At 56.9% G+C, this 111,933-nt stretch overlaps 36 protein-coding genes and 1 non-coding gene across 37 annotated transcripts; 19 read left to right on the forward strand and 18 right to left on the reverse strand.

Moving 5' to 3' along the window:
• The first annotated feature begins 680 nt into the window (after positions 1–680).
• Positions 681–2,069, forward strand: B0T26DRAFT_773129 (uncharacterized protein). Its single transcript, XM_060446570.1, has 2 exons — positions 681–917; positions 992–2,069. The coding sequence occupies exons 1-2, from the start codon at positions 846–848 to the stop codon at positions 1,946–1,948; spliced, it is 1,029 nt and encodes a 342-aa protein (XP_060299298.1). The 5' UTR covers positions 681–845; the 3' UTR covers positions 1,949–2,069.
• Positions 2,070–2,264: 195 nt separating this feature from the next.
• On the reverse strand, positions 2,265–2,873 carry B0T26DRAFT_750648 (including n-acetylases of ribosomal protein; the record flags this gene model as incomplete). Its single annotated transcript, XM_060445254.1, has 1 exon — positions 2,265–2,873. One exon carries the CDS (start codon positions 2,871–2,873, stop codon positions 2,265–2,267), a length of 609 nt encoding a protein of 202 aa, XP_060299299.1.
• Positions 2,874–8,384: 5,511 nt separating this feature from the next.
• B0T26DRAFT_643193 (aspartic peptidase domain-containing protein) lies at positions 8,385–9,968 on the reverse strand (the record flags this gene model as incomplete). The annotated part of the gene is made up of 2 exons (XM_060437512.1): positions 8,385–9,475; positions 9,533–9,968. The coding sequence occupies 2 exons, from the start codon at positions 9,966–9,968 to the stop codon at positions 8,385–8,387; spliced, it is 1,527 nt and encodes a 508-aa protein (XP_060299300.1).
• Positions 9,969–11,572: 1,604 nt separating this feature from the next.
• Positions 11,573–15,956, reverse strand: B0T26DRAFT_674952 (ABC-2 type transporter-domain-containing protein; the record flags this gene model as incomplete). Its single annotated transcript, XM_060439765.1, has 3 exons — positions 11,573–11,994; positions 12,027–12,137; positions 12,185–15,956. 3 exons carry the CDS (start codon positions 15,954–15,956, stop codon positions 11,573–11,575), a joined length of 4,305 nt encoding a protein of 1,434 aa, XP_060299301.1.
• Positions 15,957–17,646: 1,690 nt separating this feature from the next.
• On the forward strand, positions 17,647–19,942 carry B0T26DRAFT_674953 (uncharacterized protein; the record flags this gene model as incomplete). Its single annotated transcript, XM_060439766.1, has 3 exons — positions 17,647–17,715; positions 17,827–18,810; positions 18,878–19,942. The coding sequence occupies 3 exons, from the start codon at positions 17,647–17,649 to the stop codon at positions 19,940–19,942; spliced, it is 2,118 nt and encodes a 705-aa protein (XP_060299302.1).
• A 1,107-nt stretch (positions 19,943–21,049) lies between these two features.
• On the forward strand, positions 21,050–21,817 carry B0T26DRAFT_259652 (uncharacterized protein). Its single transcript, XM_060434034.1, has one exon. The coding sequence runs from the start codon at positions 21,261–21,263 to the stop codon at positions 21,720–21,722; it is 462 nt and encodes a 153-aa protein (XP_060299303.1). The 5' UTR covers positions 21,050–21,260; the 3' UTR covers positions 21,723–21,817.
• Positions 21,818–25,849: 4,032 nt separating this feature from the next.
• On the forward strand, positions 25,850–26,563 carry B0T26DRAFT_750654 (uncharacterized protein; the record flags this gene model as incomplete). The annotated part of the gene is made up of 1 exon (XM_060445255.1): positions 25,850–26,563. The coding sequence occupies one exon, from the start codon at positions 25,850–25,852 to the stop codon at positions 26,561–26,563; it is 714 nt and encodes a 237-aa protein (XP_060299304.1).
• Positions 26,564–27,030: 467 nt separating this feature from the next.
• Positions 27,031–29,364, forward strand: B0T26DRAFT_706301 (uncharacterized protein). The gene has a single exon (XM_060441802.1). It carries the CDS (start codon positions 27,167–27,169, stop codon positions 29,114–29,116), a length of 1,950 nt encoding a protein of 649 aa, XP_060299305.1. The 5' UTR covers positions 27,031–27,166; the 3' UTR covers positions 29,117–29,364.
• A 256-nt stretch (positions 29,365–29,620) lies between these two features.
• Positions 29,621–30,683, reverse strand: B0T26DRAFT_750656 (NAD binding domain of 6-phosphogluconate dehydrogenase-domain-containing protein; the record flags this gene model as incomplete). Its single annotated transcript, XM_060445256.1, has 2 exons — positions 29,621–30,391; positions 30,471–30,683. The coding sequence occupies 2 exons, from the start codon at positions 30,681–30,683 to the stop codon at positions 29,621–29,623; spliced, it is 984 nt and encodes a 327-aa protein (XP_060299306.1).
• Positions 30,684–31,638: 955 nt separating this feature from the next.
• Positions 31,639–35,303, forward strand: B0T26DRAFT_811828 (AhpD-like protein; the record flags this gene model as incomplete). Its single annotated transcript, XM_060447290.1, has 6 exons — positions 31,639–32,004; positions 32,213–32,844; positions 33,369–33,415; positions 34,103–34,150; positions 34,243–34,853; positions 35,052–35,303. 6 exons carry the CDS (start codon positions 31,639–31,641, stop codon positions 35,265–35,267), a joined length of 1,920 nt encoding a protein of 639 aa, XP_060299307.1. The 3' UTR covers positions 35,268–35,303.
• Positions 35,304–35,817: 514 nt separating this feature from the next.
• B0T26DRAFT_852996 (AhpD-like protein) lies at positions 35,818–36,655 on the forward strand. The gene is made up of 3 exons (XM_060447659.1): positions 35,818–36,413; positions 36,434–36,577; positions 36,602–36,655. Exon 1 carries the CDS (start codon positions 35,954–35,956, stop codon positions 36,404–36,406), a length of 453 nt encoding a protein of 150 aa, XP_060299308.1. The 5' UTR covers positions 35,818–35,953; the 3' UTR covers positions 36,407–36,413; positions 36,434–36,577; positions 36,602–36,655.
• B0T26DRAFT_706304 (uncharacterized protein) lies at positions 36,302–36,655 on the reverse strand. Its single transcript, XM_060441803.1, has 3 exons — positions 36,626–36,655; positions 36,433–36,601; positions 36,302–36,412 (listed from the first exon to the last, which is right to left on the reverse strand). The coding sequence occupies exons 2-3, from the start codon at positions 36,588–36,590 to the stop codon at positions 36,403–36,405; spliced, it is 168 nt and encodes a 55-aa protein (XP_060299309.1). The 5' UTR covers positions 36,591–36,601; positions 36,626–36,655; the 3' UTR covers positions 36,302–36,402.
• On the forward strand, positions 36,564–40,197 carry B0T26DRAFT_852999 (uncharacterized protein). The gene is made up of 5 exons (XM_060447660.1): positions 36,564–36,994; positions 37,065–37,119; positions 37,170–37,578; positions 37,732–38,099; positions 38,213–40,197. The coding sequence occupies exons 1-5, from the start codon at positions 36,865–36,867 to the stop codon at positions 39,978–39,980; spliced, it is 2,730 nt and encodes a 909-aa protein (XP_060299310.1). The 5' UTR covers positions 36,564–36,864; the 3' UTR covers positions 39,981–40,197.
• Positions 40,198–41,796: 1,599 nt separating this feature from the next.
• B0T26DRAFT_643174 (chaperonin 10-like protein) lies at positions 41,797–42,948 on the reverse strand (the record flags this gene model as incomplete). The annotated part of the gene is made up of 1 exon (XM_060437508.1): positions 41,797–42,948. The coding sequence occupies one exon, from the start codon at positions 42,946–42,948 to the stop codon at positions 41,797–41,799; it is 1,152 nt and encodes a 383-aa protein (XP_060299311.1).
• Positions 42,949–43,401: 453 nt separating this feature from the next.
• On the forward strand, positions 43,402–44,454 carry B0T26DRAFT_643587 (uncharacterized protein; the record flags this gene model as incomplete). The annotated part of the gene is made up of 1 exon (XM_060437549.1): positions 43,402–44,454. One exon carries the CDS (start codon positions 43,402–43,404, stop codon positions 44,452–44,454), a length of 1,053 nt encoding a protein of 350 aa, XP_060299312.1.
• Positions 44,455–45,277: 823 nt separating this feature from the next.
• On the forward strand, positions 45,278–46,363 carry B0T26DRAFT_641726 (6-phosphogluconate dehydrogenase; the record flags this gene model as incomplete). Its single annotated transcript, XM_060437369.1, has 2 exons — positions 45,278–45,487; positions 45,560–46,363. The coding sequence occupies 2 exons, from the start codon at positions 45,278–45,280 to the stop codon at positions 46,361–46,363; spliced, it is 1,014 nt and encodes a 337-aa protein (XP_060299313.1).
• Positions 46,364–47,768: 1,405 nt separating this feature from the next.
• On the forward strand, positions 47,769–49,643 carry B0T26DRAFT_674964 (cytochrome P450; the record flags this gene model as incomplete). The annotated part of the gene is made up of 4 exons (XM_060439767.1): positions 47,769–48,625; positions 48,699–48,762; positions 48,818–49,387; positions 49,524–49,643. The coding sequence occupies 4 exons, from the start codon at positions 47,769–47,771 to the stop codon at positions 49,641–49,643; spliced, it is 1,611 nt and encodes a 536-aa protein (XP_060299314.1).
• A 679-nt stretch (positions 49,644–50,322) lies between these two features.
• B0T26DRAFT_644313 (uncharacterized protein) lies at positions 50,323–51,385 on the forward strand (the record flags this gene model as incomplete). The annotated part of the gene is made up of 2 exons (XM_060437618.1): positions 50,323–50,723; positions 50,779–51,385. The coding sequence occupies 2 exons, from the start codon at positions 50,323–50,325 to the stop codon at positions 51,383–51,385; spliced, it is 1,008 nt and encodes a 335-aa protein (XP_060299315.1).
• Positions 51,386–51,828: 443 nt separating this feature from the next.
• On the reverse strand, positions 51,829–53,360 carry B0T26DRAFT_740340 (uncharacterized protein; the record flags this gene model as incomplete). The annotated part of the gene is made up of 2 exons (XM_060443833.1): positions 51,829–52,374; positions 53,316–53,360. The coding sequence occupies 2 exons, from the start codon at positions 53,358–53,360 to the stop codon at positions 51,829–51,831; spliced, it is 591 nt and encodes a 196-aa protein (XP_060299316.1).
• A 417-nt stretch (positions 53,361–53,777) lies between these two features.
• B0T26DRAFT_750667 (uncharacterized protein) lies at positions 53,778–55,307 on the forward strand (the record flags this gene model as incomplete). The annotated part of the gene is made up of 4 exons (XM_060445257.1): positions 53,778–53,803; positions 53,878–54,059; positions 54,831–54,971; positions 55,054–55,307. The coding sequence occupies 4 exons, from the start codon at positions 53,778–53,780 to the stop codon at positions 55,305–55,307; spliced, it is 603 nt and encodes a 200-aa protein (XP_060299317.1).
• An 87-nt stretch (positions 55,308–55,394) lies between these two features.
• On the reverse strand, positions 55,395–56,085 carry B0T26DRAFT_706330 (uncharacterized protein). The gene has a single exon (XM_060441804.1). The coding sequence runs from the start codon at positions 55,660–55,662 to the stop codon at positions 55,426–55,428; it is 237 nt and encodes a 78-aa protein (XP_060299318.1). The 5' UTR covers positions 55,663–56,085; the 3' UTR covers positions 55,395–55,425.
• Positions 55,395–56,670, reverse strand: B0T26DRAFT_706331 (uncharacterized protein; the record flags this gene model as incomplete). The annotated part of the gene is made up of 4 exons (XM_060441805.1): positions 55,395–55,954; positions 56,255–56,258; positions 56,304–56,399; positions 56,448–56,670. The coding sequence occupies 4 exons, from the start codon at positions 56,668–56,670 to the stop codon at positions 55,762–55,764; spliced, it is 516 nt and encodes a 171-aa protein (XP_060299319.1). The 3' UTR covers positions 55,395–55,761.
• Positions 56,671–57,154: 484 nt separating this feature from the next.
• Positions 57,155–58,248, reverse strand: B0T26DRAFT_801940 (uncharacterized protein; the record flags this gene model as incomplete). Its single annotated transcript, XM_060447037.1, has 3 exons — positions 57,155–57,674; positions 57,861–58,012; positions 58,237–58,248. 3 exons carry the CDS (start codon positions 58,246–58,248, stop codon positions 57,416–57,418), a joined length of 423 nt encoding a protein of 140 aa, XP_060299320.1. The 3' UTR covers positions 57,155–57,415.
• A 1,549-nt stretch (positions 58,249–59,797) lies between these two features.
• Positions 59,798–61,387, reverse strand: B0T26DRAFT_801941 (uncharacterized protein; the record flags this gene model as incomplete). Its single annotated transcript, XM_060447038.1, has 5 exons — positions 59,798–59,840; positions 60,110–60,126; positions 60,344–60,661; positions 60,783–60,890; positions 61,292–61,387. 5 exons carry the CDS (start codon positions 61,385–61,387, stop codon positions 59,798–59,800), a joined length of 582 nt encoding a protein of 193 aa, XP_060299321.1.
• A 569-nt stretch (positions 61,388–61,956) lies between these two features.
• Positions 61,957–62,058, forward strand: B0T26DRAFT_t100. The gene has a single exon. It is a non-coding gene; the product is annotated as a tRNA-Ile (tRNA).
• Positions 62,059–62,636: 578 nt separating this feature from the next.
• B0T26DRAFT_642955 (uncharacterized protein) lies at positions 62,637–63,695 on the reverse strand (the record flags this gene model as incomplete). Its single annotated transcript, XM_060437492.1, has 2 exons — positions 62,637–63,018; positions 63,073–63,695. The coding sequence occupies 2 exons, from the start codon at positions 63,693–63,695 to the stop codon at positions 62,637–62,639; spliced, it is 1,005 nt and encodes a 334-aa protein (XP_060299322.1).
• Positions 63,696–69,383: 5,688 nt separating this feature from the next.
• Positions 69,384–70,601, forward strand: B0T26DRAFT_750670 (uncharacterized protein; the record flags this gene model as incomplete). The annotated part of the gene is made up of 2 exons (XM_060445258.1): positions 69,384–70,443; positions 70,513–70,601. 2 exons carry the CDS (start codon positions 69,384–69,386, stop codon positions 70,599–70,601), a joined length of 1,149 nt encoding a protein of 382 aa, XP_060299323.1.
• A 546-nt stretch (positions 70,602–71,147) lies between these two features.
• On the reverse strand, positions 71,148–73,052 carry B0T26DRAFT_640656 (ASST-domain-containing protein; the record flags this gene model as incomplete). Its single annotated transcript, XM_060437249.1, has 3 exons — positions 71,148–72,244; positions 72,364–72,429; positions 72,494–73,052. 3 exons carry the CDS (start codon positions 73,050–73,052, stop codon positions 71,148–71,150), a joined length of 1,722 nt encoding a protein of 573 aa, XP_060299324.1.
• Positions 73,053–74,847: 1,795 nt separating this feature from the next.
• B0T26DRAFT_600720 (heterokaryon incompatibility protein-domain-containing protein) lies at positions 74,848–75,789 on the forward strand (the record flags this gene model as incomplete). The annotated part of the gene is made up of 1 exon (XM_060435729.1): positions 74,848–75,789. A coding segment is annotated over one exon (942 nt), but the record flags the coding sequence as incomplete, so codon positions are not given.
• An 8,178-nt stretch (positions 75,790–83,967) lies between these two features.
• Positions 83,968–85,651, reverse strand: B0T26DRAFT_773213 (uncharacterized protein; the record flags this gene model as incomplete). The annotated part of the gene is made up of 1 exon (XM_060446571.1): positions 83,968–85,651. A coding segment is annotated over exon 1 (1,548 nt), but the record flags the coding sequence as incomplete, so codon positions are not given.
• Positions 85,652–86,202: 551 nt separating this feature from the next.
• B0T26DRAFT_260173 (uncharacterized protein) lies at positions 86,203–87,063 on the reverse strand. Its single transcript, XM_060434035.1, has one exon. The coding sequence runs from the start codon at positions 86,987–86,989 to the stop codon at positions 86,429–86,431; it is 561 nt and encodes a 186-aa protein (XP_060299327.1). The 5' UTR covers positions 86,990–87,063; the 3' UTR covers positions 86,203–86,428.
• Positions 87,064–88,002: 939 nt separating this feature from the next.
• B0T26DRAFT_674977 (uncharacterized protein) lies at positions 88,003–92,675 on the reverse strand (the record flags this gene model as incomplete). Its single annotated transcript, XM_060439768.1, has 11 exons — positions 88,003–88,843; positions 88,957–89,716; positions 89,787–90,129; positions 90,196–90,198; positions 90,274–90,276; positions 90,378–90,380; positions 90,503–90,505; positions 90,577–90,579; positions 90,641–90,646; positions 90,772–92,052; positions 92,115–92,675. 11 exons carry the CDS (start codon positions 92,673–92,675, stop codon positions 88,003–88,005), a joined length of 3,807 nt encoding a protein of 1,268 aa, XP_060299328.1.
• A 4,858-nt stretch (positions 92,676–97,533) lies between these two features.
• Positions 97,534–98,553, reverse strand: B0T26DRAFT_740343 (uncharacterized protein; the record flags this gene model as incomplete). Its single annotated transcript, XM_060443834.1, has 1 exon — positions 97,534–98,553. The coding sequence occupies one exon, from the start codon at positions 98,551–98,553 to the stop codon at positions 97,534–97,536; it is 1,020 nt and encodes a 339-aa protein (XP_060299329.1).
• A 1,863-nt stretch (positions 98,554–100,416) lies between these two features.
• Positions 100,417–101,773, forward strand: B0T26DRAFT_674980 (uncharacterized protein; the record flags this gene model as incomplete). Its single annotated transcript, XM_060439769.1, has 4 exons — positions 100,417–101,160; positions 101,313–101,386; positions 101,489–101,661; positions 101,736–101,773. 4 exons carry the CDS (start codon positions 100,417–100,419, stop codon positions 101,771–101,773), a joined length of 1,029 nt encoding a protein of 342 aa, XP_060299330.1.
• A 1,647-nt stretch (positions 101,774–103,420) lies between these two features.
• On the forward strand, positions 103,421–103,835 carry B0T26DRAFT_674981 (uncharacterized protein; the record flags this gene model as incomplete). The annotated part of the gene is made up of 2 exons (XM_060439770.1): positions 103,421–103,498; positions 103,602–103,835. The coding sequence occupies 2 exons, from the start codon at positions 103,421–103,423 to the stop codon at positions 103,833–103,835; spliced, it is 312 nt and encodes a 103-aa protein (XP_060299331.1).
• A 461-nt stretch (positions 103,836–104,296) lies between these two features.
• Positions 104,297–105,470, reverse strand: B0T26DRAFT_750680 (uncharacterized protein; the record flags this gene model as incomplete). The annotated part of the gene is made up of 4 exons (XM_060445259.1): positions 104,297–104,636; positions 104,693–105,078; positions 105,137–105,241; positions 105,321–105,470. The coding sequence occupies 4 exons, from the start codon at positions 105,468–105,470 to the stop codon at positions 104,297–104,299; spliced, it is 981 nt and encodes a 326-aa protein (XP_060299332.1).
• A 2,332-nt stretch (positions 105,471–107,802) lies between these two features.
• Positions 107,803–108,407, forward strand: B0T26DRAFT_260300 (uncharacterized protein). The gene has a single exon (XM_060434036.1). The coding sequence runs from the start codon at positions 107,916–107,918 to the stop codon at positions 108,324–108,326; it is 411 nt and encodes a 136-aa protein (XP_060299333.1). The 5' UTR covers positions 107,803–107,915; the 3' UTR covers positions 108,327–108,407.
• The last annotated feature ends 3,526 nt before the right edge of the window (positions 108,408–111,933 follow it).

A 111,933-nucleotide genomic window follows, 5' to 3' on the forward strand; every position in this document is an offset into this window, starting at 1 on the left:
TGTCTATGTGTGTCTAAGAAGGAAGGTGGAAGTGGCCTACGGCCACTTATTTAGGTTCGGTGGCCCTGCGCCCCTGCGCCTCCACAGCCATCTGTGGCTGCTTGCGCCTCCATCGCCACATTTGTGGCTGACTAGCGCGTTGTTCCAACAGAATTATCTCTCTTCGTTGGTCTGCTTGTTACAATATCTATCTGCCCACTGAAAAAGAGTTGCGCTGACCTATCGCCACTGCCCTTCTGCTCCCGAATCTCCCCGCGGATGACCCCAATGCCTACCAATAGCAATTGCAATTCCCAAAGCAACGAAAATATCCGAGGTTCATAATTGGAGCCGCAGTCTCGGGCGGCTCGACCGCCCGTTCTCGATCGATGTCGTCACCAGAGTCTTGCTTACCAACAGTCAACAGCCACCACCAGCTAGCTCCACACGGCACGACCCGGCGCCAACGGACTCGGCTGTCGGGCCAATTCGTGCTGAGCAGGGCCGCTACGCTGCTAACTCCGACCCACGCCCCTGCCGCTAGTCCTGCGCTCGTATTGCTAGGCCCCTGATTGGCCGCCCGTTGGCCGCATCCGGCACTTGCACGTTAGATATCGTGGCGGCGTCCAGCTCTCGTATAGCACGGCCTGCGAAGTGGGCGGAATTCCGAACCGCAGCCTTCGATATTACTGTTAGGATATTGGACTTAGATACCTATATAATTAACGCTGTCTTCGTGCCTCCTCAACTGTTTCCCTCACCAAGCAAGCAACCTCTTCTTCCAAGACTCAACTCTGCATCGAATTCGAGGCTTCGAACCAACCTCAAGTTCAAGACTCGCTCCAACTCGCTTCAACACTTTCATCATGGCACCAAAATACGCCAAAGACCAGGGCCCCGGCTTCACTAACGCCGTCACCAAAGTGGCCATCATCGGGGTGAGTCCCAGCCACCCCTCCAAGTTGCCACGCTCCCAAGCCGTCTGCTGTCGCACCCGCTAACCAGACCCCAGGCCGGCGGCAACGTCGGCAAGCACATGGCCGCCGCGCTCGTGGCGACGGGCAAGCACACGGTGACGGCCATCTCGCGCGAGGGCAGCGGCAGCGCGGTGCCGGCGGGCGTGGCAGTCGTGCGCGCCGACTACGCCAGCGAAGCGTCCCTCGTCGCAGCCATGGCGGGCCAGCAGGTGCTCATCATCTCGCTGTCGATCCACGCGGCGCCGGGCACGCACGACGCGCTCGTCGCCGCGGCCGCCAAGGCCGGCGTGCCGTACGTCATGCCCAACGCGTACGGCGGCGACTTCACCAACGAGGCGCTCGCGCGCGAGAGCCTGCACGGCGCCACGGTGCGCGCCAACGTCGCCACCATCGAGGCCGCCGGCGTCAGCGCCTGGATCGCCCTGACCTGCAGCTTCTGGTACGAGTGGAGCGTGTCGGCCGGGCCGTCGGCCTACGGCTTCGACATTGCGCAGCGCGCCGCGACCTTGTTCGACGACGGGGCCGAGAAGATCAACACGAGCACGTGGGCGCAGTGCGGCCGCGCTGTCGCCGCGCTGCTCAGCCTCAAGGAACTGCCCGACGACGAGCGCGACACCGCGCCCGCCGTGGCGACCTGGGCCAACAAGCTGCTGTACGTGTCGAGCTTCCGCGTCTCGCAGCGCGACATGCTCGACAGCTTGCACCGTGTGCTCGGCACCACCGACGCCGACTGGACGATTGCCAAGGAGAGCTCGGCCGAGCGGTACAAGAAGGGCCTCGAGGAGCTGCAGAAGGGCGACCGGAGCGCTTTTGGCCGCGTGCTGTACACACGCGCTTTCTTCCCCAACGGCGGCGGTGACTACGAGTCGGTGCATGGCCTGGCTAACAGCGTGCTGGGCCTACCCGAGGAGGACCTAGACGAGGCAACCAGGGCGGCTGTCGAGCTGACCAAGAACGGCTTCTGGGACAAGTTCAGCTACCAGAATAACTAGTGATTTGCGGCTCTAAGCTGTGGTTGGGGTGTTCGGTATTCTTTGTAGCTGCAACAGTCCTGTACTTGCTTAAACCGTTGGGCATCTTCTCTGGGCTTCACATTCACCATCTTGTAGCCTCTAAGTACCTGTAGACAGTGTCTACGGCATTCAAGCATGCTGTGATGCGATAAGCTTTTCCGGCCCTGAACAAAGCATCCGACATCCACTATTCGAGTCAATAACTACGGCCGTCTAGATCACTAGACACAGGCACATGGCTATCCCGCGATGGAACTTCGCCCTCGACAAGAAACACACACACCCATCCAACACCTCACAGCCCGTAAACACCCAGATCCTCCGCCATGCCCGGCGCAGTCCACACGCAGCTAATCGCACCACCGAAAACCCTCAACGCCCTCGTCCCACGGTCCCCAAACCCCAGCCTGCGAAACACCTTCCCCGACACGGTATTCGCCGGGTCAAAGAACCCAAAAACCTCCACAACCCCCATCCGCTCCGCCACAAAGTCTAGCAGCCCGCGCGCCGCTTCCGTCGCATACCCCTTGCGCATGTACCCCGGCAGGACCGCGAACCCCAAGTCCGGCGCGCCGTAGCGGTCCGGCTCCTCGCCGCGCATCAGCGCCACGGTGCCAATTGGGATTCCATTTCCATCAACATCCCCATTATCAGAGGGCACAGTCTTCAAACTGACGAGCAACGTCCCGTAGCCGTTGCGCGCGTGCTCGGCGCGGAAGCGGCCGGCCAGCAGCGCGCGTGCGGCATCGCGGCTCGTGATGTGTGTCGGCGACCCGCCGCACGAGGCGATGAACTCGGGCGAGTTGTACAGCGCGACGAGGAAGTCGCAGTGTGTGTCGTTGGAGGGTTGGAGGTAGGACAGGGTTAGGCGGGGGGTGTTGATTTGGAAGGCTGGGTCTGTCATATTTTTCTTTCTTTTTTCTTTTCTGCTTTCTTTTGCGGTCAGTAAAATTGCGGTCGTGAAGACGTAATCAGGTCGAGCGGTGGGGCTTGCTGTGCTTCCCGTACTTTCTTGAGTCTAATTAGACAGGGGTGGGTCTTCGGCGTCCTGGAGTTGCAAACCGCCCGCTCTTATACTCGCCCGCTCTTACACTTGCTCGCTGGTAGTAAAGCTCCGTGAGTCATCTGCAAATGAAAATGGGGGCTCTGGTAGAGTTTCCTTGACTACCTATGCCGTGTTTAGTAGCTGCTGGCGTGGCTCATGCAGCAGCACATGCTGCGGAGTCGAGAACAAGGCCGTGGTTTTGCCCTTTAGCCAGATTGCCCATGCGCTAACAGCGCTGGGTAATAGGGCTAGCATGCGGTTGGCAATATAGGTAGCTGTAATTATGTCCTTGGTTGTGTTGGTCGTTGTGTCCCGACAGTTGTAATGCACGTCTTTTAAGCAATTGACAGAAGGGCGCGCGGGCGAACTGCCACCATTTTGGCGCAGATTACATCCAAAGACATTTTACACTTTTGGCAGATCATTACGCAGAAAGGTCTAGCCGGCTCAGCTAGTATCAATATTGACGGGAGGCAACTCTACAGTCTACTGCTGTTACACAAACTCCTGGCACATAAGTTAGCTTACCCAGATTTGGCCAGGCCCCACTTTTGGCCCGGGCGCCGCCCGCACTTACACAACGCAACGCATGACATTTGAAGCTATAGAAAAAGGTCAAATCAACTAATTACAATGCAACTTTCGTCTTCTTCTTCATCTTCCGAGCCCTCTGGTTCGTCTGAACTGTCAATATCGCGCCCAGCTGCCCTCTGTGCCTTGCGAATGTCCTCAATCGTAGCAAACTTGGAATTCGGGCTCAATTGGACCTTCTTCTTCTTGCTGCCTTTCTTGTTCTCAATTTCGGCCTTGAGAGCTTCATTCTCACGTCGTAGCTTAGCCAATTCGAAGTCCTTGATGTTGAATGCCTTTTCGATCTTCCTGAATAGCGTACGGCGAGTGCGGCGAGCCGCCGAATGTATGTTCAATTTCGCCAGGGAGACCGTGAGCTCCGTGACCTTTTGAGGAGTCTTCTAGACGCCGTATTTATCATATACCTGTTGCTGCAGGTAAGTTAATGACCTGGCTTCCTCCAGGGCCTGTGAAGCTGTATTTGTGGTGCCTTGGTTCCTGTTTTCTAGCAACAACTTGCTTCGCTGGGGCTTTTGCTTGTTGACAGGCCACAACCCGGCGGCATGCCAACCTGCCTTGCAGTTGCTGGGCTGAAATGCGGTTTTCCAGGCTTTTAAATAACAAAGCAACATAAGCCGGCGCCCTAGAACCGTGCTGTGCGATAACGTCGGCCTGCTATTGAGCTCCTTCCTGTATGCCCTCTCAGGACTGAGAAGACAGTCAAATCGAGAGGTTGAAGAACATGAGAAGCGTGTGGAGGTAAATAAAGAAGGTAGATGTTGTTTTGGAAGCATGACCACATATAATCATCGGTGGTATGACTGCCGTGGCCGTCAATAATAAGTAGTCGTTTTTCTCCGTTGGCTGGCCGGGTCCTAGGAATGAAGACCTTCTGAAGCCATTCCAATGCCCTTGCATCGTCAATCCAGCCTTTTTCCTGGCTTGTGAAGTGCCAACCAACGAAGGATTTGAGCTTTTCTGGGTAGTGTTGTTGTTGAACGGTCTTTCCTTTCATAATGACCGCAGGAGGTAGGGACTGGCCAGTTGCAGAGATACATTCCACGAAGGTAGTCCAGCTGCGAGATCCGGGTTGTTCCTTCATCAACACCTTGTTTTCTGAGCTTCCTATGACCTGGCCGTTGGAACCCTGGCCTTCAAGAATGCCTGTCTCATCTTTATTCCAACGGTGCTCGGGCTTGATGCCCCGAATAACCGGGAGGGCCAGGTATTCGAACCAGGCCGTCACGGCTGCCTTCGTAGCTCCGTTGAGGCGCACCGAGTCGATCCGCTGTGCTCTCTGGGTCCTAATGGTCGGGTTCCGGGCCATGAAATGCCGCACCCACTTCACCCCGATCTCGTCAGGCTTCCCGAGCTCCCGGGCCAGCCGGCGGGCGAATTCCCTAACCTGCGCATGCGTAGGAGGCAGGCCGAGGGCACCCTGCATGACGATCCACTCGGTCAAACGCTCTTCCACAGGCTTATCTAGAGTCTGCATGTGTTCAAACGCAATGCAACGGGCTTTTGTGCCGGCCAGCCGGTGCCGAAGTGTACTCCTCGGCACACAATATTTTGCTGCCGCCTGACGCACACTGCTGCCGTCTCGCACAAACTTCATCGCGGTCAGTATCTCCAATTCGTCGTATTCAGGCATGGTAAATAGAGGATTGATTGAGCTCTTGATTAACCAAGAAATGGAAGAATTTGGTCTTGTTTTGAGGAAGTTGCGGTGTGATGAAGAAAAATCGGTCAATCACCCTTGGTGTAAGTGCATGGTGGCTTGCGCATGGGCCAAATGTAGGGCCTGGCCAAATCTGGGTTAGTTAACTTAGCATCCACAGCACAACGCACTCCCTCACTACCAGTTGCTCGACGAGACAGCATGAACACCCTAAAATGCTGCTATATTTACTAGGTAAGTGTTGTTTCTTCGCCCCCAATAGTTGGAAGTTCCCTCTAACGAGTGTCATCATACCCCTGGCGTTCAGCGCGAACGACATTATTACACGCTGGTGTTGGAATGACGTTGGACATCACATGCAACGATGCCAGGATTTACGGGGATTGTTTAATGAGGGCGTTATCCTTTTCACCATGGCTCCATTCTGGTAGAGGACTCATTTAGTGGGCGGTTGCTGATACGTAGTAGTACTGCAGTGAGAAAGAATTTGGCGGTGGAGCCTCTGATTAACGTATTTTATAAGCGAATGCCCCATATAAGCGAATGCCCCACAGCCCCACACAAATCAGCACCTCCACCTACAACACCGCTTTTTTCCACCACTCGAAATGCGGTCGCCGTCAAAAGAAGCCAGGCTAATCTTGGCCATTCAGGCTCTCGAAAAAGATACAGATCTTACTATTCGAGGCGCTGCTAAGATCTATCAAGTCGATCCTAAGACTCTTAGGCGCCGACGCGCCGGCCAGCCTTCACGACGCGATATTCCAGCCAACTCACGGAAACTTACGGATCTAGAGGAGAGTACGATTGTTCAGTATGTAAGCGAGCTTTGCACACGCGCATTTCCTCCTCGGCTTCGTTTTGTGGAAAATATGGTCAACCGATTGTTACGCGAACGCGACGCGCCCCCTGTCGGTAAGCTCTGGGCTCACAACTTCGTCAAACGCCAACTAGAGCTCCGGACGCGTTTTTCGCGTATATACGACTACCAGAGGGCTAAATGCGAAGATCCAGAGATTATTCGCGAGTGGTTTGCCCTAGTACATAACACCAAGGCCAAGTACGGCATCCTTGACGACGATATGTACAATTTCGATGAGACTGGCTTTATGATGGGTATGATTACTACTGGGATGGTTGTTACTACCTCTGATGGCTATGGGAAGGCTAAAAAAGTCCAACCTGGTAATCGTGAGTGGGCTACAGTTATCCAAGTAGTAAATGCTCAAGGCTGGGCTATCCCACCATTCATCCTCTTAAAAGGAAAATACCACCAGAAAGGCTGGTATGAATGTGGCCTTCCGGAGACCTGGTACATCGGAGTAACCGACAACGGCTAGACTACAAATACGAAAGGCCTAGATTTTATCAAACACTTCGATCTCCATACAACATCTCGTACAAAGGGGAGATACCGGCTCTTAATCCTTGACGGCCACGAAAGCCACCACTCCGACGATTTCGAGAACTACTGCAAGAAGTATAACATTATTACACTCTGTATACCTCCGCATTCCTCACATCTAGTCCAGCCATTAGATGTTGGTTGTTTTGGGCCATTGAAGAAGGCCTACGGCGATCAAATCGAGGGGTTAATGCGGATGTACATCACACATATCACCAAGGTGGATTTTCTCTATGCATTCAAAGAGGCATTTTTCATCGCCTTTATCGACCAAAACATCCAAGGAGCATTTGCTGGAGCTGGCCTTATACCGCATGATCCAGGCAGGGTACTTTCTAAGATGACTGTTCGGCTTCGAACTCCAACTCCGCCAGCCTCACCACCAAACACCGCACTACCTTGGCTATCTCAGACTCCACAAAACGCCCAAGAGGCTACCTCACAGAAGGAGCTTATTAAAGGCCGAATATCTAACCACCAAGGCAGCTCTCCGACACCTATGCTGACTGCTGTGGACCAATTGGCTAAAGGTACAATGGCTATGATGCATGAGGTGGCCCTGTTACGTACAGAGGTCTCGGCATTACGAAAGGCCAATGAGGAGCTTAGTAAGCGACGGAGGGCTAAAAAACACGTCTACGGCTTGGAGGGTCTCTTACTGTACAACAAGCACAGGATCTACTAGATCAGAAGGCCGTGGGTGAGCAGTTAGCCCAGGAAACAAGGCAAAGTGGTGGTAGTGCAAGGGGGGCTCGTACGAAGGCTCGGTGTTGTGGTGTGTGTGGAAAGCCTGGCCATAATGCAAGAACCTGTCAGGAGGCTGGAGAATTGTCTGGTTTATCTATTCCTAGTTCAATTATTGTCATTTCCTAGTGTTGTGGTGGAATAGTTGTAGATAATTGTGGTAGAGTAGTGGGGCGTGGGGCATTCGCTTATATGGGGCATTCGCTTATATGGGGCATTCGCTTATAAAATACGTTAGCGTTTCTTGGAAAGAGCGACGTCAACGATGAAAGGCTTCGAGCTTCAATTTGAGGCCAAGTCGGTCTTTCCAAAACTAATAATATAATTGCCCAAATCAAGGCGAAGCCTGGCGACTTATGAATACACCTTGAAGGTTTCGGGCCTTTAATTTGTACTATATACCGTACCATTTCGAGCGTAGCGAGCAGCACACCGCAGGGGCCCCCGGGAGGGCCGCCGGAAACAAAGAGAGCAAGAGGCTGTGAGGTTTGCATCCGCGTAATCTTCATTATTCTGTTTCAGACTGAGAGGGTTTAGTTTTTCGTCTGCAGAACTGAAGCTGTCAAAGAGACGACAGAGCATCTATTTTCGTACTCCAAGTCTTCGAGGCATCAAAAACCTTAAAACTGCCGGGAAGGAGCAGGGTTTAATGAACAAAGGAGTCATGTCAAGTCCCGGATGACTGATGATGGATTCTTGAGCTCAAAAGAATAAATAAGAACAAATAAAGATAATATTTAAACATTCAGCTCTTAAATACTTAAACTCCCGTTCTCTCAACAGAGACACAACCAAATAACCCATTGCCTTATCAACACTCTCTCCGTCCATAGGGTTATTAGCGCCGAATCCTATTTACACCTATGTACATATGCAAAGACAAAAAAAACCCCCAAAAAGAACCAACTCCCATCCATGCGAATCACGAAAATCTGTCACCCATCGTCTTCGAAAAATCAAATCCCACCCCTATTTACAGAGTCCAGGCAACGATATTTGCAACCATTAAAGCCACACCCGCACCGAGGCCAACACTCACCCCACCAACAGCCGCATTCTTTTTATCAGCCGTCTCCTTCGGCGCCGCCAGGCCCGTAGGGTTCGGCGTACCCGTAGTCTTCGCCATAGACTTAACAGGCCCCGGCCCACCAAGCGGCGCCGTGACAGCTGGCGCGCTGCCCGAAAACGTCCTCGTGGGCGCCTGCGTGGCCGCGACATCGAGGTCGCCGGCGCTCGTCGGCTGCGCAGCACCCTCGCACAGCCCCGTGGCCGAGGGCACCGCGTCGACGCCCTTCCCAATAGCCACCAAATTCTCCGCGCCGCAGCTCGCGGCCTGCGCGATGTGCAGCGCGCGGTTGTCCTGGTCGAAGACGACGTACGCGGCGCGCAGGAACGAGTCGCCCAGCACCGGCTCGTCATCGTCAGGCAGCACGCCCAGCAGGCACTCTGCGCTATTGCCGGCAGAGGCAGGCTGCCACACGAACTCGGCGAACGGCACGCGGATGACGGCCACGTCGCCGGCGAAAAAGAAGTCGACCGTCCCGCCGCTGTCGGCTAGCGCGCTGCAGTCGGGCACCACGAAGAAGCCGCTGCGCGCGTCGAACTGCGCGCCCGGGAAGCTGTTGCCGATGGCCTGGAAGATGGCCGTCGGCAGCCGGCTGAGCGTGCCGCCCGAGTCGAGGAACACGGGGACGTCGATGGCGTTGGCCGGCGTGCGGTCGGCAGACCCGTCGGGCTGTGTCATGCCGACGCCCGTCAGGGACACCCAGTAGCGGTCGGCGCCGGTCGGGGTTTGCGAGGGCGCGAGGATGGGCAGTTTCTGGAGGGTGCCGGAGAACTTGCCCGTGTCGACGCCCCCGAAGATGACGGCGCCGGAAGGGTCGCTGACGCTGCGCAGGTCCAGCGAGAAGGCCCGGCTGGCGATCACGGCCTGCGACGCCATTGTGTCGAGGACGTAAGGGTAGTCGGCCGTGCCGTCCGTGTCGGGGGACAGCCCGAGGATGCCCATGGGGATGTCGTACGAGTCGAGGCCGACGCCGATGACCTGCTCGGTGATGGTGGCGGCTGGGGCTGTCAATGGGGGCTGCGTGTTCAATATTAGGGAGGGGTGGGTGGGCTTACAGCCGATGGATATCGTCTCGAAGACGTACTGGATCGAGACGTTGCCCTTGCCGTAGGTGATGACGTTGGTGACGCCCGTGTCGGCGAGCGACGAGCTGCCGTCGGGGTCGTACTGGGGCTCGGCGGCGCAGGCGGCCGCGTCGTTGGCCGTGTCGCAGCGCGGGTTGACCCACAGCTCAGGCGACCCCGTGTCGATGATCAGCGACACCGTCTGCGGCGGCGTGCCCACCGCCACGTCGATGGCGTACCGCGTGCCGCTGTCCATGTTCTCCAGGTCGACCGCGTTCTGCCGCGCCCGCAGCCGAGGCGCGTGCTGCACCGCGTTGACGCTAGCGCGCACGAACCCGTCGCCGCGCGTGATGACCGAGCGCGGCCGCGGCGCCACGGCCGCGAGGCCGGGCGAGAGAAGTGATAGGGAAAAGAGAAGGGGCAGCATGTTGGTTGCTGGCCTCTGTTGGTCATGTGTTGGATGAAAGCAAACAAGTTATCGGTTTTGAGTCTCGATCGAGAGGCCATCGTTCAGGTATATATGCCCTCCCGTCCGTGGGTTTCACCCAGCTGTGCAACCTCCATTCCGCATCTGCCAGCAGCCAAGACATGCAGTGCCTTGCGGTCGGTCTCGGCGGGATGGTCTGGCTACGCCTGCGTGACAGCTCGAAGAGGAAGGCCGGGGCTCAGCTGGCCATTGGGAGATTTGGCTTGACCATGCCAAGAGCTGCTGCCAGGCCTTGACTTCTCGGCATCGCCCAGCTGGTGGTGTGCAAGCAAACCTCTAACTCTTGGCCAATCAGATCAGTCGCTGTCATGCCGTTTCCGGTGCTTCTCCGTGCTCAATAGTGCAGGGGCTGTGGCGCTTGGCGCTCCCAGCTTCAACGTTAGTGCCGATTGGGAAACCAATGCGGGCTATCCTTGCTCCCAAACAAAGAACGAACACCCCAAAATGGGACTGTCTGCTTGTTTACCAGTGTTGAAATCAGCTGAGGCAGAACTGAGCCATGATTATCACGTCTATAAAGATATATTCTTTGAGACTGGTGACTGCAAAGTGGTAGGAAACTCATCTGCCCCTCGGGATCCGTTCACGGAATTATTACCCTAGCAAGTTTAAGATGTTGGGGCTGTCCACCTGTCTTCCCTGCCCAGCACCTATTTTGGGTTAACCCGTACTTTCTCCCATTCAAAGGCTGCCGGTTTCGGGATAATGGGACGAGATGTAGAATCGAGCTGCAATTTTACTACTCCCAAACTTCCATCTAGTTTACCGAGATATATTTGTGAGTAAGTAGATCACCGATAATTATGTCAGGAAAATTAACGTACGTTTCACTTCTAGCACTTTATGTGAAAGAAAACTTTGCGAGTACTACTACGGATCACATCGCTCTTTCGTCTTTGGTTACTTGAATATTTTTACCTTCTTAGCTGTTCTTGGCACTATCCCTATCTTCTGTATGATGCCACAGCTTGGACTGATACCACAGCTTGGACTGAAATCCGCGGTTCCTGTGTTAGATAAATTTGCGGGCCTTTGTAGGTGCCTTTTTTGGGCCTTAACAGCGTATGAAGGTTTAGTATACGGTTTATACCTAAATTACTATTGCTCAAGTATAACATTTTGTAAGTATTAAAATTTTACCTGACTTTTTTTGACGAGGTTTGTGAGAGAAGGCAGGTACGCCAGATCAAGGTGGTCACAATGAAGGTAACAAGAAGTGCGAGCAATGCTATACTAACAATATCCCACGAATTTGAAAATCTAGTATCTGCAGATATCCAAGCAGTCTATATGCATATATATACGGCAATTATATGCCCGAAACAGAATATGCAGAGGCTGTACAAAGGAAACGAGATCTACGCCATGCAGATACAGTCTATTATATCCTCTAGGCGGTACCCAAAATGCCGGTCCAATGCAGTGCGATGCATTGCGATGCGTCTATTACCCGTCCATACATACTGTAATCGTAAAATGGCCGGCCACCCATTATATTTATTCAGGACCATCCGTGTGTAGATGCGATGAAAAAAGAAAGAAAATCACTCGGCCTTCTTGGACGTCTTGGTGCGCAGCTTCATGAGTGCGTACACCATGACGTACGAGCTGATGGCGAAAATGACGCAAATGCCGGCGTCGCGCCAGCCGTAGATGTAGCCGTTCAGGTTGAGCGAGCGCAGGTAGTCGCTGCCGTCCGTGTACTGGCACACGCGGCAGGCGGCGGTGGCGTCGGCGTTGACGAGGTTGCTCGCGGCGCCCATGCCCTGCAGGTAGCCGCCCAGGTACTCGCCGCACGTGGTGCCGTTAGGCGGGTCCAAGACAGCAAACTCGCCCTCGCTGCAGTTGACGTCGGCGCCCCAGATGCTGAACGTCAGCATGCTGCCCATCAGGTAGTTGAACGGGTTGAGCCAGTAGATCCAATACCGCCAGAAGGTCTGGATGGCCTGGTACGGAACGAGCACGCCTGCACAGCTTGTCAGTTGTTGTCCCTGGCACAGAGATGGGGTGACATGCCGCAGAAAGACACTAGGAGGCCGATGAGCAGAGGGTTGGTCAGGGCAGCAAAGGTGGCGTTGGGCGCATAAGCGGAAATGAATTGGCCGATGCCTGTTCGGGGTTAGACTAGAATGGTATGGAGGGATCGGGGAGCTAACCGGTGTAGATAAACTCGTAGCACAGCATGACAAAGAAGACGGCGCCAGCCCTGTTCGAGTCTGAGGGGAGTCCGGCGGTGTAGTACGAGCACACAAAGTATAGGACGGCGCACAAGCATAGGTACGGGAACTCGGACACGATTAGGCCCGTGACGAAGGCGATCCACGAGTACATCTTGGACTTGCGCTCGCGGGCCTCGAAGATGTCGCGCTTCTCAATGAAAAGCGGCTGCAGCTGCGCGAGAGCACCGGGCGCGACGAAGATGAACTGGAATATGAAGAACAGCTTGAGCTGCAGCTCTGACACCGAGTCGCCGATCATCCAGAAGGAAAACCCGTTGAACAGGGATGAGCCGATGTGCAGCGCAAGCTTGTTGTCGACGTAGTCGACGTTGCGGAACATGGACACGTTGGCGCGGTTCGCGACAATGCGGATCTGCTGCCAGAGCGGCATGGCGAACTCGTGGCCGTCGTCGACGGTCGCGGGCGGCTTGGCGGCGGCGTCGGCGATGATGCGGTCGAGCTCCGTCTCGACGGCGGCGTGCTCGGGCGACGCGAGCCACACCTGGTTCCAGTCGGTGCCCTGGCTCAGGCTGCCCGACACAATGTCGATCATGCGCTCGGCCGGGTTCGCCTCGTCAGGGCACGGCATGCCGTGGCGGGCAAAATAGTTCTTGACCGTCTGCGCGTTTTCGCCAATGTCGCCAAAGTAGACCGTCTTGCCGCCCTTGGCCAGCAGCAAGAGCGTGTCGAACTGGGAGAATAGCTGTGCCGACGGCTGGTGGATGGTGACCAGGACAGCCTGGCCGACGTCAGCCAGCTTGCGGAGGAAGCGCACCGTGTTGAAGGCCGAGGAGCCGTCGAGACCCGAAGTCGGCTCATCCAGGAAGATAAGGATACTAGGCTTCGAGACGAGCTCGACGCCGATGGTGACGCGCTTCCGCTGCTCTACCGCTAGGCCGTTACCCACGCGGCCGATCAGCGTATCGGCAATGTCGTGCAGCTCCAAGAGGTCAATAATGGTGTCGACGTACTTGAGCTTGTCGCTACGGGGCACGTCTCGGCCTTGGCGGAGGAGGGCAGAGAACTCGAGGGCTTCGCGGACAGTGGTGTAGGGCTCGTGGATGTCAAGCTGCTCGCAGTAGCCGGCAGAGCGCTGGAAGGAAACGGGTAGAGGACGACCGTCAACCATGATAGACCCGGTAATTGCACCCTCCGTCTTTCTCTGCGCGAGTACGTCGAGAAGGGTAGTCTTTCCGGCGCCGGAAGAGCCCATAAGCGCACCCAGCATGCCGGGCTTGACCCACCCCTGCACGTTGTCCAGCAAGAGACGATCGCCATGTGGTGTCTTGACCGTGTAGGACAGATTCTTCCACGTAAACACGGACGTGTTGCGAATAAGATCCGGCTCGTCCTTGCCGTTGCTGCTGTTCTTGCCGTTGATATTCGTCGCGTCCTTGTCGACCATGGTGCCCTCGGAATCGCTGCTGCTGCTTTCCACACGCTTCTCGCGGCTGTGGTCGACCTGGGACTCTTCGTCGACCTGGAGCGCCGATCTCACCACGCTGACCTTTTCGCGGGGGATGAGAAGCGACGGGCCGGACTCGGACGATGACTTCCAGCGCGAAGTGGCCACGATAGTGAGGGCGACAAACAGGGCCCAAAATGCCCAGATGATGCCAAAGTTGCGCCAGAGATGGCTGTGGCTGTAGGACAGCGAGGCTAGGTAGTCTTCGCCGGAGACGACCGTGTTTCCTTGTATGGCGCCGCCAACCCCGCCGCAGGACTGGTGAGCCGAGTCGCCATAGCCGGGGCCGTTGGGGATCAAGTTGGGGCCTACGCAAGGGATGGTCTTTTGGTGGAACTCGTTGGATAGCAGGGCATCAAAGCCGTAGGCCAGCGGGTCGATCCAGAAGATCCACTCGAACCAGGGGTGCATCAGCGGCTTCTGGATCATGTAGCCATTGTACATGATGAGGGCACCGACGAGGAAGCCCGAGACCTTGGACGCGCCGTCGAAGGTGCTGAATGCGGCGCCCACACAGCGGAAAAGCGCCGTCATGCACATGGTTACGGCCACCAGCAGGATCCAGTAGGTGAAGAATACCGAGGCAGACATGGTGAAACCGACCATGAAGTAGAGGATGAGGGCAAAGAGGGAGACCTGCAGGAGGATGGCGGGGATGTCCGCAGCGACCTGGCCGATGCAGAAGGCGGCTGGGTGGTAGAGGCCAAACGACCTGTGCTTGATAAGCACCGGGCGCCCGCTGAACGAGTCGGTGACCTCGGACATGGACAGTAGGCTGTTGTGAAGCAGCGAGAAGAATAGGGCACCCGACTTGGAGAAGAGACCGATGGAGCCCTCAGGGGCGTTGTAGAAGAGCGAGCCGGCAATAAGGGCCTGCACCACCGTCGAGCCCTGCTTGACGATGAGAGTGGGTTTGTCGCCCCAGAGGATCTGGTACTGGCGCACGATGCAGGCCATCACCTGGGCCTGGAAGCTGACGGTGAGGGTGCTGCCCGAGGCGAGGTGGCGGTTCTTCTCTCCGGCGACGCCCTCCTGGAACAGCCTCGTGCATTCCTTGGCCTCGTCTGAAGTCGGGTAGTCGTACTCGGCCGTCATGGCAGCAAAGATGGGCGACTTCTCGTACTCTGCCTTGAGCATGTCGGCGTTGCGCGGGAACGTGTTCTCATGACCCGGCCGGATCAGGCGCTCTGTCGGCACCGTGAGGCCGGCGAGGTAGTCGGAGACATTGGCACCGTCGCGGCAGACGAAGCCCATGGACTCGGTGAAGGGCTTGGCCTCGCTGGCGGGGCCGTAAAAGACCTGTTTCCCGCTGTCGAGGACGAGCACCTTGTCAAACAAGTCGTAGATACCGTTGCCGGCCTGGTAAAGGGTCACGATGGACGCCATGCCCATGACGTCGGTCAAGGCCCGGACGGCTTTTATGTACTCGAGGGCCGTCGAGGCGTCGAGTCCGCGGGTCGAGTTGTCCCAGCAAAAGACCGAGGCCCTCGTGGCCAGGCATTCGATGATAGAGACGCGCTTCCGCTCGCCACCCGAAACACCCCTGACGAATTCGTTGCCGACCTTTGTGTGCCGCGTGTGCTCAATACCCATCGACTCGAGGAGGAAGCCGAGCGTCTCCTGTTGGTACTGCTGGGGGGAGCTGGTGCCGTCGGGCAGCTTCGCAGGTACCTTGAGGCGCGTCGCAAACTCGATGGTCTGGCCGACCGTCAAGGTGGGGAAGAACAGCTCCTCCTCGGTGTTCATGACGATCTGGCTCTGATAATTCTCGGCCTCCTTGGCGTCCATGGAGCCGTAGTGGACATCGCCCGTGACCGAGGCAAAGCCGTGGCGGCGGTTGGACAGGATGTTGAGGAGGGTTGTGCAGCCGGACCCGGGACGTCCAAGGACGAGGAGCATCTCGCCGGGCTTGACGCAGCCGTGGCTCGCATCGAGAATGGTCTTGAGGGGCGGCTTGTGGCGGGATTCCTTGACGAGCTTTGGGATGTTGAACTGCGAGGTAAAGTTTTCGTGGATGGCAGCGTCGGAACTGACAGCCTGGACGGTGAGGTCCTTCCAGGTGATGCCCAGCTCGCGGGGAGGGACGCCGGCGCGGTCGTCGCGGTCTCTCATCTCTTCGATTTTGGGCTTCAAGTGCCAATGCCACTCTGCATCTTCGACGACGGAGCCAGGGATCGGCGACTCGGTGCCCTGGGAGTGGACCTGAAGGGTGCCCTGGGGCATGCTCTCGCTGGGGGCGGACATGGTCCGTCCTCTTTGCCGTCGGCGGCGCGGCGAACGAGCGTGATGTGATGGGATGCCGAGAAGGTCGTGCAAGAACAACAGAGGCCCGAGATTCAGTCCCAAGGAAAAGGGCTGCCGTCTTAAGTTATTGCAGCGTCCCTCAGCGTGGGGCAAATTTCGACAGCCGTGGAGCGCTGCGATCCGCAAGCATGGTGAGTGTGTTCCATCTGAGAACGATCCAGCTCCTCGTCGCCCCTTATTTCGGCTAGTGAGTGCTGTACGAGAGGGTCCAACGAGAGCAGCGCCGCTTAGTCACCGGCTTGAAAGCCTTTGGTGATTTGGGGAGAGCAGCTCCAGGGTTGCCGGCCGCTTCTTAGCGGCCGCATCGGTGGAGTGTGCGGAGAGACGGATGGCAATGTGCAAAGCTCTAGCAGGCAACTGCTTGTCAGCGGCAAGATCGAAGCCGATGACAGAGTCTGGGCAGGAGGGGCATCGACAATCCATGGACGAAAATAATCCGATCAATATTTCATGACATAGGTGTTCATGCAAGGCAGATGGGCCCAGACTGTTTGGCAGTTGGCGATGGGGCTGTGTCTCGACATCGCGCTCCACTGAGAACCAGAAAGCGCGCGCGAAATGCTTGATAATTGATCCGTTCGCCGACCGAAATATTGGTAACAACAAGTGGCGCGGCTCGAAGTGCGGCTTGAAGTCTGGCAATTGGACAGGTGCAACGATTGGTTCAAAGGCAAACGTCGACGTTGAACGTGTTTGCTCTCGCAACCTCTCGGTGGGGGGGCGGGAAACAGCACGTTCCCGAGCCCGTATTCTCGCGATGTCCATGTCCCGTGCTGCGAGGGCGAATTGCGGCGGTGGGTTTCAACTGCGAATCACATTTGCCATGGGTGTATGGAAATACCATCGCGCTGACAAACCAGGCCGTCGGCCGTCGGTCGCCGCGGTTGTTCGCGCTCCAGTGTGTCGGTGGTGGGTTGGTGGGTGCGAGGAAAATTCCAAAAATTTCGATGTCTTCTTCTGGTGGGGGAAGGAATTGAGGATGCCCCGCCAGCCAGTCTGCAGCCATGTGCCAGCAATGCCGCTTAGTCACCAAATGCTGGCCTGTCAGTGGTGGCAGTTTTCGCCGCTGAGTCAGAGGATTAACTGTTGCTGGGTTAGGGTCCGAACTCGAAACGGCATTGCAGCGGGGCGTACCAGGAACAGCGCGTCATTGATCCGTGCAAGAAAGAAGCGGCGACTGTCTGTCTCAGAGTCCGAGTCTGCGAAGCTCCCGCCCGTTCCTTCTCCAGGCTCTCCAAAGGTCCAAAGGAATTTCAAAGAGGTAAAATGCAGTGGAATTGGCATCAGTTCAATCGTCGCACAGCTTTACGAGCCCAATATGAGAGCCAATTCGGGCGATTCTGCTCACAGTGCGTGCCTGGGGTTCCAAGCGCACGCGCAGACGGGGACGGGAGTTCTTGCTCGGCCGACGCCTCGGACCTATTAGAGCCCCTGGCCTGGCTAGATCTGAGCACTCCCGTCGGCACCCATCCGAATTCTGTCTCGGCTCCCGTCCCCTTCCATTTCCACCTGACCTCTACACTAACACTGCACCACCTACCAATCTTTGCCTGGCAATGCCGCTATAACGGCTCGCCAAAGGCGAATTGCAGAGGCCGTCGCCCAGTTGAGGCACTCGTTCGCCCTGAGCATGCTTCCGTCCCGCGTCCGCGTCCCCAAGTCCCGAAGACGAGCCTGCGACGCGTGCCACAAACGAAAGGTACCTTCTGTCCCTACTGCACATTTTCTTCTGCACATCCCCTTCTGTTACCTACTGCACATTCCATCCACTGCAGCAAAAGCCAACAGCTAAACGCGCCGGCGAGTTCAGATCCAGTGCGACAGAGGCGTGCCGCTGTGCGACTGGTGCACGCATCACGGCTTGGCGTGCACTTTCAACCGAGCCCTCCAGCCGAGGGGGGCTGCCACCAGAGCCAGCAAGAGCCCATGCCATAGTCCCGGCCCGGCAAGAGCGGATCTCGCTGACCGCCCCACCACCTTGGACATACGGAATCCTCGGCCAAGCTCCCGGTCACACGAGCCGGGCCTCACAGAAACTCCGAAGTCCACTCGCGATTCCGATTCTCCGCAGTCGCACTCGCACTCGCACTCGCATTCTCACACGCGCGTAAACACGCCACAACTACCACCGCCGCCACAGCTACCACCACCACCGCCGCCGCCGCCGCCGCCGCCGCACTTGCCGCTGCCTCTGTCACTGTCACTGCCGTCTGACCTAGAGTTTGGCGCCCAGGGAGCTTGTTTTGGCAAGTTGCACTTTGCCGGCTACCATCTAGGCGAGATCAGCAGCTACAATGGCATCCCGCTGTTCTCGCCCGAGTGCCAGGCCCTGATTTGCGCCCGCACCGGCAAGCGGGCCAGCTTCCCGGCCCAGCTAGGCGACCCGTGGTCGTGGGAACCCCACGGCCCCGCCCACCCGTCTCTTGACGCCCAGTCCAAGTCCATCCAGCCGCCGCCCATTAGCCTCTCGCTGCCCGACAGGTCCATCACCGAGGCCTTTGTCGCCTTCTTCAAGACGTCACACCTGAGGCTCGTCTTCCCCTTCATCAACTTTTCCCTGTTCCAGCACACCATCGACGTTGCCTACACGCCATGGAACGGCTGCGCCCCCTCGTCGCCCGAGCCCGTCGCCGCCAAGGCGTGCGTCTTTGCCTTTCTCGCTATCGTGTCCCTGCTGGGCTGCCCCGTGAAAGAGTCCATCGACGGCGATGAGTTCGCACTCAAGGCCCACCAGCTGCTGCCGGTGCTGCTCCAGCAGTTCAACGTGACCGGCCTGCAGACGGCCCTAATGCTGGTCAGTATCTACACAGTCCAGATGGCTCTCGCCGCCAGAACGACCCTGCTGACGTCGTTTACTCCAGTCCACGCACCAGCTGTTCTCGGGCCAGGTCCAGTCTTCGACCTTGCTCCACTCCCTGGCCTGCCGCATCGTCTTCTTCCTCGGCGGCCACCTCCTCGCCGACCCCTGGTCAACGCCATCCGCCTCGCAGGCCAAGCGGCACCTGCGCCAGCTGTTCTGGCTGTGCTACTCGCTCGACAAGGAGATCTCGCTGCGCACGGGCCAGCCGCCGTCCATCGACGACAATCACTGCGACCTGACGCTGCCCGCCGGCTACCTAGCCGTGCAGTACCTCGACAAGGACAAATATGCCGACTCGGCGCCGTGGGAGGAGACGGCGGTGCCCATCCTGCCCGGCGACCTGCGGCTGGCCTTCCTCAAGTCCAAGACGTGCAACCTACTGTACTCGGCGCAGGCGCTGCGCAAGTCGGACGCCGAGCTGCTCAAGGACATCCGCGAGCTCGACGACGAGCTCGAGCGCTGGCGCCTGTCGGTGCCGCGCAACCACCGCCCGCTGCTCTCCGTCTCGCCCGACGCCGCCGCCGACCAGTTCACCGAGTGCTCCCCCGACGGCGTGCGCACCCTCGTCATCAACTTCGAGTACCACTACCTCATGGCCACCATCCACCGCGCCACCGGCCGCTGCCGCGCCTGGGGCGCCAACGGCCACGTCGCCGGCGGTGTCGCCGAGCTTGAGGAGCAGGGCGTCAGCTCCTCGCTGGCCCTGTCCATCGAGGCCAGCCGCTCCACCCTGCTGTTCCTGCGCTCCGTGCCCCACGCCCTGCTCGAGGAGTCGACGTCCGTGCTGGCCTTTTACCCTATGTCGGCCGTCGTGACGCTGTTTTTCAGTATCCTGCTTGACCCGCTCAATCCGCGCTCCGCCCAGGCGGATCTCGGCCTGCTGGCGTCTGCGCCGGAGCTGATTAAGGGCATTCGCCGCAGGCGCCTGACGCGCAATGAGATGCTGCACATACAGATGGTGGATGAGTTCATTGCTGAGCTGACGCACCTCGCCCACTGCGCAGTGCGCGTGGCACAGGAGAGGGGGTGTGAGAGGATGGAGAGGGAGGTTGACGGTGGGACATGATGTGAGATGTATAATCGTACCCCGAAGTCTGCTAATTACTGATAAGCTGCTGTCCACGTACTCCATATTCGTACGTAACTGCTTTTTCCATACTCATACCTTTGGGCCCCGGGCACTTGTCACTATTGCGGTGAGTTTTTGTACGGGAAAATCGGGGACTTGAATGCAGCCGCCCAGTAGCCTGCCGGACACCAAGGAAGCCGGGAAAGACAGAATGACGCTATTTACACTCTTGCATAATACTAGCGAGGTGGCCTTTGCGGACCATTGTGTTCCTAGGTCCCCAGGTGGGTTAATCAACAGACTCGATACTAAAGGAAACACATCACAATAATTTAGCATTCTAAGTAGAGACCATACTACGAGCTCTCGGCTACCAGTACCCAATCGGGTGTTCTATGAAACAATGTACGATTTTTTTCTTTTTTTCTTTTTTTCTTGGCCCGCCCTCCCTTTGGTCAGAGATCGGCATCGCTTCTCAACAACTTTCCCTAGGCTTTCTTTAGAAATCACGTCTTTTTATCCCGAACCAGTGCACGCAATAGTGGCTTTTCTTTCTTATATTTAACTACCTAGCCATGAATTCCTATACCAGTGCTTCGCATAGATCAGCCGCGGCTCGCCGCCGTGACGTTTTGTTGACGTTGTCATTATTGTTGTTGTTGTTGCTGTGTTGTGGTGCTTTTTGAACCGCTTCACCAGCAATTACTTTTAGTTATTTGAGGTATGAATATGCCCCTAGAGTTTCACATTGTAACATGCCTGACGATCTAATTATTTTGAGGCTCCGGTGTCTGTGAATGCATCTCGGGCGTAGGAAATGTAGCCGGAAGGCAATGGGTCGGCATTGAGGGTTTCATACTTAACCACGAGTCATACTTAACCACGAGTCGATTTGGTCTCGAGCATCGACGGCTTGATGAGAGCCGAAGTTGACGCCGCCAAATTAGCACCGAGAGCCCTGCTCTAGAAAGTGGCAAGACTTCATCATAAACTTTGTCAGCTTGTTGCTCACATGCGCAATATTTATGCGACGAACCTGGTTGCGACGACCAGAGCCTTGTCCACACGCTCCGAGACTTTCGGGGGCCATGCACCGCAGCCACAATGCAAGCTGTCGGGGCTCGCTCTCCAACGAGTATGAGAATCACATGGAGAGTGCTGCATTTCTAGCCCATATCAGATCGGTGCGGTGGCTGCCTCTCGCAGCCTGCTCAAACTCAACGTCTCTCGCCGGACAAAGCTGCAACATCAATAGTCGGTAAGAGCCTAGGGGCACGTCTCCATCTTCCCACCTGCTTTCAACACTGCTGTCAGGATGGATCCTCTTGGCATAAAGGCGAGCATCACGGCGAGCATTACGGTGAGCATCATGACGAGCATCACGGCACTCGTCACCGTTGCAGCCCAGATCGAGGCTAGAATCAAGCAAATTCACGCATTCTGGTCCTCGGTCGCCGACGCCCCTGCTTCGCTGCGAGGCCGTCTCGCCGACATAGAGCTGGTCCGTGACCTCTTCGACGGCATTGACGCCAACATGGCGGGCCACGGTACGGACCCTGGCGTCGCAGAGCTGATGAGCAAGCTGCCTGGGAGGTGTCACATGGGCCTCGAAACCCTCGAGAGCCCGGCAAAAACGGTTCTCCCGGGCGCCACAGAAAATCGCACCAAGATCACCTGGAAGTCGGCCAAGGCCGTGCTGAAAGCAGATAGGCTCCAGTCATACAAGGCTCATCTCGACTCTAGAAATTTGCCTTGTTCTTGCCCACGGCTATGCTAGCCAGCGAATGCTGCTGGCTCTGTCCCTGCCAGTTGGCTATCTCCGGACAGCGCTAACAGTCAACACAGGCAACGCATGGAGTCTCGCTTTGACGACCTCAAGACTCAACTTTCCGAGCTCAGCCTTACCAGTTCGAGCGCGGCAGAGGAGAGACATCTGAGGCTGGAGGAGAGGCTTGCATGCGGAACGCATGCGGAACGCAGGAAATCACAACCAAGCTGATGGAGATCTGCCCCCCAGCCCCCTCTCCCAGAGCCTGGTCCTGTCGATTCAAAAGACTCTCACGACCACCATCGAAGACGCCATAAGGGACCAACTGCCAGCGAACTGTCAGCGGAAGCTGCTAGACCCAATCACAGAGTACAAAGACGCCTCAGATCCATCCCCAAAGGAGCTGCCGCATCATAGAAGCACACAGATCAAATCATAGAGCACGCCGTTCGGGGACATCCTTCTCCGAGCTCGGAAGACGGAGAAAAGCCAAGAAAACAGCCATCCCGGAGCCGCCGCCGCCGTGGAGGAGGTAGTAATTATTCCGCGTCGGTGGATCGCAGCCAGCGCCGTCCGTCTCCTTGTGAAATGGGAGATATCGGTCCGCGGCTGGAGCCTCTGCCGGTTCCGGTGGCGGTCGCACATGATGGTCCCATGTGACGCTGCGGTGTTAGAGGCTTGAGCCGCGGGCGACGTACCACGCTCCGCCGTCTCACATTGAACTCATACTGTCCCACCTACCGACTCTCTGGTTTCTGTATGCGGCATGTGTGTGTCGCGTGCCGCGTTACTTACTTGGGCGTCTTACGCTCTTGATGGCTAATAAGTGTTGTGGTCACAGTACGCCGTCCAGTCGGCATCGAGGTCAGCGGTGGCAGCATGCTGGACCATCTCTGCCGCAGCGAAGCCACGGCCCTGGACTAGGCGACGCTCAGACCCAAAGACTTGGACTGTCTTTGGAGAATGAAAAGGCCGTTGGCCCGAGAGATTCGTAAATCTGTCATCGCGGGCTTCAAAATAGATCGCCTGGACGGAGAAGCGGCCAAGAATGTGTAGACTGCTGTCTTCGCTTTACAAGGAACTCTATGACGCATACTGCGACGAATATTATCACTGCGACGAATATTATCAATCCATCAGGTTCAGCGGGCGTGTCTTGGAGCTTGGCATCTTGTTGCTTAGTGGCTGGGACACCCGGACGGATATTTGTGGCGGTAATAAGGCCTTGGCTACTTGAGATATCGCAGGTCATGACCCAAAGTATACCGTTGCCCATCGCTACCTGCGAAACAATTTCCCAGAGGTGGGGTTTATTAACGTGGAAATTGGCCTCGCTAATCTGTATGCCGAGTTAGTTATTCTTGTAAAGAGTTTGATAGCGCCGGCAATTTGGAATTTTGCTGAGATTATGCTCGGCCGCGTGATTCTGCCAGCCCGGGGGTACAATCATGAGAGACTAATGCTTCGTCCGTTTGACTTGCTGTGGAGTCTTGGGTTTCTTGGACACCTTCCCACTGTCCCTAGGTTTTGACACCTTGCCTGAAGCGGACACATGGCCCGACTGTCCTTACTTCTTATGCTTCTCTTTCAGAGTCTTTACCACCAACGCCAGGGACTTCTCCGACTCCAGATCTGTCCACATCAGGTACAGCTCCCCATAGTAAGTGGGAGCCTAGGATGTCGCCGTATAGAGTGGTGGGATACCGTAGAAGTTCGTCAAAAGACAGGTGGTCTCTGATGCTGGTTCTAGGAAACAGATGAGCTCGACGGCGTGCTTGAATGAGTTTGGTGTGCAAGTTGGAACAGAGAATGATGAGTGATAAGTGCCGAGGATGATGGCAATGTGAATAAATTAAAGAAAGCGTAAACCGAGCTGTTCTCGCAGAGATTTGATACACCTCCATGTCGGGCTGCTACGTCCTACCAGGGTCTGTATAGCCTTCGATCAGGCGGAGGGACAACTTGAAACCTCGTGCTTGTTAGTTTCTGCTCGGACGGATACGCGTGCCAGGTATAAGGACGACCGGACCAGCGGTAAAGAATATGTGGTAGAGTACTTCCCTGTTGTTACACTCCTAGTAACAGTTGTTTTTGTGTGATCGTGCTCCCGGTACACTAAAGCGCATTGTGATATACATGGGTGGGTTTCTTCCCTTTGTGTCCCGGTATTAGGTTGCACTAGGGGATGCCGCCGGACTTCTGGGCGAAGAAAGGAAGACCTAGGCCATCAGTTATAGTCAGTAACTATGGTGAGTCTGGTTAGTTATTGCAGTCCAAATCCTCGGATTCCCGACTCCTGAGCTTGAATATCGATATTCTATCACATGTTCATTCGATCGGGTGTTGTGCACCGTGGGCGTGACGTCCTTTAAAACAGATAAGATACACACCAAGCTCTTAGTCGTTGTTTGCTCACCAACGACGCTTGCGGTGAACTTGAGACAATTTAGGACTGCCGTATAATCTCTCAAAGTGAAAGATATATATGGAGTATTTCGACGTAGTAAATCTCTTCGATAACTACCTCGGTACCTTAAGATTACGCGCTGCGCAGCTTGTCTCCAACACGTGTCGCTTCTTGATTGTAGTGGTCTTCTCCTCCGGTGGAAGTAACCAACTTCTAGATTAGACGAAAGAAGAAAATACGAAATAAGTTTTTTTTCTTCTATTCGTCTTTCAAGTGCCTTAGGTAGACTAAGGTAAAGAGCTTGCAATTTAATGAGACCGGCAATTTGGAAGCACTGCGAGTACTACGTTCCTCCCACATTGAGCATATTTTGTTAGCGGGGTTCGAGCTCGAGTACCAGTTGTCACCCACACCCGAGTTATGCGAAACTAAAAATTAGCAAGCGCAACTGTAACTGTAAGGGCGCGAGTTTGGCAGGCAAGGCAAGAGCGAGTGACATGGAGGTTGCGCCAGTATTCGGATGAACAACGGTAGGTGCGTCTGTGAGCTAGTATTTTCATGTGAGTTTGACTAGGATTGCGCCTTCCAAACCTGTTCGGATCTCAATCGAAAGTTCCTAACCTTTTGCTGCACTGATCCCTCAGCCCTGGGCGGCAGGAAAAACCTGGCCTCGATCGGATGGCTTCTTCAGACAACCTAGACAATCAAATGCTGAAAGCCTCCTGTGTTATAATTTTCATCGCCTGCCTCCGAATGACTCGGCTCGGAGCATGACATGCCAGTAGTTCTTTCTCTCCTGCACCTGCAATTGCAGCTGGCTCTGCGAGTCTGGCGTTTCGAGCCGTTTATGGAAAGGGGAAAGCGTGGCGAAGGTGAGATGAAATTGCAGACCTGTCTACTGGCTGTCTGTGCTTGTGCCACATGTCCGTTTCCCGAACATGCTGCGCATCTTTAGAGACGTGAGCAATTTTCTGGTCACGAGTTGGGATTTCCAAGGCAGAACTGCACATTGCAAGCAAGAACAGCAATCACAAAAATGCCAACTAAGAATACTAGCCACGATAATTTTCTGCACTTCGACGTTTCGCTGCCGCAGGGTCGTCTTACTTCGGATGGCTTGTTTGCCCGCTTGGGCCGCGATGCCTCTCCCGTGCACCACCGGACAGGCGGACCACTGCACGCTCGCAACTGCCAGCCCGATCATCTCTTCTCTTGTGCCACTCGAGCTACCAGAAGCTGCCGAACGCAAAGTCGCACCTGCGCCTGTTTGAGCCGTGCAACCTCAGGCAGGAAGCGGCTAGCCCGAGGATGAGGCGTATTAGACTTTTGCAAGTCCAACTTTTTGGGCGTATAACAAACAGCAGCGGGACCGCTACAAGCCCGTGGCTGCCAGCCCGTTCATCTCATGTATCCGGCACGCGACCGCCAGAGCTTCCCAGCACCACGTTTCGAGTCGCACCTGCGCCTGACCGAGAGCTGTGCAATAGCCGTTGGACGCGCGGGCCCGGCGATGGAGGCGTATAAGATGTCTCTGCAGGAGCAATCTTTCTGGGACCTGTCCTGGCAGCAGCATTTCCAACAGCATCTTCACAAGTTCGCAATCTCCTTTTACCACCTCGTGCTGAACGACAGTCAGCTAGTCAAGCTCGTCGTCAGGTTATCCACTTGTCAGAAATAGCACCAGAGGTACCTACCAGCCCTACGGCAATACTTCACTCTCCGTGTTGCAATGTCTGCTCCAACGTCCGAGCCTCTGCCCGACTCGGAGCTATGGCTCGGCTGGTCGGGCCCTCCGTCAAAGAAGCCACCCAAGGACCCGAACAAGTATAACGAAACCCCAAAGACCAAAGGTCATTGGTCTCTTTTTGTTGTGTACGGCACTTTGGCTCCAGACCAGATTTCCGGGGCTGTGCACCACCAGCTCGATGCCTTCCGCTTCTCGTCAATTCATAACCCGGACAAAACGCCCATGAATTCGTTTACGCGAGACGGACAGGAGCTGCCAGAGTATATCGCGGAAATGAAAGAAGCCCATTTCCACACGGACAAGCCCAACAATCGAGTCCTCATTGGCCGGGTGTTGTGGGCTGACATATCAAGAATGATGGAGGTTGCTGGGCAGATCATGCCAGCTCAATGCATGAAGTATGTTGTTTGCGTTCTGGCTGAACTGGAAAGGGAGGGCTTGGCTCCAAGAGGTGGTGCCGAGCTCCATGCACGAGATGTGGCATACGCCGCATCGGCTCAGTTTTGGGAGGCACACCACCCAGTCCCTAACCCCTCCATCAAGCTGCCAAAGTCCTGGCCGATGCCACGTCCCGATAACCCGAAGGCGACCCTCGGAAACGCGTCTGAAGGGATGGATTCGGCAGCTGGTCCATTGAGCGCGACCACTGGCAGCTCCGCCGGCGGCAGCAAGAACAAGAGTGGAAATAAGAAATGAGTGAAAGGATTGACTCTGGATATATCTTTGATTTGTATGTGGGGAGGATAGACTATCGACGACAGCATGGTCAGCATTCTGATATTTACTAGGCAAAGCGGCTAGGAAAGCGAGGATAGAGAAGTATTGGCTTTATGAATCCCCTCGTCCAGCTCAATAACGTGACACAGAAGAAAACAAACTCATCACATACATCACAGCTCTTGGTGCACGCAGCACAGCTCTTGGTGCACGCAGCACAGCTCTTGGTGCACGCAGCACAGCTCTTGGTGCACGTAGCACAGCTCTTGGTGCACGCAGCACAGCTCTTGGTGCACGCAGCACAGCCTCAGCGAACGCATGAATACCAGCAATGGCGCAAGCGAGGCAAATAAAAGCAGTGGAGCACCACATCGGCACTAGTGCCCCTTTCGCCAAGATAAGCTCATGATTCGAGCCACGAGTGAGGCACCGATCCCTGCGGGGCTCTTCAACGGCCTTAGTCTGCTTAGCCAAGATGGCGGCTTCCGATCCAACTGGGGGCAGGGGGAAATTGGGTAGGTAGGTGCCAAGCAACGTGCGCTTGTCGAATTGCCTGGCTGCCGTCGCTTTGCCAAGTGCGCAATGTCGCGACCTGCCCTTAACGAACCATGGCTTGGCCCGTCAGAGTCGCACCGAAGCCAAAGGCCAAGACCGCCAGGTACAAGGCCAAGACCACCAGCAGGGCCGCTGATGCAAGAGGCACTCGTAACTGCCGCATTGGGGCGGCCCGCCGTCTGGGCGTGTCGACGTGCTCGTCTTGCCGACTGCGACAATTCCGCGCGATGCGGCTTCGAGAAGGTGGCGCCGAGCGAGCGTACAATATCTCGACCACAAAAGGCAGGATGGCGTGTAGGTAGCGTCGCAGCAGAGGCAGGTAACAGCGCTGCCGGCCAGGCCACGCCCGAGCCAAAGACATACAAATTGCCCCGGCGGCTGCTCCCTTGGTGGCATTCTCGTCTCTTCCTCGCCACCGCCTCCCTCGATCGAGTGTATTTGTTTATTAACTACTCAACCCAAGTCACTCTTTTGCACTTCTCGATCACCATGAGGGTCCTCTCCTCCGTCGCCCTGGCGCTGCCGGCCCTCTCGGCTGCCGCCACCATCCCCAGGGGTGCGTCCAAGCCCAAGTGCAAGCCGTTGGTCAGCTCCGAGCAGCTCCAGGGGCTGGTCAAGCTCGATGGCCTCGTGGCCAGCGCCCAGAAGCTGCAGGACTTTGCCGATGCCAACGGCCACAACCGCGCCTTTGGCAGCCCCGGTCACAACGCCACGGTCGACTACCTGTACAACACGCTCTCGGCGCTCGACTACTACGACGTGACCAAGCAGGCCTTCACCGACATCTTCTCGGCGGGCTCGGCCAAGCTCACCGTGGCCGGCAGCGACGTAGACGCCCATATCCTGACCTACACGCCCGGCGGCACCGCCACCAGCACGGTGGTCGCCGTGTCCAACCTGGGCTGCAACGCCGCCGACTTCCCGGCCGAGGCCGCGGGCAAGGTGGTGCTCATCTCGCGCGGCAGCTGCACGTTCGCCATCAAGGCGACCAACGCCAAGACAGCCGGTGCCGTGGGCGCCATCATCTACAACAACGCGCCGGGCACTATCAGCGGCACGCTCGGCGAGCCGTTTGGCGCGTACGCGCCCGTCGTCAGCATCACGCAGGCAGAGGGTGAGGCCATCCTTGCCAAGGTTGCCGCGGGCCCCGTCGAGGTCGTCCTCGACGTCGATGCCGTCGTCGAGGAGCGCGTCACCTTCAACGTCGTGGCCGAGACCAAGCAGGGCGACCACGACAACGTGCTGGTGCTGGGCGGCCACACCGACTCGGTGTCTGACGGCCCGGGCATCAACGACGACGGCTCCGGCACCGTCGGCATCCTCAACGTGGCCGTCGCGCTGTCGCAGTTCAAGGTCAAGAACGCCGTACGCTTCGGCTTCTGGTCGGGCGAGGAGTTCGGCCTGCTGGGCTCCAACTTCTACGTCGAGCAGCTGAGCAGCAACGCGGCCGAGCTCGCCAAGGTCCGCGCGTACCTCAACTTCGACATGATCGCCAGCCCCAACCCCATCTACGGCATCTACGACGGCGACGGCAGTGGGTTCGGCACCGCCGGGCCGGCCGGCTCCGACATCATCGAGAAGGACTTTGAGGACTTCTACGCGGCTAAGGGCTCTGCGCACGTGCCGTCGGCGTTCGACGGACGGTCCGACTACTCAGCCTTCATCGACGCAGGCATCCCGGCGGGCGGCCTGTTCACGGGCGCCGAGGGGATCAAGACGGTCGAAGAGGCGGCCCTGTTCGGCGGCGAGGCCGGTCAACCGTACGACGTCAACTACCACGGCCCCGGCGACGACGTCAACAACCTCAATCTCGACGCCTTCCTGCTCAACAGCAAGAGCATCGCCAACTCGGTCGCCAAGTACGCCCTCAGCTTCGACTCGCTGCCGCCCGCCGCTGCCCGCAACGGCAAGCGCGCTGATGTTGCGCCGCGGTCGGCCAAGCGCAAAGGTCGCCCGCACGGCCTCGACTTTGAGTAGGCGCAGAACGGCCTGGCAGGGCAGGGCATGGCAGGGCAGGGCATGGCATGGCATTTATTCATTACTTCTTCTTCTTCTTCTTCATGACGAAACCCAGGGACAGAGGATGATTAATATCTGCACATTTGTGCCTGTAACTGGCCATGTCTAATGTATAATCACGCACACAATAGTACGCAGCCATGTACCTTTCATATGTAAATAATTAATATTCAGAAACCAAGCCCGATCGTGACTTGAGTCCCTCACCCGCTCACCAATGCTTCTCAATACCCCTGACCAAGAGGCACCCACCTTTGAACCTCAGTGTTTTCCTGTCTTTAGCCAGCCAGGTAAATAACAACCAAGCCGGTTGCAACAGTCTTCCCGTCCAGGCCACCACTCAGGCTAGGTAACTATCACTTGCTCACCCCGTTGCCTCCGGCGGCCCTCCCGGGGGGCGCCTGCGGCGGGCTGCTCGCTGCGCTCGAAAGGCCCTTGCCCGCCCACACACTCCCCAACCACTCACTCCGCAGCGACTTCCTTCCCCTCCCAGTGCTCCTTCCCGCCCAAGTACCGATACACAACCCTCGAGTCTCGGTCCCTACAGTCCTCCGCCTCGCTCGCAGCAGCATACACGCCCAGCCCCGCCGCACCCAACACATTCCTCGCGCCGACATGCCGCGCCAGAGCCACCGCCAGCCCGATATCCTTGCGCATCAGCTGGACACGAAACCCGCCGACATAGCCGTGCGACGACGGCGCGGCCGCGCACACGCCAGGCACAGGATTGAACACGTCGCAAATCGTATTCTGCGCGGTGCCCGCTTTGAACACGGACGCAAGCACGTCGGCCCGGATCCCCGCTCGCATCCCCATGTCCATGGCCTCGGATGTCGCGATGGTTATCAGGCCCGACAGGTAGTTGTTGGACAGCTTGGCTGCCAGCCCGAGCGATGCGCCGCCGCACGGGATGGTTTTGCTGCCCATGGGCTGCAGGAGGCATGTCAGGCGCGGGAGCGTGGGGTCTGAGGGGGACGCGCCGGCGAAGAAGGCGACGGTCGCGCGCTCCGCGCCGAGGACCCCGCCGCTGACCGGCGCGTCGTAGAAGGATGTCCCTGGGGAGTGCGTGGCGAGCTGCGAGCGGATGTGCAGGTTCGTGGCCGTGTCGATGGTTGAGGAGTCGATGAGCAGCTTTGTGCTGGTTTGGTTGAGGGCCGCCATGATGCCGGTCGACGGGTTGAGGTACACGGACTTGACGTGCGCGCCCTCGGGGAGCATGGTCAGCACGACGTCCTGGGGGTGTGTTAGCGAGCGTTTTTTCTTCCTCTTCTTTGGAGGGAACTTGGAAAGGGGGATTGGGGGTCTCGCGCACCGCGTTCTGCGCCACTTCTCGTGCGCTGCCGCACTCGACTACGATTGTCGGGAACAAGGCGTGCAGCTCGTCCACGGCCGCCGCCACGATGTCGTGCACGTACAGGTGCGCGCCGGCTGGGAGCGCCTTGGCGAGGTTGGTGGCCATCGGCTTGCCCATGGCACCCAGCCCGACAAAGCCCATGGCAAGGGGCAGACTGCTGTCAGACGACATGCTGTAATTAGTAAGAAAGTGCCACGAAGTTGATGACTGGTCCTGTGTAGCGTGTGAGGATGTGAGGTAGCAATGGGCTGAGGCTGTAGGCAGGCAGAACTCGAGGTATGTAAACAAGAGAAAACCGGTGCTTGCGTGCGGGGAAGCGGCTTCTCCAATGGCTTCGACCGCGTGGCTTTGCCATTTTAACTATCGCGATATCCACTGTTGTGATAGCCCTTGAGCGACTCATTTCTATGGCTGAATCAAGGAAATAGATAGAGCTACGAGGGCAGACAAGGAAATAGATAGAGCTAAGAGGGCAGACAAGGAAATAGATAGAGCTACGAGGGCAGACAAGTGAAGGGCCATGATAGATGCTTGCTCCATTGGGCTTTGTTCATTCTGACTGTTATGTTCACGTTCCTGTAGCTACGTATGTGAGAAGGGGAATTTGTCAAAGGTGGAATTTGTCAAAGGTGTAGCCACTAACTAATCGGATGGTATTGACCACGCAGCTGGTTGCAGATTTCAGTAGTCTTGCTAGAAGATTGCCTCGCTCTCTGGCCACGAGCCCCTTGTCTGAGTTGGGTGAGAGATTGCCTCTGGATAGCGCGACGCATCAGATGGTAGTGCAAGGTCCGCGCCAGAAACAAATACCGTTCCATCTGGCTGTCTCATACGCGTGCTGCAAGTGGTTGGTCCACGACCCTCACAGCCGCAACAGTCCAGCCATGCCATGCCATGCCACGCCATGCAGTTACTAACAGCACAAGATGCACATATATCCTGACGGAAACACACTAGCCGGAGAATAGAGCAGCGACGCAATTGAGCGGGGGAGGGGGCAGTCCAGGGAGACAAGATGACACTAGACGGCGGATTGGAGAAGTGAAGGGACTACAACACATACTCGACACTCAACAGCTTCCCATCTCTCCCAACTCGCCCGCCACTCACACTTCATTCATCCGCCATGGCCACCGCTCGCACCCCAGGCCCGCGGCCCGCCATCGTGCGCGTCAGCGCGCTGCACGGCGGGCACTTTTCGATCCCCGAAGAGAACTTTGTGCAGCCGTGCTCGCCGGGGGCGCGGAGCACGGTGCCGTCGCTGTGCTTCCTGGTTGAGCACGAAGAGGTCCCGCCTGGCAGCAGCACGGCAAGAAAACCGACGCGCGTCGTGTTCGACCTCGGCGTCCGTCGCGACGTCGCCCGCTACGCCGAGCCCATCCGCCGCCATGTCGCCCTGCGCCAGCCAATGGACACGCGGCCCGACGTGGTCGACAGCCTGGCGCGCGGCGGGCTAACGCCGCATGACATTGATTTTGTGGTATACTCGCACGTGGGTTGCTTTCTGTTTGTTGACGGTTCCACATAACTATCACGGAATATGGTTTAAATAAAGTGCGAGCTGTGCTTTGTTTTTATTTTCATTTACTCTATTTTTATTTACTTTATTTCATTTACTTTATTTTTAATCATTTTCATCCGTGATGGCAGTATTATATCTAGACCCGTGTTGTCTCGGCTGTCTTGCCAACTCTAGTTAGGTGCATTGGGACCATGTCGGCGACCCGGCGCCGTTTAGCCGCAGCATGTTTGTCGTTGGCCACGGCTCGCTAGACGTGCTGGCGGCCCGCTCGCCCGAGCTGCGCGGCAGCCACTCGTTCTTCGAGGCGGACCTGCTGGACCCAGCGCGCACCATCGAGCTGCCCGACCCCTCGGCCAGTAGTAACACTGCACCTGTTGCAGAAGCGGCTCCTTTCACCAAGCCGTGGCAACCGCTCGCCGAGCTGCGCCTGCCGGCCACGCTCGACGTGTTTGGCGACGGCAGCCTGCTTGTCATCGACGCGCCGGGGCACCTACCGGGCCACGTCAACCTGCTAGCGCGCGTCGAGGGCGAGGGTGAGGGCGAGGATGGCGCCACCCGCTGGGTGTACCTCGCAGGCGACGCGTGCCACGACCGGCGGATCCTGCGCGGCGAGCGGCGCATCGGCGAGTGGCGCGACGCCCACGGCCAAGTGTGCTGCATCCACGCCGACCGGCCGCGCGCTGAAGCGACTATCGACATGGTCCGCGGGTTGGAGGAGGCGGGGGTTGAGGCCGTGTTTGCGCACGATGTTGAGTGGGAGAAGGACGAGAAGAATCAGGGCCGCTTCTTTGGGGCTGGAGTTGAGCACGGGTAGGGCTGTTATTCTGCTGGGTGGCTGTTTGTTATTCTGCTAGGTGACTGTTTGTTATTCTGCTGGGTGGCTGTTTGTTATTCTGCTGGGTGACTGTTTGTTATTCTGCTGGGTGGCTATTTGTTCTTCCCTGTTTGCTGTCAGTGCCCTTTTTGCTGTCAGTTATTACATTCATCTTGAACTTGGAGTTGCCGTGAATATGACTCGGCTAGAACGTCTCACTCTGATTTCTTTATCGACGGCAAAGCCTAGTCCAGTTACTTGGAAATTGGGATAGTAAACACATTGTATCAAACCCTTTTTCGGGGTTCATTCAAGATTTGTTTACGCTCCGTGGTGTTCTCCATATCGATCTCTAATTATCTCGAAGGTTTATGATGGAAGTAAATGTATTTGCTTATTTGCCCATCAACCCGACCGAGGAGCAACTTCCACCTCTGACTTTCAAAGGAGGTCAAAGCGTACTTGGCAAAGCAGAATTGTCTGCCGGCTGCAAGTTGAAAATCGGCACATATTTCTCAAGTCTGCCCAATACAGCTGTCTCAGTCATCCATCCTGCGTTTGGGGCACGTCAAAGTCGATTTTCATCTTATTCATCCGTCTCCTTTCTAATAATAATACTAATAAGAGTGTAATCTTTTCCTGGAAAGAGGCTCGGAAGGCTAGCGCCAGAAATGACGGTACCTCGAAGAAAGTGGGCTAATATTTTTACCAAAGTCGCTCTTGCCTTGTACCCTTCATTTTATTGTTAAGGAATTCTGGGATTTGAAAAGTTCGGAAAGAGTCACGTGGTGTGCACCTTTCCTATTGTGTAGGTCTTTATTTCTGGGGATAGATTTCCGGGTGGTTTTTCTGGAAAAAGATCACACCCTTACCCCAACACCTGCCGTCCAACAACGCCAACCCAGGTTTTCCCCATTTACCATCTCCTGGCTTCCCCAACGCCGCCGCTTCCCCACAAGACACGACTTCCCCAACGCCGCGCTTCCCCACAAGACACGACTTCCCCAACGCCACGCTTCCCCACAAGACACGACTTCCCCTTCCCCTCACCACCTGGCTCCTGCATCGGAGAAGCTTCATGTCTGTCCAATGTGGGGGTCAGAACACGCAACTGACCGTGCAGCACAGACGCCAGCGAAGTGCCTCGCTTCCATCTGCCGAGAGGGGTACGGCAGCATGCCAGCAGAGATGCCATCGCAGCTCAGCGAGGGTGCGGGGGGCGGGGGCTGACCACACATGCAATGCACCGGCCAGACACGGCCCAGGCTCGCCTGAGGAGGCTATTCCCTCATCTCTTCTGGCGTCGCGACGGCTCCTACCCCAGCAGACACCAGCAGACACCAGCACACACCAGCACACACCAGCACACACCAGCACACACCAGCACACACCAGCACACACCACCGTGACCATGGCCGCAGATGAGCAGACGACGCAGCAGCAGCGCGACACGTTCACGCGCCGGCTCGGCGCCGACGCCTTCCACGACGGCTGGGCGTCCATCCTTGCGCTATCCCCCGAATTCTTCTCAGCCAGCGTGTCGCTATCCGCCGTGCCGCGCGAAAAAGGCCACCTGTCGCGCAAAGACCAGGCACTGGTCGGGCTGGCCGTCGACAGCGCGGCGACGCACCTGTACGCGCCGGGGGTCCGGGCGCACGCGGCGGCGGCGCTGCGCGAGGGCGCGACGGTGGCCGAGCTGGTCGAGGTCGTCGAGCTGGCGAGCACGCTGGGGATTCATGCCTGCAACATTGGCGTGCCGCTGCTCGTTGATGTCTTGCGCGACGAGGGCTTGTTCCAGGACGAGATCGCGAAGCCGTTCGACAGCGTGCAGGAGCGGCTCAAGGCCGAGTTTGCTGCCAAGCGCGGGTACTGGCATGCGTTCTGGGAGGATTTCCTCAGGCTCGACCCGGAGTTCTTTGCCGCCTATCTCGAGTTCTCGAGCGTGCCCTGGACTAAGGACGTGCCCGGCGCGGCGACGGGCGGCAGGGGCGTGCTGGAGCCTAAGGTATGTCGTCTTGTATCCCACACGTAATTGCGGGTGGACAGTAATTGTGGGTGGACAGTAATTGTGGGTGGACAGGAATTGTGGGTGGACAGTAATTGTGGGTGGACAGTAATTGTGGGTGGACAGTAATTGTCGGTGGACATGTAATTGTCGGTGGACATGTAATTGTGGCTGGCTGGCTGACCGTGCTGGCTGCAGATGAAGGAGCTCGTGTACTGCGCCTTCGACTGCGCGTCGACGCACCTCTACGTGCCGGGCCTCAAGCTGCACATGAAGAACGCGCTGGGCTACGGCGCCACACCCCACGAGATTGTCGAGGTGCTCGAGATCGCCACGCTGCTGAGCCTGCACACGGCCCACGTGGCGGCGCCCATCATCGCCGAGCTGGCTGCCGCCTCAGGGGCTGCCGCGTGATGTTGTGTGTGTCTCGTATATACGTAATGACCTAAGCTGTATCTTCAACTTGAGCGGTTGTTTTGTGTGTCTCGCATATACGTAATTACCTAAGCTGCATCTTCAACTTGAGCGGTTGTTTTGTGTGTGTCTCGTATGTACGTAATTACCTAAGCTGTATCTTCAACTTGAGCGGTTGTTTGGTGTGTATCGATGGGACATGTCTTGAATACCTACATGGAACTGCACGTGCTTGACCTAGACTGCCTGGCCACAGCCAGACTAGAATACCCCAAGATGTGCAACTGCGAATCAGTATTCCCCTCTCGCGCCTCCACTCTCCCCAGAGCCTCCACAAGCACCAGTGTAATGCCAAATAAACCAGTGTCATGCCAAATGAATGCGTCGAGTTTGACCCCAACGACGCGATGTTGGGGAAGCTGGTGCCAATATGACTCGGGGTTCCCCGCGCACAGCTTGACTGCCTTACTTGGTCCTTGAAGCATCAGCTATCTATCCAAATCTTCTGGCCTTCCTCTAAGTCATTACCGCGCCTTCCTCCAAGTCATTACCGCGCCTTCCTCCAAGTCATTACTGCCGTCACATCAATATCGTGTTTGCAAAACAGACAAAGCAGAACAAAACACACCACCCACACAAACTCACCCGCACCCCAAACACACAGCCACCCCAAACACACAGCCGCCATGAGCACCGACCCCAGCCTCGACGCACTGCACAAGCAGCTCTTCGAAGCCGGCCTCGCGGTACGGCGCAGCGTCGTCGGCGACGCGTACGTGACGCGGGCGCTGGCCAACGGGGCGACCGAGTTCAGTCGGCCAGGCCAAGAGCTGGTGACGGAGTGGTGCTGGGGGTACGCGTGGACGCGGCCGGGGCTGGAGCGGCGTGAGCGGTCGCTGCTCAACATGGGCATGCTGATGGCGCTGAACCGCGGGCCCGAGCTGGCCGTGCACGTGCGCGGCGCCCGCAACAACGGGCTGTCCGAGGCGGAGATCCGCGAGGCGATTCTGCATTGTACCACGTACTGCGGCGTGCCGGCTGGCGTGGACGCTATGAAGATTGCCGAGCGCGTGCTGGACGAGATGGCGGAGAAGGGCGAGATGGCGAGGGAGCTGGGGGCCCCGGCCAAGACGGTCTAGTGTTGTGGTTGGCAGTCTAGTGCCGTGGTTGGCAGTCTAGTGCCGTGGTTGGCAGTCTAGTGTCGTGGTTGGTAAGGCTGTTTGGGAGTTGTGACATGGCATTGTGGCTAATATGGCCCATGGATTTGGCATTCATTCCTTTGGTTTCTAGTTGTGCATTCACGGGTCTGGGTGGCTTAAGCATTCACGGGTCTGGTGGCTTAAGCATTCACGGGTCTGGTGGCTTAAGTATTCACGGCTACGGGACATGGGCTGGTTACCCGATCGCGTAGCAGACGGCCCATGGAGATGTCGGCCGAAGCGTTGGTGGAGTTGGAGTGGATGCCGATCGGCGGACGACAGCAGCGTGCAGAAGCATGAGGGGTAGTTAGTCTTGGCCCCAGCGGCGGCCGTGTCTCGCCGTCTCGCACACACGCGGGCACACGGGCACACGGGCAACCTTGACAATCACATCCAGCATGACCAGCCTCTTGTCTCCCGTGCCGCACACGCTAGACCACATCGTCGTCAAGCCCAAGCGCTTCCAGTGCGCCCACTGCCAGCGCCTGTTTGCCCGCCTCGAACACCTGCAGCGCCATGAGCGGACCCGTGAGTTGAGTGTTGAGTGTCGAGAGAGATAGATGCTGTTGATGTTCAGCCGCTCATGCCCTCCCCGTAGACACGCAAGAGCGCCCGTTTCTGTGCAGCCAGTGCGGCTCCAGGTTCACGCGGAGGTGAGTGCTAGAACCGACGGGAGGTTTGCGTGGCTGATCATCATGTCTAGTGACCTGCTGATCCGTCACGAGCGGCTCTCGCACGGCCGAGACGGATCCGACCCGCGGACCCAGGCCACGCACCGCGCGTCCGTGTCGATCGGAGACGGCGTCGCCAAGCGGCCCAGGAGGGCGCCCCGTGGCAGGAACGGGGGCGGCAGCGGAAGCGGGGGCGGGCTGCGGCGCCACCAGCCGTCGCCCCCCCGGGACCCCCTGACCCCCAGACACTCGCCCCAAACCCGGCAGCCGCTGGGTCTGGAGACTTCGATCTTGGCGCTAGGAGAATACCAGTCTGCCATGCTGGCTGCCGACGACGCGGCTTTCGACGCGGTGCTGACCACATCACCCCGGTTCGCCGCATACCCCGCTTCGGCCGGGACCGGCGCCGGGGGGTTTGATGATGCTGATGGCTTGGCATTTGTGTTTGTGCAGGAACAGCAGCAGCGGCAGCAGCGGCAGCAGCGGCAGGAGCAGCAGCAGCAGCAGGAGCAGCAGGAGCAGCAGCAGCAGCAGCAGCAGCAGGAGCAGCAGCAGCAGCAGCAGCAGCAGTCAGAGATGAGCCCAGCCGTGGAGGCGTCTGCACCTGCACCGGCTGGCGACGACGTGCTCGACAGCTTCACCGACTTCCTCGACATGGGCGCCTTCTCGTCGTTCCACTTTGCGCCGTCCGAGCAGCCGCTGCCCCCTTTTTCGTTCGAGCCGTTTGGGGATCTGCGCGGCGCCGGCGATGGCGACAACATGCCCGAAGAGCGTCTCTCCTCCAATACCAGCCACGACACCAGCTCCTTCTCGCAGTTCGGCTCGCGCCTGCCATCGGTGCAGCCCGACGACTCCGAGCCCACGCAGCCCGGCGATCCCGAACCCGCGCAGCCCGACGACCCCGAACCCGCGCAGCACCACGAACACGAGCCAGATCACACCCTCTCCCTCTCCCTCTCCCTGTCCCTCTCCCCTCCCCCTCCCCCTCCCCCTCCCCCTCCCTCTTCGCCCCAACCCCAAAGCACGTCTCCGACATCTCGGCGGCAGACCGACAAGCCATGGCCGACGCCATCAGCCCGTTCGCCGCCGTCCTCCCGCAGACCTTCACACTGCCCACGCGCCTCGCGCTGGCGCGCTACGTGCGCGCCTACGTCGACGGCTTCCACGACCACCTGCCGTTCCTGCACGTCGCGTCCATGGCCGCTGGCGCTGTGGCGGCCGAGCTGCTGCTGGCCATGGCCGCCGTCGGCGCGCAGTACTGCTTCGAGCAGGCCCGCGGCGTCGACCTGTTCCATGCCGCGCGCGCCATCGCCCTGGAGCGGATCCGGCGGAGCGATGCCCGCGCCGCGGACCCGGGGTATGGCTGTCAAGGTGGTCTTGCTGTTCGTGGACCTGAGGGGAATGTGACAGACAACAGCGCAGAGCCGGCTGGAGATGGCGATGCGGGTGGGACCGCCAGCCCTGAGCCAACATCTGGCTGTCCCCGTGCCGCCAGCGGGCTGCCGTGCGCTGCAGCCATCCCGGCCGACGACCTTATGCAGTCGGCGCAGGCGCTGCTGCTGCTGATGGCCATGGCGACGTGGGGGAACGACGGGTCCATCACGCGCGAGGCGGTGGCGCTGCAGAGCGTGCTGGCGAGCGTGGTGCGCGACGACGACGGGCTGGCCGCGTCGGATTCTTCGGGGGCCGCGTCGGATCCTTCGGGGGCCGCGTCCGATTCCTCGGGGGCCGCTTCCGATTCCTCGGGGGCACCGTGCTGCTGGGCCGGCTGGGCGCGGCGCGAGTCGGTGCTGCGCACCAAGCACATCGTCTTCTGCTTCTTCAACCTGCACACCATCGTATACGACCTGCCGCCGCTGATCCTCAACGCCGAGCTGCGCCTGCGCCTGCCGTGCGCCGCCGCCGCCTTCCGCGCCGACACCCCCGCCGAGTGGCGCGCTGCCACTGCCGTCACTCCTGGCCGCCCCCCGCTATTCCACGACGCCCTACGCCGCCTGTTCCAGCTCACACCCGAAGCCGACGCGGCCGCCGCCCGCCCGTCTTCCCTCGGCAACTACGTGCTGATCCACGCCATCATCCAGCACATCTTCCTCGTACGTCAGACCGCCAGCAGCAGCTACCCCGGCTTTCTCGGCGCCACCCGCCGCCTGGCCGAGCTGCCGGCCGAGCACGCAGCACCACTGGAGCGGGCGCTGCGCAACTGGCAGCGCAGCTGGGAGCGCAGCCCCGAGTCGTCGCTGAGCCCGTCAAACACGCCACACGGGCCGGTCGCGTTCAACTCGACGGCCCTGCTGCGCCTCGCATACGTGCGGCTGGCCATGGACACGGGGCCGGGACGCGCGCTGGGGACGCGCGACCCGGCGGCCATTGCGCGCGCGCTGCTCGCGCTGCCCCTCCCCCTACCAGCCACCCCGGGGACGGCGCCGCGGCTGCCGCGCGCGCTCCTGCACGCGGCGCACGCGCTCAGCATTCCTGTCAAGATCGGCGTGCGGCTTGTGGCGCGCGCGCAGACGTTCCTGTGGAGCATCCAGCACGCGCTGTGCAGCCTCGAGTGCGCGCTACTGCTGAGCAAGTGGCTCGAGACCGTATCCGTGGCGAGGACGGTGCTGGCGGCCGGCGAGCGGCGCGTGCTGGGGATTGTCAGGACCATGCTGGACGAGACCGAGTTTGCGGTGCCGTTGGGGTTGGGCGTCGATGACCCGGAGACGGCGAGGCGGATCAATAGTGGCGTGCTGCGCGTGTGGGCAACGATTTTTCGCGGCGCGCAGACCTGGGCGGTCGTCGATGTCATTGGCTGCGCGCTGCACTTGTATGCTGACATGGTGGAGGGGGCAGGCGTGTAGGTGTTGTTGTGTTAGGCGGGTGGCGATAGCTTTGGGGTGGTAGCTTTGCGGTGGTGATAGCTTTGGGGTAGTTCAAGTTCGGGCAGGGGCGAAAAGGGGCTGTGTTTGTTACTCCTGAACAGTCACTCAAATTGAGTATTTACAGACAACTAGATCGTTGTCGTGGGTCGAAAAAGGGACCTTGCACACAACAGCGAACATAGTGGACTGCCTGCTGTGTTTTATTCTCGATTGGCTATGACAGTTGACCTTATGTGACTTGCGATACAAGGAGTTGTGAGGATGTTCGTTATGTTGCGTTGTCGTCATGTTGCGTTGTTCTGCAATAATCATCTATTCAATCCTGAAACTATTAGATAAGCTCCACTCAAGATAAATTATACAACTACTCCACAAAGTATTAAACCTTTTACTAAACCGATAGAATTAGGGCTATTTTAAATATCTCCTTCCCAAGGGGTTCTTACTTGTATAAATAAAGATTTAACAAGTTCAAAAAGATTTTTAATATATTCTTTAAAAGCCGATTTAGAATCTATATTAGATATTAAAAAATAATCACTTGAAATATGAGACTTGAAATTTTATAAAATAAATTTATAATTAAATATATAATCAAAAAACCACTTTTTTACGCAATATTCTGAGTAGAAAAGATAGTCAGTCTAGTATTGTGGGAACTACCAGCCAACGGGATGGATGCACAGCTTCAGTGGCTGACCAGCACACGGGCCGCTATGCGGTACGTGTCCGAGGCGCAACCATCACGTAGCCTCCGGGCATCGCCAAATCCAATGCGCACCCTGTTACCGTAGTTCGTGATCCTTCTACATAGAGCAGACGAGAATACAACCACCAGAACCACCCCATTCGCATCGCTTACTGCAGTGACTATGGAACGAATGACCTTGTCATTCAAACAAGTATTAGGTTTTTTTCTAATATCTCTCTTACTTTCATTCTTAAATATCTATCTCGGGTATTAAAGACCTTTTTGGCCTTAACGTATTCTCAATTTAATATCCCTTTTAGTTTAGTATTTTTACTTAAAACAAGGTCTTTACTTAGACTTTTTAGGACAATTTTCTCATATTTGTCAAGTTTTTTAACAGATTCGTTTCTATGGTGATTTAACGCAGCATAAAATTCTTTAACTTATACAACTTCGTTATTATACTCAGTTATAGTTTGTACTTTGGCTAAATAAGCCTTCTATAATTCAGGCAATTTAAAAGGAATTGAGTTTATATTAGTCTCTTCTTCAGGAAAGAGATCTATATGTGCATACATGTTCCTGCGAACATTCTCTGCTCACGTCATCCTATTATGCGCAGAGAGAGTAAAAAGATGATTTTGCGCTTGAAGTACTTTTAAGAAATCTTCCGCATTCTTAGATGTAAGTCTAAGTACTTCATCAGGGGTAGAAGTCCCAGAAGATTTCTCCATCTGTTCAGCTAGTTGTTTAAAAACCTCGATTAATCCACGAGTATCCTTCTGAACAGCTAGGTTTAACTGAGATAAATATTCATCTCATACTGGGTGACCAGGGTGAATACCAAAAACCAAAATAGGGCCAGTTGTAGGTCGAGGATCAGGATCAGGACCTACGAGTTAGAGCAGGAATAAAATAGAACTACAAACTGACGCCACCGTGTGTTCGTCCAAAACTTAAATAGGTCAACTCCAAATACATAACAACCCAAGAGCCCACCGCGGCCTTGTCGGTTGCTTGGTATAGTATCTCCCAGCAGACATGACCCAGCTTACGCTCAAGCCGCCATAAAGCAGCAGCTCAAGACGCCATAAAGCAGCAGCACTACGCCGTCATGTCGACCACCAGCTTCCCGCCGGCGCCCTTGTGGTATTCCTCCACGAGCTCGTTCAGCCGGTCGAGCGGAAACAGCTTGAAGGAGGCACGGACACCGTGCACGGCGGCAAACAGCACCATCTCGCGCAGCACCCTGTTGCTCCCGACCAGGCTCCCAACGACCGAGATGTCGCGGAACACGACGTCGCGCGAGGCCAGCCGGAACCCGTCGCGCGGGAACGACACCACGACGCACCGCCCGTGGTTGCGCAGCAGTGCCACGCCGTAGTCAAACGCCCGCTGGCTCTCGGGCAGAATCACCACCGCGTCGACGCCCATGTCCGCCCGGTCCCGCCGCCCGTCTTCTCGGCCCAGCTGCGTGACCACGTCTTCTGCCTCGTCGGCCCGCGCATCGACAACCCGCACCGCCCCCCCGACCCCGCGCGCCGCCACCACGCCCCGCGCTAGATCCAGCGGCGCATCCGCATTGTCGACGCCGACCACGCGCAGCCCCATGGCGGCAGCGAACTGCAAACCCAGATGCCCCAGCCCGCCGCCGCAGCCCACGATCCCTACCCGCCCTCCGGCCGCGACGCCGCACCGCTTGAGTGCCGCGTAGATGGTCACGCCGGCGCACATCAGCGTGGCCGCCTCGGGCGCGCTCATGCCGGGCGGCACGGGCGCCACCTGCCGCGCGTCAACGGCCGCGTACTCCTGGAACCCGCCGGGCGCGGAAATACCCAGGTTTGCGGCACCGCCCGCGCAGTACACCGAGTAGCCGGGCGGGTCCGAATCGTCACTACCAGCGCCCGGGGCGGCGCGGCACTCGAAACAGGTCCCGCAGGCGTGGAACGAGCGGCCGGGCACGCCGACGCGGTCGCCGGGCTGGAAGCCGTGCGAGAGGGCGGCAGGGTGCGACGTGGCGACGACCGTGCCGGCGAACTCGTGGCAGCCGACGTGCGGGAACGCCGGCGGGTTGGGCGCCATGCCGCCGGCCGCCAGCACCGCGTCCGTGTGGCAGTACGACGCCGCGTCGACCTTGACCAGCATGTCGTGCGGCGACGTGAGCACGGGGAGCGGCACCGTGCGCAGCGCGTACGGCGAGTTGAACGCGTCGAGGAATTGCGCCCGCATGCTGCTGGGCAGGGCGGAAGCGGCCATGTCTGCGGTTTAGTCGTTCGGTGTGTCTGTTTAGTCGTTCGGTGTTGTCTGTTTGTTTCCGTGCTCGTTCGTTGGCTCGTTAGTTGGCTGGATACGTCAGAGCATGCTCGTTCGTTGGCTCGTTCGTTGGCTCGTTCGTTGGCTCGTTAGTTGGCTCGATACGTCAGAGCATGCTCTGTCCGGTTGCTTCCGAGCATCGATCGCAATAAAAACTCTCGGACAGAGGTTGCTGGAACAGAGCCGAGCGGGGTTGGCGCGCGTGCCGTCGACTCGGCAGCTCTGGTGCCCTTCCCCGCAGGGACAAAGACATGTCTAGAACTAGAAATGTCTACAACTACAGAAAACTCGCTGCTCGGGGTAATTCGTGTACTTGGACCAGGCGGCACGGTACAGGAACAGTGCAACTCACCACAAACTTGGACTACACCAAGACTAGCTCCCAAAACACCCACCATGGCCGCCGTCGTGACCGTGTCGGCGCTCGACGCCGGTCACCTCACGCTGCCTGAGCGCCTGTTCGTGACCGACGCGGACCCCGACCTCCGCGCCACAGTCCCATCGCTGTCCTTCCTGGTCCGGCACACCGCACCCTCGGGCGCCACCACGGCAGTCCTCTTCGATCTGGGCGTCAAGCGCAACATAGACGGCTACACGCCCGCGCAGCGCGCCCACATCGCGCAGCGGCAGCCCGTCGTCGTGTCCCCGGACTGCGCCGACAGCCTTCGCCGCGGCCACTCTCCCACAGCCACCGACGGCGAGCAGCAGCAGCTGCTGCTGCTCGACCCGACCACCGACGTTGACGTCGTGATCCTGTCGCACGTGCACTGGGATCACGTCGGCACGCCGTCCGATTTCGGCCGCGCCGTGTTCGCCGTCGGCGCCGGCACCCTCAATCTGCTCCGCCACGGCGCCGGCCCGCTGTACCCGGCGGCGCTATTCAACGCCGACGAGCTGCCGGCCGCGCGCACGCTGGAGTTCCCGCCGGCGCCCGCATCGCCTTACGACTCGCACACCGCAGAGCACGCACCCGCACCCACGCCCAACACGCCAACCATGGCGGCGCTCCTCCCGCCCACGATCCGCTACCCGTGGCGCTGGGAGCCGCTGCCCGCTAATGACACTGACGACCCGGCCTTCCCCGCGGCGCTGGACCTGTTCGGCGACGGCAGCGTGCGCGTCGTCGACAGCCCAGGCCACTTATTCGGGCACGTCAACCTGCTGCTGCGCACGGCGCCGCGCAGGTACGTGTACCTGGGCGGCGACTGCTGCCACGACCCGCGCATCCTGCGCGGCGAGAAGGGCATCGCGCTGTACGACGACGGGTGCGGTGGGCTGCGCAGCGTGCATGTCGACACGGGGGCTGCGCGGCGCACGCTCGGGCGCATTGCGAGGTTTGCTGATGGGCACGGTGACGGCGATGGGGATGTCGAGGTCGAGGTGGTTGTTGCGCATGATGCTGTCTGGAGGGACCGCAATCGGCATCGCTTCTGGCCGGGCACGCTGTGATTATGCTTTCTGCTCGTGTTCTGGATCCTGGTTTACGCCCCTAGAAAAGGCTCTTCCGTAGGGATTCAAAGCACCATGGGCCCGGCTTGTGCTAGATGGGCTGGCTGTGTTGTTTGTGATTTAACATTACTTAGTAGGTGGACTACTGTCACCTGTGCAAATGCGCTCTGCATGCATATAAACCACGCGTATCATGAGGTACCAAGTATCTTTGTTGACTGCACCACTCCACACTAATATCACGATCTGCTCCCAGGTTCAGGTACATAGGCTGGCTCAAGCGGTAGGCTGTGAGGAATAACAAGTAATAACACTAACCTGCCTTCTCTTTTGCCTCCGGCGGCCCTCCGGGCGCCGGAGGCGGGCTGCTCGCTACGCTCGGAGGACTCGGACTAGGAGTGGCAGACAGACAGACAGATAGACGACAGACAGACAGACGACAGACAGACAACAGACAGACGACAGACAGACAGACAGACAGACAGCCGTCGCAAGCGGGGTCATCTCCCCTCAGCTCGCGTTGGAGACGAGGTGCCGGTGTTGCATGCGTCCTTCCCCAACACCCAACCCAAAGGCCGCACGCCGCTGCGGGGAAGTGAAGCTGCAGACTCGAGCACACAGTGGCGGCATGTGGCCCGTTCCCGCTGGTTCGGCTTCTAGTCTCCATGTAAGAACTGTCTAGTCTCCGTGTAACAACTGTCTGACAGTCTTGATCTCTCTCCCTGCCAACTTGCCACCAGCCGCAGCAAACACAACAGTTGGAAGGAAACATGGCACCCTCGCCGGCAGATACGATTGCCTTTATTGGTACGACCCCTTCTTCATGACTGGCCGCAAAGCAGTGCTGACACGGCTAGGCCTCGGAGTCATGGGCTACCCCATGGCCAAGAACCTGCGCGCCGGGCTGGGGCCCGACAAGACGCTGCTGGTGTGCGACGTCAACGCCGACGCCCTCACGCGCTTCCAGTTCGAGACAGCCGGCCAGGGGCCGGTGAATGTGGTGCAAAACGGCTTCGAGGCAGCCCAAGCAGCGGTGTGACATTACCTCCAAAACCAGATTCAAATGCCGAACTAACGTGCCGATTGCTGGCGTGAAATCCACTAGAACACCGTCATCACCATGCTTCCGGGCTCCGACGCCGTCAAGGCCGTCTACCTGGACGCGCACACGGGCATCCTGGCCGGCGCCGTCGCCGCCGCAGCCACTGCGTCCTCCCCCGACCCCAAGCTGATTATGGAATGCGGCACCATCGAGAACGACACGATCCTGGCCGTCGCCAGCGCCACAGCCACAGCCAGCGCGGCCCAGCTCGGCAACACGCTCACGTTCGTCGACGCGCCCGTGTCCGGCGGGCCGATGGGCGCGCAGGCCGGCACGCTGACGTTCATGGTCGGGTGCGTCCCGTCTGTCTCGGCGCAAATCTTCCCCATCGCAAAAGCGTACCTCGCGCACATGGGGCTGGCCGACGGCATCTTCCTGTGCGGGGCCGTGGGGGCGGGCACGGCGTTCAAGATCATCAACAACTACCTCAGCGCCATCACGTCGCTGGCGGCGTCGGAGGCGCTTAACATTGGCGTCAAGGCCGGGCTCGACCCGGCGCTGCTGACCGACGTCATCAACGCCAGCGGCGGCCAGTGCTGGGTCACCAGCAAGAGCAACCCCGTGCCGGGCGTGCAGGCCAACGTGCCCAGCAGCCGGGGTTACGAGGGCGGGTTCCGCATTGAGCTGTGTGCCAAGGTGCTGGGCATGGGCAGCCGGCTTGCGAGGGATGTGGGCGCGCGCACGGTGCTGGATGAGCCGACGCTGGGGGCGTTCAAGGAGGCCATGGCGGACGAGCGGTACCGCGGCAAGGATGCACGGGTCGTGTATAAGTGGTTGAATGAGAGCGAGGGGGGCAAGGGTGAGTAAGTGTGGATGTGGGGGCAAGGGTGAGTAAGTGTGAGATGTGGGGTTTCAAGTAGTTGTACGTTTGTAGGCACTAATCGAGTCTGTTGCTAGGGCACGCCCTTAGAGCGCAGCGAGTAGGCCGCCGCAGGCACCCCCGGAGGCCGCCGGAGGCAGAATGGAGGGAAGAATGCAAAAGCAGGGGGGGGTATGTGAAAAATTGTTGCTTGGCTGACAGTTCATGATCGTGTCTGCGGGAGTAGTGCGGGTTATTTGCCTGCATGGTGGGCTTGTTGTTACCGACCAGATTCGTCATGAAAGGGTGCGTCTAGCAAGGTACTTGAGTACGCTCTAATCCGTGAATGTTTGTTGGCGTGGTACTTGGATAACCGGTAGAATGAACGATAGGTATATTCCATAGCAGATAAACCAGCTAGTAATAAGTCTCTAAAGAGGAGAAACTCACCTGGGGCCAATACGTCGCGTTGCCGGACATGAAGATACGTTCCACCGAAGAGAGAACTGCGGGTTCTGCCCGTTGCAAGGGCTTTAGCACGCCGCGGTACGGAGGACTTCGCGGTGAAGACCCCAAACTTCTGCTCCGCGGCTATGCACTATTCGCTCCAGTCAAGCGCTGAATGCTCACAAGGGCGCTCTACTGTCGAGCGCTGAATGCTCACAAGGGCATGGCGATGTGGCTACTAAGCAATATGTTGCGGGGCTTAGCCCTGGTTGAACGCTTGGCCCACCAGCCCGCCCATGGGTTCTCGCCGCACATTTAGTACGGGGATTAGCCCCTCCTAGAGTTAGCCTGCCAGTGCACTTTCTACACATGGTCACCACAACACAACATCTTATATCCTCTTCGGTAAGTGAACCTCTGGAGGAATTGATCAAGTGCTGACTGGCAAGAGTAAAAAAGGGGGAACAGACCGGGTGCAAGCAACGGCGCACCAGCAAAGAAAAAGGCAGGCCAAGCCGGAAGCACGGCGGGCGGAACAGGGGCGGAACAGGGGCCCATGCCGGCCGCTGCATAGCAGGCTGCGGCGACAGGGGGCGGCGGTCCGGCGCGCCAACCGCGCGACCACGATTCGTTCCGCGCTGCGCCGGGGTCCCTGGGACTGGCCAGAGACGGTGCTCCCACACAGGGCCGTGGCTGCGGCGTGGAGATGCGTGACCAACTTGCAGCTCATAATGCAACGCCACGCCAGCAGCCAGCGCCCGCCCAATCAGCCAGCCCTGCGGTCGGTCATAAAGGCGGGGGAGCAGACAGAGCAGATAGCAGAGCGGGTGGCTTTCTGCTCCCTTCATCTGTCCCCTCAGTGAAGAAAGCAAGAGAGAGAGGGAGCAATCTCAACACCTCTCTCTGCTGCCATCTCACGAGCCGACACAACGACTCCCTATACAAGACACACAAGGCACCAGCACCATGTCTCTGGCCAGCGTGCTCGCTTCGGCGTCGGCGGCCGCGCTGTGCGGCTGGCTCAGCATACTACTCCTGACCTGGTACCTGGTTTCGGCATTCGCATCATGGCACCGGCTGCGACACATCCCGGGGCCGGCACTGGCATCATTCTCGTACCTGTGGATGGTGTGGCACACGGTGCGCGGAACCACGCGGCCGGCCTACACCGACCTCGCAAAGAAGTACGGGCCCGTCGTGCGCGTGGCGCCCAACTACCTACTGACGTCGGACGCGGACGAGCTGCGGCGCATCGCCCGCGTGCGCTCGCCGTACGCCCGCGACCCGTGGTACACGGCGCTCGTGTTCCGGCCCAACCAGGCGAATCTGCTGAACATGCTGGACAATGCCGAGCACGATGCGTTCAAGGCGCGCACTGCTAGCGCGTACAACGGGCGTGAGAACGGGGGTGGGGCAGATGTGGAGGCCGCCGTCGACTCGCAGGTGGTCAGGCTGCTGGCGCTGATCCGCCGCAAGTATCTGTCGACGGCGGCGGGACCGGGTAAGGAGGCGGGGACTGGGACTGGCGGCGGCGGCGGCGGCGGCGGCGGCGGCGGCGGCGTGTTCCGGCCCGTCAACTTTGCGCCGCTTTCGCGCCACTTCGCCATGGACGTCATCACCCGGCTGGGCTACGGCAAGCCGTTTGGGCATCTGGACGAGGGCAGCGACGTGTACGGCTGGAATGACCACGTCGACGCGTCGCTGGTTGGCATGTGTCTGGGGTGTGACATTCCGCTGCTGCGCCGGATTGCCTTCTCGCCGCTGGGCCTGCGCCTGTTTGGGCCGCACCCGGCCGATAAGCGCGGCGTGGGCAAGGTCATGGGGTGGGTTTTCTGGCCGGTGTTGATGTTCCAGACTGACTGACTGACTGGCTGACTGACTGACGGGTGTTTGCAGAGTCATCAACAATATTATCGCGCAGCGCTTTGCGAGCCGCGACAGGCAGACCAACGACGCCATTGTGTGTTCCCCCCTCCCCTCTCCGAGCACAACAATACTGACAGACACAACCGCAGGGCGGCTTCATGCGGCACGGCCTGACGCAGGAGCAGTGCGAAGCCGAGGCGATGCTGCAGATCGGCGGCGGGTCCGACACGACGGCAACGGCAATCCGCGGCGTCATGATGCACCTGATGGCGTCGCCGCAGGCGTACGGCCGGCTAAAACGCGAGATAGCCGAAGCCGTCGCCCGCAGCCCCGGTCTCTCCAGCGGCGCCGACGCCGTCATCGCGCTCGAGCAGGCGCAGAAGCTGCCGTACCTGCAAGCCGTGGTGTCGGAGGGCTTCCGGCTGCGCAACCCCGTCAACTACGGGCACTTCAAGCGCGTGCCGGCCGGCGGCGACACCATCGGCGGGTTGTTCGTGCCGGCCGGCACCGCCATCGGCCACAACGTGCTGGCGCTGACACGCGACGAGGCCGTTTTCGGGTCTGACGCCCACGTGTTCCGCCCTGAGCGCTTCCTCGAGTGCGCGCCCGAGGAAAAGGTGAAGATGACGCGCGCCCTCGACATCCTGTGGGGCGGCGGCCGCTGGACGTGTGCCGGCCGCGGCATTGCCGTCATGGAGATCAACAAGGTCGTTTTCGAGGTGTGTTGCCTCTTTTCCTTAGCTTGTCCCTTTCCTTAGCTTGGCCCTTTTCCTTAGCTCGTCCCTTTTCCTTAGCTTGTCCCTCCCCCTTAGCTTGTCCCTCTCCCTTCAGGGCGGCTTTGTTGACATCCGACAGCTCATGCGCGCCTTTGACCTCTCGCTCGTCAACCCCACCCAGCCGTGGGACGAGACGATGCTGTGCGTGACCATGCACAGGAACATGTGGGTTAGGATCACCGAGGCCGAGAAGGTCTAGTAGTCTACTACTATCATATGTAGTCTAGGCTCGCGACGAGGGAGGATATGGTGTTGTTGAACAGAAACAATATCTGGCCGAGTCAGCCTTGACTATTCGCATGTGGCGTGGACAACGTAGACACGCTATTTTTCAGGCCCATACTCGATCGTAGAGGAGTTGGCCATCTGTCCAAGGGTAACAAAGGACTTGGCAGCTGAGGCAGGAACGAAAGATGGAGGCTGCACAGACCGACCTTAGGATGACGTATCCGGACAAGGACCAGTTGAGATTGATATTTCCGGGTGGATAAAACGAGGGGGAAATAACATGTATGGGGTACCTACCTGAGTTGGAAAAGCTTAGTCGTGGAGCGAGTTCCGATGTCTGCAAGTTCCGATGTCTGCAAGTTCCGATGTAAGTTCCGATGTCTGCGAGTTCCGATGTCTGCGAGTTCCGATGTCTGCTCTTTACGGCGAGACGGACTGCGAAAGTGTCTTATGGCTGCCTATTTATTCGAGCCGATACGCTGCATATGCACCACTTGAATGCACATTGCAAGGTATCCCGGTACGCCCTAGATACATCTGACCGCATGTACTGTGTGACAGGCCCCAGCCACCCCGCTCACCTTCGAAACTGCGCGTGACTCTTGGCCATCACCTCCTTTTCATCCCGTCCACTTCCAGACCGAGTAACAATGGAGAAAAGCCTGGCCGCCCTCGCAGCGTACCAGATATCCAATTTCTTCCAGGCAAACGGTCCCACCACACAAGCGGAATGCGACGACCGAGCCCAGAGCATGACCGGCCAGCCCGCCACGCCGACACGACTCCAGGGTGGAAGCAGCTACACGGTCCTCGCCGGAAACCAAGTGGTGCAGTTCAGGGCTCCCAGCGCCGCCCTCGACTTGGACTTTCTAGGACACGTCCACACGGCCTATGCCGGGTTCATGCCTTTGCCCAGTGACGAGGGCAGGCTGGGCGAGCTATGCGTCTACTCGATGCAGGATGTCGGAGGCGTCTCCATGTATCTCGCTAGGGACAGTCTCTACGCAGATGGCTGCTCCCTCTTGCGACGAACCCTGGCGGACTTTGCTCGGTATTTTGACCCGCCCCTCCTTCCGAGCTCAATTCCCCAGCTAACCTCGTCGCAGCTTCTTTGCATCAGCATGGCACCAGACACCAGCGGCACTCCCGCAGCCAGACCGCGCAGCGCTGCAATCCACATACCTAGCCCAGCTCCAGCAGCTCAAAGCAGGGCTCCCGCCGCGCTTCGGCAGCGTGCTGCAGCATCTGACCCCACGCGTCAAGGACATCACGGCCAACAACTGGCCGCTCGTGCCCAACCACGGCGACCTGCTCGAGAACAACATCCACGTGGACGCGCGCACGGGCGCGCTGACGGGCGTGTGCGACTGGGCCGACACACAAATCGGCCCGTTCGGCATGTCGGTCGGCGAGATCGAGAACCTGCTCGGGATCCCCAAGGCGGCCAACAAGCAGACGGCGCGCAACGAGCACGCGTACCACGCCAACCACGGCGAGCTGCGCGCGCTGTTCTACGACGAGCTGCACCGCGCCATCGGCGGCGCGTCGCCCCATGACAGAGAGCGTATTGAGGATGCGCGGCTGCTCGGGCTTTTCTTCATGTACGGCTGGCGGTTTGATGGCGATGGGAACCAGCTCCCGGCCAGGGAGGACGACGCGAGCTTGCACCATCTGGACGCGGTGCTGCGAGCCACCTGTGATGGGTTTCACTGAGCGCGGGTGCGACGGACATGGTTATTCATGGAAAAGCGAGAGCCTCAGCAACGTAGTGCCTCAGCAATGTAGTGCCCCAGAAATGTAGAGCCCCAGCAATGTAGAGCCCCAGCAATGTAGAGCCAACAAAGACCGGATTCCACAACGCAGCGGAGAGAATAACTATGTCTCGTGAACATGTATTTCTAATTTATTCTCTCTCTTTCTAATCCCATGATATATGACTGCTTTATCTCTGGATACGAAGCCAAAGTGTCTTGCTCGCATGAGTCACATTGTCTTGCTCGCATGAAGGATCTACCATCTAAGCCGAGGGAACAATATATGGGAAGATGATGGTCCGGTGTTCGGGTACACCAGTCTGCTAAGTGCTCAGGGTCACATGTCAGCCTAATAAAAATGCATGGTATTGCCATCAGCGCACTCACAACTAATGCAACAGCTTACTCCTCCACTGCAGCCGTCTGGCCAGCAGCCGTCTGGCCAGCAACCCGAGCAGCCAGCGCATCGCGCAACAGCGACAGGGCCTGTTTGATCGTCGCCTGGCGAATGGCGTCGCGGTCGCCGGGAAAGAGGAACGGGCCCCAGGAGCGGCTACCACCATGAACTGAGGCGACACCAATGAATACCATGCCGACAGGCTTGCCGTCCTGCTGCGCGGGGCCAGCGACGCCAGTGGTCCCAATGCCCCAAGTGGTGGGCGCCGCGCCGGGGAACGAGGTGATGGCGCGGGCGCCCTCGGCCATCTGCAGCGCGACGTCGCCGTGGATGACGCCCTCGCGCTGGATCAGCGCCTCGTCGACCTTGAGCAGCTTGGCCTTGAGCTCGGTGGCGTACGTGACCACGCCGCCGCGGAACGCCGCGCTCGCGCCCGGAACGTTGGTGATGGCCGCCTGCACGCCGCCCGCCGTCAGCGACTCGCCCACGCCGACCGTCTCGCCGGCCGCCCGCAGCAGCCGGATCGCTTCGCTAGCGACGTCGAACAGCGACTCGCTAGGATCGGTGCTATTGGCGACAAATGTGAAGGGCTGGGCTGGGCTGGGCGCCGGGTCGAACAGCGACCCGGTGCTGGGGGTGACCGATGCGGCGTTTGCTGCCATTGCGGGTATCTGGCAGAGGATGAGGATGGTGCGCTTGATCATTCGCGGTATGGGACGGGTATGCTGGGTGATTGGAGACGCTGGCAGCCTCGCCGGTTCTCCATCTACCTGAATATGGCGATGACTCTTCCCCGCCAGAAAGCCACGCAGCCCAAATTAGGCAAGTGCTTACCTGCATTGTCCATGTGATCTTGCAGCGGAGTTGGGACCGATTGGCTCACCGCTTGCCAAGTTGGGACCGAAAGGCTCACCGCTTGCCAAGTTGGGGCCGATTGGCTCACCGCTTGCCAAGGCAGGCAGCTGCAGGGGCCAGCTCAGCCACACTGGACCAGACAGGAACAGAAGAGAGAAGCATGGGCATACTGGTAAGCCTCATTCTCGAGACGAAAGGCGCTGGACCACGAGCTAGTAGGGGATAGCACCGCCATCACAGACAAAATGTTCGTTCTGTGCCAGATAAGAAGTCAAGCAGGCTTGATTGAGGCGTCCGTTGATCAGGCTTGTTTAGGAATCGCAACTTCGACGTCAAAATCTCGCCCGACATTCCAATCATTTTCGCCCAACTCATCTCCAACGGCGTACAAATCGCGATCGTTTCGCAAAATACCAACAAGGAAATGTCAGTAACACATCACAGGCATTTCAAAAAGATCTTGGCTGGAGCAGAATGAGACACCGCGATATGGTCATGTTTTCTTACCAGCTATCCACAGAATCGGAGCTACCGGAACATCCCAGTTTGCTGATTTCACATAATCCATTCACAGCTTTTCTTTGACGACCAAGCGATCAGTCTAGAGAGAGAACTCTAGCAAGGTAAGATGAATCACAGGGCCATATTGTAAACGATAGCTGTAAGAAGGAACACTCACCATCTAACAAAACTGCCCAACAGGTGTCCCGTTCTAAGAAGTCCCAAACCCCCACAATGGCTTCGACTGGGACGGCTACCAGCGGGGGCTCGAAATCTGGCGCAATCTTCAGGAAATCCACGTTCCTCTACCCAACAACAGCCTGAAACTGACTCCTGGGGGTAATTTCTTACCCCCGTCGGCCCTACAACTACTCCCCAATTGCCAGCCCATTGGGTACTGTTGGAATAACATACTGGAATGACGCGCTGATCCAAGGAATGCGGCTCCGCATTCCTGGCCACAGCAACGTCTGTGGAGGAGCGGGCCTGACAGATGCATATATATTGGCCTACGCCCACCTGTTCAGATAGATAAAAGAGAAGACAGACACAAACGAATCCATCACTTGAACCACCACCTTACGGCGCGCAGCGCGCCATGCTGTTTCCAGTACCGGTACCCTGGTGATTCCTACAGGTACATTGGCACCGATTCGCAACTTTCGTCCGACTTTCGTCCGACGAGACAATGGCTCAAGTCCAATCGAGCGCGATAACAAAATTGCCGAGGTTTACGGTCTTGAGAAGCCCTACATCCTCTTCTCCAGGCACCACTGGATGTCTATGCTTGAGAATATTCCGGGTCTTACTGCGGGCCAGAAGTTCAACGAGATGGTGTATCTGCAGGTTCAGAACGCGCTCTGCTTCGGCGAGCCCTGCTGTCTGCGAATGCGACGTGGGAGAGCTACCCGGCTCTGGACTACCATATTCGCCTTCCGGAGTGGAACATCAGGCCGTTGCGATCACCGACGCGTCCGGCATTGATTTGGCAGTGAATTGAATGGGGAGGGAAGGTAATCGGGGGCGTCGAGGGTCAGCCACGGAAAGGACGGCCTGCACAAAGTCCCTGCATTCGAGCTGGCAGGAGAGCGAGATTAGAAAGAGAGAGATCAAACCCCGAGCTTTGTTATTGCTTTTGCGCCTCTTAGCTGGTCATCATGCCATCGAAGTGATTGGCTGGCCTGCCTACCGGCCATGCGAATTTCGGATTACCTCCATCACAGTCCGGACCCTATGACGCCCCTCACGCGGCCCCTGAAATGTTCGGTAAAACAGAAATGAGCTGTGTTCACCAAGTGCGAGGATGCAGACTTCGTTAAGATGCTCATCTGCGCCATTCATTTGAGTCCTTCTCCTATCTCTTCTTTCTCTTTGAGGCCTCTTTCCTTCCAAGAGCCTAGCTCCTTCCACCCCTTTGAGGCCTTTCGGGAAAGGCTTCTGTCTACTCCTTTACGGCTCTGAATCTGCAGCTATGCACCTCTTAGCTTGGCAGTGTGCGCTCGCACTCGCCTTCTTCACGCACGGCGTGGCCTCGGGCGACCCGTACCCGACTAGCGCTATCCTCTGGACGCGCATCGCCTTGTAGGCTGCCTCGGACTAGGGCAACGTCACCGTCACTGGCAACGTGCCGCTCTTCAACCACGACACGCAGACATCAACGCTGACGCTTACACCGTGTGCGTCGACTGGAAAGTCTGGGAGCCCGTCTTGGGTAACAAGCCGACATCGGCCCGGATCGTGTCGCAGGGCTCGGCGTACACGACGAGCGACATTGACTTTACTGTCAAAGTGGGTGCCAACGGCCTGAGCTAATCCCTGATTTTGACTCTTGTCCCTGATTTTGACTCTTGTCAGAGCTGACGCGTGAAACACAGGTCGAGCCGGCGGCCGCAAGGCATTCACCCTCTACAACTTCCAGTTCACCATCTGCGGCTCCGACAAGGCCAGCGCCCTGGGCCGCACCAGTACGTCTCCCGCGACCAACGACGATGTGAGCCTGATGAACCTGGCCGTGTTCTCGGGCAGCAACTACCGTGGCAGCCCCCGTCCCATTAACAAGGTCAAGACCATTGCTGACGATGCATCTCAAGCTCATCTCAAGCTCGGGGCTATCTCAGCGCGTACGTAACGCCGCTCGTAAGGACAGGCAGGACTACGTTGTAAGACCCCACAGCATGCACGGTTGCAGGAATGGCTGACGGTTGTTAGAAATCACATCAAACGTTCTTTAGCATTGTCACCACTCCTCAGCCGCTGACATAACCGTACTTGCCGATCGTCTGCTGTACAACGGCTGTGAGGCGCTGCGACAGTGTTTCATATGGTTCAAATGCGAGCCGCCGGTGAGAGATGACCATTTCGAGCCGAAATTGGGCGGGCAGACGGCGGGAGGTGTGGTCAAACTTGTCGAGAAATTCGGCCGAGATGTTGCTAGTATAGATGTGTAACCATGTAGTATCGTCTAGACTAGTAACTAGGAGCATTTGCGAGGGAACATTGGTCGAGCCGTCGAACAACTTATGCCTAGCATTCTCGTCGTTGATGCTGCATCTGTCCGGATTGCTGAGTCGCTGCCTACGCACTTACTCCTGCGCAAGCGCGATGAGGAGCGCGATAAGGTATGGATCCTCGTAGGGGTTGGGGTTGTTGGTGAGATGTCGACGGCGGCTTCTCCGCTCTCTCGCGAGCTCGTCCAAGTGGAGGTAGCCGAGCTGAGTGAGCGGGGGCGGAGATTGTGAGGACGAGGCGAAGTACTTGCACGGCAGATCGGCGACCCTGATGTAGTTATATCGAAAGCAAACTTCGTTTCTAGAATGACGGGCGATCGGGATGGTTAGCGAAGTTCGTTGTGGGAAAAGCCGAGATTGTTTTAGCGATAAAAAAAGTGGACAAACTTACCTATGGTACTTGGACTCTTTGTCACAATATTGGGATTAGTGAGCAAGAAAGATCTAGAAGCTGCTATGTGATTCTTCGCCACCAGCTTTTGCCACTATTCATAACTATAAAAGAGAGACTTTTGGCCCTGCCAAAGGAGACAAGAGATTAGACCTTTTCAGACAATTCAAGCCTTACCTCCCTGCATCAAATGCTTCATTTCCGTTGCCCTGTGAATGCGCGTGACACTCTTCTTTCAAGAGTCGGGTAAGACCCCACCACCTGCTGTGAGAGCGTTTGGATGTCGCAAGGGCGCATGCTAAGTTGGTATCGCTATACTGCTCTGCAATTAAGCGCTCTGCCTAAGTTGCCTCGTTGTCGTTGCCGATACCTGGTTGGTTACGGGTTGGGGAGGGAAGAATAGTCGTAGGTGGAGGCGGGGAGAGAATACCGTTATCCGAGAACTTGCAACCCAAGAGGCTGAGGTGTTGCCATGTCCAGAGTAGCGGATGAACAAACAGCCGTACGCGGGGATGTGCGGAAATCAATTCAGAGATTGAAAGACCGTTGGGATATGCCGTTTCTTCTACCTTTGTCGCGGTCGTGGGCTCCATGTTTGCGATGTGACATTGAGCTGTCGTTGGTTGGGGTTGGCCAACATTTTTTCACGCACTCGCGCATGAGTTGCCAAGTCCTAGTCACATGATAGCGCGAGCCTGGGCCAGGAACCGAACCCCACTGAAGCCTAACCCCACCAGAGCTTACATGTGACGGCCCGCCTTACGTAGTAGAGATGTCAATGGTTGAAGGCAGTAACGAATGTGGATTTAAAGCTAAGGAAGAGAAAGGAATCTATCGCGGGGTCCGCGCAGGGCGCGGGGAAATAGGTGGTGGTGCTAAGCACGTGGGAGGCAGTGCGCATAGGCCATACTCTTAACACAATGCAGCCAATAGAATCAATCCTGTCACATGAGCCCTGTGGCGACCGTGACTCTACATAACCCCTCTATAATAAATTACATCCTAGACTTTAGCATCCTAAAAAGCGTTAATTTGAGGGCTTTTATAATGGCGTACTTGACCTATTTCGAAAGTATAATTATTACAAACCACTCGACTGTTAGGGTCGTCTGTCTGTAAGGGAGCACGGGCTCCACAGAATGCTGGGGTTGGCAATTATGAAGATAGAATAGCTTATTCTAAAACGATTCGCTGGAGATCGAATAGGTCGCTAGTCTTGTCTTGGACGTCCTGTTCTAAGGTCGTAACGCGGGCGTTAGCGTCGACCAAGCTCTTCGTATACTCTTTCTCCTAGTCTTCGATAGTCTGGCGAAACGCTTCGGACCACTCAAATATTATCTATTGGTTGGCGTTCAGTCGGCTAGCGACGATCAATAGATCAGAGCTCGGGACTCTCAAGGCCGCCATCAGGATAGCCCGGAACTTGAACTCGTGGTAGACAGCTTCCTCGTTAGCCTTCACCAGTCGAGCGAAGTCGTCTCGTAAGCAGGGTCCGTCATAATCTAAGAAGGCGTTAATACCCTTATCGGCCATAGGTCGGAATTGGAAGGCCGGGCCCGTGGTACGACGTCCGTAGAACTCTGCGATCTTTCTAGCTCTGAGGGTAGCGTCGGTACGCCATTAGTCTATGGTCATGTCAAATCTTTCTTTGGTCATCTTGATTCGCTTGTAGAACTCAATCTGAGTCTCTTCAGGGTCAGTCGTTACGAGACTGGTTGTAGCTTCTATGGATAGTCGAGATGAGCTGTGCAGGGCAGTCATCTGCGCCAGGTCGGGGTGTTACGACGAGGCTTTCTCGCGCGGCGGCACCAGGGCCTCCAGAGCGGGTTGGTCGTAATCAATTTCTGAACGGGCCAGCTGCGCGGCGATAGCGGCTTCTTCGGGGGTTCGGGGTATCGTGGTCGCGATGTGCTCGTCGGTCAATTCGGGTCTTTTCTTTTTCGGGTATGATATTAAAACCTTCCCAGGTGGAAAATAGTGATCTTAGAATAATATGACGGCGGTCAATAACCAGAAGGAAAAGGATCGCTAATATAGCTATACCATTGTCTAAAGGATTCTAAGATAAAGAAAGGAAAAATCTACAAAGGAATTATTGTCAGATGGAACATGCTGGAATGTGGGCTGTGAAGGAGCTAGGCAAAGGATTCGCGGCCTACTTCGCCACTCATTTTGCCACCTATTTTGCCGCCACAATAGTAGTATAAGAAGGAGGCTTTCTGGCACTGCCAGAAAGCCAGGAAGATAGAGAAGACAATCAATTGAAGCCAGTAAAAAATCCTGAAGTGCAGTAATCCAACAATTATTGTGTGCAGGCTTCTTGTGGGAGCGGGGCAGCGCACGGGCCCACACCACTTTTTGGGTGCCAAGACCTGCATTCCAGATTGGGGCTAGTGCGGGGTCAGCTGCATGGAGGGGTCTACGGTGGTGGCCGTGACAAGTTGAAGTAAGGAGAGTCTATACAACGGCAACAGTCACGAAGAAGCCCGAAGAAAATGTAAGAGAAGGCGGGAGGGTAAGCAATGACTGGTATTGGCGTAAGACTTCAATCTAGGGCCGCACTTATACACATGGTTGGGAGACCAAGTCCCGTGTGTGCTGTGGAAGCGTGGTGCCACAGTGTGGTTCTGGTGGCGCTGCCAGTTGGTGGCAGGTGGTGGGCGCACACAGGTGTGCGCGCGAGACAAGAAGTTGGGGTGCTCTTCCTTACAGAAAACAACAAGTCCAGCAACAAGAAGAAGGGAAAGGACTAAAAGGGGCGTCAAGGCGAGACAGAGACATGTATAGCATACAGCAAAGAGATTTGGAAAAGGTATAAACATCACCAATGCGGAAAATACGTTTTACAAAATCTGTGTGCTACTGGTGTAAGCCAGAGAAAGCCCCTACCAACTAGCGATTTCGGCTATGAAGCAGAAGACGGCAACCCCTACTACCTTTCGTCATAGAGGAAATGATATTTCGCAACCAGTTGCAGAGACTACGCCTTCGAACCTGTTGTTCGAGTGGGATGGTCTCAACTACATGAACACCATAGACTCTGTTGTTGGGGAGAATTTTCCCTAGAGCCCCCGTTGATGCACAGCGGGCCAAGTCCAATAAGCTTTCAAGGTAGGAAGTATAATATAGGACTCAGTCCTCTTCGATATAGCGGCCGAACGCACTTCTTTCAACAACGTCAAGTGGTTTACGGAGCTTCATCCGTTGACCTAGCCCTAGCATTATGGTGATGTAACTGGGCATTCAAGTTCTTCATACTACACCGGAAAAGTACAGATCGCGGTAAAACAACAAGACGGCACAATAAAATACCTTCACCTTTGGCCAGGCATACCTTACGCCCGGCGCGCCTTGCAACCTAGTAAATATTGAAGGAGGCAGACATTACCTAGGATATGGATTATGGCGCCTTTGTGAAAACGAGGAGCAGGAAACTAGTCACAAAGCTGATTTTTATGCCTTGCAAAGTCATCCCCGACTACCTTCTTCGATCACACCGGTATATGCAATGCTCACTTCTATCAACTACTTAACAATGCACCGTCGTCTTCTACATGCACATCACGATGTTGTTACCCGCGTTTACAGCTAGGCATACAACTCAAAGGGCCAAAGAGAGATCGCTTCTATGAACCATATATACTCGGAAAGGCAACCGATACTATTTCCAAAGTCACATCAATTGTCTTCTAAGCCCCGCTTGACTATGTAGGACTCGACCTAATTATTCACGAGGACCAGGCATTTGGGCGAGAAATATACCCTATATGTGGTAGGTATTTACTCTAGCTACCACTGGATTCGTTTTCTACGGCAAATCCCAGGGGTGTGATGTACTCAAGAAGAATCAATATGCTAAAAAGCATATGGAAACCCGATCCCTGGCCTTGGTGATATGGTGGAACTATATCTGTTTTTGCTGCGATTATTCCGGTCCAAGGTTCCAAGAAAATGCTCTACACGATTCACAGAGAGGTATAGAGAATAAAGAGAAGGTCAGGAACAAAAAAGTCTATATTCTTATTAACTTACCGACCGACGCCCGATATCTACGTACGCCGGGAAACTCGAAGATACTATGGCCAGGCCAAGCTCCTGGTGCGCATAATCCAGATAGGCCCGCAACAGAAGGCCCGTATATGTGGCCATCCCCTAGGCCTTGGCCTCGGCACTGGTCGAACTTTTTTTCCATTCCAAGCAATTTTCGCTAAATGATGGCTCAGGAAGAAGCGGGGTTATACAGGCACAAGTAAAAGTCTCTTCTACACCAAAGCCAGAAGCCGTTGCCGAGATGCTGTGCTGGGTTTCAACATCGGTTGTCTCGTTCAAAGAGTCGAAGCCGGCGTCGTGGGAATCTTCGGTCGGGAAAATCCCTACGCTATCCGTAGCAGGCTTTGGCACGAAGTCGACCTCGTGGCTGTCGTCGTTCTCACGAGCCTCGACACTCGAGTTACTTGCTGGTTCTTCTGCGACTTTGACAAGCTCCGGTGGCTTACTTTCTGCGGCGATAACCAGTGGCATTCTGGCGGTCCGCATGCCTCCCCTTCTCGCCCTCGTGGGAGGGGCGGGCATCGACGCCTGAAGCTACTCGTCGATAAGGCGATTGAGTTCCTAGGAGTTTGCCATTGTCAGCGGGATATCCCAAAACATGAAGCAGCACATCGCGTTGTGATCAGTAGATTGCAGGCCTGAAGGGAGACCTTACTCGTCTCTTTTCCTCCAGCGCAGCTAGCGTCTTCCTTCCTTCCTCGACCATGCGTTGCGCCTCTACTTCCACCTGGCCGATCAACTCGTCTACCTCATCTTCGACGTCCTTTGTCTCGTCTTTTGAGCTTCAACTCGCGCTCTGCATCTTCGTTTTGGTCTCTGTAGAAACTCAATTGTAGGGGAAAGTTGTTCAGGCTAGCGTGCGCTGCAATCAATAGGAAGCGTTGTTAAACTCGAGGCTCGGGGCTTTAGCGGCGGCTCGAATGGTGGCTGCGAGAAGCGAAGAAAGGCAGAGAGCGGCGCGGAAGGTGCGGGCGAGAAGGAACCTGAGCAGGAAAGCAGGCGGGTAATAGCAGCCCATGGGCGTAAGACAAAATACGACTAAACGAAACAGACGCCCAATTGACAGTTCAGGTTGCCGTCCGGTTAGAGTTCGTCGTAAAAGTCTGGCGCGGCTGCATCTCCGGTTCATGCACTCTAGGGTGCCAGACAATAATGTGCGCTTACATCCGGCGCCGGCTTTGATGCGAGATGGTACTTGCAGCCGGCTGCCAGATCTCGCATAAAGCAGGGCGCCAGGCTGCCAGCCAGTCGTCCCATCATTCTAAGCCCAAAAAGCCAAGATTAAAAGGGCATCATTCATCTAAAATCCCTCCAAACGCGCATCCTATCTAAATTTCATCCATCCACAACATATATCGCTGTTGCGCTGAAATCCTCAACGTCAACATCAGCCACAATCTGGAAGCGGGGTGCGCTAACTTCGTAGGCAGAAAACGCACTGGAAAACCCCGCCAACCAATTCTGTCCCAATAACAGTGACCAAGCGCAAAAGAAGCAAAAAGAAATTGATAAAGGCATTGCTCTACCAGAAGCAGAGATATCCGGAAATCGCGGCATAGGATCCGCAAGAGCGCGCGAGTGGTGGGCGCGCGCTGGGGGGTTTCAGGCAAGGCGGCGCTCAAACACATCCATTTAGGGCGAGCGAGAGAGCGCTGTCCACAGGTGTAAAAACCGTAGGTCCCTGCAGCGCAGCAATTGTCAGTAGTAGTGGGGGCGGGGCTGAGGTCACTAACTACACCGCAGCTTCGGTAGGTAAGCCGACGCTTCCCGCGGGTATCCGCGCGTGCGCCTTATAGGGCAGCGGTCCAGAATCCAATTTGCAACCAAATATCCGCGTGACGCAGCGGTTTAGCGTGTTGCTCTTATACATGTAAACCTATTTTGGGCTACTAGATATGCAAAAGTCGTGAGTTCGATCCTCACCGCGGATAACTTTTTTTCCATCTTTTGCCGGCTTCGTGCTGTCTGTGTGGCTGCGATTGTCACTAGTGTTTCTTTTTGCATGTCTTGTTTCTTTTTCTTAGCGTCAGTGTCTGTGTTCGTTTCCCGGCCGGGAAAACAGAGGGGGGAAGTCACTCGTGGAGGTGCAGCACCACGACCCGCCGGGTGTTTACCCTGCAACCCCTGAACGCAATCACGTGGCACTTGTCACAGAAAAACGGCGCATCAAGACATTTTACTAACTTGCACGCGAATGGACACTAGTGATCTTTTACTTCTTTGTTTTGACGGACGTCTATGTCTAGCCGCCGGCAGAGCCGCGTCGGCAATGCCATGGAGATATGTACAGACAGTATTGGCTATGTGACAAGGTTATACGGGCGCGGCTGCTGCTATGTAATGGGAATAAAGCAGCCGGGAGTGCCGAAATGTTTGTAAAATAAATACTGCGCAGTGCAGACTAAAAGAAAAAAAAATGGCAGAAAGTATTGCTTTGCTCCAGGAGGGAGCGTCGTTGATGGTATATCCCAACAAAAGATGTGACAGAAGAAGTGCGTCAAGTGTCGTGTCATATCCTTGGTGTGTTCGACTTCTCGAGCGTTTGCATGCGCTTCAGGAACTGGTCCCTGAACTGGTATCGGGAGTAGGTGCCGTATGCGTAGGCGGCAACCCCTAGAAGCGTCCACGCGCCCGTGATGATGAGGCCAACGGGGAAGATTAGGATCTGCATGCCGGGAACCACGAAGGCACTTGTGCCGTTCTGCATGTTGGAGACCTCTTGCTGAACTGCGAGTTCGGCCATGCGAAAGGTGCTCATGAACACCACGCCCGAGAAGATTCCCGTGACGAAGACGGCCTCGTTCGACGACACATTCGTGCTCACGAGCTGGCCCTGGGTGTTGTTGGCCTTGAGCGTCACGACGGGCATGACAAGTGCTTGCAGGCGAGCGCTAAAACCTCGAGTTAGTGAACAGCATACCAGTAGGTCAAGGAAATGAACTTACGTGTCCACTGGATTGCTCAGTTGAGTCTTGTCAATTTGGCCAACAAACAGGTACGTTTGAAGGAGTTTGAGTGGTCCGTTTCCCGTAGCCTCCACCGCAGTGCCCGCCGCAGCTTGTCTTGCCGCCACCACTTTCGTCGATGCTGTCTGTGAAGTCACTGGTGATACCGACGCTCCCTTGTAGGTGAGCCCGACCTGGATCTTCTCGGGCGGTATCCCCGCAAAGTCTCCAGTCGGTTCGTTAAGTTGATAGAGCCTCAAGTCTGCCTCGAAAGTCCCCGTGACGTTGTTGAGGGCCGGCAGGTTGTAGCAAATGACTGCCCCCGACGGGTTCGAGGCCAGCTTGAGGTCCTTGAGTGCGGCATTGCATGCCTTGTTCGCTTGGTCGTCCCAAGCCGTCATGTTGATGGTCCCATCCGGCGAGAAGACCGTGTTGCTGTCCACCGTTGGTGTTTGCCTCTCGTCCAAGAACCCGCGCGACACGAGAGTCAGTTTGGCGATTTCCTGTAACCTCCGCACCACCGACGGGTTGCCGCGCGTCATTCCCTCTGCGACGAGAGATCCTATCCCTGCTTGGGCCCCCGACGCCAGGAGCGAGGCCACAAGCGCTGTTTGCCAGATCATCGTGTTGGTTGTGGTGTCCCTCCTCTTGCCCCAACGTATTATACACAGTCTAGTTGTCCCCAGCCGACCAAGTCATCCAGTCCAAAGGTGCCAAATCCGTCCGGCGGCGAGAAGATAAAATCGAGGACACGTAGAGCGGACGGCCGGCCGCGTAGTTGCGTGTGAACCTGCTCCCCTGCCGCTTATGGAAGCAGGTCTGTTGATCGATGATCGAAAAAGGCGAGGTCGAAGAGAAGCGGGACCCGCCCGGAGAAGGGAAGGAGAAGTGTGAAGTATCCTCCTGCCAGTCAGTGAAGACGTGACTGTGGAAGTAAGCTGAAGTGAGGAGGAAAGAGGGAGGGCAGAGGGCCGCGGGGAGGGGTAGTAAGAATAGAACAAAAGAGATTAAGCACTGCCCAACGAAACGGCCATTACGCGGAAGGAGACTGGGCAGGAACTATGCGAGGGAGATCAAGATCCCCCGGGCGGAAGTATATGGTCTCACGGGTGGGCCTCTGAACAAGCCAAAGGGGCGAATGGGAGATGTGGATTCGGGGAAAGACTGGGGAAGTGGTACGATGTAGAGACAGATTGAGTACAGAAGAAGAGGGACGGTCTGGGCCTGCGTAGATCTATGGCGTGAGTTCTCAGAAAATCGAATGTCGAAAGGTGGCAGAAGGAACAGACGAGACCATGTTCAGGGGAGACAGGTCGAGGCCAGTCGCGACAACGAGAGCAGCCGGCCAATGGCATGGAAGAACCGGACGAAGCTGGGCGGAGATCACGAGAGGCCATCGAGGTCCATCGAGGTCGGACAACAAGGGCGCCATGGGAGGGCAGCGGAGCCCAACCCCAAACTCGGGATGGCAAGGGGCACCACGGGGGGTGGGGAGTGCAGCATGTTGGACTCGCAATTGGCAGGTGTCCCATATTGACTGCTCGAAAGATTACGGCGCAAAAAACATCGAATCGCGCAAGGGCGAGGTTGAGACTAGCAGGGCCGATGGCTAGTCAGGCGCGCGCACGACGGTGTGTCGTAGGGGGGTGCAGGGTGGAGGCCGAGGGTCGATTGAGACCTGACAAGGCGACGATGCCGCAACGGGCAGGGCAATCGAGGCCCTGTAGCGACTGCTGGACTCGGCGACAGGCGCTGTAGCAGCAAAAAGGGTGACAAGAAAGCGCATGGCGTGTTGGACAATTTCCGCCTGCTGGGGGCGTGTGTGAGTTGTTGTATGATCGCCCAGCGACAATGCGCCGCCAGCGGTGCAAAGCGCCATGGCATTGTCGGATCGACGGGTTGATGTAACATGCAGAGTCGGAGGAGGTCGCCAAACTCGAGACGCGTCCAGGACTTGAGGCGCACGCTGTTCCACCGTGCCCACAATTGGACGCACAGGCCAGGGCGCTGGCCCGGGGGGCCAATGGACCCCTCGATTGGCGAGCGAGTCTCTGCGCCGCATCTGTTGTGCAGCCTCCCGCTCCGAAACGCCGTCATTTGTCGCCTCTCATTTTGTTCCGGCGGCAATTGTAGACGGCACAGCAGGCCCAACATGGACACAATGGACTCGTTGCGACACATTTGGCATTTGATTGCTTTGTTGAGCGGGACTACACTGCTGTGCTGCCCTAAGGAACTCTCGTGTTCACTGCTGCTTTTCGGCCTGCGCTAACAGGCCCGCGAGCCGGCGTTTGGGCGTTTGGGTAACATTTTCTGCGACGCTGGTGTGTGTCGGCCCTGGTTCAGACGAGGCATCGAACCGAGCCACCAGCCACGGCAGCCACTGGCCAAGACCTCAGAGGCCCCAGTTTTGGCCTTATCAAGATCAGCCTTTTCCGTATCGGGACAGGCAAGCCACAATCTGCCCCACAGCCGTCGAGACATCGAGACAGGGGCTGCACCTCCTGTGCCCCACCACGAGGCAGGGAGAGCTGGGGTGGGGTATGTATTTTTCCCTAGTGCCCCAGACTCCAAACGACTTTGGAACACACGAGTCGGGCATTTCTAGCCAATGGTTTCGACACGACAAGTCGTGCGATCTTGATGCAACGTTTTTGCGAGGTCCATTGCAGCCCGCAAGTCGAACCGCAACTTTAAGCGTGCAGGCGCTTATTGGCAGCACATGTGCTCGTGTCGTGCAGGCGTTCCTGCGGGTTCGTCGACGGTCGTTGAGACGCCACGACCCAGCGGTGAGAGTGCGGCGGCCGACGTTTGGCTGTGGCGCGACGCGCTACGGGAAGTGCGGCGCAGCGCTCTTCCCGTCGGGCGCCGGCTGAGGTCGGGGCCCCCAACCTGAGCCTCAAATCCCTGGCCCAAAGCTCGTTCTCGGGACTGAGGCTCCCACTCCCCTGCGGCCTAAGCCGGTTACAGCCCCGTTCACGCTGACGCAACGTCCGAACTTTGGAAAACCGTAATCAAGGTCACGACTTCCTGGCCAGGCCTCGGCCAGACTTCAAAATGCCGAGTTCCCGCTCATTCTTTCTCCCTGACCAACGCGCGACCGTAGCCCAAAAGTCCAATAAAGCTGTGGGGATCCGCGGGGGGGCACGGGCGAGAAGCGCCAGCCACGTCGGTGCGTCTGCACCGAACTGTTATCCCTCGGTTCATGCTTGTTTCGATCGACGTGTGCATGAAAATCTCACTCCTCTTCATTTCCACCCCCCATCTCCTTGGCCAAGCACGATATGGTACGATTGTGGTTGTTGGGGGTGTTTCGAAGCGGTTCAGGCCCGCGTCATAAACATTCTCGCCCAATCGCCCCTACCTTCTGTAACGACCAACAGCAATGCATCCCCAACGTTCAACGCTGACGACGCACACCCCTTTTCATCGTCGCCGCATACTACTGTTGTCCAGCTCCAGCTTCCCCCCACACACCCGCAACGTTTCAATGGATCCTCTGCACCTGCAGCGACAAGTCCCACGGATCGCTAGGCTAAATATAGGATCATCACCAAAAGGGTTGTCGTTCGGGGCTTCTAGCGGCAGCAACCCACCGCACAGACTCCCGGAGCGTTTCGATGGTGAACTGATCTCAACAACTTGCATCATTGGACGTAGGCCTTCAAGGGGCCTACTTTTTGATGCACACAGCCAGCTCGCCAACGGGCCCGTGATCGTACGCGCGCTGCCGGCATCACGAGTCAATTCCGTGCAGATACAGGCGGTGCTGGCTGCTTGTGATGGCCTCGATGTGCTCTCCCAGCAGTCGCAGGTCTGGAAGCCAACCCTGGGCTGATCCTGGTCTGATCTCGGGGCGCGCGGTCTGCTGTCTGTCTGTCTGCTGTCTGTCTGTCTGTCTGTCTGTCTGTCTGTCTGTCTGTCCTGCCCAGTCTTGCTCATTGCGGGTCGAAAATAATCTCGACAGTGTCACAGTGTCCCCGCCTCGTTCCCGAAGGCGTACTCAGAAGAGTTGCGGACAGAGATCGCTGCGGCCGAGTGAGCTGCCAGCCTGGCTGACGGCCGACTGATGAGGTGGCAATCAGTGAGTTTTGAAGTGGCAGCATTGAGGATACCTGTCCAAAGGTGAGCGGGTAGATTCTGCTCTGCCTGGTGTTCTGATCACTGTCGCAATCTGACGAGCAGCCACAAGGTTGCAGTGTCGACTTGTTCAGATATGTTTGGATTTCTCTGATGTTTGTGATCTAATCCAAGGAAACATGGGTTTACTGCGATGAAACGTGTCACGATCAACTCGAGACGGAGTAAAGGTATCATCCGACAACCCCGACTGGATGTGTGTCTGCTAGGTTTCGAATACTGATCACCCGATGTTAAACCTCCGAGTAATAGAGAAAGAAGAAAGCGGATTGCTTTGGATTTCAGACCCTGCTTCAAATTATTTAGAGCGAAGCTGTCAACAGAACCTACACGGGATAAATACTTACATAACTAGGCTAAGGCGCAAAGCTCTTCATGTACGGGCTGAAATAGGATCAGAGTAGAGAGACCTGAACGGTGTTCATGTAGACTTTCCCCATTTCATACCGACGTAAACTGTGAAGATGGCGAGCCCCAAGACTGGGAGTTCAACTTAATTATTCCACATATGTAGTCGTGGCCTGCTCATAAGCCGTTCACTCTTTTGATGGACCTAACTGTCGCAAGTCCCTCCTTGAGCAGGCGACATAAAATGCCGTCGTAAGATATTTAGAACTAATGAACTTTGCCACGTTGGTTTCCGCGAAAAAGAATCTGCCTTTCTTTCGACAGCCTAACGATGGTAATCGGTCACGAATGGTCCTGAGAGCCAAGGCAGCCATATCCGGAGATAGCAATAACCCACGCTCGTGAACTGGGTCCAGTGCTGTTCACAGTGGGCTGCTCGTCCATAATTATTCCCGGTATTCTCGTTGGGTGGTTTCGTCAGTGCTTGCGTGGCAACGTCTGTAACCAGAGATCAGACCCCATCTTCGATACAAACGTCTATTAAGATATATGATTATATTCTAGATACTACGTAGTGCCCACAATATAGAAAGGTAGCGGAGGCTCTCATTCACTTGAAGTGGGGGTACAGTGCTTGTTGACGTGCACCGGTAAAACTCGACATGTTTTTTTATGGCAGAGCAGGTGGACAACCCCCCCACCCCCCCTAGTCCCTAGCGCCGCCTATCCCGAGCTCAGGGAGTTGTCCCTCCCTTATTACCTCCTCGTAGTTTAGACACGGCAAAATGATCGTGACCCCTTTAAGGGGAATTTGCCCAGGTTGGATTTGTCTGAAAGTATTAAATAGAGCAAGTAACTCCTACTCGTCTAGTTTAAATATTTATAAATAATTACAGCTGGTGACCAAATAGCAATGGGGAAGCCCGGTTGTTCAGGCACACAACTCGGGCCAAGACTTGGGGAAACACAGTGGCAACCGTCTCGGACGGGAAGGAGACCAGCACCCACCCACTAACCTGGTTGTATTAGGCTGAAGGCAGCCCCAACGTTGACTGGCGACCTGCCAGAAACCGACCGCCATCACCGTGCCATCCGAATTACCGACACGGGAACCGGAGATTTTCTGCCATGCAGATTGGGCAGTAGTCAATATCCCGGCCCGTCACTCAAGCAGCGAGCCCGCTGATTGGCAGGCTAAAACCACCACGAGCAACACTCATCGGCCTGGTGGTCACCATCTCAGGAATCCGCGGCCTGTCCGCACAGAGCTAGTCTACCGTATCGCATCGCAAATTCTTTTGCGTTGTACGGCATCCGAGTCCCACTTCATCCCACCTGGAGATAGCAGCGAGTGCCGTCATTGCTGCTCTAGAGTCTCGATGACGTCTCTCTCTGCAGTCGGCATCCGCGGGGGCGATCACAGCACGAATACCCATGTGGCATGTCGAGTGGGAATCACACCTCCCTGGCACGTTGCCGTCGCGGCACACCACTGGACGTGCACCAATCCTTCTAGGCTGACATATTACCTTCCGAATAGGTAGCGTCTCGGTATATCTCGTGTTCCCATTATAGCCCTGGATGGCGTGGTGGCGTTCTCCCACCCGCGGGTCGGGCATATTGTTATTATCGGTGCTCATATTGACCTGGTAGTTTATAGCAGCCCCCCCTGAAAAGATCTTTGGTCTGGAAATTCTTTCCCGTCTTGTTTCGTTTCGCATCTTCGCCTTGCACACACACGCCTCCAACGAGCGGAGGAACAGGAATGGTCTCCTGAGCGGCACACCGAGCGCCCTCGCCGCCCGACAGATCAACAAATAACAATGAAACTCTTTCTCCTGCCAAGGGCGTTGGTCGTCGCGATACTCGGCGCGCATCATTATGGGGGGTTTTCTCTGGCGGCCGCGGCTGGGACGTGCTCGCGGACCGTGACGGCGCAGGCCGGCGACACGTGCGCGTCCATCGCCGCGGCGTCGGGCATCACGGTGACGCAGTTCCTGCGCGGCAACCCGACCATCACCAAGTGCGAGAGCCTGGCCGTCGGCACCCAGTACTGCGTCGACCCGGCCTTCGTCGCCTCGACCCCCGGCAAGTCGGTCGCCACGGCCACGACCGGGGCCGGCGCCGCCGTGCCCACGTTGCAGGTAACCCAGGACGGGCAGTGCGGAGGCAGCCTCACCTGCCTGGGGTCGTCGTACGGGCAGTGCTGCTCGCCCCACGGCTGGTGCGGCAAGACCACCGACCACTGCGGCGCCGGCTGCCTGGCCGATTTTGGGCTGTGCGGCGAGGCCGGCGTGGTGCCGTCGTCGTCGGTTGTGGCGACGACGCCGGGGAACCCGACGTCGGTCGGCGTCAGCACCGGAGTCACCAGCGGTGTTGGCGGCGGCGGAGCGTCAGTCACGCAGACCGTGTTCGTAACGCAGACGGTGCAGACCACCGCGACCGTCAAGCAGACCAACACCCAGGTCGTCGTCGTCACCACAACAACCGCAGCCGCCGTAGCCACGCAGACGCGCACCGTCCAGACAACACAGACGGTGCAGACGACCCAGGTCGTCCAGCTAACGCAGACGATCCAAAAGACGCAGACGATCATGGTCACGGTGCCGCTGGGCACCAACTACGTGCTCGTGACGTCGACGAGCGTCGAGACCAGCACGCAGGTAGTCCCCGTGACCAGCAAAGTGGTCGTGACGCAGAGCAGCATCATCTTCACCAGCTCGACCGTCACCACCATCCGCACCATCACCATCACCGACGCCGGGCGCTGCGCCTCGTCGGCCAGGACCCTGCACGTGCCGCGCGCGACAGGTCTGCCGATGATGGCGGGCGGCGTCATGCTGGCCCAGCCCTCGCCGATCCAGGCCGGCGTCTCGCCGGGATGTGAGTTTTGCCATTCTGTGCGGGAAACGTGTGGTCGCAACGAGCTAATGTTCTGTTTTTCGATTCTAGGCCAGACGTTTTACCAGGTCAGGAATGAGGATAGCTGCGAGGGGATTGTGGACAAGCATAAGGGGTCTCTGCGTCTGGAAGACTTGTGAGTTTTTCCTACACGTTGTCTCGACGACAATGACTACCAGACACCGAAGCATGGCTGACATTCGTTCCGTGTAGTTACCACTGGAATACCCAGATAACCGTAAGTTATTCGTGACTCAACTCATGGGCACTCACTAATCAGCAATCTTAGGACGACTGCCAAGGGCTCTGGTTGGGGCACTGGGTTTGTGTTGGAGTGTGATTCTCGCCGGTGTGAAGAGCTGTTTACATGACGGGAGGCAGAAAATGAGACAACATCCATGTGGTAGGTTAGCACTGGATGTAGCAAGGCATGGCGCCTTGATAAAGCTCAACTGCTTGCTAGGGACAGAATGGGAGACAAATGTACCCCGGAATGGACTCGGAGTAGACTTCCCAAGTGCCTGCTCTAAACAAGCCATCCAAGCAGCTACAGTAGCATGTCTTACGTAAATGGTTAAAATAAATAAGTCGTCAAGCGCCGGGTAACTTCTAGGCCGATCTCATGCTTGGCTAAGCCACCAAGAACAGAGTACTCAGTTCTCACAAACTTTGGTAACTTGAACATCTTAAAGGTCGCCGTCGCCAGCCACAGAGTCCCCGAAAACCGACTGCTCAACCGCCCCTTGAATTACCGCATCAAACCCATTCTCCTGTCCAGCTCCTCCGTGGACATCATCCCTGACAGGCACCTTTCCCGACCGCCCAACGACCTCGCCGGCAGCGTCCAGCGCGACCGCAAAAACCACAAACCGCGACCCCAACACCTTCACGGCCTCCTCCGAAACCTCAAACGTAGTCTCAAACGACAGCTTCGGCTTAGCCCCTAGCCTACGCGCTACGGCTCCCTCCTCTCCCACCGCCTCGGCATAAAACACCCACTCGCGGGCTACCGTATCGCCGTTCCACGAGACATGCGCCACAGCCTTGCCCGCTTCCCGGCCCCAGAGCGCCACCAGCGCCGGCGCCTCGCGCGAGCGGCCCGCCCACGCGAAGCGGAAGCCGCGGTAGCTCTGCACGGCGCCCGCGGCGTCTAGGAACGCGTGGAACACGGGCGCTACATCATTGCCACCATCGGCACCGGCTCGAAACTCGGACACCGCGCCGCAGCTGCCCCAGTTGACGAACACGCCGCCCGCGTCCCCGTTTTCTGCTAGCAGCACCTGCGCGTTGCCCTGCGAGGCAGCGGCCAGGCCGCCGGGCGCGCGGAAGCGGTGCAGCTCGCGCGCCGTGCGGGGCACAGCCGTGTGGTTCAGCTGCACGATGCGCGCGCTCGACGATGACGCCGACGGCGACGAAGAGCTAGCAGCGCTGTTATCGAAGAAGGAAATGGTTTCTAGCGCGCCGGCGGCCGAGCGCCCCAGGAAGCGCGCGTCGTGCTGGAAGGCGAACGCGGTGCTGCTTTCTTCTGGGTTGTCGTTGTTGTTGTTGTTGTTGTTGTTGTTGTTGTTGTTGGTTCGGGGAAGCAGGGTAAAGGACGAGTTGCGTCCGCCCAGCTGCCAGATCAGTGTGCCGTCGCGCCCGGATACCTTGTAGATGGTGCTCGTGTGCCGGCCTGACAACAGGTAGTTGCCTTCGTCGTCCTTGTCGATGCTGTTGAGGTGGAAGTAGTCCCACGCCTCGCCGCTCGTGGTGCCCGTGCTGCCGCGGAGGGGGGTGGCGCTGTCTGGGAGTGCGTTAGCCAGGGACTAGGGAAGTCATCTAGCTGCCGTTTGCTGGGTTGTAGGTTGTGGGAGAGGGCGGAAGAGGGAAGAGGGAGAGGAGGAGTTAGAGACGTGCGCATACCGGCGGGATCGGCAAAATCAAGCGAGTGCCCTTCGAACAGCAGCTCGCCGGTCTCAATATCGAGTTCTGCAGGGGATTATTCATTGTCAACCACGGACTAGAAAAACGGATACGGACAGGAAGCACGCACCCTGCCACACGCCGTCGACAATCCACTGCTGGTCCTCGGCGCCGCCGTACGGCCCGAGATTGTACGGCGTGGGCTGGTAGATCTCGACCAGCGCCGTCTTCTCGTTGACAATCCGAAACTCGTGGATCGACACCAACTTGTGCAGGCTCTGCAGGCTGGCAACGGGGCGGTACGTCTCGTCGAGCAGTGCTACCGTGCCGTAGCCGTGGCCGTGGAGCGGGTCGAGCGTGCCCTGGAACGCCTGCAGCACCGCCTGCCCCCTGTACTTTGTCACCTGGAAGTTGCCCACCCAGCCGGCAAAGTAGCCGAGGCTGCTCCAGACCAGGTCCCCGTCGTTGCGGAAGATGTACGCGGCGGGCTGTTCGGGGGCGGCGTGCGGGCCGTTGGATGCCGGGTACGGCGTCACGAAGATGTAGCCGGGCGCGACGTCGTCGGTGGCGGGGATGGTGATGTTGAGGCGCGGCGGCGAGAGGTCCGGCCGTGAGCGGTACTGCCAGTCGGCGAGTGCGTGATGTGCGGTCAGCGCAAGCAGTCCAAACAGGGTGGCAAACCGACTCATCGTGAGTTTAGGCCTTGACGAGGCAACATATAAATCGCAGGTTCAGAAACTAGAATTAGCACTCTGAATTTTTCAAAGCACTTCGTCTTGTGTGTATATAGTTAGTACAAAGTTATCGGTTTTGGATTTTTTTTTTGATGGATGTTTTTTGATGGACGGTGCAGTAGTTCCATGATGGTGTGCTGGCGCAGTGGCATCATCAGATCGCTTTGAGTTGACGGGATTTGGTGCATCAGGCCTTTAGGGCTAGGTTGGGGAAGCGCTGGGCTGACGCCATCAGTCCCAGCGATTGCTCATTCCAGGCGCTGAACGCCCCCAACAGCCCTCATATTCTTCCGAGCAATAATGTGATTTGCAGGCCGCCGGGCTAATGAAAGTTTGACAGGGGTATTAGGCCAGGAAGGGAAACAGCTCAATGGCAAAGCTGCTGCTCGCATACTAAGCCCTTGCCTAAGGTAGGTATTTACCTAGTTAAGCCAGGCCCGGTGTGGCGATTATTTCCTCGAGCCTCGCGTAGAAGGAGCTCCACCTTGATTCCATGTTTTTTTTTCGTTGCCATTAGCAGCAGCGACCCTTCGTTCTTTCCTCCTCCCTGTTTCCCACAAAACACGGGCTGACTCGAGCTGGCTCTGGGCTGCAGCCGCAGCGCTACGATGCTCCACAGGTCTCGGGGATCACTGGCCGTGGACCGACCGACCCTTCACTCTGCGTTGACTCTCGCGCCCTTTCTGTCGATAACGCCCTGGTCACTGCTCACACCTCCGAGGAAGTGTCTGGCATGTTGTTCCTCTCAAATAAAATGCTCAAGGCAAGTGACGAGCTGCTCCTCTTGCTCCCCTGGCTATTTAACACGGCTTGGACGAACGGACGAGCAACACAGCCTAGCCTTTGACTTTTCCGTTCTTGGATTTTCTCCCTGCGGCCGGCCTCTAACTCTTCGGTCGTCATAGAATTGTAGAGCATGCAACGAGAGGGCAACCCCAAAACGCCACTACGATATTCAGCAACTGAAACCTCATGCGGTCGTCGGCCTGCTGTGGTTATGAGTAGGGACCTGAGGCCTTTGGGAGGAGACTTGAGGCTGCCTGCTTATAGGGAAGAACCTATCGTGGCTATGGCAACGTTTCATTCGGGGAGTGGTAGTCTGAGCCGGATTCTTCAACGCGGATCCATGTGGCTGCAGGCTTTCTGTTTCTCGGTCCTACGCTCTGCCCGCCCTCTAGCCCAACACCTTGTTGCGGACTTGCTGTTCACTGAAACAGTTTTTGCCACCTTTCTTCATGTCTCAGCTGTGGTCCATCAAAACCGCATTAGCCGTGCGATTCAGTGACATGTTCTTCAGTGATTTGTTGTTGAACCAAACTGCCAGGCAACTGCTGCCTTGCCAGCTGCTGCCTTGCCGTGCCTATGCTGAGCACCCGTGCAGCCCTGGTTCGTTTGCTAGGAAGGCTAGTCCTAGTGACCCACTACGGGGAATTCACGCTCTTGTCTAGACTCAACTTAAGCTAGAAAGGGACTGTATGTTTAAAAGATTACCGAGATTATCTTGGATAATTTGCATAGTTTTGTTGTAACGTTTAAATCTCAAAGTCTGGTGTTGCCACTCAGTAAAGACGCTTGTGCTGGCTTGTATATAGTACCGAGCTCTGTAGCTGCTGCCTCCTGCCGCCAGCGCACTCACAGCTGGAGCGCTGCCCCGCATTGCGTCGCTCGGCGGTGAATCTCTCGCTCCACAACCCCGTTCTCAACCGTCTTCAGGCACAACCACGGCCAGTAGACAGAGCTTTACGCCGAAATGTGGCTTCTCAACACGGCCGACTACTCGCTGACAAGCGTCTTGTATCCAGAACGCTATGCAATACTATCGCACACATGGGGCGACGGCGAGGTCACCTTTGACGACATCAAGAACCTCGACAGTGCCTCCAGGAAGGCCGGGTGGGATAAGATCGCGCAGACCTGTCGTTTAGCGGCAGCTCAGGGGTTCGAATACGCATGGGTCGACACGTGCTGTATCGACAAGAGCAGCAGCGCCGAGCTCTCCGAGGCCATCAACTCCATGTTCAAATGGTACAGGAACGCTACCGTGTGCTACGCCTACCTCTCCGACCTCGATCCAACGCCCATCGGCCTGGACGGCGCCGAGTCAACGCCCATGGGCCTGGACGACGCCGAGTCCCCCAAGCCCGGAGAAAAAAGGCTCGAGCGCGACTTGCCCCAGTGCGCTTGGTTCACGAGGGGCTGGACCCTGCAGGAGCTCATCGGCCCACGAAACCTCGAGTTTTACGACTGTGGCTGGACAATGAGAGGCACCAAAGTCTCGCTGGGCAAGCTTCTCTCTGCCATAACCACAATCCCCATATGGATCCTGCTTAATCAGGCACCACTCCACAGATGCTGCGTCGGGAGGAGGATGAGTTGGGCTGCGAACCGAAAGACGACGCGGATTGAAGATCTGGCATATTGTCTTCTGGGCCTGTTCGACGTGAACATGCCTATGATCTATGGCGAGGGCGAGAACGCGTTCCGGCGCCTGCAAGAGGCCGTCGCCATGGCCACCAACGACATGTCGCTCTTCGCGTGGTCCGACCCAAGTCTGCACTCGACTGTGTCCTTCCATGGCATCTTTGCCACGTCTCCTGCCCTGTTCGCCCAATGCGAGGGCCTGGTGAACAGCTTCTCCCCATCTCACTACGACCTCCGTGCCTTCTCCATCACCAACAGAGGGGTCAAGTTTCGTACTTATCTCCGGGTTCACCCGGATACCGGCGAATACTGGATACATCTCCATTGCCGAGACGCACGGTCCCACGACCTGACCATGACGGCTGCTATCTCTCTAATAAAGACCCCCGCCGGCTTCGTCCGCCGTAGGGTCGGCGAGCTCCTTGTTGACTCCGTCAAGGCAGACCACAACGACGTGTTCCCAGGGTCTATACTCGTCCGCACAACCGTGCCTGAGTCGGCGTGGCCGCGCCTCTTATCCCGCTTCAGGTCCTCGTTCGGCTTCAGCATCTCCAATGACAGCCCGAAATGGAACCCCCGACTGAGCGCCGACAACCCGCGCGATCTCGCGCTGCGGAACGCTCGCGAGATAGACCCCTCGTACTGGGACCGCAGCACCCAGAGTTTCATGACCGACGGCCACCCCATCTTCTCCGGCCTGCTCTACCTCGAATTCCGCCGCGCGGACAATGATGTTGATCAGCCGACGGGCGTGACTCCTCTGCTGCTCTTCTGCGGCTTCCACAAACACAAAAAAGATAAAATGCATCCATACGCCGCCCTGTTCCCTGACCTGGAGAAGCCGGCAACTAACTCCTCGCCGGCCACGCCAATGGCGAAGACGTGGACCCCAGATACCAGCAACGTGCTCGACAAGCACCGCGTACTGTCGAGCCGGTCCACCATGTACTACCCGCAGTTCCTGTCATACGCCGGCGAAGTCATCCGCGGCGAGCTCGAAGCCTCGGAGACATCGGGCGCCACGCCCCACGACCTGCACAGAGACTAGATTTTGCCGAGGAGGCTGGACAATGCCTCGGCCGGCCTGTCCATCTCCATCAAGCTTGAAATAGTTCGCAAACCATACACCGTCCACCACGTTACCATCTTTTTACAAGACTACGATCCCAAGGACTCGACAGGATAGAAATATTAAAACTACTTGCGAATTGGGGATTACATGACGTTGACTTAGGACGAATTAAGCCCTGGAACCTCGCCCTTTGCTCAAATCAGGCGTGGCAATCAACGCCCAGGGCACTGATGAATTCTTTTGAATTTGACTGGAGCTTAAAAAAAGGTTCGATCTGATGACGTATCACGCAAGCTTTTTTCTGCTGGACACTAGCGGCTGCTTTTCTACACGCTTTTATTTGCGCTACCCAAGATTCCTTTCCATACGTACGGCTTCCCAAGTTATTCTTTTGAAGTGACCAGCTTATTTGGCATACGATTAGAGGCTCACAAGCAGCATAAAACCGTAGGCATTACTAGCCATAACGAAATGAACTACCTAGGTGTGTGCTCCGGGAGGGAGGCACTATGTGCGAGTAAGAATGAAGCCTCCACAGCGTCCAGCTTTTGATATCTGGAAGATATTTCGTGCGTGGCTGAGTGTACCTACCTAGCATCAGTCACCTGAGGAATTCTGCTGCTGAACTGACGTCACGAGACGCTGTTTGTCTAAACCTGGGAAGCCGTTATCACCTACGGGGAGCGCTAATTTAGGAGGTACTAGGGGTGCAAAGGCCTTTTTTCTTTTTCATCCTATACTAGATGCTCTTGCTGCCGCCGGAATTCCGTGGCAGGGGCTGAAAAGTTTGCCCCCGTTTCCGCACAGACTGCAATCAGCCAGCCCCAATTTTCACCTATTTAATGCCCCGTCTTTCTAGCTGCTCCCATAAATTTCTTTTTTCTTCTACTTCAACCATACTCGTGCACGACCGCCACTTTTGCCTTCTCGTCTTTCCAGTCTTTCTCGCCCTCGATCTCCTTCTTGGCCTTCTATCTCTCCAACTGTTGGATAGCGACATTCATGACCGTACCTTTGGTGTAGGAGGGAGGTGGCGCGGGTTACGTGCTAGCCCACGTGGCTACGTGGGCGCACAGGACTTGCGCATATATCTACCAAAACCAAGTTCATACACGCCTCGGTTACTTCTTCCCTAGTATAGTAATAAATACTAGGGGGGTGCCTCGCTACGCTCGGGCGTAAGGCTTATATTTTGGGCCTAGCGGGGTAACATAAACTTTCAACATAACATAATTTTTAGGAGCGCACTACATCTTTGCACGCACTTTACGGGCCGCGCCGGCCCGCTACGGCTTCGCGAGCACCAGCATTTAATCGTTTATGTTTCATTCTATCGGGCGCGTAATTTTCGACACTTTCTACCTGACTGCCCAGAAATACATAACTTGGCACTCTGTTAGTTGATATTCGACAATTTCTCCGTTCTGAATTTCTCTCTTACCGTCAGAGAATTATTCTGTCGTAATGTAATGGTGCCCGAAGCACCGAAGTCTTTAGCCACCCACTTTAGGCATATGCTCCTGTAAATTACAACAAGCGTGCCTTACGCGGGCGTTTTCGAAAGGGTCCTCGAGACTAGGGCGGGGTAATCCAAGACGAATGACTGTAAAAATTTCTTATCAGCACCTGCCTTTGTTCACCAAACTCGACCAGCCCGCGGAGCCCGCCCTTCTCGAAAACAATTACCTGTACGTCTAGCCACTCGTACCTCTGAGCCTCTGACTGTGGGACGCAGTAGTTACTACAATCAACCATTTGGTTACCAAAAATTCACAATAATTCACACAGCTTCAACAACGAGCCTATCAAGCTCGTTGGCGGCGCCCCGATTGACGGTGCGCAGGCTCTTCAAAGTCCGGGATGTGAGGGGCTGAAGAAGATGCAAATATAACGTAAACGAGAAACTGTGAAAGTCATTGCGTCTTCCTTGACTAGTTTCCCCCGATACATTTCCTTTGCCTTTTTTCTTCTTGTTTCCCTCCTTCCTCTTCCGCTTCCCTGCAGTGATTCCTTGCAAAAATCTCCCCAAACATTAAACAAGCTACCTAGGGCAAGCTGGTTGTGATTCTAGTTGGCAGCAGCGAACTGTCCCCCCCTAGGGTATTTCAACCCCAGCGTCTTCCAAACCGTAGCTGGACTTATTCCAATACTAGAGTAGTTAGTTGTTCGGAATCAGAAAAATGATCAAGATCGACAGCCTGTTGCCCCATCTTCTCATCAATGTACTCCCTCCCTCCCGCCGGGTGCCGTCGTTGTTGGTCATCTCCATGGCCGGGGAGGGGACTGGCTCGTATTCAATGAGGTGGTTCTGTTGAGCTCAGAGCTGTTGTTCTCCCGTTGGAACACCCGATAGATCCTCGCGAGTGCCGACGGTGCTAGAAGGCACAAAGCCCGCTGCATAATCGGGAGTTCGGTGTCACGTCAACCACCAAATCTGTCATGAGGACATCATCGTCTCGCCTATCCTCAACCTCGAATCTCTCAGCTCAGGCGCATTCATTGCCATGGGTCTTCAAGCATTTAGCGGGCTGCTGTCTCGACCTTGTTGAGACTGTTTGTCCGTCTGGGTTCGAACGCCATGTTGTGTTGCAGTAACTTTAACGACAGCGGAGGCAACATTCGTCACCCGCTGTCGAACAGATTGCTTAGTACCCAAGATCACTAGAGAGCTTCATGAACCCTTGATATACTAACAGCTATCTTGTTCCAGAACCAGAATCCGGGGCGAAGAAATCATGTGTTGCGGTCGTTGCTTAAACGAGGTCGGCTCTATTGCTGTGACTTTCAGACGGAGGCACAGGCGCCGTTCGTCACCCGCTAGTAGCGTGACCTAGGTGGTAATTTCGTCCGATGTTGTGCTATTCAAAAACAGCTTGGCTGCCCAATGCCGGGGGCGCTGTAGCCAGTCCACGTGGATTCCTACCTACCTATAAATCTGCTGTCCTGCACTCCCAAACGGCCTTTCACCTCTCCCGCCAAACGCGTCGCGTCGCGTCGCAGACCCCGAACTTCTTTCAAAATTTGGCATTACACACTTTTACAGCCATCTCGCGGATCTTTGCTGCCCCTCTCCTCGATTTGCACGGCGTTGCCTTGCATTTGCTTCCCCTAGCATTGTCTTTATGTTACACGGACAGCTTCGCCACCACCATGTCGACCACCCCGCAAAAGGAGATTTCTACTCCTCCTGCCATGGAGGAATCTAGCACCAAGGAAACGGCGACCGCAACCACGGCCACAAGCCCAGGCAAAGAAACAACCAAGGCAGAGCCATCACCCGACCCCACCTCCGACTGGGAGCCGGTGCTCCGCGGACGCCGCCAGCACAGGTACGACTACGTCAACCACGTCTCGAAGCTCCGCAACAAGAACTACCGCGAGGAAAAGAACTTGGAAGCCTCTCTCCGTCTCAAAGCGAAGAAGGCGGTCAAACAGGCCAAGGCCGAGCGAACGGAGAACCTAGCCGCGCAAGGCATAACCTTGCGCAAGAGTAAGCCCTTCCGTCGACCGACCATTCCGCGCCGGCGGACTCGAGACGGGCCCGAGCCGGAGCAACAATACGTTTCCGGGCGCTGACCGGCCACGCCCACGGTCCGTGCATGTGGTCAGTGCCAATGCCGAGACCTTCGCCCTTTGGCAGGGTGAAGAAGAGCGGGTGCTCAACATCTGCGACATATCTTCCAGAAACAGTTAGGATGTGCAGCGGACGACGAGTGCAAATCTGCATCGCCTGGGGGATATAAAAACGTACGCCCCAGCAAAAGACCGACCAGAACCAGACCGGCCTGCACGTTAGTCGCGGCATCACCTTTCACCACCAACCAACCATCCCGAAAAAACGACTTCGCGAAAGAGTCTACGACAATCCGACAACACCAAACGCTTTCACTTTTCTTTCCCCTTTACTAAAACCACATTCATTTACGGATTTCACAATGGACAACTAAATGGCGCATTTATCGGTGGGGGATTATGTCCTTCGGTATAGGTCTCCATCCCTGCCCCAATCTCCGTGGGTACGGCGTTGGATCAGCATTATCATGAAGGAGCCTCACCGGAGCAGGATGCTCACAACCCATGAAGACTATAGGGGTATCCTCAGGGACATCTTCTCCTCGCTCCTCGGATACGGGGAGCTCTTCTGCGATTGTCCCGCCGACGGAGACAAGGAGGTGATGGCGAGACACGCGGCCCACCTTGGATCTCGCGCCCTTTGCAGGTACATCTACCCCTATCTGTTACCACGGCCGATGAGAACCGCCGCGAGGATGCGGCGCTGTGGCGAGACATCCGCAAATACCTTGAGGCCCCAAGGCCGTCTGCCACCCCGGCTCGCTGCCCCGTCTACTTCAAAGCTCTCGACATCATCGGGATCCCGCCAAGCGCAGCAGACCCCACTGGAGACCTCGAGATGTGCCGTGGCCATGCACTGCGGCCACATGATGTGCCGCGGCTGCTGGTTCCAGATGATGACGGTGCGAATGTGCGCGAAGCAGTAGTTGCACGGCATGCGCTGTCCCATGTGCCGGTTTAAGCTCGCTTGCCTACCAGTGCCTCTGCTACGCCAAGCCCCGACCGGTTATGGGACTTTCAGACTTGCCTGCCCTATGACATTCACTTTTAGAAGCGCGTCAGAATGGCCGCACTCACTGGCAAGTTGGGATGAGGCGGAATGCCGATCCAGGGCACCCCCGAAAATCGCAAGCTGATCGGCCTGTCCGACGACGAGTTTTAAGCCGGTGGTGTGGAACAGGTGTCACGGAGAATGGAGTATCATGAGGGAATGGGTTGGTAGACGGAGGAGGAGCGATTTGTTTATGGCACGCACCGCCACTATTCCCGAGGAAGAAGTTGGCCTGGTCATTAATATTGGAGTAGCTCTGCTGGATTCGCACCTCATGGAGTATTGGCGGGAAGGAGACGGATGAGAGAAATGTTTATGGTACGCACCGCTAGTCTCCTTTTTGTATAACAACGATGATGCCATCGTTTTGGGGGAACACGATATTGACTTACTAATACCAGTATGACTGACCGATCTGGAATATGCCAGTGTCTACTTTCTCGTGTTTTTACGAGGTTTAATTACTGTACAGTAAATAGGTAATTGGCGTCCGCGATCTCTGCTTTCTTTACTGCGTGACATTCAAATGATTTCTAATAACTTAATTACTGTGACGAGTCTCAATAGTGTAACAAAAATTTGCTAATTGATACTTGTTTATTGTTGGAATTACCAGGTACTGGTACTGGAAGCAATAGGGCGTGGCTGCACGCCGAAAACTGGTGGTTTAAGTGTTGATTGTTGATGTCTATGTGTATCTAGAAGAAAGAGGTGGCCGTAGGCCACTTATGTGGAAATCCGGGGCCCTGCGCCTCCACCCCACCTGCGTGGCTGATGTATGCGCCACCACAGCCACCTCTGTGTGGCTGACTCGCGCGTTATTCCAACATTTATATTATTGTATGTCTTGTGCTCTGCTAAGCGCACGAACAGTGCCGGCTGTTTACAGGATTAGACCTTGCTGCGACAAAACCTTTGTCCCCCCAGCGACATTTAGCTGGCATTTCAGTCTACATACATCTATACACAGCTACTAATTCTCGAATAAGTACCTATGGACCAACATGTGAGAATCCACTGGAAATTGGGAGCAAAATCAAATGTGCCTTGACTCGATCCGGGCTAGGAGCAGGTTTGAGGATTAGGGCAGGGTGTCGAAGGCACTTGGCAGACGACAACAATAGATGAACAGTTTACGAGATCACAAACTAAAAATAACACAGCCTCGCCACCTGTTTGACTATTAATGGCCATCTTACGTGCACGCTGTTCAGGTTGACGATTGAGCGGCGCCAAGTCCATTTTGATGGTCCGTCGTACCGGGATAGCCTGTGACAGATTATCCGATCTTCAACAGACGATCGCGGCCGCTGTGGGGTAGCTGGCCGGTAGTGTGGCCTGCGAGCCCAGATGCCAGCCTAATGGCGACCGCCCGCCTGGCAGTCGCCGTGGCCGGGCCGCGTGCTTGGCGGCCAGTCGGGACGGGGGTGCACCATCCGCTCGGGCGCTGCTGTTGACGTAGGGGAGGTGATCAATGCAAAGGATTTGATTTGGTTGCCACGTGAATGATGGTGTCAGAGACCGGCAAATTGTGCTGTTTACGGCGTTGGTAACTGAACCCAGAGGGCAATTCAAGGGGAATCCACTGGGGATTACTCACAGAAAAGGTGCTTACCTCCCTGGTCAATTCGAGCTCGTATAATTAGTGGGCCCGTCGTTGGGGAAGAAATATGCTTCTGACTGCGGCAGTAAGAGATAGGGGTCAGAGCATGTGTAACAAAACAAAACAGTGAGTTATTGGGGTCGTGCAGGGGAGCTTCGACTCGTGACCTTATTACCCTGGCATGGTTTAAACCCTATGAGATACCTTTAAGTACGATTTCCCTTTCAATTCTGAGCTAATACATAATACATACCCCCGGACCCTCGTCTACCTGGTTTCTTTGTTCGAATCTTTGCCTATTGGGGGTCGGGACTCGAATACGGCGGGAGTAACCTCATTTTGTCAGGGTTAGGGTTGCGCACCAGCATTTTAATTGGTCACTCGACAGGCAAACCTATCACCGATTTCAACCAACCAATTGCGACAGAAACCCCTGAATCCATTTTCCTGCATTCTAGCTCGCACCCAGTCCCAACAACCCTAACCCGGAAATCGCGACACCGGAATTCCCGGTGTAGGCTTTGGGCCTGGGCCTGACCGCTGTGTGATTGCCGTTGGTCCGTGACACAATCCACGCCTGATTGCGGACACTCATACTGGCCGGTAGGGCTGAAACTGCGCCGTGCAACGGCCACTTCAGGCCGCCCACAGCTGCGGGTACGCGGAAAGGCTCGCCTTGGCACGCAAACTCGCCCCCAACCCACAGGGCAACTCCACAACCTGGCACCGTCGATTTGGTACAAATGCAACAGACCAGCGCGTATTCCGATGACATGAGAAGACTCAGCATCACACTTCACAACAGTTCCTCAGTCATCAACCCGGCTTTCGATTCTTCTTCTCTTTTAAGCGCTTTCAACTTCAACCTCTGGAAGGTTCATGCTATTTTGGCTGCAGCGGTGCCTATCGATATCCACCGAGCCAAAGTTTCTTCACGAGGCCGTTAAGGTGACTATTGACTATTGACATTTGACATCAGCCCTTGATCATCCTTGCCACGAGCGACGCTGCTGACAACTCGCCCCTTTAGTACCCGAGCCCCGACAACAAGCTCTACATCTTCCTAATCACACCTCGCACCGACACCAAGAAGCAGGCTTCTACCTGGTAATCACAAACAGTCAGTGACATTAATCAGCAAATCATTAACATGACCGATACTCCCGATACCCCCTACATCTACTCGCTGCTCGACGACCCCGTCGAGGTCGCGGCGCCGGCTGCAGTCCCGGAGACGGCCGCCCCCGCCACCACCACAACCCCCGGCGCAGCGCAGGCCGCTCCCGCCAGCGACAAGCCAATCCACCAGGAGACCATGTACCACCGGGTGCGAGAGTACATCAACGACACGGCCTCGGCCACGTCCGTCCCGCACGTGCTGTGCATGATGTGCCAAGTCTACGAGCTGGAAATCGTCGGCGTCCCGCCGTCGTCCGCCGCCGTCGTCGCGGCCGGCGAGCGCGTGCCGGGCATCGTGCTGCCGTGCGGGCACATGGCGTGCGTGGGGTGCTGGGAGGGGTACGTGGCGACGCGGCACCCGTCGTGGATCGACTTCCGGCGCGAGAGCAAGCGCGCGCGCCTCAGCTGCCCGCTGTGCCAGGAGCACCTGCAGTTCGCCGAGTGCGGCCACTACGTCGAGCCCGCCAAGCTGCCGGGCGACCACGTCGACGCCGCGTGCAAGCTGCACTCGGTGCCGACCACGAAGCCGGAGGCCGAGGCCGCCGGGGGGCTGCACCTCCAGGCCTACTGCAACCAGTGCCGCTACCGGCGGATCCTCGACATTGCCAAGGATCTGAGAAAGGCCGGCAGTAAGAAGCTTCGCGAGGTGGCGGACGAGGTGTTTGGCGAGTACGCGGCGAACGAAGACGAGAAGATGGACCTGGCGTCGATGCTGGGCACGCTGCCCGAGGTGATGGAGGAGCAGCTGTTCGAGGTGGTCAAGGCCGAGGGCCCGAGCTTCGGGGGCAAGGTGTGGGAGTGGGCGAGCCGCGACTTTGAGCACGAGTGCAACTGCGTGTTCGAGATGGACGCCGAGGCCCACGACTTCCAGCACCTGCAGGAGGATTCCGAGGAGGAGGACGAGGACGAGTTCGTCGAGCTGGTCAACGAGGGCGACCTGCCCGTTGGGGACGACGTGCTGGGCGCTGCTGCCGAGTCTGCTGCCGCGGCTGGCGGTGCCGAGGCGGACGCCGTGGCGGTCCGGGCACAGGGTGGCGAGGAGCGCCGTAGTGCTCCGACCGGGCCGGTAGTCAGCAACAGGTGCACTGAGCTGGTGCCCTACACGATCCATGTCGAGTACTTGCCCGAGGGCGCGGCCGAGGAGGACCGAGAGGAGGAGGTCGTCGGCACGTACCACGTTTCCGTCTACAGCATTCCCGAGAACGCTAGCGGTGTTGAGCAACCGCTCAGGTCCCCGATTGAGCAGATCAGTACAAGGATGGTGATTGGAATGTAGAGTGGTTGTTAGGAGATGACGGGCACACACACACAAACACACACACACACACACACAGAGAGAGAGAGAGAGAGAGAGGGAGGGGGGAGAGAGAGGAAGAGGACGTGATTGGGATGCGGGGTCGGGTAGAGAATAGGCGTGGCCTTGAGAAAGAGTGTCTGGTGAGGGTGTCGACGGCGGCGGTGGCAGTCGAAAGGAAAAACGGTGACGCAGAAAAAGAGAGAGCGGTGGCAGTGATGCCATGGTGGTCAGCGTGTTGACGACGGCCTAGGAAGAGGAGAAGCAGCGATGGCGGTGGCGGCAGTCTGGAGCAGTGGCAGTGATGGGAGTCGAGGTGTTGACGACGGCGGTGGCGGCCAGGTTGTTGGCGGCGGCGGTGGTCAGACAGAAATTGGCGACGCAGAAAAAAGGAGAGCACTGGCGGTGGTGTCTTGGCGGTCAGGGTGTTGACGGCGGCCTGGGAAGAGGAGATGTGATGCTGGCGGCGGTGGCAGTCGGGAGGAATGAGTGACGGCGATGGGAGTCAGGAAGTTGACGACGGCGGTGGCAGTCAGGATGTTGGCGGCGAAGCGCAAGAAGAACGGCGATGGCAGCAGCAGTGGTGGCCAAAAGAAAAGTGGTGTCACAGAAAAAAAGGAGAGCGGTGGTGGTAATGTCTTGGGTGTCAGGGTGTTTGTTGACGGAGTCCTGGAAGAGAGGCGGTGATGGCAGCAGCGACAGTCGAGAGGAGTGGCGGTATCGGGAGTCGGGGTGTTGAAGACGGCGGGGACCGGAGAGAAAATTGGTGTCGCAGAAAGAAAGAGTGGTGTTGATGGCGGCTAGGGTGTGACGGCGGCGAGAGAAGGAGAGAGGTGTCAATGGCGGCGGTGGCAGTCACGGTGTTGACGAGGACTGTCAAAGCGAAGATTGGCGACAGAAAGAAAATAGCAGCGGTGACGGAGCAACGATGATGGTGTCAGAGCAGTCAGGGTGCTGACAGTGGCGGTTGGAGAAAAAAAGGGGTGAAATGGCGGCGGTGGCAGTCACGAGAAATGAGTGGTTGTGGTGGGAGTTAGGGTGTTGAGGAGGATGATTGGAAGGAGAAGGCGTGTGGAAGAGAGAAAGAGTAATGGTGGTGGCGATGGCGGTGTGGTAGTTGGGGTCTCGAAGACAGTGGTCAGAAAGAAAAGCAGTGGCGCAGAAAAAAATGTACGGTGGTGGTGGCGGTCGCAGCAGGTGTTGATGGTGGTGGACAGGGAGAGGAAGAGTTGGTGTGGCATGTCGGTCGTTTTGTCGTTGGCGGCGGTCTGGGAGACGAATGGCGGCGCTGGTGGCCATGGCAGTCAGGGTGTTGACAAAGATGGTTAAAAGGGAGAGGCGGGATGTATCGGTTCGGTGTTGGTGGTGATAGTGGCTGGGTGGTTGTCAGAGTGTTGGTTAATGTGTTGGTGATGGCGGTCAGAAGAAGAAGAGGCGTTGGCGACGGTGTGTTGTTCAGGGCGTTGATGGTGGTAGTGGAAAGTAGAATGTTGATGGATACGATGTTGGCGGTCGTCAGAGTGAGAGAGAACGTGTGGTGATGGCGGCGGTGCGGTAGTGTGGTGGCTAGGAGAGGGAGACGGGCGCTGTGTCGGTTTCGTGTTGGTTCTGGTGGTGGTGATGGCTGGGTGGCTGTGAGAGTGGTGTGAAGATGTTGACGATGGTGGTCAGAAGGAGAGATCGGCGGTGATAAAGGCATGTTGTTCGGGGTGTTGGTGGCGGTAGTGGAAGGTGGATGATTAGGATGTTGGGGGTGGCGGTTGAAGAGCGAGCGGACGGGGGCGGTGAGGGCTGTGGCGGGGCTGATGTTGACGGGCGTTGAGAAGGGCGTTGTGAGGGGGTTGAAGGCGGTCGTGAAGAATCATTGTTCGGGAATCAAGACTTAGATATCAAATTCAACGACTTCATCTTTGCTTTCTACATGTGCAACATCTCTTAGCCGCTTCGTCTTATTGTGGATCGTGTGACACCCATAATAATACATTGCAATGTATGTCTAACAAGTAAGGTTCTCTAATCTATTTTGGGCCTGCGTTTCTCCTGAATCGGCGGTCAAGACGAGGACCAGATACGCTGTAACCCATTTTAAGAGTTCATGTGTAGAACTATTCCACCTACCCAGCTAAATCATGATAGGTGAGGCACGGTCTGAGCCCCCATTAGATGCCTGATATTAGCAGAGCAATCGTTCTCCCGAACCCTGATACCCAGAGCCCTTCAAAGTTCGAATGCGTAAAATGTATCAGAACAGCATTTGAGACACTGTGGTAGTTAGTAGGATCTGGGAATCTTCTGCGTTGGAGTTTCCCTTACTACTTCCACGGAGCATTGCCGCATTTCTTCTGCTCAACAATTAGATAACTTTCGTTTGACCCCTACTTCGTGTGGGACGCCGTAAAGCCGAAGAACAATGAGTTTGCGCCCCATCAAATGCCCATTTGATATTTATACCATTTGGTATTGATACTAATTAATTTGTAACATGTTGTTCAACGACATTCAATCAGCAGCGGCAAGGAATACTAGCGGACGTTAATGGGAACCCAATTTGCTATGTTCTGCTCCGCTGCTATGCTCTACAACAGTTTTCTGCATTCTAAGTCGTTCTACCCACATGCCCAAACTCTCCCTGCCGTGAACCAGCACGGAATAATTCAATCTGCTCACCGCCCCTTGTTCGATAATGTCCCGCGCTAGCTCCATCTAATACTCTCAGCAAATTTGCGCCTCCTGACCCCCTTCCTCGATATACTTGCCGAGCAGATACCCGGCACCCACCCGTTCATATACGGTGCCACCAAGACCAATCTGTGGGGAGCTGACGGGCCGCACGAGAATGAAGTAGTGGTGGCGCGAGGCAAGTTCCAGTGAGCCCTTTTCAACGCCAAGAACCACGCACTGCATCCTGTCGCTACCGTTCCTCGCGCCATTCTCGTCAGAAGTGTCACAGAACAGCCTGCCGTCTTTTTCGGCTTCAGGAATCTCAACTATATCTCTTACCCTCCCCCAGAGCGCCGCGCTACCACTGCCGCCCGTTCTGCTCAAAGCATCGGCATCCGCCGGCGCAGCAACAGAAGAAGAAGCAGCAGCAGCAGCAGCAGCCACGCCTCTCTCGGACCACGGCGACCGGATTTCCATCCAGTCGATCTCGCCAAACTTGAGGCGGAGGAAGTCGATGGGCCCGGTGTACGCCATCCACGACCACGACGGCGGCGGCGGCAGCTGCGGCTGGCCACCACCACCACCGCGCCTCGGAAACCGAATGCGCGCCAGCGGCGGGCTGCTGGCGGGGCGGTGCCACAGCAGGTTGCGGCGCAGCAGGCCGCTGCGGTGCGAGCCCTCGTCCAGGATGCCGTAGCCGCCGTCGGCGTGGAACGCGTGCAGCAGCCGCCGGTGGATCCCTTCCATGGCGATGGCCCGGTCGTTGTCACGCGTGAAGCCCAGCGCCGAGTACCGCTTGTACAGGTCCTGCAGCCGGATGATCTTCTCGCCCTGGCTGGCCGCCATGACGATGCGCGGGAAGTTGGGGTCGCCGAGGAAGGCGGCCAGGTTGCTGTTTTCGGTTTGTTAGCTGTGGTTTGTTTGCTAGGCGTGGGGGGGTTGTTTTGCTAGTTCTTTTCCTTTTGTGAAAAAAAAAAAAAAAAAAAAAGAGGGGCGCTTGCTTACTTGCTCATTTTGGTCAGCGTCTCGCAGCGGACGCCGTCGCCGCACTCAAAGTACGTCTGGCCCTGGGTGAAGAAGACGGTTCGGCGGGCTAGGGCGTGTTCCTGGAGGACCCAGCCACGCTTGTTGAGGTGGCCGTTGAGCACATCTGTGCTGAAGTCGTCGATGTTCTCGCAGACGTAGAACGGCGACCCATCCGCCTCGGCCAGCGCAACGTAGTCTCTCTGGCGCCGCGGCAGTAGAAAGCCGTCGACCTGGTTGTGTGCCCGGCTGGCCGCCAGCACGCAGTACGCCGAGCTGAAGACGGTTTCCATCTGCTTGGCCTGCACGTGGAAGTCGCCGCCCGGCCCCTGGATGATGCAGATGGAGTCGATCCACAGGTAGCGTATGCGCAGGGCCCGGGTGGTGTGGATGGCGTCCCGGAAAGTGGCTGGCAGTCTGCTAAGCATGATTCCTTGTTTGTGCTGTTCAAGGTTTTGGACATCGGTGACGAAGTGAGGCTCGTGGCCCCAGGGGTGGGAAAGAGCGACGTATTGTTCCTTGTCCTGCGGTCCTGTCTCCCAAAGACTAACATATCTGTCTCCCTCGTGGCCCACGTCGATAACTCTTGTCGGCATGCATCGGATCGAAGCGCTACTGCGACAATCGGAGTGGTTCTCGTCGCAGAACCAAAGCCACTGCCGGATGATCTCGAAATGGGTCTGGCTGCCCGTGTCGGGGAAGGTGGGCAGCCCGAGGTAAATGTCGGGCCTGGGTCGAGAGTCTAGTCACCAAGCAATCAGCCCGGCGTCAAAAGGCAGACTCGTAGAAAAAGGGGAGTTGGGTAGCATTACCAAGGCTGCGGCAAATGGAGAGCACTGGGGGCCCGGCGTTGTTGAACCTTAGCCAGGATCGCTCCTTGTCGAATTGAATCTTGCCCGAGCTAGCTCTGTCATGTTTCTTGGCAGTCTTCAAAAATAGGGCACAGAGGTCGCAATCCTTCGACCGTACTTCCAGGTCTGATGTCCCGTACTCGACAGAAAAGCCTAGGCTCCGAAAGAAGTCGAGCTTCTTGCAAGAGTCACACAGTCTAGCGCGGCGAGGTTTAGGGAGTGTGAAGCCAGCCAAGTCCTTGATGCGTGACATGACCTTTGAAGCAAATCTCTCGTCTGTGTGTATCTCCCATTTGTCGTCGAGCTGCGGAGACGGTCAACATGTTGAAAGATTGGTTATTTCAGGGTGAGATATGAGTCCAGAACATACTTCCTACTCATAACCATGCGTCAGTAAGTCACTAAATCCACGGGCCGGAAGTGGATGTGGTCTTTTTCTGTGACTTACCGGCTATGAGTATCACATATGACGGTTTAGCAGGCATTTTGGTGAGGAGACAGCAAACGGCTTGTTCTGATAAGGGAAGTAGGGCTAGGGGGAGGAGTTCTTACATGCTGTCATTATGTCAGCAAACGATTTTTCTCCCCTCCTGCTCTCACCGTTCTCTCTCTTTGTCCTCTTCCTCCCCAGCACTCCTCTGGATCGGGGGCTAAGCGAATTGAATGTTTGCACGTACCGTCTATCCAGATTGAATCAACATCCTGGTTAACTCACAACTCACTTGGTAAGTAGACCCTTTGGATTACTCACATACTGCGAACACGCGGAATTAACTGCGTGTCTCCCTAACTGTTCACCGAGGCCGCCGGCTTACATTGATCTGCAGATTGAGACATTATGTCAGTGTGTGAGCCCTTCAAGTCCAGTAATGTGCTTGGCCGTCACAAGGGTAGCTGTGCTTGGCCGTCACAAGGGTAGGGGCGTAGCTGCAGGCACAACACTTACGATAGGATCTTGAATGGCAAGCAAACCCATGCTCCCCGAGATATCCTCCCTGCCGCGTGCTGCCGCCCCGAGACTCCTGGGTGGGTTGTACTGGGCCATCAAGTGGCCTGATCTATCTTGGGCAGGTCTCAGCGTGGGCCGATAGAATCTCGGCGCTGCTCGCCTCTCCACGCCCTCCCTCAGCCAGTAGTATTCGGACCGGTCCGAGCCGTCAAGGATACCGCCGTCTATGCCGAGCGCGTCAACCAGGTGTGCAGATGTAGCCCGGTGGCGTTGAATGCCGACGAGCTTGTCACCAGTGGCCGTGGGTGCCCTGATGGATACCCTGGGGACCCCTTCGGCCTGTGGGCCCAGCGAAGATGATGACCTGGGCTCGTCGGGCTCCCAGTTCTTGACATAGACCGTCTGTCCCATGTCGGGCGGCAGCTCGACTACCAGTAGCTTCTTCCGAACGAGGGTTAGCAGTTCCCCAAGAGCCGTGTCTCCATCGCAGACGGGCTCTTGGGCAATGAAGTCCATCCACTCCTCAACAGTCTCTTGCAGCTTGGCCCGGGCCTTCATCGTACCCTCTTGGATCTCTTCAATCACATAGAAGGGGACCGACTCTCGGTAAGGGCCCTGGACATCGGTCCGGAAATTTTTGACGCCCTCGAAGCCATAGACGAGCCATATGATGATCTCCAGGATGACACAGCCCATAGACCAGACGTCGTATTGGCGGCTTAAATATTTGACGTCGGCGAGCTCGACCTCGGGGGGCTCGTATGCGGTAGTACCGAACCTCGTGTCAGTCGGCTGTCCCTTTTTTAGCCGCATGACGGTGGGGTCGGGGTGGTATTTGGCGAGACCCCAGTCGCCAATCTTGAGGGTGCCGATGATGCGGTGCTTGGTGGGCTGGAAATGGAGGATGTTGGCGGGTTTGACGTCGCCGTGCCGGATCTCCAACTCGTGGGTGGCCTCTAATGCTTCGGCAAGGCCAAGCAGTTGAGTTGCCGTGTGCTTCACCAGCTCGTCCGTCAAGGCTGGCCTCGGATTTGTGGCGAAGAGGTCGTTGAGGCACCCCCCATCAGCCCATTCAAAGAGCAGGTAGTACAACTTGTCTGAGCCGTCGTCAAGTCTGGTAAAGGCCGTGATGAAGCGAAGAATGTGCTCCTTATGACGGATGTTCATTTTCCTCAACGTTTGGGCTTCGTTTGCCCAACTGCTCGCGATTCTCTCTCGCTCGATGGGGTCAGGCGGTACGATCTGCTTCACAGCGAATGACTTTGGCCACGCGGATTTCTGTCATGCTTTATTTAGTAAGAGGTGACAATTTGGGGTTCGGCGGAGAACTTGTAGCATACGGGGCAGGATGGGTCTTGGAAATGGCCCTCCTGAATCTGGACTTTATGCACTTTACTGAATGCACCGCTGTCAATTGACTTCTCTTTGGTGAAGGGCAGGATGGCTCTCCCGTCGAAATCGTAGTTGTCCTTCTCTGTCGAAAATACGGGGACAACAATCCTCCACTGCATTTCGCAAAATCTATGCACCCTCCCCCGAGCCCAGAGCTTGGGGTCGAGTTTGGTAAGCGGTTCTAGTCGTTCCTTGGAGAGACACTGGGACGGCCCAACTTCTGCCGACAGATCGCTGTCTTTGAGCCGGTTGGCCATGAACAATTTCATCACGTTCAGCAGCCACTTGGGGTCGGAATCTGCCGCGGCTGCGATGACGAAGAGCTTCTTGCCATGACTGAAGATATAGTCCACGAGATCCTGGCCGTACTTCTCTTTGGCTTCGTCCAGCTCTTGGCGGACGCGATTCTCCTCAACCAGCCTGTCGATAAGAGGGCCAGGCCAGTACTGCTTCCTCGTAGAGAAATTGCTTTCGATTTCATTGTTACCCGACGAGAAAAGCTCATCCATTATCGACATAGGTGCAGGAAACAGACGCTGGACGATACTGTGGTAGAGAAAAGAAGCACCTCGGCTACTTATAGAGAGCAAGGGGGTACCTGCAGTTCGGTGAAGAACAAATAGGAAAATCACGAGAGTCGATAACGGGACTGAGGGGCTGGCCATTGCGACGGTCCGCGGACCATCGGGTAGAGGCATTGCGAATCTGGAGGCGGTCTGATGGAAACGGAAATGCGGTGATGGGGAGGGCCACCGGTGTGACTGACTGCAGAAGAGAGCGCCGAGGGTGCGCCAGAAAATGCATGCTTACATCCGGGCTTCTGCTCCAGCGACCGTCGTTTATTATCAGTTGCCCGGATACGTACCCTCCACTCTAATCCTAGCGTTCTGCAGCGCATAGCCCGCCTCCCCCAAGCCAATGGCCAGTGTCCACGCCTACAGCTTGTGCCCCCCTCCCTCCCCCCACTATCAGCTTGTCAGAGTCTTACCAGTGTCAGAGCCTTACCAGCGCCGATGCCCAACAACAATACCTTACATGGCCAGAAAACAGTTGGCAGCCTACGGTGCACGAATGAAACTGAAATTTCCCGAGTGGAAAAAACGCAACAACTGGCGGAAACGTGGACGGTCACGACGACTTGCACATGCATGTTCAGAAACTGCGATCTGGGAACGAACCAAGTACGGGACCCCTTGACAGTGTCAATCTAGAGCTTGGCCCTCATCACGTCGCAGCATATATGCAGCCGGATTACATGCAACATAATCAAAGGGCGAGACGGACAGAAAGGCTTCCGCCGGGCGTCGATGGATCCAGACCCGCCTTCCCCCCCCCCCCCCCCCCCTCCCCTCCCAAAGATGGCATCCATCATCTCCAGTGCATTGGCGTCTAGGTATTCCCCACCGACATCGCAGCCAGCCACTGCGGTGACGAGGGCCCCCTATTGGCCAAAACGCGATCGGGGGCTGGCTTTATTGCAGGAGCGCGGTTCGCAGTCCGACCGGTCCTGTTCTGGCCTACCCGCCTGGTTCTCATTGAGCTTTTGCGCCTATCCAAAGTCAAGCACCCTGTAAAATATGCCGTGGGGGGATGAGGAAAACACGTCCACCGGGGGGTTCACCGGGGGGTCAGGATAGAGCCTTATCCTCTCCGACCAGGAAGGTCCCTTCCGCTCGGTGTTCACCCCCAACAACACAACAAAAGCCAACCTTGCGGCCCCAGTCTGCATCGACAGTACTAGCATCTTCAAGTACGAAAACAGCCCACCGGTAACCTCTCAGAGTTTGCGCTGCATGATACCTCGACTCCATTGGCCGTCCCGCTCCCTTCTCGAATGCACAGTACAATGTCGTTCTCGCAGAGTGAGGGTGAACGTAGCGAGAAGCTAACGCCGAGCACGTCGTGGCCCCCTGCCAGTGCCCAGAGCGAACCAATTGTATAACCTACGCCCCTCCCCCGGCCCCCAGGTACCCATCTAGTGCCAGGAGGACAAAAGGCTAATCAGATGCGTTGCGATTTGCGACCCTGTCATCCACTCCTAGCCTGCCAAGCCAGAGAGGCGGAGAACTGTCAAGTTTCAAGAGCGTGACCAGGATCGACCCATCTCCGGCTCTCACGGGGTTCCCGAAGTGCTGCCGGAGGAGGATGAGGGCGAGGGCGACGAATCTGATTTTATACACGTCACGGATCTGGGATTCAACAGCTATAAACGCTCGTGGACATCATCTTCGCGTCCCATCGAGTATGAGTACGACGGCCCCGAGGGGACTCTGCAGCATAAGCTTTTTGCCGCGCTGGACAAGAACAAATCATTGAACCACAAACAGTTCATTCCCAACCAGCAGTTGAATCTGATCATCGACAAGAAAGCGGTGAGTGAAGAACTGGCAAGAATCGAGCGGGCTTTCAGGAACCGGCCAAAGCGCTGGCTTAGGTGGACCAGGAAGGGATATCGAACGGTACCGGAAGAGGCCGAGATCATATGCACCGGCTCACCCCCGAACCAAAACGCCGCCTCGTCGGGAGCCAATGAGCCTTCGCCTGGCACGGAGATGCAGGATCGGGCTGGAGCCAGCGGATGTCTGCGAAAGATCTTTGCCATCCTGTTACTCATCAACCGCCACGCCACCATCAAGAAGTTCATCGACGAAGGATTGTGCGATGCGCATCTCCCGCTAGAGATTACGGCGAAAAAAAAGGACCCAATTTTCAGGACCCCGGTCACGGCATTACACCGCAGGGACGGCACCGAGGTGAGGTGCATGAGGTTCTGGAGACGTCGGTCCGTGGAATCCTTTGTGAACTGGCAGTGGTCAGTCCTGTCTCCCGTTCTCAGCCTGGATCACGGAGGAAAGCTGCTGCACTACTCCTTTGACGACAACGTCATTCTACCGTTTACCAGTTACGAATTCAGAATCAACAGCGGACACGCCGAGATATTCTACGCAAGCATCCACCCGGAGCACTACGATTGCCACCCCGAGAATTCGAGCGCGACGCATTGCTTCGCAGTCAAGAAGATGGGCGGAGACAAGACCAACAGCCTGAGCCGGTCGCAGTTCAAACAGGAAGTCTGCATGCTCAAGAGGGTGCGGCACGACCACGTCATAGCGCTGTTGGCAACCTACGAGCAGAACAATTCGTACCACTTGATTCTGCCCCGGGCCGAGTGCGACCTGGCCAAGTACTGGAGCAGCCGTCCCGACGAGGGCCCGGGCATCGATCTGTCGACAGTACGGTGGATGGCCCAGCAGTGCGAGGGGATCGCAATGGGGCTCTCGGCGGTCCACCACCACCTCACAAGCTCGATGAGCTCTCTCAGGTCCCAGAGCAGACGGGGCAGCATGGCAGCACCAACAAGCCGGCCGGATTTGGCGGCAGGGGAATCGCAAGGCAGCAGTAGCGGCAGCAGCGGTAGCAGCAATCAATCTAGCATCCCGAGGTCGCACCGGTACTTTGGAATCCACGGCGACATCAAGCCGTCCAACATCCTGTGGTTCCCGTGCGCCGAGCCCGACGGCACGGGCACGGGCACGGGCACGGACATGGGCACGCTGAAGATCGCCGACTTTGGCGTCGGCAAGTTCAACCGCACCGAGCAGTCGACAGAGCGGTCAGACAGCGTGTCGCTGACGCCCAGCTACCGGCCGCCCGAGTCGGATGCGCGGCTCGGCACAGCAAACGGCGGCGGCGAGGACGTCGAGGTGTCGCCCGCCTACGACGTCTGGTCGCTCGGATGCGTCTACCTCGAGTTTGTCACCTGGTACGTCGGCGGCCAGCGCCTGCTGGACAGCTTCCGGCAAGCCAGGGGGCCGAAGCCCCGGAAGGACGCCAGCTTCTTCCAGCTCGCCGACACGGCGTCGCGCGCCGAGATCAAGCCCGCCGTGCTCAAGGTGCGTCCTTGACTAATTCACTGCCTGTGTTATTTATTGATTATTCTTCAACACGGCGATTTAGCACTTTTCTGAACTCGGCCAGAGCGCCAAATGCCAGCACAAGGATGGCGGGGCCTTTCTTTGCGCGTTTCTCCAGCTCATCCAGCAGAAGATGCTCGTCATCCGGCCGCATACCGGCCGCCTAGGAGAGGTAGGCCGGAGTTCCTGCGGCACCGTGTGTGGAGAGCTTTCCGCAATGGCTGAGCGGCACGGGCTGGCACCTGACGATTGATCCGTAGGCGCATGGAGCTGCTGCTCTCTCGATGGATGCAGACACAGGCCTGCCCTGACACAAAACTGCAGACACAGACCTGCCCTAATACAGAACCTGGAAACGGCTCGCTAAGTGCCTCCCTCCCCAGCCAGGTCGACGGTAGACTGTTGAGGAGGGACGTCACTTGCAGCACTGCGACTTTCAAGTGTTTGGAAATCTTGCGTTCCTCAAGTCTAGAGCTGGGCTCTTCATGTCCTTGCAACACAACCATTGAGCAGGAAACCACTGAGCAGGAATTCCAATACTAGGTCTATTCTACACTGCTGCGTCCGGAATATGGGTATGAGTTGCAGAGGGCCATTTCACCCGTTGAATTGTCCCGACCGCCCCACCGTTCCAAGAATGGGCTAACGGGGGTTGTTAGTGGCTCGGTCGGTGCAATCGGGGTCCGTCTTTGTCTCCGACCCAGACACTCGGAAGCCGTGGCTTGGCGGGGGCAGCGTTGAAATCCGGAAAGAAGTACGAATACGAACCAGAAATCCGTGACGCGGCGGTCCGATCCCCACAGCACAGAGCAATAATTCCGTAGGTCAGTCTGGTCTTGACCGGGCCAACGCCGCTGCGATATTTGGTGAGCAATTCTTCGAGACTGCCAGCCCTGGCCCCCAGCTCAGCGGGCCAGACCAGTTGGTGAACAATTCGGGAACAGTACCCTGGACTGAAGCAGCTGCACGGATGGTGAAAATCACTAATAGGGGCGGCGTTTTCTATCAGCTTTGGCCATGTCTTATCGTTGAGAAATTTGACACAAGCAGAAATGAAGGACAAGAGAAGATGAATTAACTTGCACAATAGTGATTACATGGAACAGCGAAGATAAATTAACTTGCACAACAGTGATTACATGGAACAGCGTTGGATATTCGGAACAGTCGATGATGATTGCCAAAAAGGAAGAGATTCAACTGCCCGGAATGCATCAACGAGAACAAAATTAGTGGCAGAATACACCCAAAAAAAAGACCAGAACAACCAAATTGGGGAATTAAAAGGTAAAACAACTCCTATGCCAAACTCCCGCCATGATTCGTTCCCCCTGCTCCTCTCTTAAGACAACACATCCCCACGGGCCGAACACATAATTACAAACAAACCCCGACCACATAATTACAAGCAGACCCCGATCACATAATTACAAGCAGACCACCAACAACCCGCTCAAGCCTCTGCCTCGCCGACATGAATAACCAGCTTGCCCGCACAGCGGCCAGTCTTGCTCTTGGCAATAGCCTTCGGCAGGTCCTCGTACGCAAATGTCTCCTCAACAACAGGCTGGATCTTGCCGTCGACAAGCCACCGCGCCATCTGCTCGAGATGCTCGGGCGCGTGGTGCACCGTCATGAACGCAAACTTGTGCTTCCCGCCGCCGAGGAACGCCGGCCGCAGGAAGCGCGACACGAGGTTCATAGCCGACGCAAACGACGGGACGACGCCAATCTGAATGTACCTGCCGGCGGGCAGCAGGGCGGCGTCGGCGGCCTTGTAGAGCCGGGGGTCGGCGCCGGCGCTGTCGACGACGAGGGCGAAGGTCGGGCCGCCGTCGCGCAACACCTGCGCGACGTCAGCGGCACCGTAGTCGATGAGCTCGTCGGCGCCGAGGCGGCGGCAGAGGTCCGCCTTCGCAGCGCTGCACGACGCCGTGACGTGGCAGCCGAGGGCCTTGGCGATCTGGAGGGCAAGGGTGCCGACGCCGCCAGCGCCGCCGTTGACGAAGACGCGGTCGCCGGCCTTGACGTGCGGCGCGACGGCCTGGTACGCCGTCATGCCGGCGACGCCCAGCGTGGCGGCGGCGTCGGGGGCCAGGCCGGCGGGGGCGACGGCGCAGGCCTGCGCGGGCGCCACGACGTAGGGCGCCATGGTGCCGTGCTGGGTCGGGTCGATGCGGCCGAAGACGAGCTCGCCGACGCGCGCGCGGTCGCCGACGCCCGCCGTCGCCCGCACGACGCGGCCGCAGAAGTCGAGCCCCGGCGTCGCGGGCGTGGGGATCATGGTCGCCCGTACCAGCGCCCCCATCTCGGGCACCTTGTAGTCGGCCGGGTTGAGCGTCGCGCTGACTACCTCGATGAGAACTTCGCTGGCGCCGCGGCGGGGCGAGAGCGTCGGCACGGGCACGTCGTCCTTGAGGAACAAGTTCTTTTCGAGCCCGCCGGCCGTCGACGTGTACTGCCACGCGCGCATCGTCGCCGGCACTTCTTTGCTCATTTTGGTTGTTTTGGGGGTTTCTTTTTCGGGTTTTGTCTCTTTCTTTTGGTTTCGTTATCTTGTCAGGCGGTCTCGGAGGCAAGAAAGATGGGCGGGAGTTTTGTGTTCAAGAGGAGAGGAGTGGGGTGCAAATGTGCAACATCACCCCATGCGGGTTTATAGTGTCTTACTCGTAGAACGGCATCGCCCCCAGCCAGCACGACAGCGGGTGGCCCCGAGCAGTCGATGACGCGGGGTGACATGTGCCCGAGCCAACCACGGGCGAGCGATCTGTCCGCCGAGCCCCGGACATGTCGATAAGGTTCTTATTCCCCTGCAAATCATCCCAGGATCGAACAATGCAACCGAGCTAAATAGGGGTCGGTATTTGTCAATAAGTCGTATTTGTATCCGGAAACCGTGCACACATTTGGCGTATTTAATTGGATTTAATGCGGAACCTGCCGGAACTTGCCGGAATTTGCCGGAACTTGCCATGGGCAACCCAGCGCCATTGTTCAACGGTGTCGCACACAGGATTTGGGCCTAAATCAGTCTCCACATAATTATTCAGCTGAACAGAGCCACCCAACCACCGTAGGCGAACTTACGAGCCGGAGGTGGCGTAGAGAGGCTGTCTTTTCTACTTTACCGTGAAGGTGCCGAAAGTTTCTCGCCTGGGGATTGGCCAGTTTCCGTGTCGAACTGGTCGATCGGATAATCATCGGACGTGTTAAGCCGTTAAATGCCGCTTTGCTGTCGTGAGGTAGAATGGCTGTCAAGCCGTCCGTGCGGTACCTTCAACTTTCTAGCCAGCTTCCCCCCCCCCAAAAGTAAATCATTTTCTTCCTCAATCTCGCAATTCAACCTCAGTCAATCGCACGTACGATTTATCGCTTCCCAGCTATGGACAGGCACGCCGAATACTTTACGATTATGACCCTATTTATCCCTCCTAATATATCACTAGGAACGCGTGTTTTCGAGCCGCTGCGGTGACTTCGGTCGGGGTCCCTCAACCGCAGCCCCCACCGCCCGATCAAGGAGACCCCGAACCAGATCCCTCCCGAATACAAGAGATGCTGTGGTTATAACTTGGTCAAACATAACCAGCACTTTATACGGGCTGCTGAAATACCTCAGCTACCCATTCCCTCAAGCAAAGCGAGGACAGCTCGCCGGAGGCAAAAAACAAGAAAAAAAAGAGGCTCTATTCAGCTGACCCCTTCCTGACCCGTCAGGTAACCTATTTTAGTCCCATTTCTGTAAACTTTGCTCTAAATCCAGATTTATCACGATGAACACTGAACAGGGGAACACTGAACAGGGGAACACTGAACAGGGGCCGGCATCTCCACCCCAAGCGGCGGTTCGACGCGGGACGAGTCAAGACCAGGCCCGGCACGCACAAACTCGAGGTATGCTTCCACCGAGTAGCTCTGTGGTACACCTCTTTCGCCTCGATACCCAAGGCCGCCTTGTTGGGCGCGATTGGTAAGACGGCGGTGTCAAATCTTTAACCCCTGGGACCGTGGCTGCTGGCCACGCGGGACGGGAAGGTTGTGCATGTTGACCGGAAAAGCAGCCCCTGATTTGCTGCGTCGTCCATGTAAGTCCACCGCCTAAATGGGCCAATATAAAGCAATATCTGGCCAAACTGCCAACAACGGGGCACAAGAGGGGGGGCCCTGCCTGACAACTGGCGGCCGCCCCAGGTATTTAAGAGTCTAGACTTGTGTGCCAAGAAGCCGAAGACATGGCTAGCAATAGTTTCCCGGCCCTGCCAGTGTCCCCCGGACCAGTGTCCCCCGGACCAGTGACCGTGCCGTAACCTCACGCCTCGTCCTGCCCAACAGCAACATGCAGTGGAAGGCCCTCGCCGCCGCGGCGCTCCTCGCCGGGCGCGTGCTAGCGCAGTACGAGATGATGCGCTTCAGCTGTTCGCAGCTGGTCCTCGACCGCGTCGACCCGCTGGTCAACCCAGGCCTGGTCCCATCGCCGCACCTGCACCAGATCGTCGGGGGCAACTCGTTCAACGCGTCCATGGACCCGGCGACGCACGACCTGGCGGCGGCCTCGTCGTGCACCAGCTGCACGTTCGCCGAAGACTTCTCCAACTACTGGACGGCCGTGCTCTACTTCGGCGCGCGCAACGGCACCTTCCGCCGCGTACCGCAGGCCGTCAGCCAGGGCCTGCGCGCCGTCGGCGGCATCACCGTCTACTACATCCCGCCCTACGACGGCGTGTCCAACGTCACCGCCTTCAAGCCCGGCTTCCGCATGCTGGCCGGCGACGCCGCCCTGCGCGCGCCCGCCGCCCGCCCCGACCCAAAGGTCTGCCACCGCTGCCTACCCGCCACGGGCGACAACTCCAATGTCGAGTGCTCGGCGCCTGACTCCGCGAGCCTGCCGACGCGTGTCTGCCCGGGTGGCATTAGGTCGGTCATCACGTTCCCGACCTGCTGGGACGGCAGGAATGTCGATAGCCCCGACCACCAGAGCCACGTGGCTTATCCGGCCTCTGGCACCTTCGACAACGGCGGCCCGTGCCCGGCGACGCACCCCGTGGCTATTCCGCAGGTCATGTATGAGGTGGTGTGGGACGTAAGCTGCCTCCTGTCTTTCTGGCTGTCTTTTCTGTCGGCGCCAGCCCTGGCTCCAGAAATGCTGCAGACGGGCCTGTGGTCCCAGGGTTTACCGCACCCTGCTGCTTTGAAAGAACGCCCATTGTGCTGACCCGCGTGCAATTGCCACAGACGCGGCCGTTCAACGACAAAGACCTCTGGCCCGAGGACGGCTCGCAGCCGTTTGTGTGGAGCACCGGCGACCAGTAGGCCCCCTACCTAACTAACCAGCTACTATATATCTATCTATATATCTTCCCCTCTGCTCTGGTGTATGCTAGATCATCGGGACTAACCTTGACAAACAGCAACGGCTACTCGCAGCACGGCGACTACGTGTTCGGGTGGAAGGGCGACTCGCTGCAGCGCGCCCTCAACGCCCGCTGCACCGGCGCCGTCTGCACCGAGCTCAAGACGCAGTCCTCCGAGGAGGCTATGAAATGCACCAAGGCGCCCGCCTTTCGAGAGCCCGTTGACGGCTGTAAGTAGCAGTCCGCTCATTTATGAGGCGCCCAGGTCGGCACATGGTGATCTTTTGGCTGACCAGCTTTGCAGGGCTGACGAGCATCCCCGGCGTTGCCATGTTTGACTGACGGGGTAGCAAGAGAGAGGGGATGGAGTGGAAACTAGGATATGCTATCTAGATGTGGGCGAGGTGTTAATGACCAGCATGAGGCACTGGGTTAAACTTGTTTGTTGCTCATGATCGGAGTTGATAGCGCATTGAATTGTCTGTCTAGGCTAGAAGAAAGGTTCAAAGGACGAAGCCGAAGGCTTCCTTATATAGATCCTGTAGCCCTGCGCCTCCTGCCGCCGCCTCCGCCGCTTATTGTTCTGTTGGTTCAACCAACACACATCTTCAAATAAAGGTCAAACGTAAGACGACGGAATAAGCCGACTGTGGCTTGAAGAGTGGCTCAAAGTGACTCAAATCTGGGCGACATTCTTTAATTACTGCATGCAGAGTGTGGGAACTACCGTTAATTAGAGGATGCAGTCGCACATGACTGGCCCACGGGCTGCACAGCCTCAGTGGCTGACCAGCGCGCGGGCCGCTCTGCGGCACGTGCATGAGGCGCAATTATCACGTGACTTCCAGGCATCGCCAAATCCAACCCGCATCCTGTCCCCGTAGTTCGTGATCCTTTTAGAGAAACATAGAAGAATACAACACCACAAACCCCCCCCCCCCTTTCGCAACGGCTACTGTAGTGACCAGTACGAATGACCTTGTCATTCCAACACAGAGCTTTATGCCACATATTGCACTAGATCGTATCGGGCAATTCATCACTTTCATCGTTCAACTGGGGCAGAATTTATCGACATTGTCCTCGGCCAACTTTGTATGTTTTTTTTTTCAATAGCCACTATCAACTCTTGTAGCTGGCACAGGATTTCCTCAATAGAACCCGTTCCCCTGCTAGCCGTGTATTGCTTTGGCTAAGTAGTCAGTTCCCAGAGTCACTATCGGTACCTACCTTGACTTCTGTTTACTTGATGATTTGCAGTTGACAAGTAAGGCTACTGCCAATTCTAGACCTTGTTCGCATTGTTCGATCCTTTGGCTGGTTGGGCCAAAGTTGAACTTCATTTCGGTCCTCCCGACACTCGTTGACAGCCTGTTGTCCCGTTTCTATACTTCTCGGATCCGTGGGTGAGATTTACTGGTAGGTTGGGGGCTGGTGGGGGGACGCCTTCAGTGTTGTTCAATGAAGACAATGGTAGCTGAACGGGACGCCCCCGCCCCGAGGTCGGACGCGCTCTTTGGAATTTTTTTTAATTCTTTTTGTTTAGGTTCCAGAACTAAGCTGTTATGGTCGTTGTTCTATTCGCCACGGACGACCCGGTCCGACGGTAGGGCCATGCACGACTTGATCTCATCGACCTTTGGCTCCCTCTCCGCCGGCGAGAGGCTCGGGACATAACTAACCCCAGACGGCAGGGTTAGTTGGCGGGGAGTGGAGGAGGAACTGACAAGCGCCGTTGACGCGTCGCTCGACCTCCGCCAGGCCGGCGTCAAACTCGAGCGCAGCGCAATTCTAGTGTGCTGCATGCGACTTGAGAGCTCGGTTCGCCTAGTCGCGGCTGCCGAATATCGCGAGGGCTCTTGCTGGTGGACTATGCAATTAGAAGTCTATGAAGGAAAGAATGAGAGTAATCAGACATCTACCAAAGTCTTATGAGAATATAAACGGCCAGCAACCATAAAGCTCGGCACATAGGAGAAGAATATAGGTATGCCAGGGAGGTCTTCTCCGCCCAAGCCCGGTCGTCGCTTCGTCTCGGGCTTCACCCTCTGCGGGCCCATGATGAGGGTATGGCCTTTGACAGGCTGGCTGGAGCGGCTCGGCTCGGATGCCTTCGACATCAAGGCGGACCCGCCCCGCTTCACCTACGACCACTAGTGCTCGGTCCAAGGCGCTCCCGACCGGCCGCTGGTCGTCGAGGACTCGTATGTTCTCGGGGCGGGACGAGGAAGGCGGCTTGCTCCGGTTCGCAACCGAACAAGCCGTGGCCAGCGTGGCCCGGTACTACCATCACGAAACGGCCAAGGTCAACGGCGTCGCCGACGGCGTCCTGTCCAATGTCGGAAAGGGCATGGACACCCCGGCAGCTGCAGGCTCATCTTCGACCTTGGGCTGGTGCTGCTAGACACTCTCCCCATACGCGAACGAGAAGAGCTGCCCGGCCGCGGTGCGCGGCGCGCGGCGCTTCAAGTCGGCCAGTATCACGACGCGGCAAGGTCGAGTGTGACAGTTGTATTCGTGAAACTTGCAGATCGTGGTTCTCACACAGCACAGAATGTTATACCGCGACCAAAATTCTCCAATTCAAATCTAAAGATGTATGAATAACAACCCCGAAATCAACGCATATATGCAACGCTCCACGCCCGCATGCGCCACCTCGTCCGCTGCAAGCGCACCACGAGGCTCGTGTGCCGAGCCCCCGAAACACCACGCGATGCTTCGATGGAAGACACCAAGCACCACATGATGCTTGGATGCCAATCTCTCGGGACCCACGCCCAAGACCGCGCGGGTCTGTGGACATGGTCTATGCCTCCCCCTTTCATGCTCCTCTCGCGAGCCCTCCTCGCCGTGCTCCAGGCTCTAGCGGTGATATTCCGCCAGCTCCAGCTCGCTGTCCATGCCGTCCGTGCCCAGCGCTTCGCCGCCCATGAATATCTCGCCGTTGCTCGGCGGCGGGTCTCTCCGGCGGGCGGGCGACCCCGAGCTTGCAGGCCCGCTCATGTCTACCAGAGCGGCGTTGCGGGAGGCAGCGCCAAGCAGCCTGCTGACCAGCGGCTGGACGGTCGCGAGGCTGCCGGCCATGATGGCCAGGGCCTGCTCGACCGTCGACCACACGGCGATGCCGGTCGTGTCGTACAGGAAGTCGGTGCCGTTCAGCGACTTGAGGTGCGCGAGCCGGAGGCCGGCGGCGAAGGTGGCTCTGTTTCTAGTCAGCATTTCTGTCCGCCCGGGCTTGAGAGCAAGGTGTCAACACACACAAGCCCCGTGGCCATAAACACCATCATGATGCCCTTGGTCCGGGTGTTCATATTCAGCCGCGAGAAGACCCACATGGGCCCCAGGGTCAGGATCAGATCCGTAACTATGCTGAGGTTGCCGAACAGGAAGCCGAGGGTGATGGCGACGTCGTTGTTCATGCACTGGCCGCTCTCAATGCTCTTGTCCCAGAAGAAGCTGACGGGGCGGCACTGCAGGGCGGCGACGAAGAAGAAGGCGACGCCCGTGGCGGCCACCACGGCCATGACGGCGTACAGGACGCGCTTTTGCGCCGGGCACACGGCCACGCGCGCAAGGAACCACGCGATAGACAGCTTAGCGAAGGTCATGGTCGTGCCGTAGCTGAGGTAGCATCCCCACCAAAACTGCTCGGTACACATGCGTCAGTCCCGTGTTTTTTCTTTTTGGTCTTAAATCACTTACCCCCAGCGCCAGTTCCATGTCCCCGAAATCGAGGGTGTGGGATTGCTGGCCGACGCCGAAGCGGAGCCCCGCGGAGCCGAGCGCGATAAAGATGGTGAAGGACACCTGGTGTGGTCTGGTCAGCGCTCTCGTGTGCGGCTAGGCACCCTACCCAAAGGCTGGGTATACTTGCCATTGCTGCGACCATGAAGTAGTCGTCCAGCCCGAACGCTTTGACGATGCGCACCCGAGTGTAGCACCGCAGAGCCACGACAATCCAGACCAAGAGCAGGGTAACACCGTCGACACTGGCCACCATCACACTCCTATCCGCACGGGGAAGGAGCGGCGCCATGGCGAGGGTAAACAAATGAAGTCTGCGGGCGATTAATGTCGGTTCAATCACTACCATCAACTCAGATGGGTCTGAGTTTCAAGTGTCCAGGTTCTGACGCAGAAAGCGAGAGCAAGGAGAGAAATTTTGAGCGCTTCGCAGTTTGTCCAGCCTGCAGTCCGAACCAGGACCCAAAGCAGAACGAACAATAGCGAGAATAATTAGTGAGACGGTAGCATGAATGGGGCACGGCGCTGGCGAGGCCAGGCCGTTGAGAAAGAGCTGACAGGAGAATGAGGTCAAGGTGGATTGGGCTCGGTGCAGCCTCGAGCTTGGTCGCTCCCAACTGGTGAAGGGAGAGAGAGTTATTATCTCAAAAGAACAATAGGCACGCAATTAGCCATGATGGGCAGTTGGCTTGTCATCATGCGGTTGGACGAGACGATTTTTCGGTTGTGGCAATAGTCTGCGAGTTGGGGTGGCACACACAAGGGCAAACAGTTTGGCCCCTGAACTCTAAGAGTGGTCGGACGGTAGAGAGACCAATGTTGGGTCCTAAGGGCCTTTCAGCCCGTTGTTGAGCATAGCAGAGGCCTATCGTGAAGCCAAGCTACCTGAATACCATGGAGTAAGGACGAAGAAGTTTGGCCATCACTGCAGAGACATAGCTGGTTATCTGTCCTGTCAGTCGGTGGAAAAGCATGTCGCCTCAGCTATGAAAAGCATGGGCAGCCACCCCTGACTTGGGATTCCTTCATCCGATCTTAGCCATGACCGCGGCCAGCGGGCGAATCTACACCGCCCATGACAGCACAAGGCATGGCTAGTTGACAGGAAACGTGTAGATTTGCCGCTGTAACCCCAATTACCTTGCACCGTCTGAACTTTTCAGATCATGTTGTAACTAGGTGGTCTTCTGCCAGCACCCAGAGCCGAAGAGCCACCAAAAACTACAAATCTGCAAACATTCAGGAAGCGACAGGATTTGAACGCCCCAGCCAACAGCGCGCGGCCCGAACAATGATCCGCAAGCACGTTGGCCCTCTCCGCGGCACGGTCAGCGGCTCAGCCGCACGATGCCAACCCGGTGCCGATCGCGTCGAATCCTTCCGACTCCAGGGCTCAGCTAGCAATTAAAAGGAGTGCGTCTCCTACTATCGTCAAATCGTCCTCGCATACTATAATTCACCATATATAACCCTAACCCTGACTGTATACCCCGCCCGCCAGTACATGCAACTTTCTGCCGCGCAGTAATTTACCACTTTTTACACAACGCAACCGAACCTTACACCTTTCCACTACAACCGACCTTCCACAACCACCAAAAAACATCGCCGGCACTGCATTCAATCGATGCATCGGTATGGCTTCATTTCTTGATCGCTTACTTCGTCGCGGAGTACTAACTATACTAACTAGTGATAGAAATGTCCGTTCTTGAACATCTAAGCCATCTCAGCGACTTTGGCGATATCAGCGATGCGCCCGATGAAAATGCGCCGTCGCCACCACCACTCTCGAACCCACCGGCCGGCCATAAGCTCTTCAACACCAAATATGACAGCCTCGATGATCTTATCGAAGACTTGAACGACTAAGCCGCTCTTAGACGCCTATGTACCTACAGTATGCGGGGACGATTTGACGGTAGTAGGAGACGCACTCATTCAAAGGCTGACCTGTCTGCTCCGGCCCGATCACAGCCCGTTAGCTGCAGGCGGATGAGGCGCGGACCTCGTGGCGCGCCTAACCTCGATCCACCGCCTTCAGGAATGCATCCATGATCCACGGCCAGAACGCCGAGATATGCAGGTCTCACCCATCAAGCAACCCCGCGAACAAAGGCTCGAAAGCACAGCGCAGACTGTCGACGGAGCCGCAATCTGCACCATTGAAATTGCTGCCCAAAGTGCCGCCTACAAGCACCGACGCTCACAGCTCCTCTATCTCATGAGATGAGAGCCGGACCGCGCAGGCAGTTGGCGCATCCTGCCCGCGCGCGGCAGGGCTGGCCAACATGCCACCGCCCAAGTCTGTTGGATTGCGCCGCACACCCCACGCGCGGCCAGGCCAGGTCGGCAGCTGCGAGCAATGCGCTGCTCAGCAGGAACCGAGATGGCACTGTCTCGGTATATATATGATGATCCCCTCCCCCCCCACGTCCCTCGGGGCTTCGCTGCTTGGTCTTCATTCTTCGTGCAATAACTAAACAGGGGGCGATTCCTGCCCGCCGTCATTTGCCTAATTCATTCCTCGTCACTCCTCGCTGTCCCTCATTTCGGCATCGCATCTAGTGATTATTCCGACAACAGCGGCGCTGTACCCCCTTTTCGCAGCCGAGTCCAGACTGTGGCCAGCAACCTGAAGCACCGCGGCGCTGTACCCCCTTTCGCAGCCGAGCCCAGACTGTGACCAGCAACCTGAAGCACCGCAAGTTCGCAACACGGAAAGAGAACAGGGAAAATGCACTCCCCGCTCCTTGCGCTCTTGGCCGTCGTCGCCGTCGCCGTCACATCCGTCGCGGCGGCCCCGGCGCCAGCCTCCCAGGCCCCAGCCCAGCCCGCCTGCGCCGCCGTCCCCGAGGCCTTTTGGGTCTGCTCGTCCGACTGCCTGTACAAGCAGTGCCCCACCGGCGACACCCCGTGCTTTGAGGCCTGCGATGCCGAGTGTAGTGCGTCCAGCCCCCCTTTAACCCCTGGTGGCGTGTCTTTCGTCGGGTGTGCTGACTCGATGGGCCGCAAACAGAGGCGCAGTTCGTCCCCGACTGCGAGCCGGGTATCTATTAGCGGACTACAAGATTTGGGGGCTAGAGAGAGTCTCGGGTTACTATTAACTGCCGTCACACCTAGCCTACGACGGAAATGGCGCCTTTAGCCTGGGTTGGGATTTAGTCGGACTGCCCTTGATTAAAAGTAAGACGGTGGATGCTTTTCCTAAGTACGTTAATGATGAGGACAGCTTTATTATGCTTCAGGGAAGGAGTTGGTTCCCGCCTTTGGTAAACGGCGATCAAACTTCTTCCCACAGAACCTAATTTCAAACCTGGTAATTTCGCTTCGATGGCCAATTGGGGCCCTCGGACAAGGCAGCAATAGAGAAGGCGTTGAAGCACCAGAGAATGACTTCATTTATCTACAATGACTCGATAGGGGAGGACATGCTACGATGCCGCTGTTGAATTTCGCCCCTGAACCCCGCCTCTGAATTCCGCCCACCAAGTATCCCACCCCTTCGGATACATACCTATTGCTTAATAAACTGTCGTACAAGATATGAACCCTGCCCGGCCGCCAATATCTTCACCCGTACTAGCTGTCGCTCATCGAACTCCCTGAGGTCGATTTTGAAGCTCTTCTCTGCTCCCAACTGCCCTAGGTTCTCGGCAATCTTTGCCACTGTGAAGGTCGTCGTGCATCCTTTAACCAGGCGACCTATCTCCGGGAGCTGCTGCATTGTTTCCTGGTCCAAGACGGGTTTGTGAGTGCGCGTTATTGGGCCAACATCTGTATGGTTATCTTGGTAGAAAGAAGTTGTAGATCAGCCAGATGGCGCCCGAACGGCCGTTCTTGTCGATTTCTATCACAACGCCAAACCCAGTGGCAGTCCAGTGTCTCATCTCGATGATATCGTCATAGGTCATGGCTTTTCGCGCTTCTTCCTAGTCACGGGGCCCAGTGAAGGCGTAGAGAGGTCCCAATTGGGCAAAGATAAATCCGTGACCGTGATCGATATCACCCGAATTGGTCGAGCGAACCGAATCCTCTCCCGAGCTCCGTTGCTAGTAGCGGCGTTTGCTTGGGCTACCGCCACCATCTTCAGGTGGGGTGAACTCAATGGGGATGCTGGTATTGATGCCCAAAATACTGCGATGCAAAATCCCTTCGGTGTAGTCGCCCGCACCCATATTCGGCGTTAGGTAAAAAGCGCCGGGGATGAGGCCAAAACAAGTGAATATGCCGTCGAGCTTTGCCTCGCCAAGAAGAAAAAGTCATGGTTCCGTATCTCCATCATTGTCAGCCACTCGGCGCGCGATTGCGTATTTCGGAAGTTTGTGCGGCGGAGGGTGTCGACGAGCTCGCTGGAGGGCACGGCGTATGTCTCTCGGTCGAAGATTCGATCAATCCATATGGAAGTCCACTTCTTGAACTCCATCGTACGCTCTTTCTAGTGGTTACGGACAGTACGACTCCACTCGTCCATATCGTGGATACGTTTATTCACTTCGTACCAGTCGTAGAATTCGCGCTCTTGGGGGGTGAGGCTCGCTAGGGCCTCTTCGTCGGATGGAGGCATTGGCATTTTGCGGATTTTGGGGGTTTGTGGCCGGGAGACTGGAGATGCGAGACAGAAGCGTTGTGGTTAAAGCCTGTGGAGAAAGCAAGAAGAAGTGAAGGAGGGGAAGCTGGAAAAGGCCACCTTATTTAGGGCGATTCATCGGGGCACCCACCCTATCGTTACGTACAATAGGGTACCAAAAGTCTTGCGCCACTTACACACTAAAAAAGCCACGAAATCCATGGTTGGCCAAATGACCCTCTACATTCAAGGTGAAAAATTTTCACTGTCTTTTCACCTTTGTCTTTCTTTTCAACTGCAAAATGGTCGGCATTTCGAAGAGCTTCAGAACGAAGCTTTCAGAAGAGAAAGGGGCCCAGATTTGGGCTCTCCACGTCTTCGGAGCAACCGCAACCACCATATCGGCGCAAGTGGGGGCCGGCAGGTCCACTGTCAACAGGACTATACAAAAAGTAACGCAAAACTTGGCTAATAGCCTCGAAAACCCATTCGGCTCAAAGCCTAGAAGCGGGCGCCCAAAGAAGCTCGATGACCGGGCGAATCGAAGGCTGATTCGTCATACAACGCTGTCTCGAACAGACAGTGTCAGACACCCTTGTAGCCCTCGGAACGCCCTCAAAGTCTGGGTACAAGATCAACCGTTCAACGGTCCGAAGGCTCCTCAAGGAAGCCAACAAAGGTCGCCGGCGTGCCCGCAAGAAGCCCTGGGTGTCCTCCAAGAACAAGGAGAAGCGCCTAGTCTTCCGCCGTATCAATAAATACACTGCCTGGGCCCTGATCTGTTGGTCAGATGAAGCATACTTCGAAGTCGGGGAAGACGGCCGTTCAATCTATATTCCACGGTCCCCGGGTGAGGAATGCCACCCTGGCTGTCAACAACCGACCTTCAAGAGCGGCCGTACGAAAGTAGTGTATAGGGATGTTTCATGGGCCCTGAAAAAGGGCCCATTGTTGTACTAACTCAGGGGACCCGTCTCAACCGTCAGGAGTACACCGATCAGATCTTTATTCCTCATTTCCTTCCTTTCTACAACCAAATGAAGGAGAAGTACGGTCACGGCGTTCAGATACAAGAGGATGGAACTTCCTATCACCACAACGGGTTCCTAGGTCTTTTGAAGAAGGCTTTCGACGTCAGGACCCTTAACTGGCCGCCACAAAGCCCGGATCTCTCGCCCATTGAGAATCTATGGCACTAGATAAAGCTAAAAATAGAGACACGAAGGCACAGGATTAAAAAAGTCACGCAGATGGCGCAGGCTATTGAGGAGGCTTGGGCGGAAATTACCCCTGAAGTCATGATGAAATTGGTGAATTCTATGCCCAAAGGGATGAACTTACTTAAAGAGTCAAAGGGCGTTGAATGAGGATCATTTTGGTATATTTTGCATTTATTTTGGCTCCAAATTGATAAAGTTGTGATTTTTGGAAGAAAAGGGGGTGTGTAAGAGGGTGACGCAACACTTTTGGTACCCCATTGTACGTGCCTCCCAGCAGCCCCTTGTACGCCGGCGACTGCCACACCGTCTTGAAATCGCAGTCGCTAGTCTGCGCTAGCCCGGCGTTGACGTAGCAGCGGATGAGGACGTCTTTGATGTTGTTCTGTGGTCAGGGTTAGACGTGGCGTTGATGTGGGATATGGATACAGGGAACACGCACCCGCAGATACGAGATGATCTCGGGGTGCCGCTGGACGTGGTAGAGGTCAATGTCCTACACGAGAGCGTCCTTCGGGACTAGCGGCTTGGTGACGTCGATCGTGTGTTGGATCTCAATCTGCTATTTCATGCCGGGGGTGAAGCTAGGGGGCACGCTGATAGTCTGGGTCTTGTTTAGGGCCAAACAGTCGGCCTCGACCCGCGGGAAAAGCGCCCCGAGAGGTGCAGCAATCTAGACAAGTCGCTTGGTTTCGAACGCCATCTTCGGCCAATAACAGTTCTTGGCTTTGAAGATTAAAGTGAGTTCAAAGAGGAGTGCAGAGGAGGTCCTGGCTTTCTCGGAGGAGAATCTTGGCTTGCCAATATGGTCTTCAGGCGACTTGATGCAGACACAGCGCGGCTTCTAGTCTGGCCATGTTTGATGATGCAACCACGTTCCATTTCCCCGCTTACTGTCCGAACGGCCGATGCGAAGAGACGAAGGCCCGTCCGAGTTCGAGTACGTGCATCCAGTGACGCGACTGGTG

Source organism: Lasiosphaeria miniovina (assembly GCF_030549165.1).
Source record: "Lasiosphaeria miniovina strain SMH2392-1A chromosome Unknown B0T26scaffold_3, whole genome shotgun sequence".
In the NCBI taxonomy this organism is placed as follows: Eukaryota; Fungi; Ascomycota; class Sordariomycetes; order Sordariales; family Lasiosphaeriaceae; genus Lasiosphaeria; species Lasiosphaeria miniovina.

What these genes read in the sequence shown, in the direction of transcription:
- B0T26DRAFT_260173 (XM_060434035.1), bottom strand. Translation starts at nt 86,989, where the DNA reads ATGCCTTTATCACCGCCGATCTCTCCTTCTGACCACCATCGTCAACAT.
- B0T26DRAFT_773129 (XM_060446570.1), top strand. Translation starts at nt 846, where the DNA reads ATGGCACCAAAATACGCCAAAGACCAGGGCCCCGGCTTCACTAACGCC. An exon ending in CCAAAGTGGCCATCATCGGG is followed by an intron (nt 918 to 991) that starts GTGAGTCCCAGC and finishes ACCAGACCCCAG; the next exon opens with GCCGGCGGCAACGTCGGCAA.
- B0T26DRAFT_259652 (XM_060434034.1), top strand. Translation starts at nt 21,261, where the DNA reads ATGGATCCTCTTGGCATAAAGGCGAGCATCACGGCGAGCATTACGGTG.
- B0T26DRAFT_706330 (XM_060441804.1), bottom strand. Translation starts at nt 55,662, where the DNA reads ATGCTCCTAGTTACTAGTCTAGACGATACTACATGGTTACACATCTAT.
- B0T26DRAFT_852999 (XM_060447660.1), top strand. Translation starts at nt 36,865, where the DNA reads ATGACCAGCCTCTTGTCTCCCGTGCCGCACACGCTAGACCACATCGTC. An exon ending in GGCTCCAGGTTCACGCGGAG is followed by an intron (nt 37,120 to 37,169) that starts GTGAGTGCTAGA and finishes CATCATGTCTAG; the next exon opens with TGACCTGCTGATCCGTCACG. An exon ending in CTCTCCCTCTCCCTCTCCCT is followed by an intron (nt 38,100 to 38,212) that starts GTCCCTCTCCCC and finishes CGACGCCATCAG; the next exon opens with CCCGTTCGCCGCCGTCCTCC.
- B0T26DRAFT_260300 (XM_060434036.1), top strand. Translation starts at nt 107,916, where the DNA reads ATGCACTCCCCGCTCCTTGCGCTCTTGGCCGTCGTCGCCGTCGCCGTC.
- B0T26DRAFT_706301 (XM_060441802.1), top strand. Translation starts at nt 27,167, where the DNA reads ATGTCGCGACCTGCCCTTAACGAACCATGGCTTGGCCCGTCAGAGTCG.
- B0T26DRAFT_706304 (XM_060441803.1), bottom strand. Translation starts at nt 36,590, where the DNA reads ATGCTTAAGCCACCCAGACCCGTGAATGCACAACTAGAAACCAAAGGA.
- B0T26DRAFT_852996 (XM_060447659.1), top strand. Translation starts at nt 35,954, where the DNA reads ATGAGCACCGACCCCAGCCTCGACGCACTGCACAAGCAGCTCTTCGAA.